We start from the raw sequence: 144,179 nt of genomic DNA, 5'->3' as shown, positions 1-144,179 counted from the left end.
ACGGGGGGTACGACACGTACTGGGGTGGGGGGTGTACATTGACGGTGGTACGACACGTCCTGGGGTGGGGGGGTGTACATTGACGGGGGTATGACACGTACTGGGGTGGGGGTTCGACTGGAACGTACTGGGGTGTACCTAGACGGGTGGGGGTATACATACACGGGGGGTACGTGTCGGACGTACGGGGGCTGGGGGGAGTGTTGGGCGCGTATGCGGGCACATGTCTCCATGGTTGCTATGGGTGTTCGGTGCGGACGGTGTTTTTTCCATACGGTTGTACGCTCGGACGCACGGGATGGATCGTGATTCCTCGGTCGGACTTGGCTTTTCACGTTTGTAAGGTAAATCGTCCGAGGACGTGTCGGACACATTTTCCGACCCGAGGACGTGTGGGGAATGATTCCCAGTGCGGTTCGTATGGACTTTTTACCATGCGAATCGTGATTGCCAGTTCGTACTGCACTTGTACGATTCGTACGGTAAAAAGACCCGATACGAGTCGCACGGGGGAATTTTTTACCGGATTGTGATCGGCACCATTATTTGGTGTTTATGTTGTTTGATTTTAGGTTTTAATTAAATGTTATATAGTCGATATTAGTAAAATGGAGATATTTTAGTGGTCGATATTTTAGTTTACGATATTTTGTTATGAAGTATATGTATTTTGTGTACCTATATTTCTGTAGTTCGAAATTGTGTGTTCGATATTTTTGTAATGTTTTAAATAAGTATATGATGTCGATAATAATGTGATCGATTATTTTGTATCGATATATTTGTAGGTCGATTTTTAGTCTTTCGATATTGTGTCAGTGATTCGATCAACTTAGCCTCAGCCACAATGCTGACAGAATGAGATCCAGTTTTGTGTTAATAACCCATCACTGTTGAAGTAAAATAGAAAGGATGTCATTCACCGGTAATATATATATTGAAGCGCTAACATAAATAGCACCTATATTGCCATGGTTCAGACAATTCAAGAGGAGTGCCGCACAAGTACTGGCAGATAAAATGATGTGATGTTCAGCAGATTGCATGGAAAGAAAGCATAAACACGTCAGAAAATATAGGACCAGCATCAAGGTCCTTAGGGTCCAAACGTTAGGTATGCACTTAAGTCCTCACTGATTTTGCCCAATTTGTTTGAAAGCCTTAAACTCCATAGAGGAAGCAACTTGATTTGTGAGAGGGGCCCTAAGCATTCTTTACATCTGTAATTTTGGAGAAGAAATCTTGTGTTTTGCAGCTCTAATAAGATGTTAGAAGGAGGAAGCTTTTGTCAAAGACTTATAGGGCATAATTTACAAGAAAATGACGCATTGCTGTGCCGCAAGCCATTTAGGTGTGCCATGCTGTGGCATTTTCAAAGCACAGGGATGCGTCATATTAACAATAATGCAACACATCCCTGTGCTTTCTCCTGCGCTGGTGCACAACTGGCTGCCATGCACCAGTGCAGGCACCCTTGAGTCAGTTTGCAAGGGTGCCTGCACTGTGGAGATGATTGTTTTTGTACAGGAAGGGACGCCTTCCTGCACGAAAACAATCACTAATTGTATTTTCCTCTTTTTATGCATGCTTCAGAATGCAGTACCCATAGAAAGAGGAACAAAACAAGGAGAAATAAAAGTTCTTCTCCTTGTTGCGCCATTCCTACACCTCCCCTGAGGAGGCATAGGATTGGGAGGCATTCCCAGTTTTACAGAATGTAGTAAATCTAGGAATGCGTCACGTTCCATGGATATTGCGTGGTAACCCCTACAGCAACACCCATGGAATTCCCCTTTTCATGCAGAGTAATTTGTGAAAGGGGCCCATATTTACAAGGGCTTAAAAAGTCACACAGGGTGACTTTACGTAGCCTTGTAAATATGGGCAAGCCATTTGCGCCTATGGTGCATCAAAAAAAGGGATGCGCCAGTAGCGCTATATGCGTGTAAATAAGCCCCATAGTCTTTCCATCAAGACACTGCATTCTGAAATATCACTGAAGGGAAAGCCTAAATATCTAGCTTCAGGCAAATATTGATCTAGCTATAGCTCATCAGATGTATATTTCTTCTTATCTTCCATTTGCAAACCTTTAAAATTTGAAAGACATTCTCTGCACTCATCCTCTGTGTAGCAGAAACAAAAAAGTGGTCTGAAGAAATGACCTTCAGCCCCTTTTCATTCCCTCTTCTCCACCTCGCCTGGGTTTCACTCTCCCACTGAACCGCTGTCCATTTTTAGTTCTGGCAAGAGGGAGTTTTAGCTGTTGCTGAGCTTATGTAATCACATGAAAAATAATTAAAAAGCAGTACAAAGAGAGAGGGGCTTTAGCTCCTCCACTTTTTTAAATCTTTTTTATGGGCATTTAATTGGGCAGCATTTGTGTTAACCCACCTCTGAAGAACTTCCATTTCTCATAACTAATTGACATATTCTCGTGACAAATATAGTAGGAACCGGTTTTAGATTGGGTACTCTGTGGCAAATACAACAGGGCAGTGTTTTACATTATGAACTACATGACAAGCACAGAGGCGCTAGGTGGCGCACAGCGGAATGGCGGCCTGTGGGTGAAGCTCCCGCAGCCCAGCAACGAAATCCTTCATAATCCTACTTGAAAGTCGTCCTTTTCTGCCTACATGGACCCGCATTAGCAGCCCGTCGTCTCTGCTGCCGCCCGAGCCTTGAATCATCCTGCGTGACCTGGTGGTATCGGACCGAGAGACTGCGGCGGACCGCGCCGGCTGGTGCGGACCTCCCACTGGAGCCGGGATCGGGAGACTGCCACTACGTGAGGACGGCGCTCTGCACGTGGGCGGAGGGCCTCACCTCCGACCTTTGGGCCGTGGGCGGCCACTTCACCCAGTGACGGGAGGACTGCCGCTGAGGGGGCGCGGCGCTCGGCGGGAGTTGGCATTGAGAAGGCGGGCTCCGGGCGGGCGACGCGGCCGCGGCTGTCGCCTTCCCAGCTCTCCCCTGGACCCTGAGGCGGCACGGGTCTGCCTCGCCCGCCTCGCATCGTGAGGATCTCCCGACTCCCGCTGGAGCCTGACTGCCTGGCGAGATTGGTGGATCGGCGGGTCGGCTGCGGTCCGTGGCCCGAGGGGCTTGCCTGCTTGGTGTGTTGGCCGCTGGACCTTCTGCGCTGGTGGCTGGTTTGCGGAGCCCGTGCTGTGGAGCGGGAGGACTGCGGCGGGAGCCGTTGGTCTGGAGGCGCCGGACGGCGGGGCCTGCCCACTCCCCTGGCTGGTGGATCGAGGCTGCGGTGCGTGCCTGGGGGGCTCGGCTTGGGCCTCTCCGCCCCCCCACTGCCTGGATCTTGCTGACTGGTGGCCCGAGGAGGAGTCGCCCCGGATGCCCTGGTGTTGAGCTGTGGAGGTGAGAGGTGGGCCCGGGTGGTCGCGGCCGGTCGCCGGTGCGGAGGCCGGTCCCTGACGAGGTCGTTCGTCGCTAGTGGAGGGGGCCAAATTGTGTGACTGTGAGAGATACCGTGTGCTGCGGTACGGACTGGAGGATTACCCCCTCCCCTGTACAGCTGCGTTCCCCCTTTGCTCCCTGGCCCCGCGGGACACCCTGCGGCCCGCCCCGCCCGGTCGCGGCCTAGCTCCAGCCACGGGCTGCCTGCCGGTGTCGCCATGGGGAAGCCGGACAGCCGTCAACCTCGCCTCACCTTCGAGACAAAAAAGACTACCAGGTCCCAGCCGGAGACTGCTGCGGGGGGATCGGCGTCGGTGGAGGCCCCACCGGGGGATGATGTCAAGTCCATACTGCTGGATATGCGGCAAAGTCTAGCGACCATAGTGGATAAAATGGACTCTATGCAGTCTCGCATGGACTCGATAGTACACAAGGTGGACAGTCATGGCGAATGTCTCTCGGAGACGGAGCGGCGTATTTCAGACTCTGAGGATCGCACAGCAGAACTGTCTGCCACTGTGGCGCGTATGGACAAAGTCCTCCACGTAATAGCAGCCAAGAATGAGGATTTAGAGGCGCGCAGTCGGAGGAACAATATTCGTTTAATTGGCATTCCAGAGTCGACCCACACGGGTAAGATGGAGGACTATGTGGAAGGTCTACTGCGAGAGGTGGTGGACACGGACTCCCTATCTCCTCAGTTCATTGTCGAGAGGGCGCACAGATCACTGGCCCCGAGGCCGCCACCGGGGGCCCCCCCCGCCCTATCATTGCCCGCTTGCTGAACTTCCGGGACCGGGATGTAGCACTTCGTACGGCGAGGGAGAAGAAGACCTTATCCTACGGGGGCACTGCCTTCACTATATTCCCGGACTTCACTCCGGTGGTTCAGGAGGAGCGGAAGAAATTCGTCCAGGTCAAGCAAAAACTGCGTGCTGCACAAATCGATTATGCGCTACTTTACCCGGCCCGTTTGCGCATCACCCATCAAGGGAAACAGATTTTTTGCACTAAACCCCAACAAGCGGAGGAGTTTTTGAAACGAGTCAAGAAGCGTGAACTGGACTGCCCCTCCTCGCCAGCGTCGGGGTGATGACGCTAGGTCATCGTGCTGTCGACTCCGAGATTGTATCTCCTCAGTTGGTAAGGTGTTGCAAGGGTTTGCTGCTGCGGGACATGGTATCAGGACTCACGGACCTGGCTGATATAGTTGTATGGGTATGTTCCCGGAGTCCTGCCCCTATTTAGTTTGTGCCAGACTCTCAGGTCATTTCATCTTGCTGGGCGCCCTTTGTCCATGGAGAGGGCTCGGCCTCTGGCTGGGCGCACTCTTCTGGCTCAAGGGGATACAGTGTCCCCACCTAGACTGTCCTCCAAAGGGTATTACCCACTTGTCTTTACGTTAGAATGTTGTTCCCCTATGGAACGGGTTGGGGAGGGGATTTGTTTGGGGATGGGGGGGAGGGGGATTGTCCAGATGGCATGTTTGGGATGCTGCTGTGGGTGGGGGGAGGGGAGTGGAGTTGGAGGTTTGTTGTGACTGTTGGTTTTGGATGGTATATGGTGGCAATTGCATTATCTCTTTTACATTGGTCGGGGGGCGGTGTTCGCATTGTGCTGCTGTATTTGAGTCTTATTGTTATCCATGAGTGATCCGCAGCCACGTAGGGACTTTACTGGGCAGCTTAATTTTTTGACCTGGAATGTGCGGGGCTTGGGAGACCATAGAAAGCGCAGACATATCCTAGCGTATCTGGACAGACATCATATAGGTGTGGCCTTCCTTCAGGAGACACACCTGGACCCCTCCAGGCCCCTGCTATTTGCATCACGTTGGGCCGTGCACCGTACCTTTTCCTCCTATTCCACATAGTCGCGTGGAGTTGCCATCCTTATTAGGAAACATACCCCCTTTGTACATATGGGAGAGCGGACCGATCGGGAGGGCAGGTATTGTGTTGTCTGGGGACGCATGGGTATGGACACGCTCACTTTGGCGTGCTATTATGGACCCAACACGGATGATCCGACTTGCCTCCAGACGCTCTGGAGGGAGATATTAAGCATAGGCTCAACTTATTTAGTGTGGGGGGGTGATTTTAATATAGCTGTTGATCCCACGAGGGACAGGGCGAATCCTGGCCCTCAACACTACTCCCGCTCACAAGCGTATGTTCATGATCTCCTTATGGAGCGTCATCTGCTAGACACATGGCGCTCTAGACACCCGGCGACCAGGGAGGGCACGCATTGGTCTGCCGCGCACTTAACGTGGGCGAGACTGGACTATCTACTAGTTTCCCCGGGACTTGCTCCTACGATAAGCTGGGTAAAACACCTTGCTCGTACATATTCGGATCACGCCCCGGTCCTGCTGAGCGTAGAACTGACTGACATCGCTGGTTCTCCGATGTCGTGGAGACTGCAACCTTCTGCCCTGCTAGATGAGGTCTTCCGGACGGACATTGCGCAGGAGATTGAGAGCTTTTTCCAACGCAATGGTGGTACGGTGGAAAGTGTTGCTGTAGTTTGGGAGGCCTTTAAGGTCACGATCAGGGGATTGTGCATTTCGAAAGGGGTGGGAGTCCTCAGGGACCTACGTAACACCCTTCGTAAACTAGAGGCTGGCCTCAGGGACTTGGAGGCTTCCCCCACATTTCACACAGATGCTGGAGCGCAGGCCCAGTTCCGGGACCTCTTGTCCGACTATACCGACACTGCGGATAGAGAGGTCCGGTTTAGGGGGAAATACTTTCAGGCTCGTAGGTACGGGGAGGGGGAGCGGCTGGGTAAATTTCTAGCTTGGGCAATCCGACCGCCCCGTTTTAGCAACCATGTCCTTGAGATTCAGGGAATTTCGGGGGAGCTCCACAGAGATACCCGGTCTATAATGCAAGCATTTGTTGCTCACTACACTGACCTGTACTCCTCTGCTCATACTCAATCGCCGGAGCTGGGCCAATACTTGGGAGACATCACGTTGGGATGGCTCTCTGATGCCCAAAGGAAGTTCTTAATGGCGCCACTTGGGATTGACGAAATTCGTGAGGCCATCATGCAAATAGCCTCGGGGAAGGCCCCGGGCCTCGATGGGCTTCCAATTGAATTTTATAAATCTTACATTGATATTCTTGCCCCGATCTTGAAGGTGGTATTCGAGGAGGCCCACACGCTAGGGGAGCTTCCCCCTTCTATGAGAGAGGCCCTGATCACCTCCCTTTTGAAACCGGGTAAACCGGCGACCTCCCCGGACTCCTACCGGCCCCTGTCCCTCCTTAATTGCGACGCAAAGATCCTTTCTAAAACTCTGGCTAACCGTCTGACGCTTCTCATGGAGGGACTGGTACTCCCGGATCAATCGGGCTTTATACCCGGTAGGGCGACGTCGCACAATTTGCGCACGCTATTTGCAACTTTACAGAATGTGGATCCCAGTCTACAGATGGTGGCAGTCTTTTTAGACGCCACGAAAGCGTTCGACTCCCTGGAGTGGGATTACCTGGTGGCTGTGCTAACTCAAATGGGTTTTCCTCTGGTCTTCCTGGGCTGGATAGCCATCCTATATGGCAGTCCGTGTGCCAGGGTCTTAGTCAATGGCAGGACATCGGAGCCCTTCGGAATTGCCCGTGGGACCAGGCAGGGGTGCCCTTTATCCCCACTCTTATTTGCTCTGGCGCTTGAGCCTCTTGCCTCGAGGCTGCAACAACGCCATCAAAACAGAGCTCTGTTTTGTGAGCAGCGACAAATACTGCTGTCGCTTTATGCAGATGACATTACTTTGTATGTGCGTGACCCACGGAATAACTTGAATCCGTTACTCCGGGAATTCATAACATACGGGGAGATGTCGGGCGTACGAATCAATTGGTCAAAGTCCCAGATCCTCCATCTGACTGATGGCTGTCAGACGTTTTCGCTTGACTATCCCATAGAATGGTGTGAGTCAGATGTCAAGTATCTCGGCATTAGGATCTCTCGTGATAGAGAAGAACTTATGCGATTAAATTACAGTACGACATTGATGCATGTCTCCTCCTGTGTCGATCGTTGGATTATGCTCCCTCTCTCGATGGCGGGGCGTGCCGCTTTGATTAAGATGGTGGTGCTACCCAGGCTTTTATATTTGTTTATGAACATTCCCTTTCCCCCGGGCAGGCATTTTTTCACTCGTTTGCGTTCAGAATTGATTCGGCTGGTGTGGGGTGGGAAGAGACCTCGACTGAGGTTGGCTGTGATGACCTCTCCATACTGGCGTGGTGGGTTCGATATACCGGACCTGGAGCTATACTATTATTGCGCTCAAGCGCATTATGCGTATTACTGGTTCCACCCCATCGCATTTATGCCCCAACTCGCTGCGGAGGACTGGCTGGCGGCGCCATTGCCTCTGCACGGCCTACTGCACAGTGTGCTCCCCCATACCACTACCAGTTATAATGCCTTGCAGGGTACAGTGAGGGCGTGGCTGGAGATATCTAAGCGAGTGGGCAGTTCGTTCCTGTACTCGCCTCTTCTCCCCATTGCCTACCACCCGCAGCTACCCCTTCTACAAGAGAGACTGTTTCAGGATTTGATTCGCAAATTGGGGATTCAGAGATGGGGAGATTTGTTCTCTGCCAGACGCTTCCGCGACCAGGAGCATTTTTTCGATGGGTGCGCGCCTACCCCTCTAGAGCTTTTCACCTACATTAGGCTGCGACACGGAATGAGGTCCATATTGCAGGAATTTCCGGCTGAGCCCGAAATCACTGGTCCATTACATAGAATCCTGCAAGCAACCTCGCCCTCCCACTTGGTCTCGATTCTGTACCATACAGTACGCTCTGACACTGCTCCAGACATTTCACGGGCTCGTGGGGAGTTGGAGCGGGAGTTGGGGCTGGAACTGGGTGATGACAGGTGGACGTATTGTTGCGCACTGACAGAGCAGATTTCGGCGAGCAGTAGACATCGTATCATTCATTTTAAGTTCCTGGTCACCAAGTACAAATTTCAGCTACAGAATTCAGATAACTGCGAGAGATGTCGTGCCCCTAAGGCAGACTTCCTGCACTTATCCTGGGAATGCCCCACAATTCAGACCTATTGGACCCAAGTATACTCCGCCATTTCGCAAATGGTGGACCTGTCCCTCGCACCTGAGCCGGTACAGGCGTTACTGGGACATACCAAACATATTCCGCGCGCGAGTCGCAAATTTGTTGCGACAGCGCTCCTGCTGGTGAAACGGCGTATAGCTTGCCGGTGGGGTCGGGGGCGGGCCCCGAAGTTAAAAGAGTGGCTCAAAGACCTTGTCTATTGCCAAGAGCAGATACTGGCCTACTCCGACCTACTCCCTGTCCGATCCCGTCCTGCCAACATTTGGGGACCACTGCAGGGTTATCTCCTGCAATGTCCGGAGGCCCTGACGGAGGATGCTCCCCCTCTGGCCACTGACGACCCGGCTCCCGGAGCTCTTGACGCACATCCTGCATGAGGCGGAAGGTGACCTGCTGTAGAACTATGGGGGTGTATGCTGTGTTTCCCCTTCACCTTGCTTTCTCTTCTCGCTGGGCGGCCTTTTGGGTCCTTTTTTTTTTGTACTACGATGCTCTGGGACATGTGGATTGGTTTATTTGCCCGTTGCATATGATCTATGGGAGGCGGTCCCGCCTTGAGTGATGTGTCATGCACGGGGGGACTCCTTCAGAGGGTTCCCACGCTTCCACTGAAAGGATATATTGTATACTGTCCCTTTGTCAGCTGGTCCTGCCCTGCGTCCCAGCGTTAAGACTCATGCTAGTTTGGGTTTGGTTGTCCACATGGTCCCTGTGAATACAATGGATACGATGCCTTGATGACTTATAAACTGCAATGCCACTTGACCTTGTTTATGGTTACTATATGTATGTAATGACATGACACAAAATCTCAATAAACAAAGTTTAAAAAAAAAAACTACATGACAAGCACAATAGGAAATAATTTTATATTCTTCTACACTGGGAGACTTTCTTACATGGATTTGAAGTTCGGAAGGGGCTACACAGTAAGCTTTTTTTTCTGTACATTTATAATTTTATCTTTAGCATATAGTTGAGTGTGAGTGAAAGTATTATTTTTCTTTTTAAGAGTAAACCATTTACTGGACATTGATTTATTAAGTTCTACCTGACTGCCCTTGGTGTCAAATGCTAAAGGGCATGTTTGGTGCTCAGTTTAGGTCCAAAAGCAGGGTGGCCCTGCGGTTTGGCTCCTCCCATTTGTTCATATTCTTTAAGAGCATTTAACTGAGAAGCTATAGTGTTTATTTGCCTTTGGACTACTCTATTGTTCATGGCTAAGACTTTGTTGATACCGATGATATCCCTAAAGGAGTGTCAAAGTGTTGTAATGAAAGTTAGGTAGCCGTGGTGTAGTTTTCGAAGATGTATTTTTCTTAGTTGCAGATAAGTACATCCATAGATAGAACAGCCCCACCAGGAGTAGCCACATTAATTTTGCACAAAACTATGGTTGAGAAATAAGAACTTAATACATTACTGTCTTTCTACTGAAAGCGGCCCAGGCACTACTATATTAGGGAGATTTTGTAAGCTAAACTCTATTATCAGGGTACTAGGTCTGTTGGTAATGGGAAGCATAATTCACAATGATGTCTAAACCACAAATGCTTTTACAACTAAAGTGTCTTCACAACAAATGTTTTCACAGAAACTGATTTTTACAATGCATATGCCTTTACAACAAATGTCAGTATTTTGCAGGTCGCTTTAAAGGTAGTAAAGTGTAAATAAATCTCTCTCTCTCTCTCTCTCTCTCTCTCTCTCTCTCTCTCTCTCTCTCTCTCTCTCTCTCTCTCTCTCTCTCTCTCTATATATATATATATATATATATATATATATATATATATATATATATATATATATTCACAGAGGTAGGTAGTTATAACTAGGATGTAGTTTCCATAGGAAGAGCGTTTATTCATTTGTCAAAAACTTTAGGGTCGTGTGACGAATACAAGCGAAATTTTCAAAACTAATATGCCACTCACTTCAGCTACTATCTTGAAAATCTCGTGTTGATCTTTTAAGCTACTATCTTGAAAATCTCGTGTTGATCTGTTAAGCTGGGGATGAGAAAAAGGGGGGGTCCCAAAATGCTTTTTCTCCATGTTAATTTACATAGGAAGCTTTAGACACGTCTACAGCTCGAACTGCTGAACGGAATTACACCAAATTTGGCAGCAAGGTAGATCTTGGTCCAGAAAGAGCCCTTTTTATTAAATGGTGTAAATCTGTTCAGTATTTGGTGAGAAATGTAAAGATTTCTCAGATATACATCTGAGGTGCGGTCGATCCGCGACCCCTCCCTATCTCGTGCCTCATATCTGATTGGCTGTCAACACTTCAAACCAGGAAGTGTTGGCAGCTATCTAGTGACTCGGTTGAACAGAGTCACAAGAAAAACACTTTTTTTTTAAAAGAAAAGGGGGCAGGGTAAAAACACCCTAACACCCTAGGCTTCTTGGGGGAGGGGGTCCCACAGGAATCACCCAGGGCCCAAAAATATATATTTTTAAAGAAATGTAGGCAGGTGTTGCGTTGGTTTCATGACTCCTGCCAAACCTTTAGTTTTTTTAAACAAAGCGCGGTCTCCTGTACTTCGTTAAATTAAGGCACTCGGGTGGACCAGGTCCCAGGGGCAGTTTATGTGGTAATGCGGGGGCTGCCTATGGGACGGCCACCTGTCAGGAATCGTGGCCAAATACCGAAAAACACCTACCAAGTAGTGGGAGCGGTAATCTGGGAACCACTGCAAAGTTTTTTACAAACTCATTTTGTTGACCGTGTACATGCCCCAGCGATGGAGGTATAAGCGGCCACAATGACACACGTGTTGATAGAGGGGGACCGCTAGGCATACTGGAGTACCCCTCTCCCCAATTTGACCAAAGCGATACCCTCCTCCCTCCCCTTCCCCTTCCTCCCTCCCCCCCTTTCTTCCCCCTCCCCACGCTGATCTCCACTTGAGATCCCTTTCTCTATTCTATTTTCTTTCATCTTCTCTTTGTGTTGACCAGTGGCTGCTGCCTTCTGGTCTGATGCACGGACTGGCAAGAATATCTGCTATTACAGATCTTTGTATGTATTGCTGGACTACCACTCTTTGCAACTTGATAACTGTACAGCCGAATGTATACAAGCACAGACTTGCCTTTATACGTATCTCCAGTATCCCCACTCCCGGGGCAGTATGCCGCAGTTTGTGTTTGCTAAAAATCTATAAATAAAGTTTTTTTTTTTAAAGGAGTGGGAGCTATGTTTCACAGAAGAAAGAAGAGAAGTTCCTGATTCCACCGGAACTAGAGAGTGCAAGAATTTATTGTGCACTGAATTGGTTAGGTGGCAATTTTCCAAGATTGCTACCACTCGCGATTTAGTGTTAGCGCTCCAGTCTTCTCTCCTGGAGTGCGCACTTCACTGAAGTATTTGCTGGAGATTAGTGGCGTATTAGCGATTTGGTGTTCAGGAGATTAGTGTAGTGTAGTTTAGTTACCGTGGCGTATTTCAGATGGAAGAGTTAGTGTTACCATCTCATGCCGAGTCCTCGCCTCAAGTCTGAAGTGGAAGCTGTAAGAAAACAGACAGAGAAAGAGAGTTACTTGAAGGTGCACCATATTTTCCTGTGAGAAAGAACTGCTGCAGGACGTTCCTCACCTTTCCTCCTCAGTGGCTTCTTTGTTTCCTGTTCACGTAAGCATTCTAATGGGAACAAAACAAAACAAACAAAATAGTTGATTTCAATAAGAATTTAATGCCAAACCATGTGTAATTAATGGTATCATAAGAATTAATTAGAAGAGTTATTTCTAATGAGTATTACAAGTGCTGAAATTTTAGTGGAAAATGTCCCCAAATAAGAAATGGAAAGAAAAGTCTTTTAAAGAAATAAGATTAAAGAAAATTAATAAATGCCATAAGAATAAATTGATAGAAGAGAAGCAAAGGCCTGTCGGAAGAAAGGGTATGTAAACTATATGAGTAAACAAATTTAAAAAGACATGAGAAGTTTTTTAGGTCATGAAGTGAGAAGTAATGTGTTATTTGCTTTGCAGTGTTCCAAATAAACCGCTAAGAAGTTTCAGAAGTAGAAGTAGATGCTGTGAACACCTTGCAAGAAAAAGACGAGGCAGCCTCTTCTCTTGTCCCCAATCCCCTTTCCTCCCTGGAGAATTTGTCACCTCCCTTTTTGAATCTATTGGGGATGGAGAGGATTCTAGAGGGGCATCGTTCTGCTCCTGTGAAGGTCAGGATCTTCAAAAAGTGACTCTTGACCTTTTGATACCACCTCCCTGACCCAAACATAATGAAAGAGGTGTGGGGGCCAGCATGGCCCCCCGCAGCCTTAGGGACGCCTCCTCCCAGGGCCTAATTATCTCAAAAGTGCGGGGGAGGCCCTATGGCCTCCCTCGAGCTCTGGGGACCGCCACCTCCCAGGGACTAATGTAATGGGGGGGACCTCAAGGACCCCCCTGCCCCAGAGACCACCACCTCACCGAGGCTTTAAAATATTCATGTGGTGGAGCATCAAGGACCAACCCCCGGGGACCACCACCTCCCTAGGGAAAAACTGTATATTAAAGAAATGGGAGGGGTTCTCAGCCTGGGGACCACTATCTCCCTGTGGCAGGCCTCTACTCAAGGAAGGAGGGGGGCCCCCCTCCTGGACCCCACCCCTGGGACATTGAAGTTTGCGATGGCTTGGCAGGAGCAGTTCTCACTGACCACCTCCCTGACGCAAACACAATGAAAGAGGTGTGGGGGCCCGCACGGGCCCCCACAGCCTTGAGGATGCCACCTCCCCGGGGATAATTATTTCAAAAGTGCGGGGGAGGCCCTATGGCCTCCCTCAAGCTCTGGGGACCGCCACCTCCCAGGGGCTAATGTAATGGAGGGGACCTCAAGGACCCCCCTACCCCAGGGACCACCACCTCCCTGAGGTTTTAAAATATTCATGCGGGGGAGCATCAAGGACCAACACACGGCCCCGGGGACCACCACCTCCCTAGGGCAAAACTGTATATTAAAGAAATGGGAGGGGTTCTCGGCCCGGGGACCACTACCTCCCTGGGGCAGGCCCTACTCAAGGAAGGAGGGGGGGGGGGCCCTCCTGGAGCCCACCCCGGGACATTGAAGTTTGCTATGGCTTGGCAGGAGCAGTGCTCCCGCCAAGTCATACCAAATTGTCTGCTTTCATCAAGCAAGAGCAAAAATGCTCTTGCTTGCAGAAAGCAGAGAATGTCTGGTTCCCTGCCCGCTGTGAAGTGAGCAGGAAAACAGACATTGCTTTGGGATCTAGGGAGATGCATATCAGCATCTCCCTGGATCCCAAAGCAAGGCTGGCTACCGCTGGAGGAGGAAAGCCGAGAGGGACCGTAGGGTCCTTCAGGCTTCTCCCACAGTCCCTAACATTGGAAGTGGGTGCCTTGTGTTGGGACCAGGGCATCCACACTTCAGGCCGGCCCGGGGGATGAGGTCCCTGGTGCTAAAATTGACTCGGGAGGGGGAGCTGCAAGTCACCCCATGTTTAAAGAACAAAAATAATTAAAGTGGGGCAGGCCTTGGTCGATGGGGTCCCTGGGTCTGAAAATGGCCCGGGATGGGTGCCGCTCAGCCCTGTCCCTTTAAATATATATATTTTTTAATGAAACACTGGGCCCCGGGGGCAGAAAATAGACCAGCAAAGGGGGGCCAAGCACCCCGTTCCTTTTAAAAATGAAATATAGAATAATAAAAAAAGCAAAGGCCAGGGCCTGGGGAATGGGGTCCCTGGGACCGAAATCGACCTGTGAGAGGAGCCATGGGCCAGCCTCCCCTTTAAAAAAAAATAATTAAAAGATTGGGCAGGCCCTGGGGGATGGGATCCCCGGGGTCCAAAACAGCCCATGGAAGGAGGGGCACAAGGCCCCCCTTCCTAAAAAATAGAAACAAAAAGGAAAAAAAGCTGTCAACTCGCCGGAGGCCCCGCCCCCTTTCTCCACCATTCTGCACGCTGCTGGTTGGGGCATGTAGTCTCCTTCGCTGCTGAGGTTCCTTAGGGGCATTCAAGGCCCCCTGTTTCCTCCCGTAAGCCCCACACAGTGGGAATGCTCAAAGCTGGTCAGAGGCCATGCCCCCTTTCTCCATCACTCTGCAAACACACCTCTCAGCACACTGCTTATGGGGGGAGGAGGTGCCCTTGCCCCCTGAGGGCCTCAGGCCTAAAGTGGACTTTTTCCCCCAACCAGGAGTGCGCCAGGGTGCATGTTTGCAGAGTGGTGGAGAAAGGGGGTGTGGCCTCTGATGATGTCTCAGCAATCCAGTTGTGTGAGTCTTACTGGAGGTAACAGGAGGGCTAGTTGGCCCCCAAGGACCCTCACGAGCCAAGGGGGCTTCAACTACAAACTAGTCGAGTGCCAAGAGGTGTGTTTGCAGAGTGGCAGAGATAGGGGTGTGGCCTCTGAGAAGCTCTAAAAAATCCAGCTATGTGGGTCTTACTAGAGGTAAGAGAAAGTCTTCTTGACCCCAAGGTCCCTCAGAAGTAAATGGACTTCATGCCCCAACCAGTAGTGCACCACTAGTTGCATTTGCAGAGTGGAGGAGAAAGAGGGCATGGCCTATGAAGATCTTTTAGTAATCCCGCTGTTTGGGACTTATTAGAGATAAACTGTGGGGTAGTTGGCCCCCAAGGACGTCATTAGGGGCCAACTACCCTGTTACCTCCAGCAAGTCCCACACAGCAGGATTGTTGAAATCTGGTAGCAGGCCATGCCCCCTTTCTCCACCACAGTGCAAACGCGGCCTGTGGTGGTGTACCTCTTGTAAGTCCTAACCAGCGGGATTCGTGAGAGCTGGTCAGAGACCCAGACCCCTTTCTCCACTACTCTGCGAACATGACTACCAGTTCAAAAGGAGAGGATGTGGTCTCACGGCTAGACTGCCCCCCTTGGAGCTGGAAAACCAAGGTTTGAGCCTCGAGGTCATCTCCACATCCTGTGATTCTGGGCAAATCACTTAATCTCCCTGTGCCTACCAAAAAAATGAATGTGTCCTTGTGTAACGTAACTGGTTCTCATGTAAAATGCTCCAAAAGCTTCGGGTCAAATTTGCGTTATATAGATCTGGTAAAAAAAACAAAAAAACTAGAAATTCACTGAAAAAAACAAAGGGTACAGGAATGTTAAAGTTAGGCATTAGCATTTAAAAGACCTTAGAAATTCACTGAAAAAAACAACGGTTACAGGAAGGTTACAGTTAGGCTGACATTTCACTCGTACAAAACCAGAGAAATTATTAGTGACCTAACTATAACTCGTGCCCCTGCAATGCCCTGCTTATGACCTCACATATTACATCACTCATGACATAGTCAGTGTTAAATTTATATACCAAGGGGTATTGGTGCGATGTATTGGTGTGGGTGTAGTAGTGCCTGTATGGATGATTTAGTGTGTGTGTGACTGATGGTATAAGTGAGTGATTAGGTTTCTAAGTGATTGCATGGGTAAGTGACTAGGGTGTGTGAATGTCTGTCAGTTGGTGTCGCAGTGGCTGTATTGGTTGATGAGTGGGTACTTGAGTGGCTGTATGGGCTATTGATTGGCTGTCTGAGTACATGTATGGGTGTATGAGTGTCCTCTCATAACATCTCAAATGACATCACTTATAAAATCATCGGCACACCCCCTCACACACCCACTCACATCCCCATGCAGTTTCTCATCCACCCACTCATATATCCACATAGGCACTCATACCCATTGAGAGACCCATTCAACTATTCACACACCCATTCACTTATCCATACAGCCACTGATGCACCCACGCACTTCCACATCCACTCACACAATCACTCACTCACCTACACAGCTATTCTCACAACCAGTCACTCACCCATACAGCCACACACGTACCCACACAGCTACTCACACACTCATTTATTCACCTATACAGCCACTCATGTACCCACTCACTGACCCATACAGTCTCTCAATACTACCATTCACTCACCCATATAGGCACTTACACACTCACTCACACATCTACACAACCTTATATATCTATTCTCACATTCATACACACACTCACACATCCGCTCACTCACCCATATAGCCATTCATACAGACACTTGGGTGCCGATCACGATCCTGTAAAAACCGGGTACGAACCGTCGGACGGAGCATATTCTCCGTCCGACGCGTACCCGGTCGTCAAAATATACAACCATGGAATTACGATTTGCACGGAAACACCATTTCCGTACGAATCGTACAAAACCCCGACCGACGAAAATAAACGTACAAATGCGATCCGGGAAAACGCCGACGTGACGTCGGGACGCACGCAGCCTGCCATTTACGAACCAGGAATCACGATTCGCACCGACGTCATCCCGCACGGTGAATATTTTCCGGCTGCCAAAAACTGCCGGGAAATCAGGACGACGCGAACAAGGAGTACCTGTACGCGACGGTCAGACATGGACCCGAACCTACGTGTCATCCCGGCCCTCATAGCAGTCGACCTCCTCTACAGGTTCCGACGCAGACGCCGCAGAAGGTCAGAACAACACCCAGGGGCAAAGGGGGGGGGGGGCAGGGGCAGGCCACAAACCCCCCACCAAAGTCACACAGCACACATGCCCTGGACATACCTGACCCTCAGGCCCTGGTCACTACGAGGGGGTGGGGGCGTGTCCAGCAAAGCCAGCGACGGCCACAACGGAAGTGCTTGACGACGCAAACCGGCAACACAACAATACAGGTACGTCCCGTACCCACGCCTTAAGAGCGTGGGTACGAGTCGTACCACGCCCACCCCTACGTCACCCCAACAATGGCGGGACGGCTCGTACCCACTTGGCAAAGGCCAAAGTACGGCCCGCACAAGCATTCCACAGCGTGGGTACGGATATGTACGGACCGTACCCCCACCCGCGTACGTATGGAGCGTACCCCCCACCCCAACAGTGTGAGTACGACCCGTACCTCACCCGCGTATGCATGGAGCGTACCCCCACCCCAACCGTGTATGTACGACCCGTACCCTCACCCGCGTATGTATGGAGCGTACCCCCACCCCAACAGTGTATGTATGGCCCGTACCCTCACCCGCGTATGCATGGAGCGTACCCCCCATGCCAACAGTGTATGTACGGACCGTAACCCCACCCACGTATGCATGGAGCGTACCCCCCACCCCAACAGTGTAAGTACGAACCGTACCCTCACCCGCGTATGCATGGAGCGTACCCCCATGCCAACAGTGTACGTACGGACCGTAACCCCACCCGCGTATGCATGGAGCGTACCCCCCACCCCAACAGTGTAAGTACGACCCGTACCCTCACCCGCGTATGCATGGAGCGTACCCCCCATGCCAACAGTGTACGTACGGACCGTAACCCCACCCGCGTATGCATGGAGCGTACCCCCCACCCCAACAGTGTAAGTACGACCCGTACCCTCACCCGCGTACGTATGGAGCATACCCCCATGCCAATAGTGTACGTACGGACCGTACCCCCACCCCGTATGCATGGAGCATACCCCCCACCCCAACAGTGTAAGTACGACCTGTACCCTCACCCGCGTATGCATGGAGCGTACCCCCATGCCAACAGTGTACGTACGGACCGTACCCCCACCCCGTATGCATGGAGCGTACCCCCCACCCCAACAGTGTAAGTACGACCCGTACCCTCACCCGCGTACTTATGGAGCGTACCCTCCATGCCAATAGTGTACGTACGGACCGTACCCCCACCCCGTATGCATGGAGCGTACCCCCCACCCCAACAGTGTAAGTACGACCCGTAACCCCACCCACGTATGCATGGAGCGTACCCCCACCCCAACCGTGTATGTACGACACGTACCCCCACCTCGTATGCATGGAGCGAACCCACACACGTGTATGTTCTAAGCGTACATATTGTGAAATAGGAGGGGTGTGTGCAGAGTCCTCCCAGCAGTGCCCAGAGACAGGAGGGGTGGGTGCCTAACACTCCCAGCAGTGCCCAGACACAGGAGGGGTGGGTGCCTAACACTCCCAGCAGTGCCCAGTCATAAGAGGGGTGTGTGCAGAGTCCTCCCAGCAGTGCCCAGAGACAGGAGGGGTGTGTGCAGAGTCCTCCCAGCAGTGCCCAGAGACAGGAGGGGTGGGTGCCTAACACTCCCAGCAATGCCCAGACACAGGAGGGGTGTGTGCAGAGTCCTCCTAGCAGTGCCCAGAGACAGGAGGGGTGGGTGCCTAACACTCCCAGCAGTGCCCAGTCATAAGAGGGGTGTGTGCAGAGTCCTCCCAGCAGTGCCCAGCGACAGGAGGGGTGTGTGCAGAGTCCTCCCAGCAGTGCCCAGACACAGGAGGGGTGGGTGCCTAACACTCCCAGCAGTGCCCAGACACAGGAGGGGTGTGTGCAGAGTCCTCCCAGCAGTGCCCAGACGCCGGAGGGGTGGGTGTAGAGTCCTCCCAGCAGTGCCCAGAGACAGGAGGGGTGTGTGCAGAGTCCTCCCAGCAGTGCCCAGACAAAGGAGGGGTGGGTGCCTAACACTCCCAGCAGTGCCCAGACACAGGAGGGGTGTGTGCAGAGTCCTCCCAGCAGTGCCCAGACGCCGGAGGGGTGGGTGTAGAGTCCTCCCAGCAGTGCCCAGAGACAGGAGGGGTGTGTGCAGAGTCCTCCCAGCAGTGCCCAGAGACAGGAGGGGTGGGTGCCTAGCACTCCCAGCAGTGCCCAGAGACAGGAGGGGTGTGTGCCTAACACTCCCAGCAGTGCCCAGTCATAAGAGGGGTGTGTGCAGAGTCCTTCCAGCAGTGCCCAGAGACAGGAGGGGTGGGTGCCTAACACTCCCAGCAGTGCCCAGTCATAAGAGGGGTGTGTGCAGAGTCCTCCCAGCAGTGCCCAGAGACAGGAGGGGTGTGTGCAGAGTCCTCCCAGCAGTGCCCAGAGACAGGAGGGGTGGGTGTAGAGTCCTCCCAGCAGTGCCCAGACACAGGAGGGGTGGGTGCCTAACACTCCCAGCAGTGCCCATGGAACGCAAAGGGTGGAGTAGCCACAGATACCATGCCCACAAATGTCAGTCAGGTGCACAAAGACCCTGCAGTACATGTACCACATGTGTGCGAGGCTGGGTGTATACGCATGCATAGCGCCGAAAAGAAAACATGTCCACATGAAGTCATGTCAATAGTCCACATACACAAGTACAATGACTACCAAGGATGCCACGAATGATGCAGGTGGAGACATCGCTCAGCATGCATGTGCAAAGTTGAAGGAGTCCGTCACACACCCAGCTAATGTACACACAGCTCAGCGCTAAATATTGGGAACACCCTGCAGGGAAGATGTCAGGGTACACAGAGGAAGGAATACACCTTGGGACAATTTCACCATGCAGTAGCTGCTTACATGAACAGAGAAACCTAGCTAACACCGTGTGATGGCACACAGATACCAGGGTCCCCCCTATGACCAGCACACTACTACATTTCCCACACACCCAACACATGATTACCACCCAAAATCATGTAGCAGCCCCACCAACAGCAACATCAGAAAAGCAGTAGTGTTCAAAGGAAACAAAAATGGCTTTAATCAGCATGATCTTAAATAGTGTGTTCGTAGAAAGTTCAATATTTACAAAGCCCATAGGGCAGTCCATGAGTCACAGCTGGGCGGGGGACACAGTGGGACGTGTGTCCCCTAGCGTGCCTGCACAGTCAGACTCCTTCGTCTTCCACAGCGGGGAGGGCATCATGTGTGGGGGAAGGACCAGGCACCGCAGGGACAGGAGGGCGAAGGGTAGGCGTCGTGGGTGCAGGGATGGAGGACTCCACCACAGGGGGTGGGGCAGGGCCAAAGACGGAGGCCAGGATCTCGCTGCACACCTTAGCAAGGTCCTCCAGCATCTCCCCTGCACCCGAAGGAACCACAGGCCCCAAGGGGGGGGGGGTGGAGGGTTGGGTCGCAGCGCCACTGGGGGAGTGTGTGGACAGGGGGGGGACTCAACCACCCTGACCGGGGACTCCCTTGACCGCTTGCGGGGTGGTGTCACAGTGGGGCTCAGGGACAGAGCGGCCATGAAGGAGTCCTTGCCGGATATGTGGCCAGGAGAGCTGAGGGGAGGGGATTTGGAGGGAGTGGATTGGGTGGAATGCGGACTCCCACTCTGGCTGCGTGTCTTACGTTTGCCACCCGACCCAGTGGGTGTGCCTACTTCACCCTGTGTGTGCGTGCCAGGAGGTGTGCGTATGACCTTCCCTGCTGGTGTGGTACCTGTGTCTGTTGTGGTGGGTGCATGCTGACGTCTGGGTGTACGTGGGACAGGCATGGGAGTGGGAAGTGTGGATGGGGCAGGGGTAGGGGGAGGGACGTAGCGCTGCAGGAGACCCACTGCTGCAGTCAGTGTCGAGTCTATGGACCTCAGCAACTGGCGTTGGTCAGCCTGCGACGAAAAAATGCCCTCCAAGTATGCCTCCATGTTGTGCAGCACTTGGCTGTGGCCATGGAGGACATTAAGGATCGCAGCCTGACCAACCTGCAACTGCCGCTGGATGTCCACAGACTTGGCATTGGCGGCAGCAATGGAGACAGGGGCAGGGGGTGCGGTGCCTGGCAGGAAGGAGACATGTGGTGACCGTGGACGTTGGGAAGGTACACGAGCAAGTGGGAGGTGGCTGATGGCAATGGAGGGGGCGGGGTGCGATGTTGTTCCGCTGTCAGCTGGTGGTGCAGCCTCCGCCCACTCGGAGAGATCATCCTCGGACCCGTCCGCTTCATATTCGGTGGTGCCAGTGGACAGGTCCTCGGCCTCACTCTCCTCCGCCTCTGTACCACTCAATGTGCCAGCCACAATGTCAACGCTGGCACTGGTGCTCGGTCCCTCCGCTCCATCTGTGCTCATGTCTCCCTCCGTGTCCCCCGAGGATGCTGTGGGCAAGGTGAAGAGACAGCAATTAATCACACACCTGTATACATATGTCACATGAGTCCAATCTACATAGGTTACAGTGCCTAGCCTGCAAAGAAAGTTCAGTAACATCAATAGGGATGAGGAGGGACCAAATCCATGAACCTGAGGCACATGCTGCATAGGTAATACTGAAAACATGCCCAACATGACTGGCTCACTGCACCTTGAGTGTATGTCCAGACAAACATCACACACTGGCCAGACCTAGCAAGGAGAATTCTGGTTTTGATATGTAGGCTTGGCCCGCACCAACCACCCCCTACATGAGACAATTTGTTGAGACACAGGTGGCACTTACATCTCTTAGTCTGGGTGAAATACACAGGGGATGCATAAATACAAGATTGGACGCCAAATACCCGAGGTGCGCCTGTCCAAATAATCATGTACAAATGTTCATCATCAGATGATTGTAACAAGACACACAGGCACTGGCCACTGTGACTATGAACAAGGAAAATCAGGTCAGGCTGTACAGTGGACACTTGTACTACATTTCACGTCAATATACATGGTGCCAGGGGACAATGGCACAGAGCACAACCTATGCTGTAGACACTGAGAGTGTCCACGTTTTGTGATGACACACATGACACCTATGAAAATATGCCCCAGGGGACAGTAGTGGCAACACAACTCCATGGTCCTGAATGGGAATGACTGCAACACACGCCACCATCCCTGCACTATGCGTATCGCACACTCATGCACATCATGTCACAGGCCACAACATAGGACATGCGCGCTGTAAGGCATGACACTTGTGAGACTAACTCCCATGTCTGGACTCTGCATCAGTGCCAACTGACATGGAACCCACATGTACTGAACTGGACAGGGCACAGGCAAGGTCCCCAAACCTGTTACACACCACCCCCACACATGATGCTACAGGCATAGTTCACGTGGAGATAGCGCCAGCCTACATTACCTTGGGAAGGAGTGACTACACACAGACCAGGGAACACATTGCAAGGAGGGGAAGGGAGGCAGGAGAGCACAGCTATACTGTGGGTAACTGGATCTGCACAGCACCTTTAAACCCTGGCAGTGTATCCATGCAACTGTGCACTTACAAATGCTGGTGAAACACAACAAGCACACATGTACCTACCCCCTTCCTGCTGCTGCTTCTCCTGTAAGCGCCTCTCCAAGTCTGGAAATACCACCGGCAGCACACACTTGTGGATGTGGGTCAGTCGGCGGCGCCCGCGGTTCTTATGGCTCTCAGGTGAGTCCCCCAGCAGGACCCGTGCGATCCTCCACGTCCAGCACCGGATATCCTGCCAGCGTTTCCTCACCTGGGACAGGCGCCGCTTCCGACCATCCGCACTCCTCACGGCGCTGACGGCGGTCAGCCATATCTGCTCCTTGGCAGAGGCGCCTACCTGTGAGGATGAACAAGTGACACTACATCAATGCACCTGGCACATGTCACAGGGACACATATTAGAACACATTTGCTGTTTACAACAAGGCATAGTATGCATCCAACGCATTGCACCTTTGTCATAGGGACATGATCCTCTGGGGAAGGGCAAAAGCAGTACGTGCCATTGAAAGGACACAGGTGGAATGAGGGCAACTACACAATCAATGATCCAGGCTGACACTGTGCATCACAAGCTACACCAGGATAATGTGCAGCACCTCTAAGCAGTCACATGCCACAGGCCACTGACGCTACCGCAGCAGAGTACACAGACACACACAGGCACAGGACATTCACCTGCCATTGCCAAATGCAGCGACATACCTCACTCTGCACATGTGCCACTAGACTGGGGGGGGGCTCACAGGTGTGGGGCTGGCTCGGCACGTTAGACACACAGCACTGCTCCCTGCTCACATCACATGGCCAGGGTATATCCATCCCTCATGCAGCTGGGGTGCTACACTCCACATATGCACCCACCCACATGACAGGGGACTTACACACACACCGATGTCCAGGGTATGAACACATCATGTGGACACTCTCAGCACAGGTACACAGAACTAACACACATCTGTGGGTACAGTCACCTGTCACACTGGGCTGACCACAGAATCACATGAGGACTGTAGAGGCTACATTCCCAGGAGGACAAGACAGGCAGAATGTGGCATGCACCATGCAGTGATTGTCACAGTAAACACCATGCTAGTGAGGACGGCAGACATGCACCACAGCATGCTCTGGCTGGGAGACATCAGGCATTCCCCCCCTGAGACCCCCCCTACAGTACATAGCATGTGTGTCACACCTGGACACAATGCCAGAAGTCACAGTCACAAAAAAGGGACACAGTCTGTGCCAGTGGAGTCTGCACTCACCTGATACCCTGATCGCCCATACAGCAGGGGGTACTGTGGGAGGATCACATCCAGCAAAGCCAGGTTCTCCTCCAGGGTGAAAGGCTGTGACCTCTCCACAGCCCTTGACATGGTTCCAGGGAATCAGTAGCAGCAGCTGGGTCGTGGAATACAAAGATGTGCAGGCAAGTGCTCCCTCATGGGACCTGGCTGCCTTATATCTGCCTTGCTGGCCTGTTTTATGCACAGGAGTACAGAGTGATTAGTCACTCACATTTGCATCCTATGTTTCCTCCAATCCCTTCAAACCTAGCACAGTCAGTGGGTTCTTATTGTGTTTTTTCTTCAGCATGATGTCAACTCCACAAACACATTGCAACAAAGTAGATTCATTCCAACTGACTTCTGCTGTGCACCTTCCGGAACAAATTCTAACTTTAAACTTGGTCTCCATGACAACCAGCATGCATGTAGGCCTTTATACTTGTCCCTCATGTGTCCCCTATGTAATTTGGAGCTTCACACACAGGTACGGTGCGTTCCGGGGCCCTAGGGCACCCCAAATGCATATCAACGGCCCGTACAGGCGTGTGTACGCTCCGTACCACTATGGGTGTTCTCGCGTATGCTTACTCATGGTGGTACGGAGCGTACACACGCCTGTACGCTCACTATCACTATGAGTACGCATACGCGAGAACACCCATAGTGATAGTGAACGTACGCACGCGTGTACGGTCCGTACCACTATGGGTGTTCTCGCGTATGCGTACTCATGGTGGTACGGACCGTACACACGCCTGTACGCTCACTATCACTATGGGTACGCATACGCGAGAACACCCATAGTGGTACGGACCGTACACACGCCTGTACGCTCACTATCACTATGGGTGATCTCGCGTATGCGTACTCATAGTGATAGTGAGCGTACAGGCGTGTGTACGCTCCGTACCACTATGGGTGCTCTCGCGTATGCGTACTCATGGTGGTACGGACCGTACACACGCCTGTACGCTCACTATCACTATGGGTGATCTCGCGTATGCGTACTCATAGTGATAGTGAGCGTACAGGCGTGTGTACGGTCCGTACCACTATGGGTACGCATACGCGAGAACACCCATAGTGATAGTGAACGTACGCACGCGTGTACGGTCCATACCACTATGGGTGTTCTCGCGTATGCGTACTCATGGTGGTACGGACCGTACACACGCCTGTACGCTCACTATCACTATGGGTACGCATACGCGAGCACACCCATAGTGGTACGGACCGTAGACACGTGCGTACGCTCACCATCACTACGGGTACACATACGGCAGCACTCTCATAGTGATACGGGAACGTACACAGGCCCTCTTTGCGAAAGTACAGTGGTTTTCACACATCACAGTGGTGACAGGCAGCACACAGGAAGGAATAGGGCTGACATACTTGTCCATGGATGGACATCAAGGCATTGTCTGGCCAGTACTACATGTGTGGGGCACAGGTGTGAAAGGCTGTGATGTGGCACATTACTCCTGAGTCGAGAAGTCACCAGATGTATGATGAGATGTGTACACATGTAATGTGTGACGGTGCAATGTGTTCCAGGCATGCCCTTGACTCCTTTGACATGTGTGCATGTCGTACTGCACACTTGGGATGAGCGTCACTGGCATGGCACGGACAACAACACACGGGAGTGTCCCCTGAGGCCCGGTACAGGGGTTACCACACCTGACATGTCACTATCCACGGTGCACGATGTGACTATGTCATGTATGTGTGGGGGGTTCCCATTAGCTTGATGTTGGAGCTCCCTCAAAAGCAGCAGCTGTTGCAGCAACCAACATGTGTGTGTGTGTAGATTGACATGGCACACTGTTCCGCACACCAGGCCACAAGTGGTATCGGATGTGAGGTGCGTATGTATGCATGGGACACGGAGTAGCGTAACAAGGACATGTCTGCATCCTCTCTATGAATGTGTGGTGAGTCTTCACATGTACACCTTCATGGCAAGGTGTGTGGGCTGTCCTAGTGTAATGTCATGTGACCTGTGGCCCTAGTGTTCCGCTACCAGTCTCTGCAATCGACATCCTACTTCTGCTGATGTGTGGATGTATGTCTCTCCTGTCTTGCGTCTGGCTGTTCACTTACACTGGGACACAGCCAATCCCATGCCATGGCATGTGGAGGTTCACAATCTCCGTGTGTAGCTGGGTCTTGGCAGGAGTGTCACCTGGCAGCCATACGTGTCCAGGGCATGTGGCACATACCTGACTCCGTATGTTGCATATGTGTATTGACAGATTAACATGTGCTCAGTACAAATAAATTGTTGTTGTGGTGCATTCACTCTTCCTTGTCACTTCCAAATTACTGCAGAGCGCCGCCTCTTCCCCGACCAATTCCGGACTTGGCTGCCATGCGGGAGAATGACTGTATCCGGTGCTACCGTTTCCCCCAACCGTTGATTCTGGAGTTGACGGCGAGACTGGCACCACACCTGCAACCGCTGCACAGGTATCCTACGGCACTGACACCCAAGCTGAAGGTAATGGCAGCCCTACATTTTCTTGCCACGGGTACCTTTCAAAATACCATAGCTCATGTTGGTGGCATGTCCCAGAGCATGTTCTGCCGTGTGCTGCATGATTTCTTAGAGGCCATGTTGATTCACCTGGATGACTTCATCCATTTCCCAACGCCTGAAATGTTGACTGGGGTCAAGCGTGGATTCTATGCCCTGGGGGGGATGCCCCATGTCATTGGGTCCATAGATGGGACACATGTGGCTTTGGTACCACCACAGGCACAGGAGGTAGCGTACAGGAATCGCAAGCACTACCACTCCATCAATGCCCTTGTGGTGTGTCTGTCCAACATGGTGATTTCACATGTCTGTGCTCGTTTTCCAGGATCAGCACACGATGCCTACATCATGAGGCGTAGCAGGATGCCTGTAATGATGACGCAGTTGCGCAACGAACGAGCATGTGTTGTTGGTGGGTACAGTCTGTCTGTCCTGTATTTTGTGTAGACTTCCAGCACGACCGCTTCTCCTGTCCTACTTATGTCCATGTGCTTTCCATGTAGGGGACGCTGGCTATCCCAACATGCCATGGCTGATCACACCTCTCCGCAACCCCATCACGCCGGCCCAGCTCCGCTACAACACCGCCCATGGCCGGACAAGGCGAGTGATAGAGAGGACGTTTGGCCTCCCGAAGAGCCGATTCCGATGCCTCCACAAGACCGGCGGCGCGCTCCCATATGCCCCGGCGAAGGTCTGCAAAATCTTCATGGTGTGCTGCATGCTGCACAACATGGCAGTTGAGAAAGCTGTGCCACTCATCATGGATCAAGATGATCAGGACCATCCACCCGTGGAGGACGAAGGTCTTGGCAATGGGGCTAGTGATGTGGAGGACGTGGTTCCGCAAGAGGACATCCAGACTCGGCTCATACGCGACTTCTTTGCTTAGTGGTGAGTACCAGTGTCTGTGTGTGCACGCATTGGTCCCCGTGTGGCATGTGTTGCGATGTGTGTGTCCATCTGCATGTATGCCACGTGAGTCAGAGGAGTGTGTGGATGTGTCACTGGAGTGATGGTGGCAGTGATGTGTATTTCCCCAGTCATAATTGTGACCTGGCATGTTGTCATCCTTACATGTGTCGAGTACATGCACATGCAAGTGGCTGTGCTTTTTGTGGCTGACTTCTGGTGTGTCTCTCATCCCTAGGTACTTGCGCATGCCGTCTGCTGGTTGCATTGTTGTGGCACTGCTATTCCTCATGGACACGTCATCGTGTGCTGACTCAGCGTTACAGGCACGGACACGTTTGGAAGTCTCCTTAGGGTAAGGGATGCATCAGGGGTGTATTGGGTGTATCAGTTGTTCGCGATGTATGCACACTGCCCCTGTCGATGTTTGGTTCCTCTGCAGACATGTTGCATCACCATGGTACACATTACATGCAGCTGGGTACACCTGAATAGATGGTCAGACTTGTTGACAGTCATCAGTGATGGGATTGTGGAATGTGATGATGGCATCAATGTGTGTTACACTGCCCTCGGACACATACGGTTTGCCTTGGCTTGACATGCTGTGGGACTTCCACATCAGCGGATCAATGGTGTATGGCAGTCTCTCCGTGAGCAGCAGGGGGTGTTTAGCTGTTAGCCGACACTTGTGTGCCAGTTCCATGGCTATCACGCATTTGGGCTGCAGAAGGGGGGTTCCAGTGTTGGACCCACATGTTACTCCACATGACCCGTTCATTTGTACTCCGAGTTGCCTCTGCAATCCCGAATACATGACTAATAAAGGTGTCCCTATGCCTCCAAGGTGCCTCTTCTCAGTCAATGCTGGTGTGTTGCCACGGTGCATCCGGCATGTCTGGCATGGTTTTCCGTGATAGTGGCTATGTGTCTATGTGTAGAGTAGCAAGATGCAAGCTGTTTGTGTGGGATTAGACTCTGTATTGTGCATGTAGTCCATGACTGTGTGGGTATTGTGACATGTACCATCCCCATGCATCCAACGTTGGCCACGCCACCATTCACTGCATCCACCTGACTCAAGCTTGCAGGACATGGTTCTGCCACCTGTCCACACATACCTGGGTGCCCCCCAGGACACTCCACATGATCCCTGACCTCTGCGCATGGCTGTCGCTGTACTCAATATGTCTGTCGGCACGGTTGTGCGGCCACCCCCTCAGCTGGTTGGGCCCATCACGGGTGTGTATGGTGCTCCATGTCTGTCTTGCCTAATACAATGTGACCCATGTGTGTCCTGTGCCAGACTCAGGCCCCAGGGTGTGGATGGTTGAAGTCAAATGAGAACTCTGGCATAGTTAGACTTTACAAGACACATGTAAGGTAATAATGCAATCAGTAGGCATCTTCTCTTTATGGTGTGACTTTTTATTTTGATTGGGGTAGGGGGGGGGGGGTTTGACATGAGGGGCATTCCGGGTGTGTGGAATCCAAAGTTCACTTGGGGAGTTGGTGTCCTTGCCATTTGAAATCCTCAGAGTCCATGCCACAGTCTTTGTCAACATTGGTCAGACAGTGACCGGCAAGTCCATGTGGCAGAGAATGTCTTTTGATGCTGTGCTGCTGTTGCTCCAGTGGGCCAGGTGCCAGGCCAGGTGTCCTGGGAGATGGTGCTGTTGCGCCGACCCTCACGGTCTTTTCCGTGGACGTCCCGCCCTCCTGCGGGGACCCTCAGAAGCAGGCCGTGGCGATGTTTGGGATGCTCCGTCGGATGTCTCCTCCCCCTCCTCATCCCTCCCTGTGGGTGGTGATGTTCTACGCCTGATGGCACAGGGAGGGTTGCCCATGTTGTCGGCCATCCGACGGAGTGTACTGTGAATTCCCGTGAACACTGTCACGAGCTCAGCCTGTCTGTCCTCCATCCTCCGTTGGTGTTGCAGTAGACAGGCATGTTGCTCCGCATGTTGCTGGGCCTGCTGGGTCTTGATCCCCTCGAGGATGGACACAACCTGGGCCATGCCCGTGGTGTCCTGCCGGTATGTGTCCAGGATGTTTCGGACATGGGAATATACCGGTTCCCCAGCCAACTGGTCAGGCTCGCGCCTCTGCCGTCCTCCACTCCCACCACCCCTGCCCACTTGCACCTGGCCTGCCCTTGTGGGCACATCGGGTCTCCGGGACCCCTGAGGGGTGGCATTGGCGTTGTCGCCTGCCTCCTCCTGGGTGCCCGGGACACCGTGTCCCTCATGGCCAGCCTGGCTGCATTGTGGTGGTGGGGCAGGGATCCTGGGTGTCTCCTGGGATGTGGCAGGAGTGGGGGTGGTGGTTGGCCCAGTTGTACCTGACGCAGGTGCTGCAGGTCGTTGGACACCAGAGGGGCCAGGTTGGTCGGGGTCGGGTTCGTCCACAGAGTGGGGAGAGTCGTCGCTGCCGGTGGCTCCGTCATCCCGCCGAGCCGGATCCTGTGTGTCTTCCCCCCAGTGTTGGGGGGTGATCGACGACGTTGACCTGTGTGTGAGAGAGACAATGTTAATTTTGTTCCATGCAACATCCATGTTTCATTGTTTTGAAAGTTGGCACATTTCCTCTGGGAATTTGTATGTGTCTTGCATTCCACTGACAGTGCACTTGTGCATGGGTATGTCCCTTGGCCACAGCTTTTGAGACTTTACCTATGTGTGGCACAGTCTTACTTGCTGCGTCAATTGTGACAGCAGTCAGCAGTGGAGTGGGCAGGTGTGGCGAGCCATGCATTGGCGCCTTCCGTGTAGCACTGTACGTGTGCACATGGAGTGGTTCCACACACTTATATGATGCAGGTAGCTGTCGTTGTGCTCGTGCACAGGTTGTGACATGGCCCTGTGTTTTGCCATGGAGAAGAGGGGGGGTTCTGGCACTGGCCACCCTTGTCTACATGCACGCAGTCCACCTGCTGACGAGTAGATATCCCCACACCCCACAAGGCTGATTTGCTCTCCCTGTGTGTCCCTTTCTCGCTCCCTCTCTGTCCCCCTCTCCCTCCCTCTGTGTGTCAGCCTCCTCCCTCTGTCCGTCTCCCTGTGTCTCCCTCCCTCTCTGTCCCCCTCTCCCTCCCTCCGTGTGTCAGCCTCCTCCCTCTGTCCGTCTCCCTGTGTCTCCCTCCCTCTCTGTCCCCCTCTCCCTCCCTCCGTGTGTCAGCCTCCTCCCTCTGTCCGTCTCCCTGTGTCTCCCTCCCTCCCTGTCCCCCTCTCCCTCCCTCCGTGTGTCAGCCTCCTCCCTCTGTCCGTCTCCCTGTGTCTCCCTCCCTCTCTGTCCCCCTCTCCCTCCCTCCGTGTGTCAGCCTCCTCCCTCTGTCCGTCTCCCTGTGTCTCCCTCCCTCTCTGTCCCCCTCTCCCTCCCTCCGTGTGTCAGCCTCCTCCCTCTGTCCGCCTCCCTGTGTCTCCCTCCCTCTCTGTCCCCCTCTCCCTCCCTCCGTGTGTCAGCCTCCTCCCTCTGTCCGTCTCGCTGTGTCTCCCTCCCTCTCTGTCCCCCTCTCCCTCCCTCTGTGTGTCTCCCTCTGTCACCTCAGCCCAGCTTCCTGGGCACAGACTGTTCGCAGATCTTTGAATGGCCCTTGGCTTGTTGATGTGAGTTTGTTTCTGATCTCCAGGCACCCATTGGGTGTAGTGTGTGTGTCTGCACTGCTGCTGTGGTGGTGTGTGCTGCCACTCTTTCACAGTGTTGGCTGTTCATTAGCTGCTGTCATGTGCAAGAACGTGCCGTCACCCCCATGTGTTGATGCAAGGCGTCCGCCATTTGCTGGCGAGTCTTTCCTGTGTGGGGACACACTGTTTGTCTGGCTGTGACCTAGGCCATATGGGCAGAGGGCATTGTTGTCTGCTTCTGAGTTGCACTATGTGATTTTTGGGGCCCACACTCCCGCCATCCGGGTTACCGTGTCTTGTGTTGGTGTTTTCTGTGGCCTGTGACTTGAGATTGTCCAGCTGGGTGCATGGGGCATGGTGGCGCTAGTGGCATGTGCGTGTTCATGGAGTGTGGTTGAGTCATGCGATAGCTTGGGGTGGTTGCGTGCCTGTTTGTGAGTTTGGTTGTGGATGACGTTCCCCCCATGTGAGGTGAGTTGTTTGTGTACTCACCCGGGTCTCGGAGTCCTTCTAATCCGTCCACTGCCACCACCGGCAGTATGGCCATCACCCTCTCCTCCCAGGGATGGTATTCTACGCGTCTGCGGGGCGGCCCTCCTCCAGTGACGTTGGCCTGGTTGTGTTCGTCCGTCATTTTGGCTCGGACCCTCCTCCGCAGATCGTACCACCTGGCTTGGCATTCATGCCTGGTCCTTCTGGTGTCCGCAACAGCATTCACAGCATCGACGATGGTCTGCCACATGGATGTTTTTTCTGTAATGGTGGTCTGTCTGACCAATGTTCCAAAGAGGTGTGGCTCAACTCTGAGGATTTCATCGACAAGGACCTCCAACTCTCGGCTAGTGAACTTTGGATTCTTGTTAGTGGGCATTGTGAGGGGTGTGGGTGTGGATGGTGGGGGGGGTGTGTGGATGGTTGTGGGTGTGTGGGTGTGGTTGTGCAGGTGTGTGTGTGAATGTGATGTGGGGGTGTTTGTGAAGGTGTGTGTGTGAAGGTGTGCAAGTGTAAGGTGTGGTAAGGCTTCTAGTATGGTGCTGTAGGTTGTCTGTGGGGTCTGGCAGCAGTGAGTCTGTTGCAAAGGCTCATGGTTTGTGTGTGTGGGCCCTTTTTATTGGTCCATTGGTGGGTGTGGCTGTGTTTGAACTTTGGGTGGGTGTGTTATAAGGAGTGGTTGTGTTTTGGGCCTCTGTTTTGCAGTTGCAGGTCAGTGATTGTGTTGTTTTTGAGCTTGTTGGACATGTTTAGTGGCTTTGTGCCATTCGAATGGTGTATTCTTGTGTTGTTTTGCTTTGTCCTGGTTGTGTACGTGCGTTTTTAGCGTGTGTACGGTGTGTACTTCGGGCATTTTGTTGTACAGTGCTGTCCTTGTGTCTGGCTTGGTACGACTCGTACATGCGCGATGTTGTGTGGAGGTGCTGGTGTTGGGGCCTGGGGTACGCTCCATACGTCCGTGGGTGAGGGTACGGGTCGTACATACACAGTTGGGGGTACGACACGTACACGGGTGTACATACACGGGGGGTAGGACACGTACACGGGTGTACATACACGGGGGAAGGACACGTACACGGGTGTACTTTCACGGGGGGGTACGACTCGTACACGGGTGTACATACACGGGGGTAGGACACGTACACAGGTGTACATACACGGGGGTATGACTCGAACGTACACGGGTGTACATACACGGGGGGTATGACTCGTATACGGGTGTACATACACGGGGGTACGACACGTACACGGGTGTACATACACGGGGGGTACGACTCGAACGTACACGGGTGTACATACACGGGGGGTAGGACACGTACACGGGTGTACATACACGGGTGGGGTTACGACTCGAACGTACACGGGTGTACATACACGGGGGTAGGACACGGGTGTACATACATGGGGGTAGGACACGTACACGGGTGTACATACACGGGGGGTAGGACACGTACACGGGTGTACATACACGGGGGTACGACACGTACACGGGTGTACATACACGGGGGGTACGACTCGTACACGGGTGAACATACACGGGGGTACGACACGTACACGGGTGTACATACACGGGGGGTACGACACGTACACGGGTGGTACGACACGTACACGGGTGTACATACACGGGGGTACGACTCGTACACGGGTGTACATACACGGGGGTACAACACGTACACGGGTGTACATACACAGGGGGTACGACTCGAACGTACACGGGAGTACATACACGGGGGTAGGACACGTACACGGGTGTACATACACGGGTGGGGGTACGACTCGAACGTACACGGGTGTACATACACGGGGGGGTACGACTCGTACACGGGTGTACATACACGGGGGGTAGGACACGTACACGGGTGTACATACACGGGGCGTAGGACACGTACATGGGTGTACATACACGGGGGTACGACACGTACACGGGTGTACATACACAGGGGGTACGACTCGTACACGGGTGTACATACACGGGGGTACGACACGTACACGGGTGTACATACGCGGGGGTACGACACGTACACGGGTGTACATACACGGGGGTTACGACTCGTACACGGGTGTACATACACGGGGGGTACGAGACGTACACGGGTGTACATACACGGGGGGTATGACTCGAACGTACACGGGTGTACATACACGGGGGGTAGGACACGTACACGGGTGTACATACACGGGTGGGGGTACGACTCGAACGTACACGGGTGTACATACACGGGGGTACGACTCGTACATGGGTGTACATACACGGGGGTAGGACACGTACACGGGTGTACATACACGGGTGGGGGTACGACTCGAACGTACACGGGTGTACATGCATGGGTGGGGGTACGACTCGAACGTACGGGGGCTGGGGGGGTGTTCGGCACTTATGCAGGCATGTCTCCATTGTTGCTATGGGTGTTCGGTGCGGACGGTGTTTTTTGCATACGGTTGTAACATCGGACGCATGGGATGGATCGTGATTCCGCGGTCGGACTAGACTTTTCACATTTGTACGGTAAATCGTCCGGGGACGTGTCGGACACAATTTCCGACCCGAGGACGTGTGGGGAATTGTTCCCAATGCGATTCGTATGGTATTTTTCCCATGCGAATCGTAATTGGCAGTTTGTACGGCACTTGTACGATTCGTACGGTAAAAAGACCGGATACGAGTCGTACGGGCTATTTTTTTACCGGATCGTAATCGGCACCTAACTCTCCAATACAGCCACTCACACACCAACTCACTTAATCAAACATCCATCCATTTACCCGTACAGCCACTTACATACCCAGGCACTCACACATACAGATATTAAGACACCCACAGAGTCACTTACACACCCACTCACCCTTCATACAGCCACTCACACAGCCACACCTACTCACACACTCACCTATACACTCGTACAGCCACTCACACACCCATACAGCTACTCAGACACCCACTCACATAAAATATGTTAGAAATAGTATCACTCATTAGTTGTAAAAAAAAGTATACTAATTTAACTTTTGTCGTACTCGATGATGTCATCAGTGATGTCATTTGAGATGACAAGTCACTGACCATGTCATGAGTGATGTAATATGTGAGGTCATAAGAAGTTATAGTTAGCTCATGTAACTATGACTGCTGAATTTCAATTGTTTTGTACACGTAGAATCTTAGCCTAATTATAACATTCCTGAAGCCTTTGATTTTTTCAGTGAATATACATATGTATAGGAATGTTTAGGGTTTACGGTGGGTATGGAATTTTGGGTGGCAAGGGTACTTTAAGAGTTTAGGGCGGGGATGAGTTTTTGGGTGGCAAGGGAAGTTTTACTGTTAAAGTAGATATGGGTTTTTGCGTGGCAAGGTAATTTTTAGGGCTTGAGTGGGTATGGGTTTTTGGAGCTGAGCATACGTTTCCATTTGTTTTTATTGGAAGTGAGATTTTTGTTAGCTTGTGTTTTAAAAATGCACCATTGTTTTTTATTTAGCATCTCACTTCCAATAAAAGCAAATGAAAATGCATTCTCAGGTGCAATATTTTTAAATATTTCCATTAAGGGTCCAGTACCTTGTGTGACTAATAGAGGTTCCTTTACAACTCCACCGGGACATCTAGTATCAGCCTGTGGTATTGCACCCTTTCCTTGATTGTTTGGAATTTATTTTATTACTTAAGCTACTACTGGGATATTTAATAAAAATCTTACAAACATTTTCATTTGCAACCCCAATAGCTCAAACTGTCACTAATGTGAGACTTATTGCAGTGCGAATGCTTGTTGCACTTATGTCTTCCTGCACTTCAATGGCAGCGTCTGGTTGGAAGATGCAAGATTAAAGCAAAGCAGTCTAGGAAAGGACCTTGAGCGCATGCATTGGCTTTTAAATATATCATCCTGAACATGAGCTGAAACAACCCATGGCTGCTTCTTCATGTGCTGGGTTTGTAATAAGCACAGACCCTGCCTCCTGCGTATCCCACAGCTGCTGCCTTTTGTCTTTTTAGGTCCCGCCTGAGCCAGCGTGCATGCACTGATCTGCGAGGCATTTTGTAAGGGCTTTTAAATTCCAAACACATGCTTGTGCGTGTGCTTTGAATTTATCACTTGCTATTGGGCTTTGAGTGCTGTCTTTCTAAGAAATTTTTCACAACCACAAGAGGGGTTGGGCCCAATAACACACCCAAACAGGGCCTCACCAATAGTTTAATGCAAAAAGATGTGAGGGTGTGTGTCTCAAATTACTATTACTTCAACAGAAACCACTGTGTCAACTAGAGTGGTTTGGTGTTTTTATTTCACCTTCTTAGTTCAATTATTTTTCAATATACACATATAACTTTTATGACATATAATGACCAAGAGAAACAACAAACAGTTAGTGAATTAACCATAACATGAATGACAATAATACATTTGCCAATAAACAATTACTCAAAAGACACATAAAGTTGTAGAAAAATGACCTGTGCTTCAGTTGGACACAAAGCAATGGCGGTACATATTATTTAAAATTCATCATATTGCACCCTTCCAGCAACAGCTAGTCAAATGTGATATAATACAGTTACAACAGGCAAAATGCCATGTTTGAACACCACATATCTCAATCAATCAAACACGAATCCCGACTAGCTGAGTAAGGTCGACGCATTTCGTAACCTCTCGTAACTTTAGGGTTTTGCCTCAGTACCAGGACTAGGTCAGGCACTAAAAAAACATAAAAAAACGAAAAAATGTGTCAAATATTACGTCCCTAAAAACAGTTGCTATTCTGTTTAGATTATTTTTGGCAAAAGGAAACTCCGTACCTATTTAACAGTAACGAATGGGGGTGATGACGACCAATAGATAGTTCAAGAGTTTCTAAAGGAAGCAAGAAAGGGAAAAAGAGTTTGAGCAAGCCGTTCATTATTCGGCTAATATTTTGTTTTACGGTGCACTCCATAGAAAAACAGCCATGTCTGGGGCTGCGCTGTGAAAACTACGCTATCACTAATGTGTGTATCAAAGGCACTGACCTCTTTTGCAGTCAATCGAGGCACTGTGCGTCGCGTATAATTTCAAAAACTTCTGAGACCTGCGTTGTAAATTTAATATCAGTCACCCTGCACTGCAGATAACAAATGAAACAAACGGTGTGTGTGACTTGTAGCAGTCACTACTCACTTCAATCTTTCTGTATGAAACGCTTCTGGTAAAGTGCAGAATCACAAGACGTGTATAAATCTGCGTGGAACAATGTTTCAAACTATAATCTCTCTGTGCTTAACAACGTATTGGTTTCAACAGTTTTTGATACAGTTAATCTGTGCATTGGCACCTACTTACTGTTTTATTTTCGGTTCATGCTTCAAGCGACGAAACTAATGGGTGATTCCCATTTTGTTAGCATGTACAGTGTGACCTGTTGGTTAGCGTTTTAATCAAATGGTTCTGTTGGGCATAACGTAAAAAGTTGTGTCAGTGGCGATATGAGTATACCGGCCTCTCAGTCAAACATGGAAAATCAGTTGTGCTTTGCCTAAATTTAGAGGCTGCAACAGTTTAAATCGTCTGTTGCTGCTTTCGCGTCAGCGATGTCTGGGGAATGCAGAAACAGGAAATCAATCAGAACAGGCGTAGCTTATGCATTTTGACGGGGTCAGAGCATGGTGCATGCTGGTGTATGTAGTTTTGGAAGACGGCGGACTTCATAGTAGCTTTACGAAGATGAGGCAAAAGCGGGTGTTTTTTGGGCATTTTAGAGTCTATTAATTTCTGACATCTCGTTCAAACCAGTAGAGGCAGTATTAAACTTCATAATTAACCAACAGGTCACACCGTACCTGCTAACAATGTGGGAATCACCCGTTAGTTTCGTCGTTTGAAGCGTGAATTGAAAATAAAACAGTGAGTAGGTGCCTACGCACAGTTTAATTATATCAAAAACTGTTGCCACCAATATATTGTTAGCCAGAGAAGGCTTACAGTTTGAAACATTGTTCCACGCAGATTTCTACACGTCTTGTGATTCTCCACTTTACCAGAAGCATTTCATACAGAAAGATTAAAGTGAGTAATGACCGCTATGTACCGTGCTGGGCTTTAAACAACCCAACACAGCTGGGATCTGTGCTCTTGGTTCACTTCACTCGAGCCTTATTGGACGAACACACCTACAAATGATGATTTGTAAAATAATTTTAAAAAAATAAAAAAGTGTGTGTATGTGTTTGTATGTCTGTTTATGACAATAAAAGCTTATGGAATGAAATTTAAAATCGTCATAATTAATGTGGAAAGCCAGGCCGTGGGTAACAGCTCAGCGGTCTTACGCTGTCCTATGTAAGGTGTGAGTAGCTCGCCCAATACAGGCTATTGGTTCCCGTGTCATTCTGGGACATGTAGTCCTACAGAAGTAGACTCTCTTGAGAACAACCTCACATTTGTAGAAGTGTACCACGGCTGAGGGTATTCACTGAGAACCCCAGCCCATGCGGAGCTGTAGACGAGACACATGCCCCCCTCATCCAGGCGGTGCAGGTGAGCACCACTGCAGTTGAGCACCACATAGGCGGTGCAGGTGAGCACCACCCAGGCTGTGCAGGTGAGCACCACCCGAGCGGTGCAGGTGAGCCCCACCCAGGGTGCTGTCGATGAAACCTACCATTGGAGGATGTCAGAGTTCTCATATTTCTCAGTTTTATATGTCAGTAACTCATACAGTACAGGTTTTTTAATTTGCATTCTGGGATTTGTGGTCCTGTTGACACTCTTATAATAGTAGGGCAAGAAGAACCAAAATGTAAAAAAAAAACTGGAGTTGATGAACTACTCTGGCATGGAGGCAGTACTCATGAGAGCTCTGTGCAGAGTGTGAGACGCCACCAGGTGAAAGGCTTCCAGGACAACACAGGATGCAGGTCAGAGCCCCGCTTTATCAGGCATGAGACCAAGAAGTGACTGTGTGTGACGCCTCCCAGGTGCTTGACCCAGCTGATGTCACAGGTTTGTAAAACAGTCATGTATTTGCTGATTTGATGACCTGTCATTAATCACACTCTTTGAGGGGTCAATCATTTGGTTGTATTTTAAGGTCAAGGGTCCACCCTCTGCAGAACTTTTTCAGGAGATTAAGATTACACTGGATAGTTTTTTTAGTAGGAAGCAGGATGAGTTGGTCGTTGGCTTGCAACAGGTGTTCTCTTTCGGAGTCATTCAGCCTCAGTCCCGCAGCACGGGATGTGTGCAGCAGAGACTGCAAGTCTGGGCTGGGCTGAGAGTGCAACCTTGTCTGACTGCCTGGGCCGGATCTCAGCTGCAGGAGTCATGCTGACATTTACTTATCAGAAGCCCTGCCTTGTGGCCACACTCAAGCAAACCAGCATCAATACCTCTAATGGGAGCTCCTCGGTTTTAGCAGTCCTACCTCTCTTTCTGGCATCAAAGTACACCGTGGACCTTGAAGATGTGAGTTTCATAGTGGCAAGTTTCAGTGATCCACAGTTACATCTCCCAGTGCATAGGGTCATTGTAGAAGTTCATGCGGTAATGCATTGACTCACATATTAGTGTAAAGGAACTTCAGTTGGTCTGCATAATAAGTTGCCTTACATTTGCTTCAATGCCATTACTTATTACTTTTCGTTGAGTGTGCAACTGACAAGAGTACTATAAAATTGCCAGTTTGTGAGTGGTTAGATGCAGCATTATTTGGGAAAAACAGCCCAAGTTTTCTTGTTAGCAAGAGAGATGGTGAAATCCTATGAATATAATAACCTTTTCCAGTTATTTAAGCTGGAAAGAACATCTTGATGACGTCATTGTTCGATCCATTTGCTCATCTGAGAACAGAAGTAAAATGTTACTCTAGAATTCTACTTGTGCATGCCTATAGAAGCGGTTTACCCCGAGGGCGACTATACATACACCAAGAAGGCATACATACATCAGGATCCTACAGATCTGTAAGGAGAGGAGTCACTAAACTTTGACCCAAGAGCCACCTGGGACCACGTGGAATGTCTATGCTCAAAACACATCTTGAGTCTACCGTCTAACACAATGGTACAGTGGCGGCCGCAGAGGTGTCTGTCAAGAAGGATTTTGACATATATACAACATAATTACACTACACTGAATGCAACATACACTCCAAATAATACCACTCAGTGCCACATAATTACACGCCACATAATTACACTCAACTAAATGCAAAATACACTCCACACAATACCACTCAGTGCCATATAATAATATGCTACATAACTACACTGCACTCAATGCAACATACACTCCAAATAATACCGAGTGCCACATAATTACACGCCACATACAACTACAAAAAAACTAGAAGACATTTTTTATTTAAAATCTTTATTTAATAAGGTTTTTCAATTATATATAATATCATCTTTGCTTGTATAAAGGTCACAAAAATGCTTAACACTTTTTATTATAACTTTTCAACATAATGCATAGCAGCCACAATGCTCTACCACATAGCGAAAAATTCAGGCTAAACACAATGTCCCAAGGGCGAGACCTATTGGCTATGCCAATGCTTGTTTAACATAGAAAGCTGGTGCAGTAATAAAGGGTCCTTTGCTGCCCTCCATCCCTGCAGGGAGAGATGTGCACTACGCAGGCAGACTGGCACATGAGCAATGTGCCTTCTCCCTGTTAGGGGGCCTGAGGCGCTCCATTCCTGCAGGGAGAGGTGCACAGGCAGACTGGCACTCAAGGAACCTCAGTGTTAGGGGACTCGAACCACCCCATCCCTGCAGTGAGAGGTGCACAGGCTGAGTGGCACTCGAGCAACACGCAGCCTCAGTGTTAGGGGACCCGAGACATCCCATCCCACCAGGGAGAGGTGTGCACTTTGCCAGCAGATTGGCACTGTAGCAACGTGCAGCCTCACAGTTAAGGGACCCGAGGCACCCCAACCCTGCAGGGAAAGGTACACTATGCAGGCAGAATGTAAACTGACTGGGGGGAGAGGGGCGACAGGATCAACGTGGGGGAGGATGGGTGAAGCAGAGACATGCAAATGTGTTGTAAGAAAGAAAATCTTCTCACTGACAAGGGCGCACTTAATATACGATGAAACACGCTGGTTTCTTCATCAGTTTTCTTTTTTATTCAAGATTTTTTATAAACTCCAAATGATAAGTATCAAAGCTTTATCAATTCATATTGACAATCATATTCATCGTTCATTTCCAATGCGGTGAAAATAAATTTTCATGACAAACTTAGATGTCCACCCAATGCATTTCGGGTCAATTAGAGGTCTGACCCTTCTTCAGGGGTCTAAAAGTAAATGAAACAGGACGATTAGCTTCACTCAAACATACAGTCTAATACATGTAAATTAATCATAAATTTTAAATGCATATAACCACAAATTAAATTACATTACACATGATCGTTAACTCTTAAGGTCAAACCACAGAAAGAAGTTAAACCGCTTTAAAAATTTAATAAAGAACGCCTGGTGGCTGCAAAAAATATTTTTTAAAAATGAAAGCAAAAACAAACGACATTGGTAGTGCAACAACCTACATCTGGTAAGGAAACATCAGCGAAAATGGTGGTGTCGACTATACTCAGCGCAATTATAACTGACAAGGTTTAGGGCAAAGAAACAAAATCTAAAACACTAGAAACGATCAGTGTTTTAGATTTTGTTTCTTTGCCCTAAACCTTGTCAGTTATAATTGCGCTGAGTATAGTCGATGAGAGGGGTGGTCTTTGCTTGAAGATTGGCACTGGAGCAATGCACTGCCTCACTGTTAGAGAACCCGAGGCACCCCATCCCTGAAGAGAGAGATGTGAACTTTTCAGGCAGAATAGCACTGGAGCAACGTGCAAACTCACTGTTAGGGGACCTGTGGCACCCTATCCCTGCAGGCAGAATGTAAACTGACTGAGAGTGAGAGGGGAGGCAGGATGAACATGGGGAGGACGGGTGAAGCAGAAACACGGCACCCAAATTAAACAAAAGAGCTTGGCGAGCGTGATGAGAGATAAAACGCTGCTTCAAACATTTCTTTTATCAAGATGGCACAAAGTGAACAAAACACGAACACATCATTTCAATCCACAAGCAAAGGCAAAAAAATAAATAAAAGAAGTAGCCCCCAAAGGAACACATAAACACCTACAGTGTATGGAAACTGTTGTTGCCCGGGGCTCCTGAGCGAAAAACAGAAGTGATGTATCGGGAGCGCCTATCAATGAGGACCCAGCAAAGAAGAGGGAAGAAGGAGTCAACCTATGGCAAGTAGAAGATGGGATTACACTCGCTATAGTAAATACAACACGCCTTGCAGACAGTGCCTGCGCGCTGACACTCAACCTAAAAACTGCAATAGCATGTCATGCCACATGTGTCCTCAGCAGCAGGGTTGATATAGCACAGCATAGTGAACTGTGTATTTCTTACTCTTACGATATGTGCTGCACCCAAAAGTGATAACGCTGCAGAGTATGGATTGGGCTGGCGGACTGTGCATTTTGTAGTCTGCAAAGAAACAGTCAAACCATTGTGTTGTGCTCCCTGCCTCTCATCTACCATTGACTACATTAGGTATTGTTTTGAACACTGATCTACATCCTTCAGAGCAGCCACCCTTTCATCTCAGTGAGTGATACAGTGGTGGGTGGGATATACTGAGGTATGCTGGTTTATCTAGTGTGCACATATGCCACTTTTTGGTGCATGCACAAGTCGATGTTCATTTGCATATGTGCAGTATAGTGATTTTGCTAGGTGGTGAAATAGCTGCTCCTGTCAAACACCCTGTACTGTACTTGTGCCCTGCATGTGAAGGCCAGTTTGCTTCTCGACGTGTCCATGCATGCACGGCAACTGCAGTAGTTTCAGAGCTGCTCCACTGGGACTGGATCAAATGGGATGAGCAACTCCTAGAAAATGCTGTGGAGCTGTAAATGTAAGGCCAGCGACAAAGTCACAGAGCAGAGAGTGAGTGTCTGCCAACACTAAGTGGTTTGTGGTGAAAGAAATTAGACTGAGTTCACGGTGTTACAGGTGCATGGTGATACCGGTGCACACAACTGTTTGTGCCCATGACATGGGGGTGGTGAGAGGCGGCAGCTGCAATCACTGGGCAAGGGTTATCAAAAGTAAATAATTGTATTACCCCAGTCATCAATCTACCCCCACCTTTGGACACCCTTATTATTGAAAGCAGACCATCAAGGCTTACAAGCGGAGAAAGAAGGCTCTGCTTAAAAAAAGTTCCTGCAAAATTGTTTCAAGAGCAAAAAGTGCACAACATGTCTCAGCACTGGCCTCAACGAAAACTTGAGGGGAATGATTAAAACCTCATGGTGGAAAACAACTCCCTTAATATTTACAGCACTCTCACTCTCCCCACAGACTAGAAGTCGCTCACTACCAGAAACACTCTAATAACTCTCATTATCAGAAGCATTCTTAAACCAGTCACAAAGTAACAGTCTCCAACTACCGAAAGCACACACCTCAGAGTAGCAGTCAGACGCTACCAAAAGTCCCCTCACACCACACACAGTCACACACTAAAGATAGCACTCACACCCCTCATGGAGTAACAGTCCAACACTACTAAAAGACTCTCACACCCCTCAAAGTCTAGCAGTCGCACACTACCAAAAGCAGTCTGAAGTCCTTCCGATAGTTGAACGTCTTGCATCACAGACAGCACTCTTCACATCATTCACAGATTAGCAGTCACTCAATATCGGAAGCGCTCTCACCCCTCTTACAAACTTGAAGCCACACACTACTAATAGCACTGTATATACCCCTTGTATTCGAGTAGTTACAGAGTACCCGAACTACTCTCACATACCTCACGAACTAGTAGCAAAGTCAATAGGACTAGCTGATAACTGACTGAAAGTGCCTCTTCATTGATGGGGATGGAGTTTTTGTGGATGAGAGAGTGGGTTAATAGAAGAATGAGTCAATGGGTGAATGACGAGATGCACCAGTTCAATTATGGGTGTCTGAGTCCATGGATGATGAGCGACCAAGGATATAGATGAATGGAAGGAGTGACTGCTTGTTTTGAAGCACCAAAGCACTTATAAGTCAGATCTATATGTTTTGCCAGCGCTCGATTCTCTTCTGTCTTAAACTCAAACTCGGTATGGGCCTCTCCTACTCACTCAACCAAACCTCTACTTCAACTTTTGGAAAGTATTTGGCCAGTACTTTAGCGACGTAGAACATAATGCTTGCATCCAGAGCTATTTCCTGGAATTTTTATTCTGTAACGACAAGTGCTGCAATGCCAGGGAGACGTATAGTGACTTACTCTTGAAATGTACTTGCTGATGGAGCAATCCATGCTATGTTTCTGGGGCCTGAACGGGTCCAAACAGGCGTGTTTCAAAGAGATGTGGTAATATGCTGAGGCAGTAAAGATGCACCGCAGATGGCCACCAGTGGCGTAATGATAATTGAGGGGGCCCCCCTGCAAGGTATGTGGAGGGGCCCCCTCCGGACTCTATCAGGAGCTTTCCGGTTGAAGTGCAGTGCAGAGGGGCCCCCTGGAGCTTGGGGGCCCCCCACACTGCGGGGGATGCGGGTGCCTGTGTTACGCCTCTGATGGCCACTGGAAATGAAGTTCGCACCTGCTAACAGCATTCCCCCATCATTCCTCCTTCTTCCATTCACAATACACTCCCTGCCTCTCTAGCTCACTTTTCAGGTTATTTTTCAACCTTGCTTTCTTTCTTTGTCACTGTTTTCCGTCTTTCCCTTTCTACTTTCTTCTTCTATTTTTTTCTCTCTTGTTCTGGGTCATAGTCTGATGAGAAAAAATAAGTGCCAGTCCCCAAACATAAGTGCCAGTTGGCTCCACCTGCAACCAACAGCTCAAATTAAACACGAGCAGGCCTAGAAGCGACCCTTCACATCACTGATTGAGACGCAGCTCACAAGTTCCAGGATGGCAACTGTGGATAAACGGGTTCTATCCTTCAGGGTGCTGTCTCGGATAAAAATACCTTCTAAAGCGAGGGTATAAATGAACACAAATCACACACAATAGCCGTGTGTTTGTGTGCCATGAGTTCAAAGAATTATGTGTAAACCCAGCGTGGTTTCCCATTTCATTATTTTGCAAATGAACATTATATCCATCTGGCATCTTAAACCGGCTCGCGATAGTGACCCACTCGCTCTTTAATTGTAGAGATTCCAGTTCTAGCTTCACCGTAGTTTTAAAAAGTGTGACTACTAAGTGCCATGTATGTAGGATGATAAAGGTTTTAGAATGGGCAGTAGTGTACGGTCTCTGTCTGGGAATGATGAGAAAGTCCTATTGAATCACTTTATTAGTTAAACAACTGTATGAGTAGGTAGCTCTTTCTGAATTTCTGATGACTTGTTTAAGATTACATGAGGAATTTAGGGTTTGACAGACAGGTTACCACGTCGCAGATATCCCACCCCTCTTATTACAAGTGCATTAGGATATAATGCACTTATAACATGGGGGATAGGATATCCGTCATATTGGCGAAGGAGTAACTCGCCCCCCACATCTAAATCAGTCCCTCTGCATTCTAGCATTTGCATGTAGCCTCTTTTCATCCCTAAGGTCGCTGCACATCTCGACAATGTCTTTCTGTGATATGCATAGGGTAAGGCATTTAGATAAAGTTTTTTTAAAACATATGCCAGCTTTTTGTCATGCAATGGGTGTGACATCATAAAATGACTTGACTTATTTTTTCCTTAAATACCGGTTTGTTGTGACCCTTGATTTCTGATGAATTTGTTTTCTTTTTCTTTTCAATTTTTCAGCATGTTACAATTTTTTTTTTATTATTATTTTTTCACTGATGTATTTTGTCACCCTTCTCCAAGTCTTCTGTTGGCTGTCTTGTGATTTAAAAAGAATACACATCAGTGGTCCTCGTGGGTGGATATTGTGATGCTACAGAGAAGGACAGAAACGAGTATAAATAACTCTGTGTTAGTACCACCAATGCTTCCATGAAGATAAGATTATGGTAACAAGAGCATGTGGAATATTTGTGGGCCAGACCCCCAAGACAAATTCATATGGAGTTTCATGTTAAGTGTTTTGCCATCAATATGGAGCAACCACATTCAGTTTGTGAAATTGCTTTGTGGAGACAGCTCTGGTTGTATTTTTTCACTGTCTTTCCTTCTTGACCTTCCTTTGCTTAGTGAGATCCAAAGTTATAACCCACCCAATGTAAAATGTAAAAGTTTGCTTGGCTAAGAGATATGGGTTTGATTGTTTTAGTCAATATTTTTTAAGACCTGAGAATTCTCATCTTTTACACGTTACAATAAAGATTTTACTGTAGTACCCAATCAAATCTTTTTCACTTAACACTGGTGGGTATATAGCCTAGTTTTATACTGCATGTGGGTAGGGGGAACGGAAATGAGTCGGTTGAATAGTAACCTTGCATCTGGTACCCAGGGATATTCCCAACCAGATTGTCGCTGAAGTGCATTCCAGTACAAAAAATGTTGTAAAATCTTTATTTGGCATTTAAGAAAGAGGTAAACGCCTCAAACGAAATTCAACGGTTTCTTGTTGAAGTCATTATCAACTTGATTTAGTGTGCCATCCATAATTAAATGAGAATTTTAAAAATTTTGCCACTTAAGACTGATAGATGTTGCCTTATAGTACCATGGCTTCTCATGTAGTTCCTGTCTGTTTGCTTCCGAAACGTGTGCACCAAAAACTTTGAAACCACTCCTCTCTGATGAGCAGTGTGTGGTTAACTTTCAATGGGCAGGGAGCATAAACTAGGGTCCTATGTACATTCACAGCAGGGCTCATTGGGAGAAAAAGTCCTAGTAGTGCAGTCTGTCAGGAATAATATTCCTCTGTGCCCTGATACATTCAAACGATTAGAGATAAATACCATTTATGCTGTACCTTGTATACTACCACTTACAGACTAAGACTTAAATATGTGCTGTTCATTTTCCATCTTTTATGTAGGGCCACGAGGACCAATGTTGTTTCCTCAAAAAATCATTAAAAGGTTAATGGATTCTTATTAGCGGCTGCTAGAGATGCAGGACTGGGTAAAGAGAACAGTTTTTCTCTGCTCTGGATAGTCCCTACAACAACTGTCTCATGGGTCCCTCCACCACCCCTGGAAAGCTTGATTCCAGTTAATGGGACAAAAAAGGACAAATGTAGATAGGTGTAGATGGCAAGGGGGATTTACTAAATAATTACTTTCGAATATTAAGGCTCCATCAGTCACTGGGCAGCAGATACCCCGTGGAGTCTGAGTCTGCGGGAGCCATTTTATGCAGTTGAGTGGCATCCCTCCATTGGTATTCCATGTGCCATGCATGGGTTAGACTTCACGGTCCATCGTTTTGTGTAACTATGTTCTGTGTCTCATGGAAGTTGGTACGGGGTGAAGACAACACAGGCCCTGCTTGTTCCTCCCTCTCACCAGCAGCCAGGTCGAGGCTTCAGAGCTTAGCTTAAGGCCCTCGTGCAAGGCGCAGAAAGCATTTGGTTGATGTAAGGTCGTTTTCGGAAGCAGGAAATGCTGCCCAGGGAATCACTGCATCCAGTCAGTGGTCTACATTTAAGACAATTTTGCCTTAAACTTGCTGTTCCATTTTTAATACAATGTCGCTAGCTAACGGAACAATAAAAAAGATAACAACTGTAACATGTCAAACGCATCCAACCTTTCCAGACTTCCTGACAGGAAGAGGGGTCATGTGTGCGCGTCGCTAAACTCCATCTCACCAGCTGTGTAAGGCAGGCTAACCCTTCCTCCACTTCCTCCCGGAATTTCTGGTGTAGGCAGAGGAATATTTCAGATCGAAAAGCGCCTTTTGAGCACAAACATCGCCTTTTCCAGGTCAACCTTAACAGGCACGCGAACAGAACGATGCCATTTAGTTGACAGTAACCTCGACGACTGTTCAATCGTGTTTTGTGTGAAGGCAGCTTATGATTTGTGTGATTTGTGATTAACACAAGGAGGCGCAGTATTGATATTCAATCATTTGTACTTGTTCTCTGTAATGTTTTTTTAACATATTTGTATTTTTGTTTTCTTGCACGAAGCTGGCCCGAGGGCTTTATAACATTTTTCTGTACAGCCAGATAATACAAATTTTTTATGACAGAAGGAAATTAGGGGATATGTCCAGAATCCCAGGATTTTGAGCCGTAACCAGTGTCGGAGCCTGGTTTCCAGTTCCAAAGGAGCTCTGGATGTTAGGCCACAACGCCTCTCAATTGGTAAGTAAGAAACTTTTTATGAAATGCCCTCTAGAAATAGGTATCATAAAGAAATGCATCTAGCCACTTACAATTAATTTGGAATAAGTACCCATAGTGAGGCACTGAAGTTGTGCACCTACATCCCTGTTGTCGTGTTTTTAGTGTCTAAATATAATGCAGCAGCTTGCAGGTCTCCGCGAGCCTTATCCATGGTATCTACTTTGAAGTCCTCTTTAAATTCTTTCATTAGAATTGCCTAGTTTTTCCTGTGTTGTCGATTCACCCTTTTATCATTAAGTCACAGCATTTTCTTGATATATTTTGGGGTGTTTTATCATTTATGTACAGTGGACATTTATTTGCGATTTAAGTGTTTCTACTCTGGTGCTTTGTAATGTTTTAACTTTTTGTCATTACTTACCATTTTTGTATTGAACGTTTTTAAGAATTGTCAGTTGAGGCAGCTTAAGCTGTTGCCAATCTACTGATTTCCCCCAAAATATTAATAATGGCTGATTCGCAAAGGTAAACTTACACTTTTGTGTAAGTTACATTTTTGGGGGGTAATCACAAACTACGAGTTAACAGTATGTCTACGCTGCTGTGGCCGGTGCAGGTAAGAGCAATGGGGCGGAGGGGCGGGGGGGGAGTCGATAGACGACGGAATAGGGAAAATAACATTTTAAAAAAGGAAACCACTTACCTTGCGTTCGCGGTGCGGCGAGTGCAAGGTAAGTAGTTTCATTCATTTTTTATTTTATTTTCCCTATTCCGTCAACTTCCTCCCGCCCCAACACTCTTACCTGCACTGGCCGCCCCTGAGTTTACGACTGTGGAGACTGAGCAGTCAGAGCAGAGAACTCTGCACATAAAAAAAGGATAGGCCTATCTTTTTATGTGCAGAGTTCTCCGCCCACACTGTGAAGTCTCTGCAGTCGTTACCGTACTATTTATTCGTCGTTAGTGAATACAAAAAAAACATAAACAAAAGTGTAAGTTTACCTTTGTGAATGAGGCCCGCAACAGATACATAAACTGAATTTTAGCAATCAGGTTCCATCCATTGGTCTGTTGAACTGTCATTCACATTTTCCTTCTACCAACCACAGCATCCATCAAGGGCTAATGGGCCAGCCCACTTTCCCCATTGACTCCCTTCACTTTAAGTGACTGCACAAACTTTGTGCACATTGTTCACATTTGCTTAAACATAGTCCTTTTTAGGTCTCGCCTGAGACAGCGAATGCTGTCTCTTCAAGACATTTAGTAAGTGGCTTTTAAAAGTGCCACCAGAGGCTTTTGCTGGCCTGCAGCTTGTGTTCACGAGAGCGTGCACGTGCACAGCTGCCATCTGTCTTTTTATTGATGTAATCAGGCTCCCCTGCTTGCACTACCCCCTCCCTTTCCCCCCTGCCTCCTTGTCAGCCTCGCTCTCCCAAGCGCCTCGCTTAGGCACATACATAGCTTGGGAATTTCAAGCGGAAGAGTGGAAACCTCGAAGAGCTCTCCCCGCTTGTTTTTTATTTGACTTGCATCTAGCACATTCCTGAGTCTTCATTGTTATGGATCACTAAAATAATACGAGCTGCGGTGTCCACTAGAACTGCAATTATGAGTGATATTTCAACGACTATGAGTGTCCATTTCTTGCACATTCCTGAATCTTCATTGTTATGGATGCTCTAAAATAATACGAGCTACGGTGTCCACTAGAACTGCAATTATGAGTGACATTTCAACGACTATGAGTGTCTCTTTCTTGCGAGCAAAATCAACACACTAAAATTCACAGATTAACAGCCCCCGCTGAAAACAGCACCAGGCATTGATTGGGGTGCAAGACAGGCCGAGGGGCACACATAGAGCCGGGCGGCAGCGCAGTGAGCTGGGCGCTGTATTATTACAAGTCCATCGCGCGGCTCGTGAAAACAAGGTCACAGCAGAACGTCAACTACCAGGGCAGGCAGCTGACTGACCCCATGCTAAGTGCAATTATACTTTTGAGTCCGGTTAGTAACACTCTTCCGAGGCGCACTGCCTGAGACTGACACTAGTATCTTACTTAAATTCCGCGGTGGCCGCTGGAACCCAGAGCACACAGTGTGCAGCGCCCACTGCTGAGCCGGGATTGCAGCCCGGGCGGCGCGTTTGCCGAGGGGGTGCACTTTGCAGCCAGGAGGACTCTCTCGGTGCTTCAATGGGTGCACAGTGGAGGTGAAGTAAAGTAGACACGTGGGTGCTGCTAGCGGTTAAGTAGTGCGCTTTGAAGATGCATGCTTTTAATAGGAGCGCCTCAGCTCGTGGTAGAGGAAAACGTGCCTCAGACTTACACCTTTCCGGCTGAGCTCTGCCTCGTCTGTCTCGGATCAGGGATTGGAGGCATCTCTCTATAGGTATGATGTGTATGTGCTCGCTCTCGCTTCAGTGGGGACCAGTGCCCCGTCCTACGCCTGCGGAGGTGCAGAGGACAGGACCGTCAGTCACTGACTATGTGCTCCCTCCCACGAGAGTGAACGAAGACTCACAGATGCACGACATGTGCGGGGGACCTTTAACCTTTAGCAGTAACAGTCCAACCTGAGGCGGATACCATAATTAACAGAATTTAACGTTATTCCTGCACCGGCGAGTATTGTATTGTCTTTCTAAATTCACAAATCTGTTTTTAAAATGATTAATGTTAAACAACGGGTTATTAAGGTTCATTCCACTCTCTCTCCCGTGTGTGTTTTACATCTGTCGCATTAATATTAACACGCTTTAAAAACACGGAAAAACGAGCCAGGGTGTGTAGATCTCTGCTGTGTCGGCTTAAGTTTCTGCCCTATTGACTCTCAACTACAAATTCCGTGACAGGAAAGCTCTAAGATTGCCTGAGGATTCCCTTTCAGTTTTTACTCAAGTAAAGTTCTGCACCTGAGTGTAACTGGTCCTTTGGCGTTGAACCCTATTTACCTTCAGGGCACACAGACCCTCATTTTAAAGAAAACAAGCATTGGCATAGCCAATAGGTCTCACCTTATAAGTGTTTTGCCATGAAACGGTTGATGTTGTTGCACCAAGGATATTGTGCTGCATAACTAAAAGCGAGACCTATTGGCTATGCCAATGCTTGTCTCTTAAGTGACAAAGCTCTAAAATATGTATATTATGCTTACATATAGGGGCTTTCAGCCATCTCTTTTCATCCTTTGTTCTGCTGTTGTGTCATTCATGTTTTGCTTCGGCTCACTACAGCATATAGCATGGGGAAGTGGGTCAGCCTACTTAAGCCACTTCATTTTGCGTGACTGCATTTTGCTCTCTCAGAAGGAGCACATACATGCAAAAACCAGTTCCTTTCAGTGCCAGTGGTTTTGTTTTTAGTTTATAATTATTACTTTAGTGTTGCCATTGTGTTTAGAGCCTGATGTGATAGCAGGGTAATTTTTATGCACAGTCCATCTTTATCAGATCCCGTCTCCTGTCAAGGCTATTGTAAATTTCTTTTGGAGTGTTTAGCTTTTCTGATTGCTGCTACTTCACAGCATACCAGATTGTGTACATTTGAAACTATTCTGTATTAAGTTATCCTCTTTCTTTTTCTTTACTTAACAGCTGTTTATTTTGCATGCATTTCAGGTGCCAAGGTGATTTATTTCACATCTCCTTTTTAAAGTCGCCTTTATGAAGGGTTTAAGTGACATTACAGCTGCCTACAATTTGAGTGCTTCGTTGGGTGATGATCTTGTCTTGTCACCTTCATAAAAAATAATGGTGAAATTCATGGCACAAGCTAAATGTGTGTTTGTTAAAACAAACTCACTGTTAAAACAGCCACACCAGTGAATGGTTTTTAAAAGTAAATATTTTTATTGCAAGTGTATGGTGGCCACATTTAGGTGTCAGTCTATTTTCTTTTCTTCTTTTCCTTTTGTGGCATATTCTTCCAACAAAAAATTTAAAAAGAGTTAACCATTGCGCCAGCATGCCATGGCCAGACATATTGGCTTTTCCAATTCATGTTTTATTTTTGTATCATTTAAAATTCTTTTATTGCTATAAACTCTTTGAAAATGTATTACTATCCCAGGACATATTGTAATTGCTGTTCAGGTTTATCTGTTAATGCTTACGTAGCTATATCGATTAAGCACACAGGCTGCGGTGTTATAAATAAACTGGATGCTGGATTGCTGGTCAGCATACCCCACCCTGAGATCCCCTTGCACTGGGGTTTGTGTTCCCTTGGGGTTGGGAGCTTCGGTCTAAAGTGTGGGACTCTTTAGTCTGGCAGTATCGAATCCTGTAGTTACAGTGAAGCTTGCTGGCATCCAACAACGGTAGCTCTATGAAGAGAGGCACTAACATCTTGTACAAAGGTGAATAGTGCATAGTGCTGTGGAAGCAGCGAACGAGATCGACTAATTTTATGTAAAAACAATCTGTTGTACATGTCACAGGATACCTGACTTGTCTGCTCTCTGATGAATAGGGGCCATATTTCTATCACTGCTATCAGGTGTTCAGGTAGTTGTGTTTAGGAAGTGTCAATGCTGATATACTTAGGTTGGTTGCGTGCAAAACATCACTCAACATAATTTCACTAAGCAACAAGGTTCATTCTCTTGTATGCATGTATGCAGATATGTACCCAATATCGAGACACTGATTGATCATGTGAGGAAGATCAAGAAAAACAAGCATTTGCAATTCAATAGATTTCGCATTTGTGAGAGTTAGAGCAATTGGAGTTGTAAATGACAATTTCTTTTACCCTTGCTTGGTTTGGAGTGGAGTGGAGGTATGTGGTATGGAGTGGCATGATGTGGGTTGGATTGGAATTGTTATTTGCAGAATTATGTGGTGTGGAGTGGATTTCTGTAGAGGGATTATGTGGCGTGGTGTGCAGTGGAAATATGTGGATAGTAATTATATGGTATTCAGTGTACTGGAAGTATGGGTTGTGGGATTGTGTGTCATGGAGCGTAATTATGTAGAATGGTATTTTGTGTTTTGGAGTGGTATATAGTGGAGTTTAATTCTGTGGTGGGCTGTTGAAGTTTGTGGCATGATGTGGAATTCTGTGGTGTGGATTGGATATATATGGTGTGTTGTGTAATTGTGCTGTTGAGTTGAATTATATGGTTTGTTGTCGAATTATGTGGTTTGGAATGGAAATGCATAGAGTTGAATTGTGTGGCATTTAGGGAAATTAGGCTGATTGGAATTACGTCGCATGGTGTGGAGTGTATTTGTGGGGATTGTGTTATCAAGATTAAAAATGATGAAACATAATTACAAAAGCAAGGTGGCCTTTCATTGCGCAAAAATTTACAAAATTAAAAAACTTTGCTTCCCTCCAAAAATGTCGGCATAGGGCAATCAGGCAGTGCACAACAGGTTTGTCTGATAGGTCAGTGTGTTGGCCAGATTTTGGGCTGTTTTGGGGTAATAATGATAATAATACTCACGATATACTAGGCTAGATGCAGCACCTCTCAAAATATGACAATGAAAGCACTTTGAATACAATGACGTGCGTGCCCAGGATGAAAGGCCAAATTGGGGACAGGCAGGGCCACTGGACACATGTGACTGCACGCCATAAACATGAACTTGCCACATATTGCACCATTTGGTGCATAGATGCCACATTTTAACCAAAACGTTTCTAGCTTAAGCAAATAAAAAGTTAGTAAAACAATACCACAATCACTTTACAAATGTACACTTATCACCTTTTAACTGCTAATCGCTGTAATTAGCCAGTCTGAGGTGAATATGTGGACCACATACAGTGAGCATACCCATTTATTTGTACTGGCGGAAGGGCTTATGTCTGCAGCAGTGGCGGCTGGTGGATTTTGAAAGTGCTGAGTCAAAGAATGTTGTACCCTTATGTAATAAGCGAGGGAGCGAAGCGAGCAAGCCCAAACTGGAAAAGGAGGGTGCGGGGGGGGGGGGGGGGGGGGGAAACTCCCCCGCATGAAAATTTGGAAAAAAATGGATTCAAATGGTGGGTTTTACACCACATATTCACTGCAAATTGTTGAAAAAAAGGGGGATCCAAATATAGCATAGTGTGAAGAAAACATTAAAATCAAATCAAAGTGGATATCTATCCTCGACCCATTAGTCCAGACGTCCCGATAACCTCACAGATTCACAGTTCCCTCAGAGTGCATTACCAGAGCTGTGTACTTTCTAATTTTAGACTATATTTTTCTTTTTTCTATCCACTGGCATTTCTTGTAGCCTTTTGAATCTCTGAACTTGGTTCCTCAACATCCAGGTGTCATTATTTGGAATAAAAGTGGCAACTGGTTGTTTCATGAATAAGAGAGTGGTCGCCAAGCTCATAAAGCCTAAAACAGGTCTGAGAGACAAAGGGCAAAACTACGACATGAGCTGGGGTCTAGCTGGGGCTCCATTATTACTGGTGATACTTTTATTTGCTACCCTTTTGGATTTTGGCCTCTCTTATGGGCACAACACTCATATGTGTCCAATTAAAAAAATGTAATTTGCAGTTGTAGGTTTACTCCTACGCTTGACTATAGGTTTATGTATTTCTAACAACTACCACCTATGTTACGTTACGTTTTGTCATGTTATTGGTCACTTATAAAGCACATGTACTTCAACACTGTTTCATGGCACTTTGAGAGCCTAGCACGACAGACCTTGCCTACCTAGATTTTGCCACATAGGAGTACACAACGAACAGTCAAACAGACATAAATGATGCGAGTGAGTCGAGTGACAAGCGAACTAACACAACATTTCCTGCAAGGAACAATCAATAAACCTGTGATGATAATGTTCTGTCACTAATATACTCGTAATTATCACTTTTTGTGACAACTATAAGAACACTACGGGCTGGGCACCACTCAGTGCTTAATTTGTGCCGGTGCTTTCCGGTGCTCAGCACCGGCACTTAAATCACAGGGCCGGGTCTATGCGGTCTTTCTCCTCCTGCAGAGGACCCGGTAATTATTAATAATGAATTCCTGTTCATTCCTCTGTTGCTGCCTGGTATGTCCTCTTCGTGAGGCCCACCCCGGTCCAGGCATGGTAAAAGATCAACAACATGACGTTCATCACGTTAGTGATGTCACGTCAGCAGATCGTGGCTGCCTCCCACAAAGAACATGCTTTCATTTCCGTTGGGGAACTGCCGAGGGCGGGCTTTTGGTTGAACGCAAGGCAGGCTGGAATTGTGTAGTACTGCAGGTCAAATGTTTTACAATAACGTAAAACTTCCAGTAGAAGTGAATTTAAACGAGCGCCCACGATAAAAGCAGCAGGTATGTGTTTCATAGATTCTATTTACTTGCTTCATAAGTAGAGAGGTAACGTGGTGCAGTCGCTATTGGGCTTCTCAGAATCCTGTGAATGAATTGTTGTTTTGTGAAACCGGGCGTGAAGTGCCTTATGTTACATGCATTCCCGATATTTTTCCCTGACACCATCATTGCGATTTAGTTGGACCGCTTATTTCCTGCTTAATGTAATCTATTCGTTTGGGCCTTTTCACGTAGTTTAGCAGTATCATGTTTCTAGAATGGCTTTCGTTTGCTTTTTTTACACGTGCTTTGAATCGCTCCTTATAAGAGAAAGTAGTTTTATAGTGTCAGTTATGAATACCTTCGTACACATGGACGCGTACTTGGTGCAACTCACGGTTGCCTCAGAGTGTTTGGCATTTGTGTCAGTCAACCATGGTTGTAAAGAGTCACACGTGAGGGCCGGGGAAGGGAGAGTATTATCTCATTATTTTGTCATTTTTTAACGTTGACACTGTCTGGGAAAAGGTTTCACCTCCGCACCAGTTTGGCACCCACATACAGCAAATGACCGGAAAAGTGTGACAAATCAGCCTTAGTGAAGTGCCTTCCAAAATAACTTGACTAAAATCATTGTTGGCGCTTGTTGCGAAGAAACTTGGGTGCACGATTTGTCGACCATCATGAATAGCACCCCGCTCAGTAACATGAGACAACTACTGGCAGAAAGAGCTCTTTGAAGCAGATAACTTATTTATCTGAATTCTGATAGGTTCACGCGGAAACTTCAGTGTGGAATATCGTAATATCTCATAGAATGAATGCTGCACGTCCTAAAAAGCTGTTCTTCCCAGTGTGGCTGAAGATCCTGGTGCGTTGTTGTGCACAGCTGTCTTAAGTGAGACCTCAGATTTTCCTGCCTCTCCAGTCTGAGTGCACTGTGGCAGAAGAGGGTGTGCTAGGAAGCCCTTTCCTGTGTGTTTTTGTATACATTATTGTTATCATTCTGCTTTAACAATTAAGCAAACGTAATTCAGTCCTATCCAAAGACAGGAGAAAGAGCATAAACAAGTGCATGCAAAGCCATTTTGCTATCAAAATGGATGGCTATTCTAGCTTCCTGCAGCTAATCATAACATCTTATATCTTGTTTCAATAATGTTGCTTCTAGGTAGGTTTATTACTACAGAAGCCCTGTTCCGAACCCTGGGCTATCATTCTGAACAGTTTGGACAGCAAAGTACATTTCCAGTAAGTTTAAAATGTAAGGGATTTTGAGGCGAATGCTTTTCTGGGCTTCATTCACATTGAGCAGCTGAATCTGGCCGAGTGACAGTTCTGACACTTCTGAATGTTGCCCATGTCCACTTTAGTTCTTTCTGGTCTTTCGAGCCCATTTAAGACTGCCCATGCCTTACTCCTGGCCCATGTTAGAGGTAGGCCTATGCAAGTATTGTTCATCGTAGGCCTTTTAGTTTTCCTTACGTTTCAGTTTTCTGCGCTGCCTCCACTTTCAAGCGCACATTACAGGAAAGGTCTCTCCTGTGCTGTGACACATTTTCTACATGTGTGGTGGCTAACAATAAGTTTTCTTCCGGTTAAATTGAGAAATAGTTCTTGTTTTATCAAATTCGTTGCCATGCATGTTGCCCATTCTTGATTGAATGAACTGCAGTTGTCTAAAGTTGAATCTAGCAAGACAAAGTAAATGGCTGCAGGTGTATTGGAGGACCATAGCTCTTTTCTATACTGGCCATGAGAGTTAATGCTTGCACCAAACCTTTAATGCTGATATGCGGCTTAGGATTCCATTTGACTACACTCTTTCTGGCACCCCAGGGAAGAGTGTTGATGTACGTACCTTTTCGAGATGAGAACTCTGGAGTAGTTTCTCGCCAAAAAAACCCAAAAAACGCTTGAACACCCCATCAGGGATAACCAGTGCTTTATAAATGAAAACCTTTTCTCTCTTCTATCCCTCCGCTATGCTTCTCAATCCAAATAACTGATTAATATCCACCACTCAAATTACTTTCATATTTTACTATACTAACTCAACACTAATCCTTTATGGGTTCCGGAGTAGCGTGCTACTCACCGAAAAAGTGCTTTGACGCCTCGTCAGGAGTAGTATGTGCTATATAAATACAATACATTAAAAGCAACAAGAGCCGCTCAAAAAAAAATACATATTCGGCATTAAGGCACATTATTAATCTCACGTCTTTCATGCTGAGGGCCTGCGCTTCAGATTTATTGCCATGTAAAATCCGACCGATGGTTGCCAGAAACTGCGCTTGAGTCACATAGTTTGGGATTGATAGCCTGATGCTATGAAATCCTCTGTAGATTTATTTTGCTGCCCTGCCTTTCTGAAATTAAAAAAGAGTGCATACTCTAGCATGCATTTTTATCAGCACGGACCTGGAGAGCTGTCTGTAATTCTGCTTTCGAACTTAGTACTCATGGCCCAAGACTAACTACAGTGTGCACGTGCTGCTCTGCACTTAGTAACTGCCAGCACTCTAATTGCGTGGCACAGGACCAGGCAGCATTACGAGGAGCAGCCGGGCAGCAGGCATAGCAGGACATTCTGAACCCAGTCAGCACAAGGTGACGCAAAAAAATGTGACTAGCCCGTCATCCCTCAAAGATCAGGTAACTGGGGCAAATCATTTTCGGCGCTGGGAGGGCCATTGCTGATTTTGTCATTTGTGTGTTTGCCTTGAAAATGAGGACTCTGTGCATTTTTGTAGTGTTTTCATTGCGACAGTTTTTACTAGCTCAGCTGTGGGATATAAGAAGTCCACTTTTGTTAAAAAAAATAGCAGATAGCTGAAAAGAAAGCAGTTTCTAATCTACAAGTTGCTTTTAACTTTACCAAATTTAAAAGACTGGCTATAGAGAACCCTAAACAAAGAACGCTTTTAAAAAAGGATACTCTCATCCAGAATCACAAGTGTATGCACTTTGTGATTTAAAATGTGGATAGCAGTGGGCTGAAGCAGGTTAGGTAATAGCAGGAAAGTATTTGTATATTTGAATTTTGCATACTTGCTGCATTGTCTCTGCAAGTGTGTCCTTTCATTTCATTTCCACTAAATTCAATTACTAGATGAATGAACACAACAGATGAAACTGATTGATCCAAACATACATGCCAGTTGATTTAAAGTGCCCAAAAACAAAATGAGCAATAGTATGCTGCAGAAACCACTGTCCGGAAACCATTGTCAGTCTCCTTAATTATAATCCACTTATGGTAAAATGCTCCCTTGACCCACTACACTGTATGTAATTGGCTTATTTTGAGATGGAAAGGGTTAACTGTTTTGAAAAAAGATTTATCATTTAGGAGCTAAATTGAAAAAGTCATATATGACTTTTTCATTCTTCCACCACTGTTGCCTCTTGAGGACTAAAGGGTCATTCATGTTGTGCAAATGATTCGGTGCACACTTGTTAAAATGTAGAATGTTTAGGATACACTACACAGACAGACCTGTGCAAACATGCCTGAAGTGGACAAATTGTAAAAGGAAGCCGTAATTTAAAAATATGACATTGTTTCTATCTTCACATGGAGTTAATTTGTGATGAATTTTTCAATGCTCAAGTCAATGTAAGTGGATGAATTAATGAATTTCTAAGTGAACGTGTTGGCAGTGCCCGCTTTAGCACTCCTGGCACCTGATGCAACAATCTCTTTTGGCAGCGCGTACACCAAGCTTGAGGAGGTGGGGATGACCGCCATGTTCACATAAACTCTGAAAGAACGAGTCCTTAAAACTAACAATGGCACAAGCTTTCACAGTGCATGCACAAATGGTGTGCCCCCAAGCTATGCACTTAGTGATATGGTGTCCTTAATCGCTATTGTGTGTCTTGGACAGCACAGCTATGCATTGATGAGACAGGTCAAGTATGATATAGCCCTGTCAACTCTCAACTTTACATAATTAATTACTGTATATTTAATAAAGCAGAGGTGTTCTCTTTTCTTGCTTTTCCTCAGTATTTTTCTTTTCTTCCTACCCTTCACACCTTACTCCTTCCCTTCTCTCCATTCTTCTTTCACTTTCTGCCCTATGTCCACGTTTCTTCTTAATCGCCACCTCCCATCATTAACTGCTTTTCATTTTTCACCTTCTCATATTTTCCTTCCACTCTCTTTTCATGCACTCCCCACAGTCTGCTCTTCTTCCCTTTCTCTTCTTTCCTTTTTTTATTCTCATCCTGCTCCACTCCAATCTCTGCTTTCTTCACTTCTCTTCACATTTTTTGTCTACTTATCTATCTTTGCCTTCAGACCGCTCCTCCTTCCTCACTCTCCCTTTTTATGTTTTTCCTTCTTGCACATTTTTTTATATCCACTCCAGGAATCTGTGTTTGTTCTCAGGGTCATACATTTAAATCTTGGTGTGGCAACTCAGTCTTTCATCTTTTTGAAGTTGATAAAATTTGTGCAGTTGAGCTGGATCACAACATTTTAAATTCATTGTCAAGGCTTCTTTTGGTGATTATGTGCTTTACAAACATACATGGTATGTTAAGGACACAAATGTATTTTAATCTTTATTTTTTTTCAATTTCTTTGCAATATTGCACTGTCATTATTCTCTCTGTACCTCCTGGACCTAGTACCTTTCATACTCGTATCCGTTCCCCCTGACCTCCTTTCTTTCCTTTGTCCCGTCTTTTTTTCTTTTCCTTTTTTCTCTCCCTCAGCACCTCCAGCCATGCCTTCTTTCCCCTCTTGTTTCTTGCTTCCTTACACCCTCATTCATTCCCCATCCTTCCTCCCTTGGTGCATTTAATCCTTCTTCCCCCATTCATTTCGTACTTTCTTTTTTCCTGCTCCTTCCTTCATCCCTTCTTTAATTTCTTCCTTTCTTATCCCCAACCCTTCCTTCTGCGTTTCTTCCTCCTTTCCTTTCTTCTTTCTATTCATCTATCACGCATCATTGATTTCCTTTCTCCTTCTATCCCTTAATTTCTTCTTTTCACATTATTTTCTTATTTCTTCCTTCTTTCATCCATTCCTTATTTATTTCCTCACTCCAGTACCCCCTTCCACCCTGCATTTGATGCTGCCTTCTATAATGAATTCCTTCCATCCCTTCCTTTCTTTTAAACCGCACAGTACAAGCACATTCTCTTTAGTTTGCAAAATTGCCTCAAGTCCTCTATTGACTTTTCCTAAAGCTGCATTTTCAGATTTGCACATATTCTCTTATTTGAGATAACTTTTAAGTTGTCATAGGCTTCCCATATGTTACATTATGTTATGTTGCAGTATTGATTTGTATAGCGCACTAATCACCCAAGAGGGTATCCAGGCACTTGGGCAGGTGTGTAGGTGGGAGGTCCTCAAAGTGCTTATGTGGAGAGCAATGTCTTCAGCTTCTTGCGGAACTCAAGATGTGAGGAGGTGGCTATGATGTGTTGAGGCTTGATGATGTGGGCGGAACCAATAAAGGAAGTGGGTGGAGCCTCAGGAGGAAGTACGCAGAGCTGGACAAGTGGGCGTGGCCTCCCCAAAAAATTTGAGCACCTGCACTTCATATTTTACAAATTAAGCACTGGCACCACTGTGACTGGTATCACTCATTTCTTTTTGATATACACACAATTGCTTGCACCTGCACTTTCTCACACTGTTGTGTCAACACAGCACTGAGCACGTTGCTTTCGGATAAATCCATAAATTATACACATATGGATTCAATGTGCATTTTATGCCTTTATTCTTATGGTCTGCTAAATGTATTGAATAATTCTCGTTGGTATTTTATTTGTAATAGGATTCCTGTATCTCATGAAGACTTAAATAGCTTAGATCAGCCGAGCTGTATTGAAAATAGCATAAATATTTTTGAATGATGCTTCCATTTATAGGGCAGATGTATTAATGTCCCCTGAGCTTCAACATACGTCGAGTGGAGCCATTGTTCCATACACTGTATAATTACTCGTGTTCCTCATTGGTACACACTTGTTACTCTCCTTTTGTACACTTCATCTCTAAGGGAAGGTCATATAAATAAATACAATTACTATGTATCTCAGCTGATAAAAAAATAAGTTTCATAATAGTGAAATCTATCTGCACAATATAGACTAACATATAAGTGTTTATCACATAAAATATTGAAAAGGGTGGAAAATAAAGGCTCACGCTATTAACAGCAGGTAACAATAAACATTGCATTATCGGAGCCCAGGAAAAAAGACAAGAAAAACACATATTATTTCAGCCACAAACCTCAAAATAAATGTCTCTTATATTGCTAAACAGTTGCTTTCTCTCTGCTACATGCCTCTGGCTTTCAGCTTCACCCATGCATCTCATTCCTATGCCTGTGTATTTCTGCATCAAAGTTTCAAGGCCCGGCTGTTCAGTTCACTTAAGCATCTGCCAGTGCAACAAAAAGTGCCCTGAACTCTGACACCAGCCATAGTTTGACACAAAGCTTCACAAGACATTTTCATCCTAGGACAAGCAACAAACTTCAAAACCCGGATAAAGCCTCTGTGAAGATGACTATGAGCAGGGCCACTGGAAATGCGATTGTGTGGCTGTAACAATTTTCGCATAATTATATATTTGCCACATTTGCCATATAATCCATCATCTGCAACATAATCTGTAGATTTAAAAAAAATATTGTATAGCTGCTAGTTCAAATGGTTAAAAAAAATGCAACAAAATGTGCTGCAGTGCAGTGGAAGGCACTTTGCAAAGCTGGACTGGGCCCTTTTCTGTTGCGTATTGCTATATTTGGATGGTATACTGGTACTTGGATGTTAAACTGGTACTAACGATGTACAACCAATATCCAGAGAGTATTATCAAGTTTTAAAATGATTACATATTGAAGCAATACAATCACAAAATGTGCCTTCTGCTGCATATTTTGCCCTTTCTTGCCACATCATTTACGCCGCCTTGCCTCATGATTTGGCCCTATCTTGCCGCATCATTCCAGTGGCCCTGACTATGAGCCACTGCTTCTGAATTACTATCACTTTCTCCTTGGATGATACGCCAAACTACATGGCCACACTAAGACGCTGGTACATATCGTCACCCTCCCACTCTAGCCACTACATCTCACCCACTGTGACAAATCACAACACCCAACTCTGCCTTCTTGCTCTCAAGCGTGAGGTGTCTCCTTCAGATATCACCTTATCCAGCACCCAAACTGAGCACCTCTCTCAACACCTCTACTCATTCTCTGCCACTGCCTCCTGCTACAACATGGCCTCAAAGACATGGCGCAGCAAAACTCTGGTCTTCCGTTATATAGCACTCGATCTCTCATCTCTGCATAGGTCATACACGACTTTCCATCCACACATGCGTGCCCATGCAAGCACTTCCTGAACACGCAAAGACCCTTTGACACCTCACCAGAGGAAGCAATACAATATAAAAAATCAACGACAAAAAGTTTAAGGCAGTAAATATTTCAGACATCATTTCTTGGTCTCGTTATCATGCTTGCTTTTGTTCACTTTCCCCCGTATTTTCGTTGTGTGTTTCTGCTTAAATAAACTCTTGAAGGCCTGTGATAAGCTAAGGACAATTACAATAATACGTTTTGGGAGGGATTTCACATAAATTAACAATTTCCCTAGAAAATGGCTGCAGTCACCCAACCTCTTGCTGCAAGTGAAAATGGAGTTATCAGGCAGCAGAACTTGATAATTTAATGAGGAGACAGAACATTATTCGCTTTGTATAGCGCGGATTCGCGCTATACAAAACAAAAACAAAAAATATATACCTTTAAAAAAAGCCTGCCTGGACCTCACCTGGGCTGGTGAACTGCCAACTCCTGAGTTCACTTTAGTCAGTCCAGTCAGGGCTGTGGCAGCGGCAAGCAGCAACCATTGAGACTAGCTAATGCCAGCAGTGCACTAACTGAAGGAGCGATGATGCCATGGGCCTCAGTAACACCCGGAGCCCGGAGCCACTGCACCTACCGCACTCGTGAAAGCTACACCCCAGTGCTGGTGACTGTTCTATGCATGTACACATTGGACTCTTGCCTTCTCTCCACCACCTCTTGATGACCATGCATTGGTTTTCCAGCTGCGAGACCCCTCCTTCCGTGCTGGGACCGGGCTCCTCTGAGTCCCTCCGACTCGTCAGCGGGTCCTCCTCCGTGCTGACTGAGTTATTTTGAGGGGAGTGTGCGCCCTTCCCCTGCGCACCGTGATGCCTCCTCCTGGCAGGTGACCCTGTGCCCTCATCGCATAGGCTCCAGCTGGGTGGTCGGGGAGTCTGAGTCGATGGGGTCCCATCTTCAAGGTCTAGTGCTATCGAAGAATAGTCAGAGTCCTTCTCCATTCTGTGTCTTGTATGATCCTTGGCAAATCACAGCAGCGCCTGGGGCTTGAGTACTTATGATGCTATTTCACACCCCTTAAAGGCTGATTGCAGGAAATGAATCCTCAGCTGCGTTTTTTTTTAACCGTCCTGTTTTATTTTGCATTTAAAATCTCAACTATTTATCATGCACTGTAATTTGGTTTGGATAATTAGTTTTTAGTGTCTTAAATAATTTCCTTGTGAACGAAATAAACCATAATTATCTAAACTGCTCAGCAGGAATAATTCATGGCTGGGTAATGTGCATGTTAATAACCCAGTCCCACGCGAGTTTCAAAAAATAATGGGCCTGACGTGGACAAGGCGGTGTACAGCGCATTGAAGGCTCTGGTACCCATGAGCTTTAGGGCAGCTTTCACATAAAATGCACCAGGCATGGACGCAGGCACAAAAAGTGACTTTTTTTTTAGTTTGTGTCCACGGTGCTACTTTGATTTTAAAATAGTAGGTGGTAGGCTCTTTGTACACATATTTGCACCAGTGAATATTTGTACCAGTCCGTGTTTGTGTGCTTTGGGTCAAAAAGGTCTACTCCGATGCCACCTGGGAGCTTTGAATGATCCATGCCTTTTGTTAAGGGTCAAATAGGTACATCAGGCCCTCTCATCTGTCCGTGTGCTCACTTCTCCCTCGGGCTACGTCATAACCCTCAAAGGCATGGAAATGACTCAGGGCAAAGCATATTGTGCATTGGCATCGGAGACAGAGTGCAATAGTGTGCTGGGTACAGCTTAAACGGGCACAGGATGAAGACATGTCAGGCGTTTTTGTGGGGCCTTTGTCAAAAAACTCAAGCGAGGTCCCTGTGGAAAGAACATCTAACCTACAGCAGATAAAGGGGCATTTTTCTTTGCTAACATCAGGGTCCATAACGCCTTTGTCATGCTATTGATGCCCAGTGCAGGCCATGTTTCAGAGAATCCACCACACCACCTGGTTTCAATTTCAAGATTGCTTCTGTAGGAAGAGATGAAGCGAAGTGCCACCAATGTGATGTACAAGCTAATATTGTACACTTTAATGAAGTAGTTCAGTAACAGTGTATAGGAGAGATGACGGAAAAGATCCTTGAGTTACACCATAAGTGGAACTCAGTTCAAATCGAATGATCACAGCTCAAATTGGTGAGTCTGGCTTGTTAGGGAGGAATAGGGTCAGGTTATATCTTTCCCATTAAATACATATTGGCTTTAAGTCATTCACAAAGCGTTTTGCAATCAATGGCACTGAAGGCCACTGACAGGTCCAATGAAAGCCACTCCCTCCCCCGCTCTCGAGCAGGGCCACCCACCCGCCCGCCCCAAACCATGCACTCCTGCTTTCTCGCAGTGCGAGAAGCAGAAACATAAAATGGTTGTTTTACCATTTTATGTTTCTGCCTTCTAGCACTGCGAGAAAGCAGTGGGGCCATGCCCCCACGCCCCTATGAAGGAGCCGCCACTGGACTCTGCAGAAATAAACAAAATCTATAAAACGTTAAATGCAATACAAACAGGGCTATTTTAAAACCAACAAATACAAATTCTTACTCACAGTACAGACAGTATATTTAAAGCTGTATTAATAATTCCAACCAGGGCTCTGACTTCCAAAGAATCAGAACGCTCTTGAGGTCAATGCTAAAGTACAATCTAGTGAGCCGCTCATACATCCAATATTACATGTACTACTCTGTTCTATAGAGCTGATTTTGATAAAAAAATGGGCATCATAACTTGTTTTTCCTTGCTGCATGATTTAGTTAAGTCTAACGCAGTGATCCTGGATATTAAGCACAGCAACCTCGACATTGCAAAGGATAAGACACATAACCATCTATCTATCCTCCGGTCCCTGGACTGCCTGAACAGATCTCACGAGAAGCAATCTAGTTCAGTTAGCCCCTATATAAATGCATGTAAATTATAGAAGCTTATGTGGAGAAGAGGAGGGGTTAAACAATGCATACTACAGGGAATAGGGAGGAGAAAAGTGATTTGGAGGGAAGTGGGAGGAGGAAAGGAAGCAGAGGAAACAAATGGGTTGGAGTTTGGAAGTTGAAAGGATTGCCGGGAGGTTGTAGGAGGAAAATATGTTATTTAAACGGAATGTAAGGGAAGGCAGGTTATATGAGAAAAATTAGAACGCGAGAGACACAAGATTAAGAGATGGGGTGGACAAGAGTCAACGAGCACTGATAGAAAGGGGGCAAGAAACACAAAATGAGTGAACAGTGCATTAGTCCGCAGTTTTAACAGGGGGACTTACAACTATTAAGTAACTATTAAGTTTGTGCCAGGAGCATTGCAGCTATCGCTATGCGTTGCCCACATAGGGGCTTTTTAAATTGACAAAATCTTTTTTAACATTATTTATTTATTTATTTACTCATTTGTACGGTGCAACGAATCATCCCAAGGGGGATCTCTCGGCACCTGAGAAGAAGACACCCACTGAGCAATATAATCTTAAAACAGCCAGGTCTTAAGCATTTTCTTAAATCGAGACAGGTCGACGCAGGCACGAATCTCCTCAGGGAGACTGTTCCAGTGACTGGGGGCTAGGTGAGAGAAGGCCTGACCGCCCATTTTGACCTTCCTAATTCTCTGCGTGCAGCGCAGATTGCGATTACTAGATCTCAACTGACGCACGGGGCGATACAGTTCGAGTTTCTTCCTGAGGTAGGCTGGGCCATTCCCCTAAAGAGACTTAAAGACCGTACATAACAGCTTAAAAATAGCTCGTTTCCTAATAGGAAGCCAGTGTAATTGGCGTAGGAGCATTAGAGAAGGGGTGTTGGCCGGTTTATTGAGGGCTAGGCAGGCTGCCGTATTTTGTACCACCTGAAGTCTTGATAGTTGGTCTTCCCTTATTCCAACCAGCAGAGAGTTGACATTACTGCTGGCAACCAAGCTTGACTCACTGGTGTCACCATTGTTAGTAATTTTGCATATGGTGGCCACCAATGTAATCTAGACCGATGTAGTTATTAATCGAACACAGATGATGTTAATAGTTCAGGATGATTTTCCTTGAACATAACCAGCTCTCATCACGAAAGGGGTTGGCCAGCTAAAACACAACATTGAGAAGTGTGCTTAAAAACAACGTGCAGGGAAAAGGGGTTTGTAAATAAACTCTGAGTTCTGAAGCAGACACAGGAGATCAACAGGGCTGTGCAGTTTACTGGTGTAAGGTCAGTGTACTGTGCCTGGAGGGGCCAGACCAGAGGCGTAGCTAGAGCGTGTGGCGCCCGGGGCTATCCCTCAGATTGCCGCCCCTGGGGAGGGGGGGTTGCTGGGGAAAAAGGACGGTGAGCACTTGAAAGAGGTCCGAGAGACACGTAGTATCGCCGCTAATAGTTACCTCGATCATGCAAGTTACATGCACATACATGACACGGTCCAAGGCTACACAGTTGAATACACCGGTGACTGGCAGTACAAAAGAGAACACACAGACTGCATGATCTATCTGGGGACTCAGAAAAACCGCATGTAACATCCATCAGAGAGCTGCGTGAATAATTACCTGGTAATCCCCTCAGCACAATGCAAACATGCACATACATGTAATGTAATGTAAATAGGCATTTATTAAGCGCGAACTGTCACTCTGCAAGGAGCATCCTGGCGCTAAGGAATAGAGGATAGGGGAGGGTACAATGGAAATTCCGCCTGTGATCTGTTTAGATTAACGCAAAGCAGTAGACATCGGGGATATTATATCCATGTTTTCAGTGCCTTCCTACAAAGAGATTCCGGTTCCTGTAGTCTTAAGTTGATTGGAAGAGCGTTTCAGGCTTTGGACCCCAGGACGGCAACAGTTTTACCTCCCTTTGTGGTTCGTCTAAAAGTAGGCGGTCTCAGGAGGTTGGCTGTGGATGACCTAAGGATCCTGGTGGTGGTATATGGGGAGAATAGTGCTGAGAGGTAGTTAGGTCCTGCTTTACGCATGGCTTTATGAGTAATTAAAAGAATCTTAAAGAGGATTCTTTTATGGATTGGAAGCCAATGCAAAGTTTTAAGCGCCGCAGATGCAGATGCTCTGCGTGGAAGTCTCAGAACAAGGCGCGCTGCAGCGTTTTGGACCACTTGTAGTCTTTTTATTGTGGTTTTATTTGCCCCTGCAAAGAGGCTATTGCAGTAATCTAAGCGCAAAAGGATTAGGGCCACTGCTACTGATTTCTTTGCTGGAAATGGGATCAAATCAAAAAATGTCTTTAATGATCTTATTAGGCTAAAGCAGGTCCCTGCTGTGGCTAACGCGTGAGGGAGAAAGGACAGCGCGGAATCGAACTGTACCCCTAGGATTTTAACTACTTTGACCATATCTGGAGGGGGGGTAGTTCCTTCTGGCCACCACCTATCCGGAAGGAAGGTAACATTTCTCCCAATAGGCAGAACATGACACTGTTCAGGGATCCATTATCTACAGCTGACATTAAGGGACCATTCATCATGGTCCCCCCATTAAAGTAGTGCACTTTGTGATCTGCATGGTACATGTTCTTTGCAGCAGGCACATTAACCCTTTGTGCTACCTTTCCAGGAGTCAACCCTTCCACTAGACAAAACTCCGATCTCTCTCTAGGAAGAACATTAATCACCGAAGTTATCATGACATTTTTATTGTTTCTGAAAATGGCTGGAGGCCAGGAAGGAGGCAGCAAGTGTTTTTTTAAACCATAATATATTTGCAAACACTACGCACCCACCCGAAATAGGTACCCAGTGCGGTCACACCGTTTGCATTGCCCTAACCTGCTCAAGGTTCATGTGACCTCAGTGACAGAGTCACAGCGACTGGATCACTGTTGCTCTAGGGCGTGCTGCTTCGTAAGCCTGCCCGCAAGACTGGAGATGAACTTCAGTATGGATTGTGGTGGACAGGCCTTCAAGGTTAACCCACAATTGACACCACTAGGGTACACCTGCTTGTGCTAAGACATCAAGCCTGCTAAGGTCTAGTGGGGCCTTCTACGGTCTAGCATGGGAATGTGCTCCCTCAGTAGAGTGGTCTGGTGGACTGGTCATGAAGGCTGAACCCGGTTCCCCAGTTCCAAATTCGACAGCTCTGGCCATAGTGCCACATCCTCTCCCCCACTGAGAGAAACTCGCACTGCCTTCAGCTATAACATAATTGTGCCCGCTATCAACACTTGGATGTGGCTCAATTCAAATTATGCACTTGATAAGAGTAATATGCTGCCTAAAAAAAAGTAAAAGCAAACACTCATAGGGAATGCAAGATTAAGTAAAGCATGCGAAATGTAAGCAGAAACAACATGGTTACCTTAACGATCTCTCACTCACTATTCAGAAATCAGCGAGTGGTTTTACCTGAAAAGTTAAGGACATGACTAGAGGGCCCTGAAGGGATCCGTTTCAATGGCCATTGCTTATATCCTTACAAAATGTAAGCAGTATGGTTTAAAAAGACCACATCCGTAAACACAGAGCCATGGTACACATTTTGTTTTCCTGTCCATCCATCAACCAGGTATTGTAGTGCCTCCAGGAATGGTACACTTTCCCACCTGGGACAACAATGCTGTTCAAAGAAAGACGAGAAAACAAAAGTAGGCTTCACTGGCAAACTCTGTAAAGTGATGCTGATTTATTTGGATGTAAATAAAACCAATCTGGCCACTTTGCAACCACTCTGTCTTGCTTTATTTAGTTATGTATTCATTTTTCATATGTAAAACCTTCTATTTCTCTCCATCCCAGACCAAATGGGGCAGCACAGCCACAGAGTTTTATTCATTGGTTTTACTTGGCTTTGGCGAAGTGGTGCTCTTACAAGAGAAAGTAAAATGAGAGGAACAGACTTACTGTCGTGGTGGAGGTGCCCCCATCTGTCCCTCTTCCAGGCCCCTCTTTCCTCCGCCAACTTCACAGGATGAAAAAGAGAATAATAATCCGAAGGGACGGCGAGAAGACAACAGGAGAAGCCTGCACCTCACAATAACTCTCTTGGCCTCTAAAGGAGTTTTAGGCCTAAAAACTACACTTTTTCATCCTCCCTCTTAAATTTGGCCTTTTTTTCTTTTGCTTTTTTGAACTTCCTGGGTGAGGCTGGACTGCAATGAGGTGAGCCGTGGAAGGAAATAAAAAATAAACGGGAAGGGACGGCGAGCAAGAAGAGCAGAGGAGGTCCTGCAGCCTCACACCGAAACATGTAAAAAGCTTTCACACTTCTGTGCTCTAAGCCTCCCAAACCGCACATGCATTTATGCTGCAAGTTAAAGATAAAGCTCGGCGCCCGTTTAATGAGCGCCGTGCAGAGTGAAAGTATCTTTCAAGTTGAGCCGCTCGGAGCACAACAAAAGAAAGGCGCGGCCGCCATGTTTGAAGATAAACATTGGCCTGCCACACTGCAAGAATTAGAATAATGTGCGGTGTCCGTTTAATGACCTGCCGCGCTGAGAGTGAAAATATATTTCAAAGTGGGCCACACAGCGCACAACAAAAGAAAGGCGCAGCTCTCATGTTTGAAGACAAACCTTGGCATGATGCCACGCAGCAATAATCAGAATATAGCATGGTGCACTTTTCATGAGCGCCGCACTGAAAGTGAAAGTATGTTTTAAGGTGAGTTGCGCCCTGACCAACAAAAGATCAGCGCGCCCACTATGTTTGAAGATGCCACTCTGCAATAATCAGAAAAAATTGTTTTCCAAATCAACAGATAATGAATTGAAGAAGCATGAAACTGGACTTAGGCAGTGCACCTCTGCCGAAATCAGGAGTACGGACATATCGCTGGGTGATCCACTCAGGATGCAGCAACCAAGTGGGACATGCTTGTTTCCAGTCCAGGGAGAACCTGGCCAGGCAGTTCGGGCTGGACTGTTCCTATGGGGAACAGGGTCAAGACTGATTTGCATATGGCTGGGTTTAAACTGGAATGACATGGGGACCAAAAAAAGGATGGATTAAGGCTCAGATGTCTGTACTGGGGTGAATGTTTGACATTGTTCAACATTCTGTCCATCAATTGTTCTTTTTGAATTTGTCACCCTGAGTGGGACGGGTATGCCCAGACGTGGGTCTCGTGCTCTCCATGCCACTGGAGTCAAGCTAGCCTGGCTGATGAGGGGTGAAACCACAAAACCCATCCCAGGATGCTTGTTTCCAGTCCTGGGATGACCAGGCCTGGCAGTTCATGTTTTATATGTATATGCTTTTATGGCTTCCTATGGAGAAATCGAATAAAACGTATTTTGGTTGATTGATTGATTTATTGGGGAAGGGTGGCCGTAGCAGAGAGCAAAGGAGAATTGTTCAGAGGATGGCTTATAAGGGAGGTGGTTGTATCCAAAGATGGGGTATCGGTAGAGGAGGAATCAAGTGATTGCCAATGGAGTGGGATGGTCAGAGGGAGAACTAGAGAGCAGCAAGGTACTCATTTGAGAGACGACTCTTAATTTTCTGTGAAAGAGGAGGACGGATGCTGCTTGTTAGATACCTTGTTCTAGATGTTCGGGTGTCGCATGAGGAGGCTTGCGGTCTGTTTTCCTGCTTTTATCTCATGACTCCCAGTTTTACGATCTTGCTGCTTTGGGACATATTGATGCTACTGGAGATGCTGATTGTGCAAGAAAAAGTGGTAAAGAGCGTTTTTTGTATGGGGTGCTTTGTAAACTCTCCATGTCTCAAAGGTGGTGGTACCACTAGCTCTTTGTCCCCATGTTGCCATCTCATGGAGGTCTGTCCCAAGAGTCTAGTTCTGCAAGGGGACCTTGCAGTCAAATCGCTGCCTTCACTACCAGAAACGTTAGTATTCTGTGTGTGACCTGGTAGGTGTTCCCTATTCAAGCCTCTCTAAAGGAAATATAACTGTCATCCTTTAGTCTGACCTTCAAATATTCCTGTGCAAATTATTAGTAGTAATAGTTAGGTCAGAGTTTCTGTAGGATGATTGTCTTTTTATTTTGCTAGTAACTTTGGGGCCATTTGACAAATATACAAAAAACTTTCCCCAAAAAAGTTAATCCACCTCAGCTCCTTCATTGAAAATGTCAGGGTGATCTGCCGTGCAAGGGCCAAGAAAAAAAGGGGAGGTTCCAAAAAATTAATTTCCATTGTTAATTCCCATAGGAAACTTCTCTTGCAGATAAAAAAATGGCTGAACGGAATTTCACTACATTTTTCATATAGTTACAGCTTTATTCCGAAACTGTGCATTTTATGATTTGGTGTAAATCCATTTAGCCATTTCCAGGCATTTGTGTTTAAAGTGAAGCTCAATGTGGTGGTGGTCATGAAGGGGGTTAAAAAATAGGTATAACTGGACTGTTTGTGTCCAGATATGTTCTGAATGGCCACTTTAAATGGGAGTTGTCAAACCTGATTGTCTGGCCACAAACAGAATAGTATGTTGTAGCTGCCATTACAGGTACATGATCCCTGTCCCCTTAAATTCAATGAGCAAAAAAATATATATGGAAGGAGGATGAGCGCACACTGAACCCACGGGCATGTGGAAGGGGGGTCCCAATGAGACCTCTCTTTGATTGACTGGCCACAATATGGACAACATGTTGTGCCAGCCATTACAGAAGCCACGTGCATGGTTCTCATTGAAATGCAAGGTTCTGAGGCTCACAAAAAGGAGCATATATAAAGGGTGTCAACAGATTTTTGTCACAAAATATATCATATTTTGGTAGTGTTATGCTCATTTTAGGAATTCTGGTGAGTTCTCAGTTGATTTTACTATGTGAAAAAGGCTGACCCCTGCTGGGATTTCATAAACCATGTTTGAGAGAATAAAGTTTTCTCTTACGATTTTCTGATAGAGGTTATGGAAGATGCTGCAGAAGCTAAAATGAGAGCACCTTTTCTATGAGTTAACGCTATCAGTAAAACATGTACCTCCAATAGCAGCAGCAGCCTTTCAGTTGATTCCCATGTCCCGATTCACAAAGAGCCTAGGCACTAATGGTAGGGGCCCTACACCCCTGGCGGGAGCTCCGCACTGCAGTTTCTCAGGCCCCCTGCCATGACTGCGTGCCTCTTCCATGAGTGCAAAGGCCCATTGTGAATCGGGCCTCCAGTGTTCTTCAACAGCTTGCCACAGTGTTCTATGACCAACTAGAATGGTAAGCTAACATTCTATATGAGAAATGTGTAGCACACCCAAAGTCATCTTGATGGAATAAAAGCTCTGAAACGTGAAGTATTCCCTCTAGAAATGAACAAAATGATGGTGTTCTTCTCATCATAGAAATTAGGAAGCCAAAATGACGACAGATTGCCTGTGTGTTCTGAAATATCGTCCTCATCCATTTAAAATGTAGGTGTGGCAGCAGCCACTCCGACACCCACTCACACACTGATACAGGCACAAAGCTACTCAGATGAAATATGTTAGAAACAGTATCACTAATTAGTAGTACAGTAAAACTAGTAATTGAACTCAGCCTGTAGCTTAGTATAAATCTTTAAGTATATGAAAGGTTTACAAAACAAACACACTCGCTAGATGATGTTATCAGTGATGTAATCAGTGATGTCATTTGAGATGTCATCAATGATTTCACTGACAATGTCATGAGTGATGTAATATGTGAGGTCATAAGCAGTGCATTGCGGGGGTGTAAGTTATAGTTAGCTCAGGTAACTATAACTGCTGAATTTCTATGGTTTTGTATGAGCGAAATGTGAGCCTAACTATAACATCCCTGGACCCTTGGTTTTTTCAGTGAGTTTCTAAGGTTTTTTAAAATTCTATTTTCTAACTATAACATCCTTGTAACCTTTGTTTTTTTCAGTGAATTTAAAAACAAAATGTAATTCTATTTCCAAAATGTAGCCTGTTGTGGTTTTATTTCTGTGAAATGAAAGATTTGCAACACCTCTACCCAACTGGTATACTTTCTACTGGCTAATTAGTAAGTGCTACCCCATTGGGTAAATCTATAGTGCGTGTCTTACACTACAGCTGTGTAAAGAATGCCAAGGAAATTTTCTCCAATGTGTGTCTGTAACTTTGCCAATATGATTGTTGCTAGAGCGTCTTCGACAGAACCTTTGAGGAACTGTAGAGAAAACACACTTGGATGATTTGTACTTTCCAGAAGTGAGTGCTTCTTTGTTTGGTGGAGATGCGATTGTATCCCTAGGCATCAAGATACCGTCTCCAAAATTGTCAGGGGCTTTTAGTAAGCTGGCATCATCCTGGGAAAAGGGTGGGAAGATGTTGCATACCGCTAATGTATATGGGCGGGACCAAAAGGGCGGGGCTTCTAGGCAAGTTTACAAACTTCTGGTTTTTAAAAGTTTATACCACGGTCTCTGCTCTCAGCAGCAGATGACAAGAAAGAATCCCCCGTCACAGACACTATGTGAGATATTGCATTCAAGAAAAAGCAAGGATGTAAACACCTCCCTCACGGATTACAGATAACTTTTCACAATGGAAATGCCGAGAAAACACACTTGGATAATTTGTACTTTACAGAAGTAAGTACTACTTTGTTTGGTGGAGATGCGATCGTATTCCTAGTCATCAAGACCCCATTTCCAAAATCGGCGGGAAGCACACTCCGGGGACCTATTTTTTTAATAGGGGAGGGGGCAGTGCTCCCCCCCCCCCTTCCCTGGCCGATTTCAGCCACAGGACCCCAGCCCTCAGAGAGCTGACATTGCTTTTGCATGCAGGGAGCTACTGGAAAGGCAACTCCTTGCGTGCAAGAGCAATGTTTTAATCTGTTTCCCTGCACGCATATTTGCCTGCAGGGAAACAGATGAAAACTCCACTTTCTGTAAGATGGAGCTTGCAGAAAGAGAAGTTATGTTTGCATTTCCGTAGTAGGATCTGTCAGCTCCCACCAAGCAAAAGCAAACAGCTAGAGCACTCCACTGGCTGCCCGTGGAGCAAAGGGTCCAGTTCAAAGCCCTGTGCCTAACCCATAAAATTCTCCATGGGAAAGCCCCGCCCATCCTTAAAGACCTCGTGGTCCCTCACACCACGAGTAGAACTCTTCGTTCCTCTAATGCCCACCTCACCCAAATACCCAGGTTCAAGAAAGCTCGCTCCGGAGGCCGGCGGTTTTCCTATCAGGCGTCTAAAATTTGGAATGCCCTTCCTCCGGACCTCCGCGCCCAACCCAACCTTCTATCTTTTCGTAAATCTCTAAAGACGTGGCTGTTCCCTTAACCTCCCTTCGCTTCCGCCTGACTTATTTGATTTTCCTCAGCGCTGGGATGCTCTCGGGCAGCCATGCGCTTTATAAATCCCATTCAAATCAAATCAAGCTACAACAGCTACCTCCCAAGGGTGGGCCCCTTGGGAGGTAGCAGGAGTGAGCCCTGGGGGGTGGCAGTCCCCAGGGCCAGTCATGACTCCATGAGGCCAGTAGTTAGCCCTGGCTAGGTGGTGGTCCCCGAGACTGTGGGGGGTCACGTGCCCCCCTAATTTGAATTAATTGCCCCTTAATTTAAATGAACTGCGTTGGGGAGGTGGCTGTCCACCTTTCTCTATCGCTTTGCAAGGATGATACATCCAGTTATTAGGAGCATAAAATAGTTGTGAAAAAAAACCTATATATATATTCAGTGATTTGGTCGGATCATACCACGGCAGTGTAAATACATAATTTGCTTTATTACTGTTGCTTCAAGATGCCATATGACATTGCTAGCAAATGCCCAATTTTTCTCATTTTGCAAAATTACGAATTCCCTTATACATTTGGAAGGCAAGGTGAAAAACAGTCCTAGATTAAAGTAAAAAATATTAAAGGTAAGTAGCGAAGACACCTTTATTTTCAAGCTACTGCACTTCTTTGTGACAGCTTTTGACATCTTTGACGGCTTCCCTAACATGGCATCAGTGAATTAAATGCAAAGCAGCACAGTATTGTTATAGTTCAGTATTAGGCTAGAACTACTGCTTTCATTACACCATATTGCATGGTGTACTGTTGAGTGCCAAGAGGTGATTTGATTTAAATTTTGTAAAGTGCGACCTATGCCTGAGGGGGTCTTGGCGCTATGCATCTGCCTAAAAGCTGAGAAGCTGAGATGACCCATGACAGAAATCTAGAGGTGATATTTAAGAAATAGCTCTTACACAGATTACACACTGTAAGAACAGGCAGAAAAGAAGGGAGGGAAAGCACATAATTAAGTGATCAAACCTAAATGACAGGAGATCAGGCATACAGGGCCAGATGTATGACCATTCCATTTCGCGAGTCGCATATTGCGACTTTTTGCAACGCGCAATATGCGATTCGCAAAATGGAATGTAAAACAGTGTCTAAGACACTGTTTTCAATTCCTAATAGAGTTGCAAATGACCTGCCTCATCAATATTCGTGAGGCCGGTCACAATATGCAACCCATTGGAAATGGCCAGCACTCGCAGAGATGGTTGCCTGCTTGGTTCAGCTGACCACCATGTCTGTGACTGCTTTTTCAATAAAGCAGGTTTTTTTAAAATGCAGCCTGTTTTTCTTAAAGGAAAACGGGATGCATTTAAAAAAGAAAAATTAAACATTTCTTTTTGATTTGAGTAGGAAGTGGTCTACCACCAACTTTCCATTGGTGGTAAAATGCAAATATTTTGCGACCTCATTTTGGCCAAAACATTCGTACATGGCACTGCGAGTCGCTATTAGGAAGGGACGCCCTTGGCACGGCCCTTCCTAGTAGCGGGTTGCAGACCCTATTTTGTGAGTCGTTAATAGGTTACCGACTAGCAAAATAGGGTTAGTACATGCCACAGACTGATTTAGTGATTGCAAACAGCCCAATTTGCCATTTGCGACTGTTAAAAACGATCGTACATCTGGCCCACAGATGCCTATCCATCAGAGCCACTGAGGAGCTCCCAGTTACATACTATAGCTCCCACACTGTTAGTGTCCACTGATATATCGTTTCTGCTGTTAATTATACTCCTCTCTGATAGTTCATAAAATATTTTCACTGTCTAAAACTTTCCCGGCCTATTCAGAATGAGCCTAGGTGACTTTTTCCAGGGCGCACTCTTTCCTTGAGGGCACAGTAATCAATTAGTCTCTGAATTATTGATGAATTGGTGGTTGCTCTGATTGCAGGCAAGGAGCTTGGATTACATTTCTAGTGACTGTCCAAGGTGACCTAAAGTATCTCTTTGATGTATACTGAGTTGCCGTGACGGCCTTCAAGGGGCCCAACTATTACGGGGCACATACCTCTGTATTTCCTTATGCCTTTTTCAGTTAAGCCATGTTTGTCTTTAGAATCCTACATCACTTGTAGAACTTCAGAGAGAGGAAAGCCTGAAACATATGATACTGACACTGAAAAAGTCAATGAACTGTGACCATCTGAGTTCCCAGTTCTCAAACCAGATATGCTTCCCTGCATTAGGAATTCTATTTTAACTGGGTTCATTCTCCTTCCATGACAATATATTCAATTTGGAGACTGAGGTCGATAATCTATAAGGATTTACTAAGGTAAATATATAATCTTATAGCTGCAGGGAGAGTCTCTCGATGTGGTACAATAGTATATGTCAACTTGTACAGACCCCCCAGGATATAGTGGCATAGATCTGCAAATTTTACGGCACAAGAATTGAAATTCAGAGGCACAAGAATTGAACATTTTGCGGCACTTTATTTTACTCATAATCATTCATTTTCAGCCTTAAATCAATGGAATCTGTTTTAGCAGAGTATTCCACTTTGAAATAGGCATGTTTAAAGTTGCTGCATCTCTATGGAAGCACATGAATCACCATAAACACATCAGCAACAATAACGTCATACATGCTGGAACTCCTGCCCTCACATGAGCATGGTTACGGAAATCCTAGAAGTGGTGACCCCCTTTTGGTATAATTGCTGATGGCAGGAACAACTGCAAGCCTACTACCCAAAATACGGTAAATTTGGTGAATTTCAAAACACAACTCCCCTGTGGGGATCAGGGTCTCCAGCAAGGATACAATAATGAGGCCCTCAAAAGCAAGTCGCCAGTTTCAGCTTTAATGCTTTATGTGGAGATGACAGAGGCAGACATTGCGACGCTGTTATGTACAATTACATAGTAATGATTTGAATACGATTCTTTGTAGGACAGATTGCTTTATGTTTCGAAGTGCACAGTACATGGGATGTCACACTTAAGTGTATGGCGTTCTACTTTCTGAAGCTCTAGGGGTGATTTTTAGGTCGAGCCTAGCGCAGCGCGCAAGCGCTGCTCTTGGAGATGACCTTTTGGAATCGGTCTGCACTTTTGAAACACTTGTGCTTATGGCGGCATCCACCTTGCGAGAGCGAGCAGCGGCGCGCAGGGGCCATTGTTTCCAATTAGCATGGCAGCGCGCGCTTGTTTACATTTGCCTGCTCGCGGTTGCTTTCACTTTCTTGCCGGCTGTTATTCAAGGCACTGGAACATTTTTCTAAAATGGCGTGATGATAATCTGCACTCTTCCCCTGCTTGTGAAATTGGAAGCCCCAGAATCCAAAGTGCTGTTGGAACAAAATGCAAGAATCGTTGGAGATGTCACACACGGCGTGAGTTCTCTTGGTAGCTCAGATAGGACTACGTGAATCCTACACTCAGGATTCTGGAGCACAGATTGCCTCCTACAGACGTACCCGTCTTTTTGCACTCGTGTCCCTTTATGTTGTGGATGCAGGGATAGTTGCATTTGCACTTTCCCGTTGTTTTAATTTGATTTACACGTGTCGCTACCGGGTCGGAATTATCACCGGTATTGCGATTTGCCATTATTTTCTTGCCAAACATACAGCCCTGAAGGATCACAATTGTACCACGTTGTGATGAAACATGTGTCGGCTGGTTTGTTCATTCTGTATTGATCTGGATTGATATAAATCCCCATCTAAGATACTTCTGATGTCGAACTTCATAATTTCAGCAAAAAGAAATTCCTAACTTTGGTTTTGACACTAAAACCACTATCCTTATACGTGTGCACAGGACTTTGTTCTATATTTACTGTGTAGATCTTCACCTACATATTTGCAGGGGTTGTTTCATTTGGGTTTATCCACCGTGCTTATCCACCCTCATCATACACTTCTAGCATACATGCCAGAGCGCCATTTCTTCCTGTTCCTAATCTAAACCCTTCACCGATACAAGTCCTCTTGGTAGCTATTCACTGCAAGTGCAGCCTGTGTGCATTGATGACAGTAATAGGCACACACTGTTGTTATAAGGCAGCACGAGATTTGCCGAATCAGTATAATAAGGGAGGGGTGTTAACTTTAGAACAAAGTGTGCTTGTTAGCTGTACAGGGCTACAGCTTAAAACAACCCAATCCTTACCGTTACTATTAAATGTCAACAGAAAGTCTGAGCCAGCAGTAACTAACAGCCCCAGGCACCCATATCGGGTTTACAATGCAGATGCATTTACTGTGCAAGATTACTCTGTACTTTCCCTTTTGAGATACGTCAGTGCAAACGAATTAAAATCGGGAGGAACTGCAGAATCCCTGTCCCGTTAATATCAATCAGGCAGGGATGTGGTTTGCAAATTGCTCCGAAAGGCTATGAATGTAGGTCGAGGACGGCAACCCCCCCAGCCCTGCATTCTTAGCATGATAGAGAGCAGCCCCTGCCCATCAGCCTGGCAGGGGCTGCAATGTTAAAACACACCCACACTCACAAACACCCTCCCCCCTCCCAATTGAATGGACATCGGGAAAGCACGCAGCTCTACGGATTCCGGCAAAGTGAAAGCTGTAACCTAAGGAACAAATAATGACATAAAAAAGTAATTCTTTTACAATTTTCCATGATACCGCAGGAAAAGGAACTCTCCGGTTTACAAATACTGACCGTAAGTACACGTATGCAATTGAACTGTTGTTTGGGGCTCCCGGCCACCTGTTCTTTCCCGCCCGCAACCCAGCCCCCTGCAGTGTTTTGGTTTGCTAACCCCTCGCTGGCAGGGGAGGAAGAGAGCAGTAATTTTTGAGCTGTTAGCCATAAATACCCTGTGGTACGCTCGGTCGAGTTTCCTAAAACTGCAACAAAACAAACAAGCATTGGCATAGCCAATAGGTCTCACTTTTGGGACCTTATAAGTATTTAGTTATGCAGCACAATATCCTTGGTGCAACAACATCAACTGTTGCATGGCTAATCACTTATAAGGTGAGACCTATTGGCTATGCCAATGCTTGTTTTAGCTGCCTTGGAAGTGGGTTTATCTGCACGTCTCTTGTACTGTTAGCAGAGGCCACAAAGACACATTTCGCATTATTCTAATCATCAAATTGCTCGCTTTTGTTCCTGGTCAATGAAATCAGTAGTGCAAGGAGATGCATTTGTACATCATGTCACGATATGCACATAGCATCTGACAGAATGCACATCTCGGACTAAGGAGAATGTTCTCTTTCCTTCTTGTAACCTTTTAGGGCCATATGTAGGAAGCCTAATACCGGTCGGTAACGGCCGATTTTCGGTAAATATCCCGTTACCGACCGGTATTTAGGCTTTTGGTATGTAGGGAGCACATTTCAGGATTCGGTAATTTACTGAATCGGTAAAATTACCGAATCGGTAATTTTACCGATTCGGTAAATACCGAATCCTGAAATGAGATGTAGGGGGAGTGTGTGGTTGGTGTGGGGATTCGTTATTTACCACCAACTAAAAGTTGGTGGTAAATGACGATTAGCTGTGAAAAAGCATTTTTGTGCACTTTGAAGTGTGCAATGTTAAAACACACCCACACTCACAAACACCCTCCCCCCTCCCAATTGAATGGACATCGGGGAAGCACGCAGCTCTACAGATTCCGGCAAAGTGAAAGCTGTAACCTAAGGAACAAATAATGACATAAAAAAGTAATTCTTTTACAATTTTCCATGATACCGCAGGAAAAGGAACTCTCCGGTTTACAAATACTGACCGTAAGTACACGTATGCAATTGAACTGTTGTTTGGGGCTCCCGGCCACCTGTTCTTTCCCGCCCGCAACTCAGCCCCCTGCAGTGTTTTGGTTTGCTAACCCCTCGGAGAACTCCTGAGGCGGAAAGCCGGGAGCAACGATCTTTTAAAACTTGTCTTTTAACAGCGTATCTTGTGTTTTTAATACCTGTTGTGCACTGAATACTCTGGCATTTCAGCGATAGCGCTCAGCAGCAGACAGCTGTTGTTGTTGCCCTAGTCCCGCGTCTTGCCGCCACTTCCTGGTCGAGGGACCCGCCAGACACGCCCACCGCGGCTGGCCACGCCCCCCCTCCCAGGCTCATAAAAAAGCGCGCTAATCGAGCGTCGCCACCCATTACACGGAGAACTCCTGAGGCGGAAAGCCGGGAGCAACAATCTTTTAAAACTTGTCTTTTAACAGCGTATCTTGTGTTTTTAATACCTGTTGTGCACTGAATACTCTGGCATTTCAGCGATAGCGCTCAGCAGCAGACAGCTGTTGTTGTTGCCCTAGTCCCGCGTCTTGCCGCCACTTCCTGGTCGAGGGACCCGCCAGACACGCCCACCGCGGCTGGCCACGCCCCCCCCTCCCAGGCTCATAAAAAAGCGCGCTAATCGAGCGTCGCCACCCATTACACGGAGAACTCCTGAGGCGGAAAGCCGGGAGCAACGATCTTTTAAAACTTGTCTTTTAACAGCGTATCTTGTGTTTTTAATACCTGTTGTGCACTGAATACTCTGGCATTTCAGCGATAGCGCTCAGCAGCAGACAGCTGTTGTTGTTGCCCTAGTCCCGCGTCTTGCCGCCACTTCCTGGTCGAGGGACCCGCCAGACACGCCCACCGCGGCTGGCCACGCCCCCCCTCCCAGGCTCATAAAAAAGCGCGCTAATCGAGCGTCGCCACCCATTACACGGAGAACTCCTGAGGCGGAAAGCCGGGAGCAACGATCTTTTAAAACTTGTCTTTTAACAGCGTATCTTGTGTTTTTAATACCTGTTGTGCACTGAATACTCTGGCATTTCAGCGATAGCGCTCAGCAGCAGACAGCTGTTGTTGTTGCCCTAGTCCCGCGTCTTGCCGCCACTTCCTGGTCGAGGGACCCGCCAGACACGCCCACCGCGGCTGGCCACGCCCCCCCTCCCAGGCTCATAAAAAAGCGCGCTAATCGAGCGTCGCCACCCATTACACGGAGAACTCCTGAGGCGGAAAGCCGGGAGCAACGATCTTTTAAAACTTGTCTTTTAACAGCGTATCTTGTGTTTTTAATACCTGTTGTGCACTGAATACTCTGGCATTTCAGCGATAGCGCTCAGCAGCAGACAGCTGTTGTTGTTGCCCTAGTCCCGCGTCTTGCCGCCACTTCCTGGTCGAGGGACCCGCCAGACACGCCCACCGCGGCTGGCCACGCCCCCCCTCCCAGGCTCATAAAAAAGCGCGCTAATCGAGCGTCGCCACCCATTACACGGAGAACTCCTGAGGCGGAAAGCCGGGAGCAACGATCTTTTAAAACTTGTCTTTTAACAGCGTATCTTGTGTTTTTAATACCTGTTGTGCACTGAATACTCTGGCATTTCAGCGATAGCGCTCAGCAGCAGACAGCTGTTGTTGTTGCCCTAGTCCCGCGTCTTGCCGCCACTTCCTGGTCGAGGGACCCGCCAGACACGCCCACCGCGGCTGGCCACGCACCCCCCTCTCACGCAGTCACTCTCTATTTATTATGTGCCTCGGCAGGAAGCGCAGCGGACGAGCGCAGCGGGCGCGACGAATGCGCGCCGAAGGCGCGCATAAGGCAAGCTCGTCTGCGCTCGTCCGCGCCTCGGCAGCGCCCGGTGCGCCACCCGCGGCTCCGAGCTCCCCGTCCACCATTAGCTCTCCGCACTTGACGCGTGAGGCTCTACTCCTCCTTAGAGACTTCGCTCATGAAGGTCAACTGTCCTTCCAGGACACCGCCTATCCTCTGCACGATTTTGCGCGCAAAGGCTTATTTACAGGTGGCCTGCTGAATGTCAGGTCCCTGCCCAAACACGCTCACGAAATCGCCCAGCTCATAGATAATATCCTTGGTGCAACAACATCAACTGTTGCATGGCTAATCACTTATAAGGTGAGACCTATTGGCTATGCCAATGCTTGTTTTAGCTGCCTTGGAAGTGGGTTTATCTGCACGTCTCTTGTACTGTTAGCAGAGGCCACAAAGACACATTTTGCATTATTCTAATCATCAAATTGCTCGCTTTTGTTCCTGGTCAATGAAATCAGTAGTGCAAGGAGATGCATTTGTACATCATGTCACGATATGCACATAGCATCTGACAGAATGCACATCTCGGACTAAGGAGAATGTTCTCTTTCCTTCTTGTAACCTTTTAGGGCCATATGTAGGAAGCCTAACACCGGTCGGTAACGGCCGATTTTCGGTAAATATCCCGTTACCGACCGGTATTTAGGCTTTTGGTATGTAGGGAGCACATTTCAGGATTCGGTAATTTACTGAATCGGTAAAATTACCGAATCGGTAATTTTACCGATTCGGTAAATACCGAATCCTGAAATGAGATGTAGGGGGAGTGTGTGGTTGGTGTGGGGATTCGTTATTTACCACCAACTAAAAGTTGGTGGTAAATGACGATTATCTGTGAAAAAGCATTTTTGTGCACTTTGAGGTGTGCAATGTTGCAGACATACATGCCCTTAGGGCATGTATGTGTGCCACATGTGCACACATGCACGAATCAGGGGTGCAACAGGGTGTCAATGTGACACCCTGCCACCCATGATGATGCCTCCCCCATTACCGATTCGGTATTTACCGATTCGGTAATGGCAACTGGCTTCCCATTCATTCCTATGGGCCTCCAGGCCCATAGGAATTAATGGGAAGCCAGTTGCCATTACCGAATCGATAAATACCGATTCTAAAATACCGACACTTACCGATTCGGTAATATTTTACCTACATTACATTTACCGATTCATAAATACCGAATCGGTGAAATTCGGTATTTAAGAATCGGTAAATGTAATTTACCTACATATGGCCCTTAGTCTTTTGAAGTGCATCATAAAATATATATTTTTTTCTTTTGCGAGGGGGTCATACTGAACATGAACCTGGCCGGTGCTGGGCCTAAATACTTTCACAATGCTTTCCTTTTTCTCCATTGACAGTGAGACTGTGACAAGAGTCCCGCATTTGACAGGCAAGCAAAGTCACTCAGGTGACGTTTCCAGTCTGCAGACACAGCCTCTTAATTCTCTTAACCCCACTCCCCATCTTCTTGGAATCGATGTAAAACACATTATCATGTGTTGGTATTTGAAGGTCGCTAACTAGACATGCTCGGTAGCTGACAGCAGTTGTCCTGCTGAATAAGGCCTGTCTTGAGTTGTTATTTTCTAACTTGTTTTTTTTCCGGGTATATTTCATTATTCTGCTATCGGTTGCGCAAATTCCACTAGGCAGAACGTACTTGAGGGTGAACATGTAATCAAACCTTCCCCTATTTAGGGGCTGACTACATTCTTGGCCATCCTAAGTAGGGCCTCGATACCTGTAGCAGCATTGCCAACCAGGTGCCCAGCCTCAATTTATGTAGGTGTACACCAACAAGACGGCTACAAGATGTCCTTGTCTCATAAACAACAAAAAAAATCTCATTCCTTCTCCAAATTTCACAGGCGGTTTCGTAAAAAGCACAGCCTTTTTACAAAACTCCTGATGTTTTTGCAAATCAAGAAATCCTGGAGGGTCTGATTAAATAATTGAAATAAGGCCTAATTCCTGTCTCTAGTAATCCCTCACATGGTTATCTCTGAAGGAGGGAAGCATCAGACAGATCACTACTTACAAATGCCTCTAGATAAGCCTTGTCAGATGTAAAGTCTAGATCATAAAAAAGTACTCAGCTCTTCTATAGCTCAGGTAGTACTACCTAAGCCATTCTCAATTGTTCTTTCTGTTAATTTACCCTTCAGTCCTGTCTTGTCATCTTTGAAAAACATCCCCACAACTAGTGTGAGGACACATTAATTTAACAGTTAAAGGGATTTCTGCCATTGCTTCTAACCTACTTTATGTGCATGTATACTGTTGCCTACTCTGTTATTTACTGGTAACTTCAAGTGCCTTCATAGTGAGAGTTGCAACCATAGATCTGTTAAACCATAATTATTTGTTTCTTTTAACTTTAGATTGTGTTGGTCAATATATACCAAATGCACGAGAACAGATGGTTACATCAGTTAACCTCAAACTACTACCTTTAGAATAGATAAATGTGGTCATTATAAGTTGGAAAGAGGCAGTCTATTGAAGTCCTATAATATCATTATTTGTAATTCTTCTCTCTTGTAACTCATAAATAGTCCATTGGTAATATGTGATTCCACAATCATGGCATTTTCAATGTTGTTATGTAGAGCAGGGTTTTGGATCTTCAGGGGACAGCACAACAGTAGCAGGAGCTATCTGGACTGGAGTAACTGGCCTAGCATTCAAGGATGTGTTGTGTAGTTCCTAGTAATCCCCAGGACCTGCGCGCTTTGGATGACCTAAATTGAGGGCTTGGTGTCCCAACCGCTTCCGGACACCCCCACGGGATATGTCAGCAGTTAGACAAGCTAGCTCTACAGTGCCACTACCACCCCCCTTTATCTTACTGTGGTGTAGGTAGTTTCTGGCACCACTGAACATGACAACCCTAATACCTCAGGGATTGTGGACAACCCTAATACCTCAGGGATTGTAGAAAATAGTACAGTACTTTTCGCTCAGTCACTCACTTTTTCTCAGAAAATACACACAATGGCAATTAGGACTTTTCAATAAGTATTCAGTATTCAATAAGTCCAGCGTCAGTCTTGTGTAAAACATATTTGCTGCGACAATTAGGAGACAAAAGCATACAAACAAAATTGGAAGCACCACTATAGTAAACAGTAAATACATTTCTACCATAGTACTAAGAAGATGAACATATACAGTTCAGATAAAACGGTAGCACTTTCATATTCCTAAAAATGGGTGCCCTAAGTAATTTGCCTAAATGTACCTAGCCTAGATCTGTAAGTGTAGCATGTATATGCATATATATGTATATATATGTATATAAGTAGCCAAGAATCCTCTAGGGAAGAACCATCCCCCTCATCTGATGTTAGAGAATGAAGTACCCAGTCTCTGCTTCGAAGATGACACCCTACAATGGATGTCAGACTGCTGCGTGTCGAAGATTCAGCAGGACTCGTGTCAGCTTGGAAGGAATTCTCCTCTAATTTGTAGGGGGGAATAATGGTTTTATATACTAGAGTGCTCATTCCAGGGTTTCTTCTAGAATCGATATGTTTTGAAAACAATCATAAATGTTTTGAAAACAATCAAAAATGTTTTTCCAAACATATGCGATCATGCACAGCGGGCTCTTGATCAAGGATGAAAAAAGTGGTGACCCTTATACAGAATAATTATACAGTGCCTGAGGACATGTTTATATATGTCAGGTACAGGGATTATGATAGAATACTAAGAACCTGGTGTTGAAGAGATGGGAGCAAGCTACTAGGTAAAAGGTCACCTGTTCAGAACCGTTATTGTCGTGTGGATGGGACAATGTATGTAAAAATGGGAAATAGATGACAGGGCTATCCTAAAGGACATGACCCCCGGGGTTCTCCAACTTGGTAAAAGGTGGTTTATCTCACTTTACCATTGCTGGTAGGCATTTAATCTCAATGCGTTATACAAGCACTATGTGTCTAATGCCAGTGAAAATGTAACCCTCCCATGTATTTAATTATTAGCACTGTAACATATAGCAAGAGATATAGTCTCACTTCCAAAGAAATGATGCTGTCGCTAAGTCAGCCTGAACTTCTCAGAAACTCGATGGTTAAAATGGCTGCTTATCCAATAACAGGTGCAAGAGTTTCTGTTCGTTCCCTTGCATCTTTTTACACTTATCCAGTACCCTATGATCAGTCCCACCTGAGTGATACTGTATTCTAATCTGGCAAACACACAGGGAACTCATCTGCCTGATTTGTTGAAAAACAACACTGAACTATAACCAAATGCAGAAAAAATATTTTCTTATTCTGCCCACACACATTAATCCATTGTTGGAGCACTGACAGATTGAGTGTGTCTGTGCACACATCAGGAACTATTTGTGCCTGCTTAAATATCTGTGTGCAACAACTGCAACTTTGTCTAGTCTGCATATTTTAGATACTTCTTGAGAGATCCTGGTATCAGTGCTCTCTGACTGTTGGAGAATGTGTCTAATCCCACATTAAACACACAGAATAAAGTTTGGGGGGGGTGCATTTTAGGGGGCAAAAATATGTCTTCAATTTTTCCTTTAAGTATTTTGTAAGGCATGTGCTTTAAGACTTCAAAATAATGGTCCAATCACTGGTTGAGCCAATCACCGGTGAGGGTTCAAATAAAGAAACTCCCTGCAAGGTCGGGTTTCAAAGGAGTTAGTGTTTTTGACGACCTTCTTTTTGCACTGCAGCAGATTTACAAATATGTTACAATTCAAAATGAACATTTTGTAGGATTTTCAGAAATCTAATTGATTCTTTAGGTGCAGCGGTGGAGACCTTTGATCTCGTTGCCTTCACAGAATACTTTCATTTGTTTTAATACATCATCATCCCAAAAGAAGTGGATAGTCTATGGATGGCATTGAGGAGAGACTGCTTGATTCCCTACCTGTCTCTTCTCCCCACAACAACCCACATTCACTAGGACTGCTTCCACATTGTGAATAGATACCACTCCCTTTCGGGAAACTGAATCACTATGGATCGGAAAGTGCATTTTGGGAGTCTACACTTGAGTTGCACCATTGCAAAACCTATGATTTTGTGAACTGGATGCCATCTGACTGCAAAACAAGTTTTTACACCAGGCCCTTGTAGCATTACAAAAGAAAAAACCCAAACCTTCCCTTACCACCGCTGAACTCGCAATACAGAACACAGGGAAACACTCATTGTGACTGAGCAGATTGGGTTACTTACAGAATGAAGGGGGTTTGAGAGCACACTGCTTCACCTCCCAGCACAGATCACCCCTTAGCATTATGGTAGATGCAGTTCATGGTAAATGCTTACATGACTATTTACTGGAATATTTCACCAAAGTTGGTGCAGGTTAGTGCTGTCAATCTGTAGACACCTGTTTCTGGATATCATCCGTCATCAGTAGAGATAAAAACAAATGTAATCAGGGTTTGCTTGAGAAGGCTGCCACAATCCTTTCAGGTCTCAGCACCTCTCACTGGCGCGTAGGTGCATCACCAAAAGCTCGTCAGCTCCAGGAATCAGGGAGTCTTTTCAAAATGAAGGGGGCTGTGAGCACACCGCTTCACCTCCTAGCACAGTTCACCCGTTAGCATTATGGTAAATGCAGTTCATGGTAAATGCTTACTTGAATATTTACTGGAGTATTTCACCAAAGTTGGTGCAGGTTAGTGCTGTAAATCTCTAGACACGTGTTTCTGGAAATCAGCCGTCATCAGTAGAGAAAAAAACTAATTTAATAAGTGGTTGCTTGAGAAGGCTGCCACAATCCTTTCAGGTCTCAGTACCTCTCACTGGCGTGCAGGTGCATCACCAAAAGTTCGTCAGCTCTATGACTCAATGGAGCCTTTTCAAAATGAATGGGGTTGGGAGCGCACCGCTTCACCTCCCACCACAGTTCACCCCTTAGCATTATGGTAAGTGCAGTTCATGGTAAATGCTTACTTGAATATTTACTGGATTATTTCACCAAAGTTGGTGCAGGTTAGCGCTGTAAATCTCTAGACACGTGTTTCTGGATATCATCCATCATCAGTAGAGATATAAACAGCAAAAGACACAATTGATGGACGGAATGCAGAACAAATCAAAACATTCACCCCCAGTCAAGAGATCTGGGTTAAATCCATCATTTGTTTGCTCACCATGCCACCCCAGTTTAGACCTGGCCATATGCAAATCAGTCTTGATCCTGTGCCTCATGGGAACAGTCCAGCCTGAACTGCCAAGCCAGGTCCTCCCTGGACTGTAAACAAGCATCCTAGGACCGGTTTCGGGGTTTCACCCCTCTTCAGCCAGGATAGCTTGATTCCAGTGGCACAGTGAGCCCAGGACCCACGTCTGGGTATACCTGGCGCACTTAGGGCGAGAAAGCAAAAGGTACACAATTGATGGACGGAATGCAGAACAAATCAAAACATTAACCCCCAGTCAAGAGATCTGGGTTAAATCCATCATTCTTTTGCTCACCATGCCACCCCCGTTTAGACCTGGCCATATGCAAAAAAGTCTTGACCCTGTGCTTCATGGGAACTGTCCAGCCCGAACTGCCAAGCCAGGTCCTCCCTGGGCCGGAAACAAGCATCCTAGGACCGGTTTCGGGGTTTCACCCCTCTTCAGCCAGGATAGCTTGATTCCAGTGGCACAGTGAGCCCAGGACCCACGTCTGGGCATACCTGGCGCACTTAGGGCGAGAAAGCAAAAGACACACAATTGATGGACGGAATGCAGAACAAATCAAAACATTCACCCCCAGTCAAGAGATCTGGGTTAAATCCATCATTCTTTTGCTCACCATGCCACCCCAGTTTAGACCTGGCCATATGCAAATCAGTCTTGCCCCTGTGCCTCATGGGAACAGTCCAGCCCGAACTGCCAAGCCAGGTCCTACCTGGACCGGAAACAAGCATCCTAGGACCGGTTTCGAAGTTTCACCCCTCTTCAGCCAGGATAGCTTGATTCCAGTGGCACAGTGAGCCCAGGACCCACGTCTGGGCATACTTGGCGCACTTAGGGCGAGAAAGCAAAAGACACATAATTGATGGACGGAATGCAGAACAAATCAAAACATTCACCCCCAGTCAAGAGATCTGAGTTAAATCCATCATTTTGTTGCTCACCATGCCACCCCAGTTTAGACCTGGCCATATGCAAATCAGTCTTGACCCTGTGCCTCATGGGAACAGTCCAGCCCGAACTGCCAAGCCAGGTCCTCCCTGGACTGGAAACAAGCATCCTAGGACTGGTTTCAGGATTTCACCCCTCTTCAGCCAGGATAGCTTGATTCCAGTGGCACAGTGAGCCCAGGACCCACGTCTGGGCATACCTGGCGCACTTAGGTCGAGAAAGCAAACGATACACAATTGGTGGACAGAATGCAGAACAAATCAAAACATTCACCCCCAGTCAAGAGATCTGGGTTATATCCATCATTCTTTTGCTCACCATGCCACCCCAGGATTTAGGCCCAGATCTCTTGACTGGGGTGAATGTATGACATTGGTCTGCATTCTGTCCCACAATTGTTCTTTTTGCATTTGTCACCACGAGTGGGACGGGTATGCCCAGACGTGGGTCCAGTGCTCTCCATGCCCATGGAGTCAAGCTATCCTGGCTGATGAGGGCTGAAAGCCCGAAACCGGTCCTAGGATGCTTATTTCCAGTCCAGGGAGGACCTGGCTTGGCAGTTCGGGCTGGACTGCTCCCATTGGGCGCAGGGTCAGGACTGATTTGCATTTGGCTGGGTCCAAACTGGAATGGCATGGTGAGCAAAAAAACGATGGATTTAGGCCCAGATCTCTGTACTGGGGTGAATGTATGACATTGTTCTGCATTCTGTCCATCAATTGTTCTTTTTGAGATATAAACGGCAGCTTGCTCAGCAACCCCATATTAATTTCGTTTCTTATCTCTACTAATGAAGGATAATATCCAGAAACACATGTGTCTAGAGATTGACAGCACTAAGCTGCATCAACTTTGGTGAAACACTTCAGCAAAAACTCAAGTAAGCATTTAAAATAAACTGCATTTACCATAAGGCTAAGGGGTGAACTGTGCTGGGAGGTTAAGCAGTGTGCTCCCATCCCCGTTCTGTTTGAAAAGTCTCCCTTGAGCCATTGAGCTGACGAGCTTTAGGAGATGCACCTGTTAGCCTGTGAGAGGTACTCAGACCTGAAAGGATTGTGGCAGTTTGCTCAGCAACCCCAGATAAATTTCGTTTTTTATCTCTAGTGATGAGGGATAATATCCAGAAACACATGTGTCTAGAGAGTGACAGCACTAACCTGCACCAACTTTGGTAAAACACTTCAGCAAAAACTCAAGTAAGCATTTAAAATGAGCAGCATTTATCATAATGCTAAGGGGTGAACTGTGTTGGAAGGTGAAGCAGTGTGCTCCCATCCCCCTTCTGTTTGAAAAGGCTTCTTTGAGCCATGGAGCTGACGAGCTTTTGGAGATGCACCTGTGCGCCTGTGAGAGGTACTGAGACCTGAAAGGATTCTGGCAGCCTGCTCAGCAGCGCCAGATAAATTTCTTTTTTTAGCTCTACTGATGAAGGATAATATCCAGAAGTTTAGGACTTCCACTTTCCTCCAAAGCAAGGACAGAGAGCAGACTTCCCTGTGCTTCTGGCCTCGGTGCTTATTATGGTGCTGAGCTGATTGATATATCTACTTTAGACCATCCTTTTGTGGTTTGATCAGGCTTTTACTTATTGTAGGAGAGTAGGATCTGCTTCAAATGGGTACCCCCACTTTTTTGGTGGTGTTTCACTGTTTTTCGACCTTAAGTCTGGCTGTGGCCCTAGCAATCAGGACCCCAGCCTAGCGGCTTCCTCTCTAAAATGGTTTACATGTACATTAGGTACATTCCTAATTGGATTCTGAAGTGGCTTATAAGCCCCTAGTATATGGTATACTATGTACCTAGGGCATCGGTACCTCAGAGGCTTACCAGGGGCTGAAGCATGTATTATGCCACCCCTGGGAAGCACCCCAAAATGACACCACAGGTCTGCTTCTGCAGCCTAGGTATGGTGGTGCCTGCACCCCTTACTGTGGTATAGGCTACCTATATCTCTACCATTGCACACACATATAAAAGCTATAAGTCACTCCTATGGCAGGCCTTAACAATCCTGAAGGCAGAGTGCTTGGTTTTTATGTGAGGGGGTGCCCCTGCATGAGCAGAGTCCCTCTGCAGCATTCGGAGTATCTCCTCTGATGCTGTTTGTGATGCAGCCTGACCATATACTCTTAAGTGCATTATAACCACGCCGTAAATGCTAACTTTGGACTGGCTGCACGGAAACATGTTGTGTTTGGTGTCAAACGCTTTGGAATACTACCCCCCCTGCCAGTTCTGGCAGCAGGGGTAGTATTCCACCCTTCTAGAGGGAGAGACATGTTCACACTGGTCTACCCGATAAAGACTTTCTACAGCCCTTGCCTCACAAAATGGATGCCACTGCCACAGACACAGGTCTGGCCTCCTGCTGCTGACTGAAACTCCGGCAGGGGAGGCCTGGACAATAGGTTTCCTGTCCCAGGGAGGTGTAACCACCTCCCCAGACAGGCAGATGTGTATTGGGGCTGGGCGGGAGCAATCTCTGGTGCTCAAAAGTCCTGCACTAGGGGCACACTTGGTGTCCCTGTGCATAGTCCAGTTCAAACCGGTTGCATGGGCTACATGCCACTGCTCTGGCGCGAAACTGGACAAAGGAAATGGGTGTAACCACCCCTCTTTCCAAACCCTCCCATAGATGGGTCCCTAGAGTATGTCCAACCCCCAAACTTAGTATAAGTATGGGAACCCAGTCCTTGAGACTTTAGATTACCCTGAACAAAACTCTGCAACATATATCCTGGACCTTCGACTTTCTATTTCCACGAGAAGACTGAAGAAATCTCTCTTGGGGTCAAGGAGTGACTCCCCTGCTTGGCAGGCACCAAAGAAGTAACTGTCCGGTCTGCAACTCTGAAGCTCCCGCCGGACGCCAAAGTCTTTGCATCACCAGAGGTGGATTTCCAGACTTTCCCGAGGCTAGCCTGAGTCCACAGCAAAGCTGAGGACCGTGGCTATCGTGGGTGACGTGTAACCGTGACCCCTGGACACCGTGATCTTTTGCTGATCTATCATCTTCCTGGTCTTCCTCGGAGTTGTGCTTTGGGCTCCGAGTAGATCCAGCCTTGAGCACCTCCTGCACCAAAGATCTCTGGCCTCCACTCCATGAGTGACCCGTGGGCCAGTTTCAAGTGCGACCGCTCGAGGCTCCTTCGTGATCGCTAGCCTGTTGGCTAGTGGGTCCCCACGAAGGCAACTCCTCTTCTGATTGGGCTTTCCTGGTTGCTCCTGACGTGCCCTGACTTACTCTTGCTGGGTGAGTCCCCCAGACCTTGCTGGTCTGCACCGATGTCTTTCTTCTGTTTCCCCTTGACTTGCTGTTGCCAAGGCTTGTTGGGTCCATCCTGGTCGCCAACACCGCAGCACTCGACAGACTTTGTGGGACAGCTCGAATCCAGATCCTGGTCATCGTTGACGCCTCCTGGACCTCGTGGCTTGAGAGTCAAGACACCCATCAACTCACCTGAAGCACCCGACATCTGTGGGCATTGGACTATCGCGCCCTTTGTCACTGGTAAGTGACCCAGACTCTGTCCCCTCTGCTTTCAGGTTCCTTCGATCCTCGATCCAGGCTTGGATCTTTTCGGACACTTCTCCTCTTCACGACAGCAGCACTTCTTTGCCAGCTTCCATTGAAAACAGCAACGCGACCCGACACCAAAAGACACCTATGCACCCGGCTTCCCTGGGTGAGGTAACTCGAGTACTCCGGTGCTCCCATGGGTTTTGGCCCTAGACACCTCTAAGTCCAAAAGGGTTTGCTTGTAGTCATCCTCTAAGTGTCCTTAAACTCTTAATTTCCAACCGCGACTTTCCCCATAGAAGTTAACGGCGATTCGCGGCTGTGTTCTCACACTGCACGCGTCCCCTGTGGGTCCCCTGTGTCACTGCTTTGGGTGGTTTCTTGTGGTCCAAGCACTCCTACAGGCTCTAGGCCTTGTGTCTAGCTCAGTCGTGGTTCTTATACCACTTTATTGGTATATGGTTTGATACGCCCCTAGGGCCCAAACGTGTATTTGTGCTTTTACTGTTGAATACTGACTTGTAACTTAAGTACTTTGAACTCCAGCCTCATAAAAAGACTAGAGGGGTGTGTTTTATCTTAAATACATATATACCTGGTGTGATTGTCTTTTCATTTGGTCATTCAAGAGATTATAGACTGGTAAAACAAGCTGCTTTACATTCCTTCAAGGCTTAGCCTGAAGGCTGCTCTCCATAGCTACCACTAGGATAGCTTTCAATAAAGGTTGTCTTTAACCTACCACCATAAGGGGTTGTTTGGAGTGATACAGGGTGCCCACTATAACTATTGGACAGCATATATCAGGCCAACTTCTCACACTTATTCTTGATGCATCAAATATTCCTGGCATCTGACCCTAGGACATAGCTGCTTGCAACTATTTTATACCACAATCAGAGTGATTGAACTGTTCGTTTTCCAGTCATTTGAACACACATTGACCATTTGCATTTGCCACAGATATAATGGCCCCTCATTTTTTAGATGAACTCGCTTTTGCCCGGAAGAAGTCGATTGTATTGGACGAAACGCGTTGGCTGGTCTACCCTACATGTTGCATGATATGTTTATTGAAGAAAAAAGAGGACTTGAAGAACAAACCTTGGATACATACTTTGTAATTGTTACATTATTGATGTGGTGGTGCCCCAATTGCTCTTTTATGTTGAATATTTTGTGGGCACTTTTGTAAAAATCACTGACACCCAAGAATACAAAAATAATTCACGGGGAATGCACCAGCCAACGCGTAGTTGGAATAGCCATCATACACAAATAATCCCTCCACTGCACAGCCACCACCAACAGCACCACCCCTACCATGGGGAACCTCAACTTCCAACTCAATCAACAGACGGCAAGCCAACAATCAGCCTCACCTACAGACCCCCAGGGCCACGCCTCACCTTCTGCGAGGACATCCCTGTCTTTATTGCGCCATTGGTCATCAACTCAAAGAATTTCATCTTCCTCGAGACCTCAACTTTCACCTCAACGAACTCTACGACGCCAACATAGCCAACTTCCTCGAGAGCATGAGCAACCTCGACCTATCCCAAATGGTCACCGGCCGCAAGCACATCAAGCAAGCATATCGCCAGACACACTCGACCCCATCTTCAGATCCAGCAACAGAATCAGGTACAGACACGTCACCAAGCTCACCTGGTCGGACCACTCAATGGTCCATTTCACTATCATATCACCCTCCCACCACCTCCACAAACCTGCCCAGCACCACCCACAGGAGATGGAGTAAAATACCAGAAAAAGAATGGATCAACACCCTCAGCTCCTCCCGTCTGGACACCACCTCCAACCTCGAGAAAGCTGTAAAAAGTTGCAACGCCTGGATCACCAACTGTGCTGACAAAATCGTCACCGGTCAAACCCGCCAAACCAGGCAGTCCGCCAAACACATCAGCTCTGTACATCCACTCAGAAGCACCCAGGGGCCCCTATCTTCACCACATGTACAACCTGGGTAACAACACCATCAGCAAACAACCTATCACCATCCTCAATGCCTCCATTACCTCTGCCACCTTCTCAGAGGAATGGAAACACGCCAAAGTCAAAGCTCTCCCAAATTATCTCAAGAACTACAGGACCATCTCTCTGCTCCCTTTCCCTGCCAAAGTTCTGGAATTGGTGAATAAACTCCAACTCACAAACGACCTAGGAAGCAATGACCTCCTACACCCCTGCCAATCGTAGTTTGGGTCAAACCACAGTACAGAAACCTCCCTAATCACTGCCACAGATGACATCAGGTCTCTCCTAGACCGGGGAAAAATTGCTGCCCTAATACACCTGGACCTCTCTGCAGCTTTAGACACTGTGTCACACCACACCCTCTTAAAAAGTCTCCACTAGATATGGATTCAAGGGGATGCCCTCAAATGGATCGCATCCTTCCTCACCGGAAGAACCCAGAAAGTCCACCTTCCACCATACACCTCAGACCCCAAGAAAATCTTCTGCGGCATCTCTCAACTCTACCCTGTTTAACGCCTACATGACCTCTCTGACAAACATTCTCGGGACCCATGGACTGAACATCAGATAATATGCTGTCAACACTCAGCTAATCCTCTCTCTATCTGCAGACGCCTCCACCACCAAGGCCAACTTCCACCCATGCATGACCAGCATTGCCCACTGGATGCAAACTAACTGCCTCAAACTCAACACTGACAAAATGGAGGTACTCATCTTTGGAAATGACACATCCCCGTGGAACAACTCCTGGTGGCCTATATAACTGGGACACTCTCCCACTCCCACTGAACACGCCAGGAACATCAGCAGCATACTAGATAACACACTCACCATGACAAACCAGATCAAATGAGTATCCTCAGCCTGCTTCCTCACTCTCTTAATACTCCGGTAAGTCTTCAAATGGCTCCCAGCCAGCACCAGATGCACTGCCACCCAGGCCCTCATCACCAGCCGCCTGGACTACAGCAACGCTCTCTATGAGGGAATTACTCTCCAACTACTAAAGAAGCTACATACCATTCAGAACTCAGCTGCCAGACTCATCCTCATTCTTCCGAGAGGGGCCCACATTACCCCACACCTCAGGAAACTCCACTAGCTCCCCGTTCACAAGAGGTGCCAATTCAAGATGCTTGTGCACGCCTACAAGGCCCTGCACAATCAGGGACTGGCCCGCATCAATCACCGACTGAATTTCCACCACCCCTCTACACATCTGCACTCTGCCTCCCTCTCCCTCACCCACCCCCCCCCCACATCCACCGAAGCAAGAGCGGCAGATGTTCTTTTTCCCACCTGGCCATTATAGCCTGGAATAGCCTCCCCTGCCACCTCTGGACTTCTCCCTCCCTACAGAACTTCAGGAAGGATCTGAAGACCTGGCTGTTCGACTGATCCCACCCAGCACCATGAACCTCCAGTGCCTGGATACTCTCCTGAGTGAAAAGCAACACTTTAGAAATCCATCTTGACTTGACTTGACTAGTGCTGTCAGCATACCAAGCCTTAAGATTAGTAGCTCTGGATAGAGCTTTTTTGTGCCTATGAGGAACTTATATACCGACTAATACATGTAAATTGGTGTTGGGCTGTCACAGCTTGAGTCTTGCTCAGAAATCTCGTGTGTGCCTAGTGCCAGTGTGCATAGTGGATGCATGGCACATGCATTGTGAGAAGACTCTGTGCATAGTGTGAATGTGGTTGCTGTGACCATTGGAATCTATTTTGGATAGCCCTCGGTTTAGCATGGCATAAGATAGAGGGTGAAGACAGCTTCCCCATACAGTGGAAGCATATTATTTGCATTCCTGTGACTGGGGAGAATGGAGACTCAGGTGCCGAACAGAGGAAGGATAGAGATGGGTCTGCCCTTAGACTTTTGATGAGTACCTTTTAGCATGGATTGCTGATTAGATTTCCTGAGCACTTTCATTTGGTGAATGGTAGAAGAGGGGTATATGAGTGAGCAGATGCTATTTTAAATGTGAGGAGGTTTCTAGGCAGGTCCTGCACTTTTGGCTGTCCCTAAATACTACTATAGGGAGGCTGATGACAGTGAGGTACAGAGATCACACACTACATTGTGCCATTGTTTTGGCTACGCCTGGTTGGATACAGCATCATTAATATCAGCTGTGCGAGCCATCATCTTGCACAAAGGATGTGTCTGTACTACACCCAGAAAATGACATTTGAAAGGGGACCGCCCCAAACTGGTTCCAGAGCCTCAGGCAGTGGATTCAGATCTGTCTGGAAAATGAGCATAAAGGTAGGATCAAACAACTTCACTTTGTTCTGGTTCCAAGTTCTTGCTGGCCAAGGAAAGGACTGCTCCGCGGAGTACTTGAAGAGCTGCTGTGTAACAAGGTCTGGTATATGCATGGCAGACAAATTCCCAGAGGTGAGGGGATGTCACCTAATATCCGCACACCTTGCTGGAGGATGTGTGAATCTGCTTAGTGCCAAGAAGCCGACTGCCTGCACAAAACGGGAAGAAGAATGCCTGGCCCTGCAGAAAGAGAGACCGGCCAAGAGGAGAAGCCCAGCTGAGTTCCCTATGCGACGGACAACCAAAAGAAGCTGATTTGTTTATGGGAGTGCACCTGGTACATACCTGAGATGGGAGTGTTTCTTCTCAGCTTGCCGGTATAGTTCATTTGGGGAACTTCATGAAGCTTAACTTTCATCATCAATGTGCAGTCCAATGTCACTGCATTGACCTGAGAGGTGTGCCTGCTGCAGCTAATGAGCTGTGTGCTTAGACATCATCACTGGTGCTGCAGAGGACTTCCTTGATAGCCTGATGACCACAACTGCCAAGGAGCCTCAATGATTAATTCTAGCCTGCTGGATTGCAACTATGATGTGTTGTAGCAGGACCAGAGAGGCAGGGCTGCATCCATGACCCTGCTTCAGCTGCTGGAGGACTCTGCCATGTGACCGCAAAGTGCACAGGATCACCGTCTCAATCCTGAGCAGCGCTTCGACATGGCAGATGTACAAGACGTTGACCAAAACACTGAGAGATGGTATCATGTTCTAGAACTGTGTAGTTAAACTCGGCCAGTATGCCACCTGAACGTTTAGCAAGATACGAGACTGAGCAGACATATGGACTCCTCGTCTTTGGACACTGAGGGGCCGATTCCGATCCTGGAGAAACCGGGTACGAATCGTCAGACGGAGCGTTTTCTCCGTCCGACTCGTACCCGGTAAAAACACCATACAAACATGCAAGTACGATTCGTACGGAAACACCATTTCCGTACGAATCGTACAAAACACCGACCGACACAAAAATACATCCGAATGTGATCCGGGACAGCGCATACGCGACATGCGGACGGAGTTAGGCAGCCTTTTACGTACCAGCAAGTAAGATTCGTACCGACAGCACTCCGGACGGCAATATTTTTACGGCACCCAGAATGTGCCGGAAAAGCCAAGTACGCCGCGAAGCGTGAGGAAAAGGGGGCCCGGTACGGGCCGAACACCCCCCCAGCCCCCCGTATGTATGCGCCGGACCCCCAGCCCCCCCGCGGATGTATGCGCTGGACCCCCAGCCCCCCCGCGGACGGACGCGCCGGACCCCCAGCCCCCCCGCGGATGTACGTGCCGGACCCCCAGCCCCCCCCGCGGATGTACGCGCCGAACCCCCAGCCCCCCCGCGGATGTACGCGCCGGACCACAGCCCCCCCCGTGGACAGACGCGCCGGACCCCCAGCCCCCCCGCGGATGTACGCGCCGGACCCCCAGCCCCCCGCGGATGTACACGCCAGACCCCCAGCCCCCCCGCGGATGTATGCGCCAGACCCCCAGCCCCCGCGGCCGGACGCGCCGGACCCCTAGCCCCCCCGCGGATGTACACGCCGGACCCCCAGCCCCCCCGCAGATGGACGCGCCGGACCCCCAGCCCCCCGCGGATGTACGCGCTGGACCACCAGGCCCCCCGCATATGTACGGTGCGGACCCCCACCCCCGAATGTACGGTGCGGATCCCCACCCCCGTATGTACGGTGCGGACCCCCAACCCTCGAATGTACGGTGCGGACCACCACCCCCGTATGTACGGCGCGGACACCCACCCGCGTATGTACGGTGCAGACCCCCACCCCCGTATGTACGGCGCGGACTCCCACCCCCGTATGTACGGTGCGGACCCCCACCCCCCGAATGTACGGTGCGGACCCCCACCCCCCGAATGTACGGCGCGGACCCCCAGCGCGTAGCGCCGTACATACGGGGGTGGGGGTCCGCACCGTACATACGGGGTGGGGGTCCGCACCGTACATACGGGGGTGGGGGTCCGCACCTTACATACGGGGGTGGGGGTCTGCAACATACATACGGGGGTGGGGGGCCGCGCCGTACATATGGGGGTGGGGGTCCGTGCCGTACATATGGGGGTGGGGGTCCGCACCATACATACGCGGGTGGGGGTCCGCACCGTACATCCGCGGGGGGGCTGGGGGTCCGGCGCGTACATCCGCGGGGGGCTGGGGGGGTGTTCGGTGCGTATGCGGGCACATGTTTGGACGTCTACATGGTTGCTATAGAGGTTCGCTCCGTACGGTGTTTTTACCATACAGTTGTGCATTGGGACGGACGGGACTGATCGTACTTGCGCGTTCGGACTTCGGTTTCCCAATTCGTAGGTAAAACTGTCCGGGGACGTGTCGGACACTTTTTCCGACCCGGGGACGTGTCGGGGAATTTTCCCAATGCGATTTGTATGGAGTTTTTTACATACGAATCGTACTTGCCAGTTTGTACGGGACTTGTACGATTCGTACGTAAAAAAATCCGGATACGATTCGTATGGGGAATATTTTACACGGATCGGAATCGGCCCCAGAGTGTCCAGTAATAACAATATACTGGCCCATGAGCCAATTCTTGAACGGGATTCCCCACAAGCAAATTGTAGGAAGCTGGCTCTGTATATAGTATACCAAAATTAGGTATAGTGTGCACAGAGTCCAGTGGAACCCCAAAGGTAGGCAGAGGTCAAAGTAGATAGCACCTTACTCTCTATTTGTGGTAGCCTGGGCGAGCAGTAAGGCTTTATCATCAGAGGGTAGTGATAAGCGTTTTTTGTACACACTCAATCAGAAAATGATGTCGCACACTCAAGGCTGAACTCAGACCAATTTTGTTTGTATAAAAATATTATTGTTATTTTATTTCTAGACCCAAGCCAAGCCTGGCACAGATAAGTGAAATAAATGCCTTGCAAAATCTTATGCAGTGTTTTACAATTTAATCCAGGTTCAAATGCAATTGATTGAAATACAGGTAAGTCAAGACGTCGAAATCATTTTTCAGATTACTTTTCAGTTACTTTTCAGATTACTTTTAAAGTTACTTTTTCTACTCAGTGTGATATGCCTAGAATTCATATTGTGACATTTCCTTGAGAAAAGGTAAGTACAATCAATTTTGTGTAGCTGTAGTAAGTACTTTGTTGTGGGATTTGTTATTCTGGGGTTAGGACCAGGGTTCCCCCAGGGTCAAGGATGCACTCTCAAAACACCCTCGGTGGCACTAGGGCAGCTGGGTGCAGAGTGCTGAGGCCCAATGTTATCCAATGGGGGATAGGGGGCCTAAGGTTGGTTGCTGCTCAGGAGCAGGCCAAAGGCTTGTGGGAGCAAAGCTCCTAGAGTTAGGCTCAGGGCAAAGTGGGATCTGAGTTAGCACACAAAGTGCACACAAGGTGCACCTGCAGCGGTGCAGGGGTGGCTGGGTGCAGGGTACTGTTTTGGCATCGGGTGCCCTGTTGTTTTCAATGGGAGTTGCCGGTTTTGGATTTTGGCTGCAGGCTCGGTCCAGAAAGATTTCCAGGAGGAACCAACTGCTGGGCAGGTAAGTTGGAGGGCTCGGGGACGTAGGAGCACCTTGGGTTCTCTTCTCCAGGGTGCCGGGTGGCTGGATGCAGGGGTGTCTTTTCAGTTCGGATTTCACCGTACTGGGCCACTCGCGGTTGGGGGGGGTCTCTGTGCAGAGGCTGCAGGCGACGTTGGGTAATCCTGGAGGGGTGAACCCGCAGTGGACTCGGACTCTGGAGTGCTGGGGGACCTCACTGGGATCGGTGGGCCACTCGAACTCAGAACGTAGGTGACGGGTGCAGTGGTGGTTCCAGGCATCCAGCTTCTTTGTCCTCAGCAGGCTCAGAGTGTGTCTTGGGAGTTTCTTTTAACCAGAGCTGCTATTCAGAGGGAGATCCGATCTTTGTGGAAGGCAGTCAGTCCTCCATGGTTCTGGAGGTCGCTGGCTGCATGACACGGTGACTTTTTGCGCAGAATCTCTGGAAACTGCAGACGGGCCGGTACAGCCGAGGCCAAGTCAGTTCTTCTCTGCATTCTCCTCTGCTGGGCCTCTTCTTTCATCCTTCTTCTTCTTAGGTTGCGGGAATCTCCTTCTTGGTTCAGGGCTGCCCCCTAAACACTGTATTTAGGGGGCATTTTAGGGTCTTGAGGTCAGTAGTCAATAGGCTACTGTCCTTAGGGTGACTACATCCTTGGTTTGCTCACCCCACGTGGGGGAGTGGGCACAATCCCTAATCCTGATTGGAGAGTGCCTGCCATCTGCAAGATGGCGGGCACTGAAGAGTGGGCTTCACCTTGCCTCCCCCACCTGAGGGGTGGGCTGGCAGAGGTGGGTACACCTTCTGAGCTGTGCTAATTTTTCCCACCTGTCTCCCCGCCGAAAAGGAGGGGAGACAGGAAGGGGGCCTGCTCCTGATAGCAGGAGAGGCTGGGGGTCGCGTTACAAAGGCAGCAAGGCCTTTGAAGCTCCCCTGCCACAGAAGTCTCTTCCTTACCTGGTTGAGGTGTGACCACCTCCATCCAGGAAAGGCTTTGTTCATGGGCTCAGGGAGCAAAGTCTCCCACCCCAGGGGTCCAGAAACATGTCTTGTGGTGGCAGGTTGGTGTGTATCAGTCAAGTAACCCACCGAGGCTGGTCGCTTTTCAGGGGGCATCTCTAAGATGCCCTCTGAGTGCATTTCTCATTAAATTCCACACTGGCATCAGTGTGGCTTTAATGTGCTGAGAAGTTTGATACCAAACTTCTCAGTTTTCAGTAAAGCCATTATGGTACTGTGGAGTTCGTAATGACAAACTCCGAGCACAATATACTCTTAATGGCATTACTGCACCAACAATGTCTAAAAATTGGTCTAGACACTGCAGGGGTACAGGGCTCATGCACCTGTACCCTCTCCACTGGTATAGTGCACCCAGCTAGAGGGGTGGCTAACCTATACATGGTAGTGTGTGTGTGTAAAGGTACAGGGCCCCTAAAGGTGGCACAATAAGTGCTGCAGCCCTTGAAGGCTTTCCCTGGCCACAGTGCCCTTGGTACCCATGGTACCTTTTATAAGAGACTGACATGTGGCCAGAGAGGTGCCGATTTGGGGGTACAAGGTACAGTTTTGGGAAAGAACACAGGCCCTGGAAACCTGATTGGCAGGGACCCAGGGCACATCAAGTCAAAGTGCATCAGTAGTCTGGCAAAAAGTGGGGGGTTACTGCAACATAAACCCATCTTCCTACACAAATGTCCTGCTAAACCAGTGGGATTACAGCCACAGTGGGATACTGCTGTAGTAGTCTAGGTAAAGACGTACTGGATCAGAGCACTAGGTGAGTGTCGTAAGCATACGCAGCAAGCAATATATGCAGTAATTAGTTAGTAGTAGGTGCAGAGGAATCGCACCACCAGGTTAACTTAGTCACTCTAACCAATGATGTATGGTTGGCAGAGTGGGCTAAAGAACGGTGATGGATTAAACCCAGATCAGTTGACTGGGGGTGAGTGCTTGCAATGTTCAACACTCCGTCCATCATTTCCTTTGGTTTTTGCTTTGTTCGCCATAAGTTGGCAGGGTATGCTCAGACGTGAGTCCCTTGCTCACTTTGCCACTGGATTCAAGCAAGCCTGGCTGAAGACGGCTGAAATGCCAGAAACCGGTCCTAGGAAGCTTGTTTCCGGTCCAGGGAAGACATGGCTTGGCAGTTCGGGCTGGACTGTTCCCATGAGGCACAGGGTCAGACTGATTTGCATATGGCCATGTCTGAACTGGGGTGGCAAAGTGGGCTAAAGAACGGTGATGGATTAAACCCAGATCAGTTGACTGGGGTGAGTGCTTGCAATGTTCAACACTCCGTCCATCATTTCCTTTGGTTTTTGCTTGGTTTCTAAATTGACCTTCAGGAATGCCATAATCCACTCTAGTTTCCAAGAAATACTTAAGTTCATCTGATCTATTATAGGTCTCCCTTATCAACGGTTTATTTGCACACACATATGTCTACTAATCCAATGAGCAAGTGAGTCATAGTATAGGATGGTTGCCAGTTTAACATGCAATCCTAACAGGTTTTAACAAATACCCACTATTAAAATAAGCAACGTTACCCAAGCTATTTCCAATTCTAATGTTTTTTTGTACAAATGATTGAACATGCAGTAGTTACCTTACTTTCGTAGTCAGAGTTATATCAATGTTAGGAAACAACTCTACTTCCTTTAGCCTTACCTGAGAGTAGACTCAGTGCAGTCTAACAAATGACAATGCCCATTTATCCAAACTTTACTGTGGCTGAATCATTTCTACTAAAAGCACAGAACACTGAAACAAAACAGTATATTAAAATGTTAGTAGCAAGGTAGTTGCATAACCAGTTGGTGAATAATGATACATTACATTAACACTCAGTACAATCCACAAAATTATTTCATGTGTATATACCAAATTATATAGTTTCATGGGGTCACAGGCCCAGAAAGGGGTCATTAGAGGGCTGGTGTGCCTTAAAGACAGACCTGAAATGAGATGGAGCGGGTCAGCTTTTAGTTCACTGAGACAGGTGTTAAATTGGCGTGTTCATGTTGGAAAAAAGCTTTGCCCTTGATTTATGTAATGAAAAATCCAAACTCATACCATCCTACCGTCCCACACTTATGCCGATAAAAATGATATGCCAAATGGGAATTATGGCCTATTGTACCCAAACTGTGACCATGTGAAGACTATATTGACAACACGTCACTTCAGTCAGTTACAGGTTTGGCCCACTGGTGTCTGGTATAATAAGGGATATTATTCAACAGGAGTATTGAGGTTCTGGACTTTTAAGAGTCCAGAGGTGTCAGGGAAACAACACCCGAAGACCCCTGAGTTCCTTCCTGTCTCGGTGCACAAATAAACAGAGACGCGGGTTTCTCGATGGTGGCGTCAGAGACCAAGATTTATTCACTGCAGGGACACAGAAGTCATAGGAACCACACAGAGGCAGAATCTACGAGACTGTTCAAATTGCATTAAGTGGGTTGTTCCTTAAATACACGAAAAATGTCTTTAGGCAACATTACACTAATATTTCTCATGCCCAACCCGGTATCCCAAACAAACAGTAAATAGACATCAAACAATAACTAATCGTAGGTTTTCGGTATTCGATCAGGTCCCCTTGTCAGTTTTCCATTCTTTGCCCGATCCTCCCCATCATAAAAATCGTAACCTCCCCATCGTAAAAGCCCAGAAGGAGAGGAGCAGAGCCAGGTGCAAAGGATTGAAAAGTAGGATAAGAGGTGTTTATGGATCATAAACGGGCATGGCTACCGTCTTCGGCCTTTCAGTCAGGACAATGGACACGAGAACCAGTATAGCAGGACTGGCCTCAGGCAAGGGAGGCAGCTTGATTCTGTCTAGTCATGTAGCGTCAGCCTTTCTCGGGGCTCGAGCTTACGTATCCTTAACAAGGTGATTCTGCCGGGGTCATCGCCCGTTCATTGACTATGTGAGGGCAAGAAACAAAATGGATGCCGTAACTAAAATGGATGCCATGACTTAACAACAGAATGCCCTATTTCTCAGTGAATCCATGCTAGTTGCGCAGCGAAAACACTGTCATGCATATAATGGATCATTTACGGTTCATTGGTACTAAAATCGTGTCAGTACTACGATACCGAATACACGGGTTCGGGTCGCTACAGAAGCTCAGACCGTCCTTTTGCCCTTACATAGGCAATAACTTACTCTATGTCAGAGTCCATTTCTATGTTCATCAGGTCACTGATATGTTGCTGAAGCATTACTCTATCTCGTGGCGTATCTCTAAAAACAGGTGGTCTTCTTACGCATGTCGAAACACAAAGGCTACATAAGGCAGGACCACACTGAACAATGAGACAGCACGAAAATAAAAATACCAACGCAACACCAGTGACTATGAGAACCTTCCATCCCCACGCAGATAACAGACTCCAGAACCATCCCATTAATGACCAGTCACCTTCCTCTACATGAATAGAGTCAGAGATTTTGTGTAACTTAGAGATGGCCTTATATACCGTTGGCGCATTATCTGGGATAAAAACACAGCAACTCGACTGGATCATCTTACATACCCCACCTCGATCTGCAAGTAACACATCAAGGACCATACGGTTCTGTAACGACATGAGGCGATCCGCTTGAAGCTCAGCTGTCAGGTTACTAAGGGCACCTGCAGTTTCGGTGATAGTGGATTCAACTACCCGTGTTAGTTGACATAAGTTTCTACTGTTGGCCATAGGCCCCTAGAATGGAAGGAAACCTTTGAAGAAGTCTCCTGCTTCTTGGCCTGCAGTATCTTCTTTACTGAAAACACCTCTCACAACTCTAGTTTTGTGATAGTCCGGTGCAGCAGTGTATGTCGGAGGTAATAGTTGAGCGATATAACATGAGCCTGAGAAGTCAGCAGGCAGCCATGTGTATGCTCTGTCTTTGCAAACAAAATAGGTGCCCTTAGCAGCTAAAAATGCAGGGGAAGACTGTGACGGGAAAACGTATGTTTCGATACAGTCACTCTTCCCTAGTCGAGCTTTCGGATTCCTCCCATTTTCTTGCAAACAGACCTGACCTTGGTGGGGTACGACCCAGATCGGAGTCGAGCTTTTACGTTTGTTCTCACCCAAAGTAATGCCATATTCCGTAACATTCCAACCCATGTAAACTCGCAATTCATCCTTGGGAATGAACGGAGTGTTATTGACGTCTCTAACCATGTCAGTGATTCCTTTTACCAAGGCTTTATTAGCGGAGTTATACCTAGTGGAACGCGGAGGTCGTGGAGAGTAGGTCTCTAGGGCATAAGCGAACATGGCCTGAAATGCCCAGAATGATCCATTATAACTAAAGGGCAGAACCAGATAAGGGATGCCCTTGTCCATGGTATGTGGTATCAAGCCACACACCCAGCAGTTCATTGTGTTAACCACTAGTTGATGTTGGTGCAAGAGCTGAATGAAAGTGTTATTTATAAACTCAGAGCGTCGAACTTGCTCGTGGGCAGGAAAAGGATGGAAAGAATGAAGAGAAACAACAGTCGGAGAAACGGGAACACGGGGAGATACTGTAGATGTAACAGGTGAAAAGATCAACTGAATCCCAAAAATAATTCCGCCTACCAAAGTTATTAAAACAATCAGAAGTGTCAGAGCACATTGCATTAGTAAACATTTGCTATACAATATGTCATATAGTTTTGTCTTGTGCACATTTATGACGTTAACCCGTCGCAGTTCAGGAAGCTCCATCTTCTACAACCGTTCGCAACGGATGGTTTGTACCTGTTAAAAAATTGCCTCTGTCTACCCTGGGAGTTCCCAAAGTAAACAGAAGGAACCGACCTTGTGTCTGGTTCCCTGCAAATTAAAACAAGGCACACGTTACGACCCTACGGTAACCCAGACGGCAAGGTGAGAGAACAACAAAAAACAAAAAGATAAAAATTTAGAGCAAACTTCCTGACTGAATGGAATGCGATAAGATCAAAACAGTTTTCAAACAGAAAGGTAATTATGCAATGTCATTAGTTCATAGCATGAGAACGTAGATTATATCTGTACTTCCCGGGTCTTGTCTGATCTTGGAATAGCTGATCTACAGGTGCAGAAATGTTCGACTCCACAGGTGACAAATGTTCACTTTGTACAACACTCTGTCCAAAGTTCAAAGGAGCGGTTCCTGCTGAGGTGTCAGAGTTCTGCGTTTTAGTTCGTGGGTCCGTTATGTACTCTGCATCACTGAAAGGGATGAGCCTAGGAACAGGTTCTGTCTCGGATACACCAAATCCCTGTCTAACCCAGTTGTCATAGGGAGTGGGAGAGGGACACGCTTCGTATGGCTAGCGTGCACCCAATTCTTCCTTCCAGCTAGGCGTACAGCAGTTCTCGTTGTTAGGAGCACTTGGAACGGGCCCACGAATCTTGGCTGGAGGTTCCGGGTTCGCTCAAAATTCCGCACCACCACTTGGTCACCTGGTTTCAACGTGTGGCCTGGTCTCTCTGGCAGTTTAGGCAAGGATTCGAATACCTGTTGATGAATAAGGCTTAGTTTAGCAGTCAAGTCATAAAGATAATCAATCAACATTGGGTATTCGATCTGTTTGAATTCCTTTGGCCTAGGGACTCCCCAAACATTAGCAGGACGACCGAACACAATCTCATATGGGCTAAGCCCTACTCGAGAGTGTACAGTCGCTCTGGTGGACAGTAGAGCTAAAGGCAGTGCATCTGGCCAAGATAGACCAGTGGAAGCTTGAATTTTAGCAAGTTTCAGCTTCAGGGTACCATTGTACCCTTCAACCAAACCTGCTGACTGTGGGTGATTCGCACTGTGGAATTTCTGGGTGATACCCAGACCCGTACACACACTCTTCATGACTTTCCCTACAAACTCACTTCCATTGTCCGACCAAACAATCCGTGGCATACCATACCTGGGGAAGTATTCTTTGAGGAGGATTTTGGCAGTGGACATAGCAGTGTTATCCTTTAATGGATATGCCTCAATCCATCTTGAAAAGGCACAGACTACCACTAGGACATATTTAAGATTGTTACACCTGTCCATGTGGATAAAATCCAACTGAATCACTTCAAAGGGACAAGAAGGGGGAGCAAAATGACCAGTTGGGGTTGGGGTTCCCTTGCCAGGATTATGCATCAGGCATATCATGCAGTTTTTCACCACTCTTTCCGCACACTTAGTAATTCCATCATTCTTCCATACTGGAGCTAACATTTTACAGATCCCTTTCGAACTGATGTGCGCCGCTCCATGCGCCATCGTGACTACTGCGAGCACATATGCATCAGGTAACATCCAACGCTGCTGTTCAGACAAATCAACCCAACATCCACTTGAATCCATTTTACCCGTTTTCTCCTTCCATTCATTCTTCTCATTTTCAGTTGCTTCATTCTGGATTGCCTTTACACTTTCAATCGTATTCTCACACATCCCTGATTCAGCAATCCATCTTGCAGACGTTGCAAAGTACATTCGGCTCGTCATGTTCTTGGCCGTTTCTTTGGCGACCTCATCAGCGAACGCATTCCCACGGCCAACATCATCCGTAATCTTTCGATGTGCACTGCACTTCACAATCGCAACTTCATTTGGTAGGGTCAGAGATTCCAATAGATCGCTGACTAACTGTCCATGTTGGATCTTAGTCCCATGGGACGTGAGAAAACCTCTTTCTTTCCACAGACGTCCAAAACTATGTGCTACGCCGAAGGCGTATTGGCTATCAGTAAACACATTCACTCTCTTTCCCTCAGCTAAAACACACGCTCTTGTTAATGCAATTAATTCTGCAGCTTGGGCAGAATTCTGACTTACTCTTGCGGTCTCAACAATCGTACTCAAAGTCGTAACTGCATACGCGGCCGTCACATCACCATTCTGTAGTTTGAAACATGACCCATCGACGTACAAAGTGCCATCTGGATCTAGTAACGGAGTGTCTTTTAAATCAATCCTACCTTTTGTCTCTTCCTCAGTTCTGAAACAACAATCATGGGGCTCTGAATCACTCGACTCCTGAGTAGTCGGCAACAGCGTTGCTGGATTCAATATGTTGCATCGCTTGATCTGAATGTGACTTGCCAAAAGCGTCAGCTCATAGCCTGATAGTCTAGCACTGGTGAGGTGCTGAGTTTTTGTTCATTTCATGAGTGTATCCACAGCATGTGGAACCATGACTACTAACATGTTGTTCATGACTAGTCCAGCAGACTGTCGAATAGACACTGCAGCTGCTGCTGTAGCTCTCAAACAACTTGGCAATGCTCTGGCTACCGGGTCTAATGTGGATGAGAAATATGCACAAGGCCGCTGTTTGTCACCAAATTGTTGCGTTAATACACTCAACGCACAACCTTCTCTTTCATGGACATATAAAGTAAACGGCTTACTGTAGTCAGGAGTACCCAACACAGGAGCTGAACACAGCGCATCACGTAAGTCGGAGAAGCTCTGTTGACATTCATCAGACCATGGCAAAGGGCTCGGAATACCTTTTCCAGTCAGGGCCACCAATGGTTTCGCCATGAGAGAAAAATTTGGGATCCATTGCCTGCAGTATGACGTAATACCCAAAAACGCACGTACTTCTCTCTGTGTGCTTGGTACAGTCATCTGCGAAATTGCTTTGATTCTCTCTGGGGTCAACCTTCTTCCCTCCTTTGACAAAAGATGACCTAAGTAGGTCACTTCTTGGCAACAATATTGCAGTTTAGAAGGTGAAACCTTGTGATGTAAGTCTGACAAATGACGTAATAAAGAAATTGTAGCTATTTTGCAAGATTCCTTGTCATCAGCAGCCAGTATAAGATCATCTACATATTGGATCAGAGCAACACCAGGAGGAAGTACAAGAGCATCTAATTGACTCTTCAATGCTTGGCTGTAAATTGAGGGGCTCTCACAATAACCTTGTGGAGCGCGTTTGAATCTGAAACTGCGACCTCCTAAGGAGAAACCAAAAATGTCTCTACTTTCCTCGGCTATCGGAATGCTGAAGAAGGCATTCTTCAAGTCGATCACTGTAAACCATGAGGCTGAGGCAGGAATCAACGTCAATAATGCAGTGATATCTGGTACCACAGGAAACTGCGGAATCACTATTTTGTTAACTTCTCTGAGGTCAATCACAAATCTGTAGATTGGAGGTTTAGACGGGTCAGTGCGTTTTAAAATCGGGAGAACAGGACTATTGCAGACATTTCCTCTAGTTTCCTCTATCACATCTTTCTGTATTAAGTCTTTCACAATCAGCAAGAGTGCACGTTCACCTTCATTCGAAATCCGATACTGTGGGATTCGTGGGAATCTAACATTCGCTTTCAGACTTACCACATAAGGGGGGATTTCCAAGAGGCCTACATCGTTAGGACCAGTCGCCCAAAGAGTATCAGGGAGAGAACGCAGCTCCGGTGGGAGCTTATCCATCGACATATACATTGGAGAGATGATTCTTTTGCCTAATGTGAGCTGTACTCCTGAAGGAGAACAGTACAGTGTCGCATGCAGGCGTTTCAACAGATCTAAACCAAGCAGATTCTCATTACAACCGGTTGTTAGGATAAGGGGTGCTTCTAGTTCGCATGGCCCAACAGAAATTGATAACGGACTAGAAACAGGATTGTGAACAGGGGCGCCTGAGAAACCTACTGAAGTGTTCGTTAAGCCAGACAAAGGTGCGCCAGGGAGTTTCGCATGCATAATTGAACTTTTTGCCGCACCAGTATCCAACAGAAACGGTTCGACCACGCCTGATGTAACTACTGCGACATAAGGTCCACTCTGATCAACTGGAACTGATACTACTCCCTCTCTTTGCCTGTGGCTGTCCTAGTCCTCGCTTCTCTGAATCTCTTCATTATGATCATAGTAATCTTCAACATGATACTGTGGAGATCTACCTAGTTGCGCAGGTTGTACATTTCGCTGATCGAAATAATTTGATGGGCGATCGGCCTGTGGTGTCATTGTACCACGTCCTCTACCTCTAGGAGCTTGCATAAACCCAACATTACCTCTCTGAGCTGGGACACCACTAGTCTGTGCGTGCAGTACCGCACACTCATTCTTATAATGACCCTCCTTTTTACAATAGGCACACTGATTCCATGCTAACTGTTGTCGGGAAAAACCATAATTAAATCTTTGGGACGTCCCTTGCTGGAATTGTGGCTGCTGCTGAAACTGGGGTCGCTGCTGTGAATCTGACTGATTCAAGCGAGGCGGATACGCCTGTTGCGATAGTACTTTAGTCTTCAAATCTTTTGTCTTCTTTTCTGACTTTTCCTTCTCTTCTTTCTCTCTATTCTCGTAATACTGAGCAGTTGCAAGTATCTGTGCTGTCGTCGACACTGCCCATGCACTTTCAGAATCCTTTAACTTGTTACTAAGCTCAGGTAGTAAATTAAACACGAACTTGTCGACAAACAACCTCTGGCCTCCCTCAGTACTCATATCTTGCCCACTGTGGTCTACGAAGGTCTCTTCAAATCTAGTGAAAAAGTCAGAGACGCTTTCGTCCTTCTTTTGCTTGCATGCCGATAGTTTATCCCAATTAACTCGTAATGCTGGCATCAGCGTTTTCATCAGATTAATTATTCTGCCAGGTAAGGCAGCAATCAGAGGTTCAGGTTTAGCACCGCCAACTTGTTGCGCATCTGCTGCTACAATAGCTGGCCAATCACCTCCTAGGGCGACTGGGTGGTTCTCTTGCCGAATCTTGGCCCATATAGGCTGTGGCACTACATTGCCAAATAGCATTTCAATGTCTGCCAAATTCATGACACACGCTTGAACTGTCTGTGTTAACTCTTTATAATAACCAGCAGGGTTTTTACGCGGGTCCGGCAGCGCTTGTTTTACTGCTAATACTTCGGCCCGCTTCCAAGGGATGTGTATCCACACTCTCTGGAAATGTGCCGGAGCAGCTGCAATACCATTAGCCCCATCAGCTTGAACTGCATCACGCCATATCGGTGGAACTTCCCTCATCGGATATTGACCTCGTCTTTTCCTAGTAATCGGTGAACCATCAGGGTCCCTTGGCGCTCGAAGAGGGAAATCATCCCTATAAGCTAGAATCAGTTCTATCGCTTCCCTTACTTCTGAACCTATCACCATTCCTGCGGCAAATTTCTGCTGAACATTTATCAGATCAGAGGGGACGGAATCTAAGTCATCATCTTCCCATTCCTCACGCACAAGAGAACACATCACGTCAAAAACATAACGTTGAGTTGGTTCATTCCATTGCATAAAGGTATCTAACACTCTTCGTGCATCATACTTCGCAGCTTTCGACATCCACCTAAGAGCTGTCGAATCTAACATTTCTCGTTCCTGGGGACCAGGAAGCTGGCTACGTCTCTGTATAGAGTCAGAAACGGGGGTCCCAATAAAAGACCTGCAGAGAGGAGTTAAGATGTTAGTTACAGAGTCGGTTATTTTCCGACGAACGGAAAGCGGAGTCAGAATGTCCACAGGGTTCGGGGACAGGGCAGCTGGAGCAGATGAAATAGTAAGGGTGGGAGTAGTAGGTAAAGCAGTTTGCGAAACGACAGGCAAAGGCGGAACAGGCGACCCAGGAAGAGGGGGTGCCGAAGGAACATTAACCATGGGAAGGACAGGAGCTGGAATCAAAGGAAGTGGAGCAACTATTCCAGGCTGACCAGCAGCTGGCTGTACAACAGGTAGTAACTGTGGTGCAGTAATACCCTGTGCATACGGTGGAGGTGAATTCAACAGGTAAGACAACAGAGGATCCTTTTCATGGTCCTCTATCGGCTTAGTAGGACAAGATGGCAATACAGGGTAACATTTATCAATTGCCAAATTATATTTTCTATTCGCCATCTCCATTGCTGTCTCAGTCTCGTTGACATGCAGCTGCCTAGCAGACTCCATTAAAGTCAACCCTTTCTCTTTCTGTTCTTTCTTCGTCTTCCTAATTTCTCTCTGTTTGGCTTCTTTACGCCATACGCGAAAAGAATCAAACATTGCCGGCCGGGCTTTTCTTTTAAACAACTTCATTTCTAGATTGTCTAGAATTTCGCTTTCGAAGCTACCATGCGGTGGCCAACTAAGGACACCATCTTTTCTGGTATAACGGACCCATACTTCATTATACGCAATAGGACCTACACCGTGTTTACAATAGAGCTCATATGTAGGAGTTCCAATCGGAGGAACCGAACACGAATCCTCCAACCGGGAATCCCCGTTGCAACGTAACCAGGACAGGAAACAATTACTACTGTTAGTCATGACAAACAAAGACAAATTCCAACCAAAATGCGCAGGGAACTTAGGCCTACCAAAATGAACCAATACCAAAACAAAGATTATCTAAACAAGAGCAACCAATGATAATCTACGAATTAAACCAGAGCAACAAAGAACAACCAAACTGAGCGTAACCCACTTAATACTTAACTGAAATGTGGAAGACGTCACCAAGGAGAACCCGTCTACGTCTCACCGTACTAAGGTCTGCACCTCGGGTCCAAGACAGGACGACAGTCAGGGCAGCGGTCCTCTGTAGCCGTCTGGGAACGGGAACCCTCGTGGAAGAGATCGTCGGGCCACTTTTACGACATGCAGGGATCGATGAAGCGGGGTACCTCCCTCCGGAATCTTCACACGAAACTCCTCGAACTTTTCAGGCTTTGGACCGGTACCGGATGACGTCGCCCTACGTTGGGCACCAATTTGAGGTTCTGGACTTTTAAGAGTCCAGAGGTGTCAGGGAAACAACACCCGAAGACCCCTGAGTTCCTTCCTGTCTCGGTGCACAAATAAACAGAGACGCGGGTTTCTCGATGGTGGCGTCAGAGACCAAGATTTATTCACTGCAGGGACACAGAAGTCATAGGAACCACACAGAGGCAGAATCTACGAGACTGTTCAAATTGCATTAAGTGGGTTGTTCCTTAAATACACGAAAAATGTCTTTAGGCAACATTACACGAATATTTCTCATGCCCAACCCGGTATCCCAAACAAACAGTAAATAGACATCAAACAATAACTAATCGTAGGTTTTCGGTAATCGATCAGGTCCCCTTGTCAGTTTTCCATTCTTTACCCGATCCTCCCCATCATAAAAATCGTAACCTCCCCATCGTAAAAGCCCAGAAGGAGAGGAGCAGAGCCAGGTGCAAAGGATTGAAAAGTAGGATAAGAGGTGTTTATGGATCATAAACGGGCATGGCTACCGTCTTCGGCCTTTCAGTCAGGACAATGGACACGAGAACCAGTATAGCAGGACTGGCCTCAGGCAAGGGAGGCAGCTTGATTCTGCCTAGTCATGTAGCGTCAGCCTTTCTCGGGGCTCGAGCTTACGTATCCTTAACAAGGTGATTCTGCCGGGGTCATCGCCCGTTCATTGACTATGTGAGGGCAAGAAACAAAATGGATGCCGTAACTAAAATGGATGCCATGACTTAACAACAGAATGCCCTATTTCTCAGTGAATCCATGCTAGTTGCGCAGCGAAAACACTGTCATGCATATAATGGATCATTTACGGTTCATTGGTACTAAAATCGTGTCAGTACTACGATACCGAATACACGGGTTCGGATCGCTACAGAACCTCAGTATGTTAATGTAGAATCTAAAAGTTCAATGTTCCCATACATTTTTTTTGAATTTTTATACCATCTCTAAAAGGACAACATTCCTCTATCAGATGTGGCAAACTATAAAATAAAGAACCAAAAAGAGCCCGTCCATTGATCATGGACAAGACCGCCCCACCTATTTGGAAAACTGAATGTTTTCTTTAGATAACCCTCACCCACTAGGGTTTCCCTTGGTGACATGCCTCATCATTGGGTCCATCCTGTTCTGCTACAGAATGGGGCGGGCTACGACCTATGAAATACATGGGAGCACTTATAGGTGTAAAAATATATTGATGAATACTAGTTGCACAAATAGGAGGGGGGGTATGGGAGAATTCAAAAATACCTGCTTAGTACGTGAAATGTTCTTTATTCGGACCACTAGTTAGTGTGGTTAAAATGAGACTCATGAAAATTATGTTCCTGGCTTTCTAGGGGTCTACATGTTTCAAGCTGTACTTTCATCAGGATCAAGGATATCTGCTCCCTGATTCCACTCCTGCTAAACAATTTAGCTGCACTCAATCCACATGCTAAAGAAGATAAAATATATACATACAGCACCTCATTGGTGTTATGACTGGATGATCTGAAAATACGTAATGTGAAAGTTAGTCTGCCAGAAATTACTGGCTATATTTATATACTTTTATAGGCACATGATATATTGATAATGCTAAGTATGTTTTGTCTACTTCTCAAATCCCTCACCTCTGTGTGACACGCGTGATGAAGTAATAAATGATCCCAGAGGTGGGCACTTCTAGGGGACCAGAGGGAACCAAAAAGTCCCTCTGGTTTTTTTCCTCTACGTCTCTCTTTGTTCGAAGAAACTATAAAATAAAACAAAACCATAACATAAAAACTGAACAACGAACCCCTCTAATGAGCCCCCTCCTAGGTCACCAAAGAGGGCATAACACTTAGTAGCAACTCTAAGGGATTTTTATGAGCTTCTAGGTGGACATTTGGGGATCAATTATCAATGGTATTTGATAGCTTTACAGACTTTATCAAAATAAGACAAAAGTAACGACCAGTCTTCCAGGAAAGGATTATCTTTGATGTAGATAGGTACTTCATTTTCTCCATGCCTAATATGTGCCATTTTCTTTTGTACCACTCCTGTAAATGTGGAGGATATTTGTATCCCAACTTTGCTAAAATCGCTTGTTTTGCCTATAGTAACATTATATTTAGGCATCATGGTGGACAGGAGCTTTGACATTGGCCAAAGTTCTGGAGTCATCTGGCCCATAAATATGAAGAAATTCAATTTTTCAGTTTGTTTTTGCATAGCATTCTTAGTAGGAAGTAGTAGATCCTTGCAGCCCACACCACCATCCAGCCCTCTGGGACTCTGGTTTGTAGAAATGCCAGGGGTTGGTAGTTTTTCTTGAATGCTGGTCGACTACCAACACAAAACTGCAGTCAATCCCATGGCAACTGAGAAAAAATGGTGGTTTTGCAAGGCTTAAATTGATTTATTCCAAAGCATTATGAATTGAAAACGTGGTGGATTCCACTGAGCCACACGACTAATCTCCCTGTTGTCTAATTTTTATAAATGTTTGTGGTTGTAGTTATCCCTAAGCCCAGCTGACCAGGGGCTCCACTACCCTAGCTACACATATCTTAAAAATCTATCGAAGTTCAAGCAATTCCATGCATTTTCCACGGTTGCCTTTTTGGGCCTTTCCTCTCTGATAGGCTGATCGTGATATGCTCATTACACAAGTATGGTACTGTTTTATTTATCACAGAAATAATGACCTTTTGTTTTTGTTACCCAATGTTTTACCTTTGCAGGGCATTGTGGGTTAGAAAAAACACACTACTTTGAATTTCTTTCAGTGTCCATTGTCAGAAATATCTGGCGTGGCCGTTTCATAGCCCAAATATCACAGGTCTTCTCATCACAGAAATAAGTCTAATTCCAAGAAACCTTTTTGTCATTTCTACTGTCTTTGTTTTTGGCTTGTCCTGCCCTCTGTACTTAATAGGTGCTGGGGTCCAAAGTTTTGGTTAGAAGCCTACAGCCGGCATTATTCAAGGTCAGGGTGCTAACTACCAAGGCGGTGGTCTTGATTACATCTAGTGCCTCTTTTTCGCCACCACCCGAGACTCTTTACCTCACTCTTCCACATTTTTTTCATCTCCGCTTTCTTTGTCACAGTTTTCCTGTTTGTCCCTTTCAAGTTCTTTTCCCCTTGTGTGTTTTTTCTGTTTCTTGCTCTGGTTGACAGCCTGATGACGAAAAATAAGTGCCAGTCCCAAACAAGCATTTGCAATGCAATCGGTCTCGTCTTTGGGACCTTATATGTATTTAGCTGTGCAGCACATTAGCCTGCGTGCTAAAACATCTACTGTTCTTTAACATGGAGTGAAAGTAAGCACCAAACTGCGTGACACACCAGTTATGGGAACACATGGAGAGAAATGTTGCCTTTCAGTGGAAAATGATAGTCCAAAGCTCTGTTTTAAATATAAAGTCAGGGCCTTTGGTGGTCATATCACTGAAAATAAAAGATTTGAAAAAATATTGTCTACGGGTGCTTGTGGAAGACAATTTCTATGGACTGGAATCTAGAGAATGCTAAAGTGATTCTGGTATTTTACGGACCTCTGCTGGTTGTTTTCTATCAAGAAAGTTAAATAGAGGCAGTTGCCAGAAAAATAAAAAAATTTAAAAAAGAAAGTGCCTCAGCAGAAAGCAAATCTGGTATTTTACTGATCACTACTGGCCGTTTTCTATCAAGACAGGTAAATAGAGGCAGTTGAACAGAAAAAAAAAGTCCCTATGCGGAAGCAGACAAGTCCCAGGGCTGATCTCCAGAGTCCACAAAGTACATACACATATAAGTATAAACTAAAGTATATACAAGAGGTCTCGAATGCTCGATCTAAAAAGGGTTGTCGCATAGTTATATACCGGTCCTGTTTTAAAGGCACTTTTCAGTCTAATCAGCAGCTAGGAGTCGAAGCGATGATCTTCAATATTAAACTTACTAACACCTTGTCCTTCCCTGGTCTACTCCTCTACCGGCCGCCGGGGCCGAAACCATTGTTTATACAATCACTACAGAAGTTCTATGGACTGGAATCTAGAGAATGCTAAAGTAAATAGCTAGAGTTCCTCATCAGAAAGCAATACACCTGGTAAACAAGCACCCTGGGGAACAAACATGAATGCAAGGTGTATCAAAAGGACACTCTTTCCCCAAGCCAGCTATTTCTGTAATTCTGCAGTTAGGTGTTTATTTTACCCTTGGCCATTAACATTGGTCCTGAAAACCGCACAATAAAGCAGATTCTGCAACTTCTTGTGTGGGCTTTGATGTGGCGGTGAATTAGAGTCTAGACTGTGCTGTGTAGTCCTAGATTGCTACAATGGTAGAGTTTCTTCCCTTAGGTTACCCAGTCTTCTGCTATACACCATGCAGAGTATAAGCCAGGCTTTTACGTTGACGGGAAACAGAATGAAAGACGGGAATAAAGGCAGCATGGAGAAGAACAAGAAAACCAAGTGGCGAATTGGGAAAACTGCACTGTTTTGTCACGCATGCGTACGATGTAAGGCATCGCGTGCATGCGAGACAAAGAGTGCAACCTCATCCACCAATCACACAACCAAGAAGCATTGAAAATGCAATTGGACTCGGATTTACCCGAGACCTATTGCATTTTAAATGCAAGTGCCAACATGAAAGAAGGCACCAACGGGAAGGGGTAGGGGGTGGTTGTGGTACAAAACGTTATAGACTGCGGGAGGGAACGGGGAGAGACAGGGAAACAAAAACTGTTTTCCAAGTTCAGGGGCTGATAGCCTCGGATGAGGAAAACTGACGTCATGGCAGTCAGGAGGCGGGACTAAGGTGGCAAAAACCAATGAAAATGCAGAATTTATCATTGCAGCCAATCAAATTTATGGCCAAAAAGTGGGCGGGTCTTCCCCCGCTATACTGTATACAGCATCTCTCGACGAGACAGCACATGCCCTGCCTAGCCGAGACCTAAAAATGAGTGCTACTACCTGCAACCACGGGCTAAATTAGGCACTGCTGTCCGGGGCTATGGGGCCAAAGTGAAAACTCTGGGTAGTAGGGCATTTGTTGTTCCCCCAAAGTTCCACAGTTTTCCTGCACAAACAATGTAAGGAAATCTCTGTGTTTGTCACAGACTCCTCCGAATGCTAGTTAATTTTTCTTTAGCTGGGCCAGAGGAATAAACCATGTTTAGTACACTCATTTCCATGCATAGCTGTTAAAATTATGAAGCGTTACCACTGGATGCATTATTGATATATAAAAATGTCAAATAGACAATAAATAAATAAATAAATAAGGTAACATCCCAAGCTAATTTAGGATTTGTCTCACAAATAAATGTAGTTGTCACCCATGGAATGTCTGTGCAAATCCAGTGTGCGTATAGGCAGTCCTAATTGTTTCACCAGTTTAGTGTCTATAATATGTATTTTTGAAGGAGATCCCCTTGGTAACATCCAAGGTCATTAACAAATCCTATGTTTGAGTGCCTTTTGTGCATCCCGCATTAGAAAAAATATAGCAAAGATCCATTTTAGAATTAAATTCTGTTTACTTTTCTAACTAGGACATGTTCCAGTCATGAAAGAAAATGTGATAAAGGGTGGCAGCAGCCTGTAAAAGTGGCGTCTAATTCTAGTTGACTTTGATCTCTGTAAATGTGCGGCTGCCCTCCCCAGAGAAGGGCAGCCCATTGTAAGCATTCTTTGCTGTTTACAATACAGTCTTTTTATAGCACACCACCACCACCCAGCACCATTGTCAGCACAAAAGACAGGGGAAAGGCTTGAACTGACAGCTGTCCATGATTTGTACGGTAATATTGCTGCGTTCTTGAGGTCAAATATTCGGAATTTACATATATGGTGCTGTATGAATGCACAGAAAGAAGAATATTGAATATCGGACCTCTTTTACAACTCTTCTGCCTCTAAGTGGCCTTGTTTCGATTTTTCTCAGAGCGAGCCCTGATGCGTATTAGAAATAGTCATAAAAACACATACACAGTACTTTTAAAATAAAGCAATAACTTAGTTCGTAAAAACACAGTTTCACTGAACCTATATCTTTGCAGGTTAATCTAAATTTGAGGTTGGGAATTAATAATCTTATCATCTTGTTAGTACTCCAAATTCCCTTTTCACATTATAACCGAGGCAATTAAATTAATTCAAAGGAAACAGCCAGTAATAAATCCAGCTAGCCGGCATAGGGAGGGATAGTAGCCATAGACGTACATACATGCCATGGCAATCCGTGTGGGACACTGGGACCAGTACATATTTAGTACAGACCCTTAGATTCTTTCAGAACTAGAGGATGCACCTGTACCAGAACCAAGGTGCACTAAAGAGGTGAGGGTACATTATACTTATCTGTTTGCGTGAATGTCCCGCCATACACTCCTGAGCCTTCCCCACATTTGACACTTTTAACTCCTTACTCTCTTTCCACTGTGAATGCTTCTCTGTCCACAGGATAGCAACCATTGGCACCACCTGAGGCAAGTCCAATGGCATATCACAAGGCCCCCTGAGACTCCCATACCATACCTCACAGATATTCATAGGCCTTAGGACTGAATGGGCCCCCCATGCCTGCTTCACAGGGGCTGCGTTACTCCCCTGTGCAAGTCTGCACATGGTTCCAGGGTATCCATACACCGAAACGCCTGCAGAAGCTCATCATTTGTAGGGATTAAACCCCAGCCTATAACTTTGCCTGATCACACAGAATGTTTAGGGCTGGTCACATTGCAGGAATCTCATGGTAATCCTTTCATTGGACTGCCAGCTCCTTTTAGCTCAGGTAAATCTACAAGGGCAGTAACATCTGCTTCCAACTCCTCATTCTTATGTTCAGGGCCTGCCAGGGAAGGCACTTAGCCTCCAGAGGGCATGTCAAAGTTGCTAGATTGTGTTATTCTCTTTTCCTAACCCAATTTGTGGGGCTGGGAATGTGGTTTCAAGGATGAAAGAGTTTTTCTAGTCTCCCGAAAGATCATCTTCCAATGGTGTCTCCTGTCCCTCCAGCACAGACAGCCCTTTAAAATCAGAAAACGTGTGCCTCCTCGCTCCTCTTAAGGATTGATGTCACGTGCAGGAAATTATGGTGTGGGCCTCTCAATAGAAGCAACTCACATTTTAACCCATTCTTGTACATGAGCACTCAGCAATCAACCTTAGGGTCTCATTACCATGTCCTTATTCAGAGACCCGGTAACTCTGTCCCCGAAGTAACTAATACTAGATGTTCTGGTAGGTCCAGTACCTCCAGGGGCGGAGTTAACAGAATTTACAAGTGGAACCTTGAAGGTCACCTCAGAAATGAGGAATTACTCGGAAATCAGAAAGTCCTGCTCTGATTCCACTGATAATTCCATATTTCTCCTCGGCGTTTCATCGAAAGCGTCAAAGGGTAAAAACAATAGGTAAAATGAGTTATTGCAGATCTTAAAATCCTGAAGTGGTCGGTAACGTGTTCTACTGCCCCATGGGGATTATCTGGGACTTTGCAATGATGCAGCTAGCATCTATACTCTTAGATTTAGCCTGAGTAGTCAGTGATGACCAGCTCATCACTACGGCCATACCGTCATGGCCAAGTAGGTAATTTCATGGAATACATTTTACAGGAGAATCAATGTACATTTTATCCCTCCTCTGGTTTAAATTATTTTATAATTTGTCATCAATTGCTTTTTTACTATTAGTAAATACATGTACCGTGATTTTACTAACTTGGTTTAGACATTGCATCCAATTTTCTTTCTTTAATCTTTTAACGTTTTGTATTCCTGCACCTTGAACCCCCGAAACAGTTCCTGAGAGTAAGCCTACTGCCCCATATGACATTACCTCAAGTAAGTGTACATTTAAGAAATGTTTAAATTAAGTCTGTATTACCTCCTTGATCTGGTTGGGGTGTGACATTGACCTTAGACCTACCTGCCAGTGTCGCGGACCATGAAGATCCACTAGTTAGTTTTCAACACAGCTTGCCCGCTTAAAACCCAAGCAGCCAGGGACATGGTAAAGAAGGGTTATCCTAGGAAATGTGTATGGAAGTTGCAAAACATGGCGACCCCACAGCTGCACTGCAAAAAAAAATACATGTTATGTAAGGAATCGCACAATACAGAATTCCAAGTTGTATACAAGGATAATGTGTGATAATGCAGGGCAGTGCTTCATATCTCTGAATAGGCTAAGTGACTAGGACAGTCAGTTAGGTGTCATGCAGAGTCCAGCACATTTCATAGGAAGAGGCAAATCACCAAGGGATCCGAGTTTCAGTCCGCTTTGTATTACCAACGCAGTTCAAAAGCAAATAAAAAGTCTTGATTCAAAACCCAAAAAGTAACCGAAAAGTGCTAATCTAAAAATTGCAAGGTTTTAAGTTTCACAGTACCATAAAAACAACCCAAATGCCGCATAAGGAAAAATGTGTTCTAATACCAGAAGATCCAGACAAGGCATCACAGAATGCGCTTAAACAAGAAGCCACATCTAGGGAATCATTCTATGCATCACATGGGTCAGCAGAGTGTTCAGGAGCAGGGCAAAGAAACAATAATGGCAGTGTTGTGGAACATTGAGGTGAATATTAATACTTATTTTACAGGAAGCAGTAACTTGCTTCCTGTCTTGCTCACAGCAGTACTAGGTTTATTGGGAATTGTATTTCTGGAATGGCAGTCCTTACAGTTACATCTACTCGGGACGACAGTTCCAGTGCCGGGGGCCCTCATATGAGACAAGAAGAACATGGTGATGCCATGCTGCAGAATGCCCACCTCTTTAGTAACACATATAACCTCAGAGACCATGAGTACAACTTGTAAGAGGACCATGAATGGTGGGTGGTAGAGGATCTTGCTGTCACTTCCTGTGTGAGATATTATGAGCAAGCCCAGGTGGACAAATTCCAGACAACCAATTGGAGTTTTAATGAGGTTTCCATTCTCTGATTCTTCCTTTAGGTCTGAGTAGTATTGCCTGACCTCCTTATAGGCCTGCGGCTCAACTTCAACTCTGCCTTTTTTCAGCCATAATAGAGATAGCCCTCTTTGCACAGATCCCTAATCATGTGACTTTCAGTCCAGGCAAAAAAGATAAGGTCAATATTAATCTCTTCAAAAAGTGTGGTACCAGAGTTTGATTGAAATTTTACCTAATTGCCGCTTTGGCTTTAAAGAAAATTCTAACTTTGCACAGGTCCAAACACTGGTTTCAATTTAAACATTGTGGAATGGGCGAGCAGCCAAAGATTTGTATTATATCTGTGCTGTAGCAAACCTCTTGCACCCCCATGAATGACAGGACATATCTTACAAAGAGAAACCAAGAACATCCTACAAGAATCCTACTCTCACCCTTTAGTAAGGTTGACTGAGTTCAATAATTATTCTTTGTTAGGTGCTAGCGGGATGGTGCACTAATAAATAATTCAAATATGTAAGGAAATCATAAGCATAAACAATGTTAGCTATAAACCAAGTTCGTGAAAATGAAATACATATTATCTCGCTACTGAAAATCAATTTGAATAAAACGATAAAAGGAAATTGGGTAAAATAGGTTTGATTGTTATAATGAAAGTCAGCTACAGCAGTTATTAATATGGACTCATCTGGAACTTAATGTAAGTCAAGAGAGAAAAGTTAAACTTCTGGAAAAATGACTGTCTATGTATGACTTTTGAGAATGACAGGTGCCAAAATCAAGCTGATTATGAATGCTTGTGTTCACGTAAGAGTTGGTGGATTACCTTCAGTCTTGTTTCTGGAACCTAAACTTCACCATTATGGCGGCCCAAAGTGTCCATCCAAGAGAGCGTGATACCGTTGGGTAGGCTGGCTGGTTCACCATAGTGACGATGAAGAAAGTAGAACAAAAACAGCACATGTTTGAAAGGGCCTCTTGATTGCTGCCGCTTGATGTAGGGTTGTTTGATGCACTGGATGGTTTCTCTTGGTCAGTTTGTATTTAGCATGAGTTCCAATTTTTTTTCCCTCAGCAGATGAGTCAACCATTTGATATAGAAAAGTGCTCCACCACTTCAGCTAAAACTAGTGGAGCTGATGGTGAAGACTTCTGTGGAGCCTCAAAAAGCCATAATTGCAAAGTGCTGCTGATAATGGTGTTTGCTGAAAATCTGGAGCTCGAGTTTTTGCAAAAAATGATTCTGTCAAATAAGGCAGGGACTTTCAGACACAATTCCTCACTCCTCCTGTAAATAGCTTGACGCTGAACCAAATGCAATAAGGCTTTAAAATTGACGGCAGGATTAACCATCACGGTATCTGTCTCCTTTGTTATCAATGGGCTTTCACACCTCTCAGGACACCCAGGCCTAGAAGTGCTTGGGTCTCAGAGAGTAGATGGGTTAGGTATGATGTATGCAGGCCACCGATTGGTCCCACCAATGGTCCCAGAGGTGTATTGACAGGGTTGGCCACTGCAAACCTGGCAGGCATGATCAGACCAGCAGGGACTTTGGCTCAAGGGATCCCAAAAGCCTTGAAATACTACAAAATCAGTGGGTCCCAAATGGGGTAAATGGCATTAACAACGCGGTCGGAACCACGCGTGCCGTTACAAAGCAAGCGTTACCAAGCTTGCCTTTACCACACATTCCTTTACCACATATGCCGTTACAAGGATTTCCACTGTAAAAGCGGTAAAGACATATGCGTGGTAAAGGTAGTCAGCGCTCTAGATTCAGAGCGAATGAGCGGGGTGGGAGGTGTTGGAGACTTGGAGAGACTTCATGCCCAGATGAGAATGGAAGGAACAGAAGCAGGAAGGATTGGGACACAGTTTGGTATGTTGTTAGGGCTAGGGTCAGGTAGTTTTCAGGGCTGGGGGGCTGGGTTTTAGGACTCAGGGTGGGGGACAGGGTAGTATTTAGGGCTGGGGCCAGGTTTAGGTCTCAGGACAGGGATTGGGGTATTTTTAGGGCTGTGGTCTTTTTCAGTGCAGGGGGCCGGCTTTTAGGGCTTAAGGTGGCAGGCTGTGTTTTAACATGTACCATGCATATGCCTTTAACAGCCATGCCTTTACAACGAAATTCATTGTGAAGGCATGTGTGTTAAAGACATGGTCATGGTAATGACCGGGTTCTTAAGGCATTCGATCTAATCCCATGCATGGTTCCGTCATACAACCCCTAATGGTGCACTATATTGGGAATAGTTGTGCTCCTTTTTATTTCATTTTAAACCTCAAGTGTAGAAATCATAAATTTCACTAAACAAATCTAAACCCACTTTTCCTACAAACTGACCTCACCAAACTATCACAGGCTAATTAGCTGAATTTCAAGATGGCAGTTTTTTCGCCCCCTACCTCCTCGAAGTGGGTCCCACTGATGAGGCAGAGCTCAAAGAGGTTCATACTTGTTGACCTTTGAGCCTTTGTACTCAAGCTCTTTAAAATGCTGAAATGTTTACCTGGGTAGGGATAAAATGTGAAATCCCAAGAAATAGCTGTCCACAGAAAAAATCTAACTGCATGCCCACCCCAAACCCACCCCTTCCCCCCCCCCCCTCTTTCGGAAGTGGCTGGGGAACCCCTGGAGGGCTGCGATGCCTTCTCGCGCCGCAGGGACAGAGCCCTTTGTTACGCCCCTGAACGTCCTGTAGTGTTGCTGAGTCATGGGCCACCCCATAGTGTGATCCACGCACAGGGGGATGTTAGTGAAACCCCCGTGTGCCTAAAAGTAATGGTAGGGAAGAAAAAATAGCCCGGTGCATCGGGCGTGGCTTCAGTTGGGACCACTACAATACTGGGGTGTATGTGCCGTCATTTGGGGGTTTAAAGGGGCCTGCCTGCAACACAACACATCCCTGGTTATGATGAGCTGCTCGTCAGAAGAATGACTGCAGTGAGACATGCAAGGCTTAGAAATGTCATACAATGTATTTCCCAGCAAAGGTTATGACTGTTTTTCCTGGTTGAGAAACAACAGCCCACACTTTTCAGAAGCAATACATTCCCTTAAACTACGATTTTAAAGGCCTTGTTAAATAAACCAACTTTTTGTAAGGAATAGGTTCCTCTTTGATCCTGCACCTGCCTTGAACAAATGTTATCTATAGAGTTAATCGGAGACTTTCCAGGTACCGGCTGTGTTCTTGGCAATAACATACACCTGAGCAGGTGGCTGCCACCTTCAACGACCCTGGAGACATCGGCGGGTGTTTACGTTATATTAAAGACTGTGACAATGTACAGCACAGCGCGAGCTTCTCAAACCCACGTGAAAGGAGCACGAGCTCGGCTAGAAACAAACAAAAGACTGGAGACAGATTAGGAAAGCGTGGGAACCGGGATATTAAACACAAGATACCCAGGCAGGGACTGGTCCAAGCAAACGGGTATGTTAAAGGGAGGGGAAAATATAGGTGGTGCTGCTATGGTGTGTAGAAATCCGAACCTAACCGTGAGATTATATATATCGCTTTTTTTATGATAAATATATTGCTATGTTCAATGACTATACAGTGGCAGTCTGAAGCTCAGTACGAGCATCTAAAACTCGCTTATAAAAGAGACAGCACCAATCTGTGGTACAATATTGCAGTATTCCCCAGTTTATAACTGAGGGGCCAAATTTGGTCTATGAAAGCTGGATCCATGCGAGATTTTCAGTACTACCAGTGACTAGGTACATTTTTCCATGTAGGTTTATTGTTTGCAAACATATTTCGATGGGTTTCAAAAGTGGTGTGGAGTTGGACTTGATGGACCTACGTTGGACACCCCTAGTTGGGATCTTTTCTTTGGTGAAATGAGACAGGCATCTGCTAGCGGCAGATCAGTGACTACTTCAAGGTGTCTCTGTTGCTTGTAACAGCTCTGAATCCTGGTTCCTCTCTAGTAAACAAGCGAAGCTGAGCCTTAAGTCTATTTTTGGACGTGGGAATGAATTAGCAGCAAGTATAATTATACAGAGGACAATGCTCACCCTTTGCAAATATTTATGGAAGTTCATCAAGGCAAGCTTTTGTAAGTAGATTCCATTAAAAAACCTGAGCACTACTCTGCATGTAAATTCTTTGTAGGTTTCTCTTTGTAGCAGAAATGAAATACGAATGTGCTTCAAACAACAAGTCTTTAGCTGAGCCTCTCCATAAGTACTTTTGACACGAGGAGTGTAGGCGGCGGTCCAGGGAACCATTGCAAGCTTCCCTAATGCCATTCTCATAGAACCACTGCACCAGGCTTCTCCAACGAGTAGCTCCTGAGCTACCTGCAGCTCCCTTTGAGTAGCTCTTCTGTGTACAGCACAGCCTACTAAATTAGAAGTGTTTGCTTGGCTTAATTTATATATTTATAAACAATCAAAAAGTGTTTGTTCTAGATGGAAATGTCTGCATTTTCAGAGCTCATAAGAAGATGTTTGGAGTCAAATGGTTGAATTTACAAAATACCTTTAAAGCCGAGTGATAAATCATGTGGTGTTGGGGAGACATATTTCTAATACTATTACCTTTGTGCCATGAACATTGCATTTACCGCTTTTATGTACTACCTATGTAGAGAATTACAAGTTGACAAATACTTTTGTAAGTTAGTGCTTTCAACCCTGCCTGATGCACTGAGGTGATCACTGCCGGTACTCTTGCATAGCATGGCCACTGATATAATCATGTCTGATGTGGTCGCTATTACAAGGCCAATATATTAGTAGCTCGGATAATTTTCATTGGCCATAATAGCCCTTGTTACACAAAAGTTTGGCGACACCTGCACTACACTCTCTCTCAGTGCCATTCACATAATGTCATTCGTAGGCCTGGATGAGCAAAGCCCTTTTGATTTTACTAAAATGATATGTATAGTATACTTACATATAGCTGCTGCTTCCTGCCAGCACTCTTCAACCATTTGTCAGCTATTCAGTTATTTAAAATGTTCTTCTACCCCAATACGGCATGCATGGGGCAATGGGTTAGCCAATTCAGTCATTGGCAGACCTCACTGAGAGTGGCAGCATGTTTGCCTTTCACAAGGATCTCATCCACATACAAAAGTAGCTTCTTTAAGGGCCAGGGACCTCTATGGCAATGTGTTCTTGAGAGACCCAAAAAACTGCTACCAATTCTTTATTTTGTTTTACAAGAAAGTTTTGTGGAAACCCTGACAAAACAAGTATTGACAAAGCCAAAAGGCTGGTGCCCAATACCGGAGTTATCAGATTTGCACCTGCTCGTTAGGCCTGACATTTCACAATACAATATTATTTTACTAAAATTATATATATAGCATATTTAATCATAAGGATATACAGCCACCTCTCTTCATTAGTTGGTCCACTAATGAGTCATTCACATTTTTTTCCATCCACCACAGTATAAAGCATTCAGCCCTTGACTATCTTCACAGTAAATTACATTCTGCTCTTTCAGAAGGAGCTCATCTGCAAACAAATAGTTCCTTCAGTACCAGAGACTACTATGTCAATATGTGCTCTATTAAACCAAAACAATTCTTTCTTTTAGCCAATGTTTTTATCATATGGGGAGAGTCCAGCAGCTTCCCCAACAAGGACGTTTTTTTCATAATCCTTGAGAGAACATAGCAAGCATTGACAAAGCCAAAAGGATTTGAGCCACTGCCAGATCTATTGACTTTGCCAATGCATGTTTTTCAAGCAGCTGCTGACCCTTGGGATTCTGTGAATGTGAATGCAGGGGTGGAGGCCATCTGTTATGCCTCCATCTCCGCATTCGCAACTATCCACAAGGAGTTGCAGAATTTGCTAATACAATCCTGCTTCTCCTTTCTGTTATCCGTTTTGCTCAGTGATGCATACATTAGTACCAGCGACAACCTTAGGGCATCTCACAAACCACTCACAAACACGTCGACTTCCTTGCCTTTCGACCACAGTACCTCAGGCGTTTAGTTGCTGGGAGGGAATCTTTCTCAATTCAATTGAAAGGTTATTGCACATTTACAGAACTAGAAAATACATACTTATTTGGCCGAACCTTTGGAATGGTCAAAGGAAGTTGACCAAAGGAACGTATCCAGTACTTTTCAAAAGTTATTAAAATCATCCATCTGACATTATTGTTGAGGGGCCAGATGATGACAATTTTTACAGTCCAGGCATGCAGCATCACTATAATTGTAACACATCTTTCAAAGTTTCAGTAATTTAAATCAGTGTAGGTGTTTCAAAGGTCTTTACCAAACATCACACTTGTTAACTCCATTAATAGCACGTGCGCATCTATTATTAGAACATTGGAATGTTGGGAGCTCCATTGAAGACAATGGAGTGCTCCCTGCTTCCACGGGCCGGTAAAGGCCCGCAGAGCAACATTACAATATGTTACAAAGGCCTCTCGGAGCTCGAGGGGAGCTTCAAGAGGCCTTTGTTTAATTTGTTAGAACATTCTGCCCTCTATTGGCAGAATGTTCTAATAGCCTTATAGCCCTTCATAGCTGGGCTATACTGGCTATTAAAGTCCAGTTCCCATGTTAAAGTCCCTTGCCTTCAGACATTCTGAGAATAATTCAAAAATATCTAATGTGAAGTTGCAGCAGGTCTGGATCAAAGAATGAGCTGGCTTATTGCGTGCGACCCCAGTGGAAACCCTGTACTTTGGGCCCTGGGTGGCTGGCAAGAATAAAAATATTGGAACTTTACCCTTCTAGGCGGGGGATTGAACTCTGGTCCCGGGCCAGAACTCTGCTTCAGGGTCTGCCGCTCTAACCATTGAGCCACACTTCTCCACTAGATACTGCATACTGGGCTGCGAAAAGGCCTTGTTAGTGAGCGATCTGTGGTTAAAAATGGCTGCAAATAAGAGCCTTGCTCAAGGGTTGAAATCTTCAATCTCTTTGTTAATTGAGTCTTATGTCCCTTCTAATGCAATTATTGCATAACTGTTGCCATATTACGGTATCCACACAGCTGACAGATAGGTGATGGAAGGAGTTAGAGTTTCCCTCCTAGTAAGAAAATCATGCAAATAAGGCCTTGAGTGCTGTTAATCAGGGACATTTTATGGATTTTGGGGGCCCTGGGCCAAATGCATTTTGGAGACCCCTGTTCGGAACATCTTTGATTTTATGACTTAGTTTCACCTCTTTCATGCCCTCGTTGGTCAAATTCTAAATGTGTGTATATACTGATTTCGGGTACCCGCCAGGGGTCTGTTGTGCCACCTGCAGAAAGAGATTCTCGGGTAGGTTTTCTATGACTACTAACACTCCCGAACATACAGGCATAACTCAGTGTGAGGGGCGGGAGGCAGGGACTTTTTATGGATTTTGGGGGCCCTGGGCCAAATGCATTTTGGGGGCCCCTGTTCGGAACATCTTTGATTTTATGATTCAGTTTCACCTCTTTCATGCCCTCTTTGGTCAAATTCTAAATGTGTGTATCCTGATGTGAGTTTTCATATTGCAGTACAGTTGCAGCTCACTAATATTACTGCAAATAATCTCAGTGATACCCTCCCATTTCTCATATGTGAGGTCCTGTTTTGATCTAAAAGAAACTTTTTATAAGGATGTTCCATGAAACAAACACATTTTGACTACAAAATGTCAATAATAGACTCTCACACACTAAAAAGAAACGATAGAAAAACACTATGAACACTATTTACAACAATCTGTTTAAACATTATTCAAGATCATCAGGGCAAGACTCTCTGCAGAACAGAGCTGGCTCTATCAGGGGGCCCCTGAAAGGCTGGGGCCTGGGCCAGAGCCCACTTTGCCCACGCCTTAAAACGTCTCTGGCGGGAGGTACCTGCCAGTCTTCCTTTTCTCCCAAAAGTTTTCAGTTTCCTTTTTGGGCTTGAGAAATCTACTGGCAATGACCCCAATAGCTTGAGGGCAATAAAACATTATCGCCAGCCTGAGAAAATGCAGCAGTTATATCGATGGCAAGTGATGCAGTCAGCTTTAGATACAGGACTGTATCGATACTTCGGAAGGAGGATAGGCAGCTGTTGAATTAACCAGTAAGAAGAATTTTATGATAACAGAGTCACCTTTCTACATCTTCAACAAGGTAAGGCATCATGTGATCCTACTGTCATTCTTCCACCCAATCACACCCACACTTCCACTGGTTGAGAAGGAAAACTTACAGTGCTGCACCTCACAATATCATGCATGTCAGTAGACATGACACCCACCGCACCAGCCACCACACACCGGTTTCCACGCCACACCGCTTGTTTAGACTTTTCAATGTGCAGTTATTTTGCATCCACTGCAGACATAACTAACCTTATCACACACCGCAATATCTGGATTGCTTCGTCAGTAAGACATGGTGAAACACCAGTTTATCACTCATTTTTGATGAGCGCTCCTCTTAAGATTAGACAAATGGATATCACTCACCTGCTCACAAAGCTGGTAGCAGCCTTACCTTCTGCTAAAACTGTACCTCAGAGGCTTACTCCTCCCCATCACCTCCTCTGAATGCCCGCAGCTAGCACTCACATCCACTCAACCCATCACCCTTTCAATAACGAACACCTCACTGAAGAATTTTCAGAATGCCTAGTGAGCAAAGTCCTGCTGGTATGAAGAACCTAAAATGCGTACCCAAAGTATGTTGACTCTTCCTCAAAAACAGCCAATTCAAGGAAACATCATTAATAATCACGTGCCACAACTTCAGCCCGTAAGTCCTAGCAATGGGTAGCGCAGCCCATAAAAAGGACTCTAAAATTCCCAAAAACATAACCCCTGCTGTTATGAAGACTACCAGGTCCGACTAAGACCCACAACACAGCAGGTCTGTCCAGGACCTTGTTCTGATAAATATTGATGTATTGATATGCTTTTCCCTAGGGCTCAAGTTATCATTGTGTGGCTTGATGTTGGTGCATTTTGGCCATATCTGCCCCCTTCTGCGTTTCCACTGTTTGCTGTTAGATTTTGGCTGCTTTGTTTTATCTACTCCATATTGAGTGCACACTATTTGTTTGAATGGAGGTAATTTACTGTTAGTGCTTTACGTTATTGAAGACACTTATTTTATTTGAACCGATGTATATGTTTTAATATGAGGTGGTGGTCTTTGTAGTTCATCAATGATGTGTGTATTTTCGGCTCTCACTGTACAAAATGGTCCTGTTTGGATGAGCATTTTGGCTTACAGTTTTTCTGAATCGGAATGTGGCTCACATTTTGGGGTGTTTGCATAAGCCCAGGGAAGACGTTTGAATAATGACAAAGTTATGTTTTCTGGCGGGCTGTTGCATTCAGCACCAACATGCTTTTTTTTTTTTTGCAGGCTCAAAAAGTCACATTTTCGTGATTTACCATAAAAACTAAAGCCTCACTTTAAATCCGCTCAAAATATGTTATTCTAATTTTTGTTCCCTCTGTGACTTGATTGTTGCTACAAATATATCTTTCATAAATCAGAACAAATAAAGAAATACATTATAATGGATGTAGGTATCTCCAAAACGTCGTTTGGACAATGAGCATATTCATGTCGTCCGCCTTTCTTATATTTGGCCACTTGCAGAGTTCTCCTGTACTTTGTTTCTTGTGCTACATGAGGATTCTATGTATTCTATGGCAACCTGTATGTCAGCATGCCACAAAGTGTAGCATAATTTATGTGAGAATGTCACAAAGTGTGGCAATCTGTATGTGAGCACCCCAAAAATTGTGGCAACCTGTATGTGAGCAAGTCACACAGTGAATGCAAACTGTGTATCTTGCAGCCATGCACTACCAGATTCATCAACACTGATGCTATGAGAGAAGTGATTGCCTCATCTAATTTGCAGATTATTCTGCCTTCACTGACCATAACAAACTCTTCATGGTCTTTAGCTTTCTCTTGGCACCTTTAGTTTTCTTGGTGTGTTCCCAATACAAATAATTATACTCTTGCCAATAACAGGTTAGTGACAGCAATATATTAACATCCATTCATCAGTTGCATGTGCAACACTCCCACTGCAATGCCGGCTATGTTTAATTGAGGTTACAGGCAACATATGTAAGATATTTACATGTGCAATTGGTTTGTTCTTGTATATCTAGAGAGTGTTGAGAGTAGCATTTTTCCCACTGTCTTCCAATTAAGAAGCGCTGTGAACAACTGTCCCTAATATTACTGCTGGACTTGGCCCTTTCTGCAGGGTCATCCCCAGACCTTGTGCTTTCCCTTCTCCATTATTTGCTGAATTCACATTTGTTGGCCTTTTGACTCTGTGCACTTTATCACTGCTAACCAGTGCTAAACTGCTTGCGCTCTCTCCTAAAAACATGGACGCCCTGGCTTATACTCAATTGGCATATTTACTTTTTTTATATGTCCCTAGCAAAGTTGTATTCATGTGTCCAGGTCCTGTACATTATATACTACTTGTCACCCCTAAGCTAGGCCTTGGACAGCCCTAAGAGCAGGGCGTATTAAATTCAAAAAGTTTGAAATGTAGTTTTAAGTTGTACATGTCCTGGTAGAAAAAAACTCTTACATTTGTTTTTCACTACTGGAAGGCCTAGCTCTCCCGTAGGATAACATTGGAGTTGCCTTATTACAATTTATAAGTGTAATTATCAAATGAGAAGAGATAACCAGAACATGATTGGTGTCTCTGGAATCACAATTTAAACTCCTAACTTGAGATGAAGTTGGATTTTAAATTACAATTCTGAAAATGCCACTTTTAGAAAGTTGATATTTTCTTGTCTTAGTCATTTGGTGCCCGCAGTCTGTCTCTGGTCACATGACTGAGTGTAGCTTACAATTGAGCTTTTTGTATTCCTCCTAGACAGTCACATACAGCTTAGTTGTGACTGAAGAGGACATCACAGGCAGGATGGGAGGGAGGAGCTGTGCACAGACCCACTTACACTTGAATAGGCCGTGGCCTGTCTCCACACAAAGGGCTGCATGGCCTTTGTAGTTAGTCTGGAGCCAGGGCAGGGAAGGAAATGCATCTGCGCCCTTCAAAGGCAAGTCTCTAGAAACTTCTCCCCCCTTCAAAGGCACAACTGTGTATAAAAGAAGGAATCCAGACATCAACTCTCTAAGACACTTCTGGACCTATGGATACTCTACCAGGAAGAAAGACTGCTGTGCTGCTACAAGGACTGCCACACTGCTGGATCGCTGCTCTAAAGGAACTGCTGCCCTGTTGTGCTTACCTGCTGCCTGCTGCCTTCCTGCCTGGGGAAGAAGAACCAGACTTGCAACCTCATTTTGAGTCTAGGACCTCAGAGTGCCTACTGATCTGAGCCTCAGGTACATAAAAGGCTCCCCAACAGCTAATGGATCCGTCGTCAGTGAACTCCAGACGCCTAAGTGGTGCCTCTCAGGTTCTGGACCCTTGGTGTAGCTCTCGACCTCTTGAAATCAAGCTTTTGTTCTCCTCAAGACCACGAACGGACTTCTCTGCACTGGAACCATGCTGCTTCTACCGAAATACCACCGAAATTCAGCCCTAGCCGCTGCCAGCCCATCTCTGCACACAGCAGCACCGAAAGCCCTATGGGGGACAGCCAACACGAAGCTGCAGCCCGCTGTCCTTTACGCCTAGCCTATTGTTTGTACCACGTCACCTGCTGCCTGTGAGGCTCTTCCAATGCGAACAAAACTCTTGGCACAAAATGTGAGGAGGTAAAACTTCAGTGGGACTAATTTGGGACTGTATCCGACCCGCACACCATCGTCGTTGACCTGAACATTTGACTTTGACTTAGTCCAGTGTGACCAGATAGCTGTGGTTGGCGCTTTATGCTTTTAGGTGCTATATTGCAGTATATTCTTTAAAAATCCATAACTCCGGCTCTACTGATTAGAAGTTTGTCGTTTTGGTCTTGTTTTATTTATTAAATCAAGCTCTATTATTCTAACCTGGTGTGGGATCTTTTCGTGCAGTGTTTTCCTGTTTGAAATGTTGCACAAATACACACATTGCATCAAAGTTAAAGCAGACTAGGGAGTTCAGCACAGGTTAGTTTGGGGTTGTTTGTGCCTTGCCCTGAATAGAATTGTGGTTGCAGCTTGACGAAGTTTCACACTCCAGTCAACCAGTAGCCTAAATTCTAACAATTAGTCAGTTGTCTTACTTTTCATTTATTAATTACATAGCTCAGTGGTTTAATGCACTTACTGCCTAGATCTGTGAGAGCCTAACACGACTAAGTATGCAAGTTTTTAGTTACTTTGTGGAAGAATGCTATATTTACTGCTTTGAAAGTGAGAGTGGCTCAGTGACATTGTTCAAATTGCTTGTTTTATATTTGCTTGTTTGTAAAGTACTGGAGAATGTTTATTTACTACCAAAAACTGCAGATTGTTTTAGTTACATTGTAAGTCTCTGGAACATTGAAATAGTTTGGCAAAAAATGTAAGAACAATTATAAATGTAAATTAATGCTGCTTAAAGCATAGTATTTCGATCAAAAAGATGGACTTATAAGTGGAGAACTCGATTTGTCATATGTCAGTAGACCATGAAGTCTGGAAGCGTCATAATGCAGAGAAACATCAGGAATAGACTAGGTACTTACACCTGATGTGGTTACTCGCTGAGCTCACTATATTATGTGTTGCAAAAGTATTTTACTTGAAACGAATTTTCCACCGCTGCAACTAAAGGTTCAAGACACAAAGAAGGTAGATTGGTACCTAACGTGGGACATCGCCAAATATCTCAAGTTACCTATGTCAGTAGAGAGCATGGCATGTTTTTTTCCATACACCTAGTTCAGCATTTAAAAAAATAGAACTAAATAGAGCTATACATTTCACAATTGCACCTTTTTGTTCCTCCAGTAATATGTCACTGATTGTGCCACACATTAGACATATAAATGTCACAGATAAGCCTGCTTCAAACAGAAACATGTTAAATGTATATTTACATTCTGAAACCTGCACGCTGTGAGGCTAGCTATGAAGGTAAGTCTAAGCCCTGTTCTTAGCTTAGCTCTTGCTGTGCCCTTTGGCTTGACTGGTGGGCGCCTGTGTCTGCTAGGGGCCCCTTAATAGGAGTCTCATAAAATGGGAAAGATGAGCAGAATACAGAACAGTCAAAGTAGTGGATGGAAAGAGTGAAGAGAAAAGATGGTACCCGACAGGCCCAGGGCTGCAACTCACTACCTGCTCTGGGATGAGGAGAGGGCTCAGAAAAGGCCATCTAGGGGGTGGAGAAATGACGCAGTCGCTGAAGCTGCTGCTGCACCATTGTGAACGTGGGAGACCCAGCCTTAAAGCAGCAGGGAGCAGGAGCAATACTTAGTCAGTGAGATACGGGTGTGAATTACAAATGTCCCAACTAAAAAGCAGTAAGCTGCTGAGTGGAGATGGGAGATGGACTGGTTCCATGAGAAACAAGGTCAGTATTGATTTGCATTAGGTAGGCCTCTGTCTATATTGACACACGGGGTGAAAAATGATGGGTTGGAATACTACCTCAAGCGATATACGCTGGTTAGACTATTTGCAAGCATTCATCCAATCACCTTTTCGATATTTGATTACTAGTAGTATGCCTGGAAATCGGAGACTGATACAAGTTTCCAAGCCTACTACTGTCAATATTTGTGAATTCCAAAAAGTACTAAATTTGCACCCATTCCTGGAGTACTTATCAGGGTGTAGAGTTGCTACTTTTCTGCTAAACAAGTCAGTATATATGTTTGTTTCTGTTCCAAAACATTAATACGTGAAGTTAAAACCTCTTATTGAAATGAGAACTACGAGGGAAACTGACACAAACATAGCAGATCAGACTCAACTACCAAGACAAGAATGCCTTTTGGTGGTGTCATACTCCACACACCCTGCCTGAAGCTACGCCCCTTCCTGTATCATCTGGGCCCTGTAGTTCTCCCTGGGACTCACGACTACAGTCATATGTAAACAATGGCCTGGAATCCCTGCCCTGGGCTCACCAATGTTTCATTGTATTTGCACCACATGCCCTGTACTTTGCTTCTGCTACGAGAAGCCTTGTTGGTAGAGTTGTCATATCGGTGCATGTAGGCAGGACTCCATGTTTCCAGTCATGGCCTTTTACAAATCATTTTATCAAGTGAATGACTGTCCCATGTACTAAGCCTGAGTTGCAAATACAGGTGGGTGCATCTGCAAGTTATTAGGGCGAGCTAAGCCAGAGCAGAGCCAAGGGTCTAGCTTGGCTCTAACAGTCCATGCACGAGTCAAGCCATGAAAACATTTGGCCCATATATTGTGCAACGAACATCATGTATAAATGCGATACAGTCTCTTCAAAATTCAATTTTTTAAATTTCTTTAACAAGCAGAAGTGTTTCACCTTAGTTCATCAAACTATATTAGACAGACATTTACTAAAAGTCATAGTTTTGAAACATGAAAGTAGAACAATTCATAGGTCAACCTCCAGCAACATGCCATTAGTGAACTAAGAGGCAAGCAATAATCATGTAAACCCTAAACATTGTCTAGATTCTTACAACAGATGGAGCAACATATTATTCTATTGAATCAAGCATAAGATGTACTTGTACAGTGCATATCCTGAACTCAGACATTTAAAAAGAGGCTCTGTGAAATAAAACATTTGCCTAGGATCACACAACTTGGGCAAGCAGGGAAGCTGGTATTGATTCCAGGTTATCTGGTTTTACATTTTGAAATGTCTCTCTCCCGTTTTACATCAAAGGTCATTATGTAGTCTTTTATTCTTAGAGCATAACAAAAATCCAGCACAGGCATAGCAGACTGACTCAGGGCCCCAGACCCATCTAGCAAGCCAAGAATGCATTTATTTGGAGAAAATCACAACCCAAACACCCCCCTGAAACTACACCCACGGCTGGGAGTCCTGACTACAGGGTTACATGATGCTGTCCTTGGTGTTCAATGCAGGTCAGAGTTTGTAGAAGTGTTGCCAGGGAGGGTGCCAGAGTTGGATCAGGGCATAGCTTCTGCTTGTGGTGAGATGCATTGGCTTATCCTATCGGATTAATAGTAGAGGAAGTGCATGAGTGCAGCGAAGTGCTTATGTTGCTGTATGCTGTAACTGCACCTCTAAGAACCCGTGCTGTGCAGAGTGGTGCACTGAGTGTCAAACATGAATCAAGTTACTGGGAGGCTTTGTAGCATTTGAAACATCATTAGAAATAGTTAAAAATAAACTAGAAGAGTTGAATGGGAAACCTCAGGCAGGGATGCCTACAATTCTCCCAGCAAGGAGTAGCACTGCTAATACTTTATTGAACAAGCATTGGCAAGCTCATCGGTCTAGTCTTGCCAATGCTGTTTAATCGCCGCTTTTGACTTTGAGAATGGTTATACAACTGCATCAGAATTGGCAAAGCAAATAGTGGAGACAAGCCATTTTAAAAGTGTATATGACATAGTTTCAAAATGGCCATCATATTGCCTGACTCAACATGTGGTGGCAATCTAGAAAGCAGACGTTTTACATTTCAATATGGATACATGTTGCTCCACACTACTTTCTGTCAAGCAAACGTGACAACCATCTTGAAAATATTAAAAATGGTATCTGCTATATTTTTGAGATAGCTACCACATTGTGTGGCGCCCATCTTGAGAGTATTCCAAGAACACTTTTAAGATTGGTGGTCACCTCTGTTAGTTTAGCCAATACCAATGAGATTTAAATGGCATCTGGCACTGTCAAAGCCAATAGCGGAGGCCGGCATTGAGTAGGAGAGGGGCCTCAGGAGAGGGGCTGCTTGGGAGGTAGACAAAGCTGGGGCTTGGACAGAAAACTGCAGACGGTAGAGAATCCCCAGGGATGGGGGGGGGGGGGGGGCGAGGGAGTGTGATATCAAGCTGCCAGGTGCTCCTCTATCTTGCGGGGTGGGTGGGAGTAGAGAGACAGGATGTGGGAGGTTAGGTAGCAAGGAAAAAGCACAAGTGGGCCCCAAACACAGAGACCGCAGGAGCATAGACACTCGTATGGTGAGCTAAATGAAAAATAAAGTCAAAAAAAGTTTAAAAGACATCCATGAAGTCAGCAGTGGAAGGACTCACCCCAGCCAATCAAATGCAAGCGTAAAGAAGAACACAAAAGAACAGGGATGAAAGATAAGCAATCAAGCGCCGGAACAGAGGTAGACATGAAAGCCATCTAATAATGTGTAGTTTGTGACCAGTGCTTGCTGCGACTGACAGCTCAAGCTGTCTACGGTGAGTCCTTCAGGGACACTTCCCTTCAGGGACAGCAGAGACAAACTGCACATGGCCTCCAGGTACTTCAGTGTTCTTAGCATTACTCAATCAATTGCTTGGCTTACACCTCAGCCGTCTCTCCACAGCTCAGAATTTATTGGGGACTTTCACAGAATTTGTGCTCCCCTGAAGGCGGTGGCTGGTTTACAACCACTCATCTTGATTCAGCAGTCTTAAGTCATGCTCAATAAACTCTGCACTGTTTGCCCTTGTAAAAACAAAAGTTCATTTGAAAAGAAAACAAACAAAAGATAGCAAGCGAGTTCTGTTCCTGTGCAACCTTTAATTTAATTGTTCATTTCCGTAAGAGTGAGCTGGGCACACATCGCACAGGGTAAAATAAAGAATACAGATCAAAGCAAGGTGACTCTCCTCCCACAGTATTTCACAATGTGCGAATATCTTTCAACCCAAAAGGCTTCAAAGCTAGGGTAAAGACCAGGAGCGGATCCAGTCCACTGTTAGACATCCCAGCTTCCCTCAGTGCTTTGATATGTAGGTTCTGTACAGAACACAGAATGCTCGACTGCAATCCAATGCGGACACTTTAACCCCAGGTCTGAGAGGACACCTCTGCTAGGACTGGGGGAGGCCCTCATGGGACTTTGTTATGGGGAGATGGCTCTTTCACCAAGGGTCTAACCTTATGTCTCTTCACAGGATCACGGTGATTTCCCAACATCCAACTGAGACAAGTTACAAGGAAGCTAGTGCCACAGCAGATCGGCATACGTTTTTAAGGAAAGCCCTTGTCAATTATTTTCCAAATTGCAGCATCAGAGTACTAGGCTCATGAATTATCCTACTCTGGGAATTATGCTGATGAATGCCAAACTATTTCATTCCTTACTGCATGATTGCTGTTGGCTTTCCCTGTATTACCCTCAGAGCAAGCCCCTGGATCCAACTTAACACCTGGTAGGTGCAATGTGCTGCAAATGTCTAAGGGCCTGATTCACCAAGGGCCTCCGCACTCGTGACAGTCTTCGCAGTCATAGAGGAGTCTCCCCAGTCGTTGAGTAATCTCCACAATGAGAATTCTCATTGCGGAAATTCCGCCCCAAGTGTGGGCACTTCCCCATGGCTGCGGGGCCCTCGCCACGAGTGCGGAGGCCCTTTATGAATCAGGTCCCAAATGTTATGTTATGTTATGTTAAAATATTTGTATAGCTAATGGCTGCCCCAGCATCGAGGCATGCCACCTCTGAGGTAGAACACAGAGTGGGGAGGCAGAGCGAGAATTAGCAGTGGGAAAAGAGCCAAGACTAAACCAGCCTTCTGACGGTCAGGTGATCAGGGTTGCTACGAATATGTAGAGGGAGGGAGTTCCATAAGGCGGGAGTCAGCCGCTTGAAAGATCGACCACCCGATCTGACCCTCCGTATTCGTGGGATTCTGGCAAGGAGCAGGTCTGCCAAGCACAGTGCTCGTGAGGGTACATAGTAGGAGCATAGATCACTCAGGATTCCTGGGCCACTGCCTGAGAGAATGTTATTAGTGATACATAGCGTTTTGAAATTAACTCTTTGTTCAACGGGTAGCCAGTATAGGCGGTGGAGGAGGTTGGAAACATGACAGTGTTTAGGCAGGGCAAAGATAGCGCGAGCCGCAGTGTTTTGAACACGCTGCAATCTTTTTATCACTGATTTGTTGGAACCCAGAAGTGGCACGTTGTAGTAGTCCAGTCTGGCCAGGATGGAGGCTTGGATGATCAGCTGACGCGTTTTAGAATAAAAAAAAACAAGTATAGGCTTTAGACCTCGCAGCAGTCTGGAACATTTCCCAGCCACAGATTTAGCATGCACCTCAAAAGTGAGTTCTCTATCCAACATAATGCCCAAGTTCTTCACCACAGGTTTGGGTATGGGGGGCACTTCAAGTGCAGGAGGCCCCCATTCATTGCCCCAGAGATGGGAGTCCCTGCCTACCAGAAGGATCTCGGATTTGGCTGAATTTAACTGCAAAAAATTAGCAGTCATCCACTCCAGGATGGCCATTACATCTTCCTTGAATTTTGCCACGTCCTGGCTGGGATTGTTGGAAAAGGTGATCACCAGCTGGGTGTCATCTGCGTATGACACCAGGGAGATGCCCTGGGCTTTGGCCATCAGCGCCAATGGTCTCACATCAACATTAAATAAGGTAGGGCTTAAAGCTAACTCTGGGGGAACACTGCAGCCTAATGGGTGTGTGCGGTAGGAAAAAGGAGGGGCAATTACTTGGAATGTCCGATCAGCTAGGAAGGACACAAACCAAAAAAGGTATGGTTTTACTAGGATTAGTACTTGTGATGATCAGGTTAGAGTAGTGTGCTGCCCTAGTCTTGCGGACCAATTTGTGATATGCCTTGATCGCACTTCTATACTGCATTTTAGCCTGAGTGTCATAGAATCGCCCCCAGGCTCACTCCAGGACCTTGCAGTTCTTTCTGGCTAGGGTCAGAGACTCGTTAAACGATACATTAGCCCGTGCGCTTTTTGAGTGGGTGAGTTTGAGTGGGATACAGGTGTCCAAGGCTTGGGTAACCTACCCCTGAAAGAGCATATTGGCCTCTTCCATATTCGTGGACTTTTCTGGAGGCTGAGCGCTCAAGGCCGCAAAGAAAGCCGTCTGGTCCAGAATATGCCAGGGGCGTTTGAGAGAGAAGTTGTGGTGTGACTGTAGTTTGGGGTCGGCTACTGCTAGCCGCATGGAAATTAGAAAAAGATCTGTCCAGGGCATAGGAAGGGGTGCCTGACCTTCCAAAGACTGGAGATTAGAAAAAATCGGGTTGAGGAGATGCCCTACAATGTGGGTTGATCCCAGGACCAATTGGGCCAATTGGCATGCGGCCATGTCCCCGAGAAAACTGAGAATGTCAGGGGACTCCTGCAAATCTAAATGGGGATTCAGGTCACCTATAACATTAAAGTTAGCTGTCTGGAGGGCTTATGCGGTAATAGCATTGGCCAGGGCTTCTCTAAAAAATTGTGATGGACCCGGTTTGCGGTAGATAAGTAGCCCAGAGAAAGTGAAGTTCGCTCTCAGTGTGATTTTATAGAGCGCACTCTCACAGTCCAGAATGTCTCGGGGGACGAGGCTACACATGTGGACTGCTTTGTGAATGATTTTATTGCAGGACTCTCAGCTAATTAGCTTCTAAGTAGAAAAGAGGATGTAGGAAATAAAAACACCAAGTCACACTGTTGAGTATTCCTATTGCCCTTTGCTTAGTCAGATCTTTTTCAAGTGTGGTAAAAACAATCTAGTCATTCTAATTGCAATCAGGACTCGTTGCTAACTGTGTACAGTAATACATGTTTTAGATAGAACACCGACTTGTGAGCTCCATAATGAGAATGATTTCTCTTCTTTTTACTACAGACAACCAGACTGTATAATCTAGTATTTTATTTATCATTTTGCATTAAAAAAATCTCTTTTTGATAAAAAAACACATACAAACTGAACGTACAAAACATGCAATCTAAAAAAATACATTATGGGTAGGATATGTAATATGGTTCTGTATTCCATCATGTGGTTAGATGACATTTGAAAATGTATCTGCCTTCGTCCTAGTGGTTTACATCACCAGAAGCATTTATGGCATTACAGAACCATATTAAACGATTACGAATTATGTATCCTTTCCCTCTCTCTGGACATAAACATATATACATAAATAAGGACAGAAGATAAACATTTATGAAATATGATCCTAAATTGCCAACATAAGGTTTTAGTTAATCAGCAAAGGACAGGTGGTTTGTAAATTTCACCAGAAATCTGACATGGCAATATCAGACCATATTACATATGCCACCCATTATGGGCCTCATTACATCATGTCCCATAATTAGATGGGGATATACCTGGTTAATGATTCTGGTTGGTAACCCCGCCATAAACCACAGTGGTCCAGAATACGTGATAACATGTGGTTCTCAGAATTACCATGTTTATTCCCATGTGATTCCTTGATCCTGAGTCATTTACTGTGCACAGTTTGCATCTGCTTATAGCTGCTGGAAACTGTACATGACAAAGCAATGGGATGGGACAGCAGATCCCCTCTGCCTCCTACTCCAGAGATATTGCTTTGACTGTCTCCTATTGGGTCACTTTGTATGTTTTGTATTACGTATGTATTTTGGGGTAGTTTGCTTGAATAAGAGATTTTGTAAACAGGAAAATGTTTTTTGCAAACAGTTCAAGTGAAATACTGGACTACACTGTTTGGTTGTCTTTAGGAAAAAGATAAGGAAATACTTAACTGTATACGCAGGAATGCAGAATTTTAGAAAAAATATTTGTCTTTGTTAAAAAATATTCCGTCTAATTCACAAAGACTTTGCTGTGAGTATGTGTGACATACTCTTGAGATTCTATTAGCTTATTCCTTAATTATAATAATAAGCCAGGTGTACACCCGGCATACACATGTCTTACTCCTGGAATTCATCAGCAAGTCATAAGTTCTGAAGCAGTATGTCACTCTTACAGAAACATCTTTGAGAATCAAGCCCATTGTGTATGTAGAATAGAAAGATTGCTGTAGCTGTTCCCTGCATGGTGCTAACCACGGGCAACAATGCACACTGAATGGAATTCGATTGTTTGGGATTTGTTTAACTGTGATGAATAGAATGTTGAATGGTAAAACTGTGCAGAGGGGTTTTGGGCTGTCATTGTGACAATGAAACGAGTATTACACAGAGAGCAATGAAATATTTAACATAACTTCACATAAACTGTGTGTTTAAGTCAATTTCAAAGGTTTTTTAAACATATGTTAAAGTGTTGCAACCAATCCTAACTTTAACTTCACTTTAACTGTATTTTGTTCAGTGAATTTCTGTTTTTATGATGATATACTGCATTTACCTTCTTTTAAATTATTTCCTTCCCTGAAGGCTCACAATGTTTGGCCATGTGCAGCAGAGGTTGACTGCTCGGCCTGACCATAGCCAGGTTCTGCGCCCAACCCGCCAAAGGCTAACAATCCAAGATGCACATAGTTTTTGGCAGCCAAATGAGGGCCAGGATCCTTTATTTTTTTTAAACTTTTTATTATTAGTATTTGTATTTATTTTTATATTTAAAAACATTGTGGTTCTCAAATTCTTAGAGATTCCTGGACCCTTGCAGGACTTCAAGGGGGCCCACAATTCCCAGGGGCCCTTTCTGAGGGCAACAAATCACGGTTCACAAACCTATCTTCCTCACTGTGGATCTGGAACACATTGCCTTAATATATTTTTTTATTTGATACTGGGGAAGTCCTTTGGGGACCACCCTGCTGAGCCAGGAGACTAATAGATACTCCCCTTGCCTCTTTAAAGCTCCAGTCATTTTCTCATTCAGGAAATGAGGTTCAAGACCTGCCTTCTGTAATGGTGGCTGCAACAGACTTTTCTCTGTTGCGACTCGGCAATTAGAGGCTTCATGTCGATGGGCCTGGCATTGGTTTGGAGGTCCAAAATGGACAGTGGAAAAAAACTTTTGTATCCAATGAGATTTGTTTGTTTTTTAAATCTGAAACTAAAGATGGTCTGGGATCACACTAAAGTATCATATATGGAGTAATGTTTTTGAAGATTGTCTAATGTTCTGTTACAAATCTAACAGATATTCACTGTAGAGATTGTGTCAAACTTGAAGCAGTCATTGTGCATTTCTGAGAGACAGAACACAGAAATTAACAATGATTTTCCACTTAAACCTATTGAGCGTAGCATTTATGGAATTCCTCATGGATGTGTGCTGCTCCCAGCCTGGGCCATGGTCATTTGAGGCTTCTAGAGGATCTGATCTGGGATAATGGGCCACAGTTAATAGTATGGAACTCATTTCCTAATTGACCAAG

The sequence above is a fragment of the Triturus cristatus genome, chromosome 2_1 (genome assembly GCF_964204655.1).
Source record: "Triturus cristatus chromosome 2_1, aTriCri1.1, whole genome shotgun sequence".
Taxonomy (NCBI): Eukaryota; Metazoa; Chordata; class Amphibia; order Caudata; family Salamandridae; genus Triturus; species Triturus cristatus.
Note: the sequence above shows the minus strand (reverse complement) of the source record.